Source organism: Balearica regulorum, chromosome 29, assembly GCF_011004875.1.
Source record: "Balearica regulorum gibbericeps isolate bBalReg1 chromosome 29, bBalReg1.pri, whole genome shotgun sequence".
NCBI lineage: Eukaryota > Metazoa > Chordata > Aves > Gruiformes > Gruidae > Balearica > Balearica regulorum.
Genome location: NC_046212.1, coordinates 2,459,058 through 2,598,147, shown reverse-complemented (window position 1 = coordinate 2,598,147; position 139,090 = coordinate 2,459,058). Strand labels below are relative to the sequence as shown.

General features: G+C 54.5%; 4 protein-coding genes across 18 annotated transcripts; 3 read left to right on the top strand and 1 right to left on the bottom strand.

The window, feature by feature from the left end:
• The first annotated feature begins 53,825 nt into the window (after positions 1-53,825).
• ATP5MC2 (ATP synthase membrane subunit c locus 2) lies at positions 53,826-56,347 on the top strand. Of its 2 annotated transcripts, none has more exons than XM_075737738.1 (5): positions 53,826-53,927; positions 54,976-55,049; positions 55,563-55,640; positions 55,842-56,002; positions 56,090-56,347. In XM_075737738.1, the coding sequence occupies exons 2-5, from the start codon at positions 55,011-55,013 to the stop codon at positions 56,202-56,204; spliced, it is 393 nt and encodes a 130-aa protein (XP_075593853.1). In that variant the 5' UTR covers positions 53,826-53,927; positions 54,976-55,010; the 3' UTR covers positions 56,205-56,347. The 2 variants fall into 2 exon arrangements, with proteins under 2 accessions (XP_075593853.1, XP_075593854.1); XM_075737739.1 differs by having other exon boundaries at positions 53,855-53,918.
• Positions 56,348-56,929: 582 nt separating this feature from the next.
• LOC104640195 (cyclic AMP-dependent transcription factor ATF-7) lies at positions 56,930-124,360 on the top strand. 8 transcript variants are annotated; one of them, XM_075737522.1, is made up of 14 exons: positions 56,967-57,066; positions 72,045-72,121; positions 73,276-73,462; positions 77,567-77,635; positions 102,421-102,517; positions 105,626-105,744; positions 108,426-108,560; positions 109,208-109,365; positions 111,952-112,051; positions 113,281-113,394; positions 114,528-114,674; positions 116,029-116,226; positions 117,530-117,638; positions 120,218-124,360. In XM_075737522.1, the coding sequence occupies exons 4-14, from the start codon at positions 77,588-77,590 to the stop codon at positions 120,436-120,438; spliced, it is 1,446 nt and encodes a 481-aa protein (XP_075593637.1). In that variant the 5' UTR covers positions 56,967-57,066; positions 72,045-72,121; positions 73,276-73,462; positions 77,567-77,587; the 3' UTR covers positions 120,439-124,360. The 8 variants fall into 8 exon arrangements, with proteins under 8 accessions (XP_075593639.1, XP_075593634.1, XP_075593637.1 ...); XM_075737521.1 differs by lacking the exon at positions 73,276-73,462; XM_075737527.1 differs by lacking the exons at positions 56,967-57,066; positions 72,045-72,121 and adding an exon at positions 97,543-97,618 and having other exon boundaries at positions 73,216-73,462; positions 120,221-124,360.
• A 2,111-nt stretch (positions 124,361-126,471) lies between these two features.
• On the top strand, positions 126,472-127,389 carry NPFF (neuropeptide FF-amide peptide precursor). Its single transcript, XM_075737574.1, has 2 exons — positions 126,472-126,582; positions 127,072-127,389. The coding sequence occupies exons 1-2, from the start codon at positions 126,472-126,474 to the stop codon at positions 127,387-127,389; spliced, it is 429 nt and encodes a 142-aa protein (XP_075593689.1).
• Positions 127,390-127,427: 38 nt separating this feature from the next.
• Positions 127,428-133,572, bottom strand: TARBP2 (TARBP2 subunit of RISC loading complex). Of its 7 annotated transcripts, none has more exons than XM_075737727.1 (9): positions 133,459-133,572; positions 132,458-132,639; positions 131,432-131,537; positions 130,737-130,820; positions 130,484-130,556; positions 129,658-129,775; positions 129,425-129,552; positions 128,253-128,442; positions 127,428-127,915 (listed from the first exon to the last, which is right to left on the bottom strand). In XM_075737727.1, exons 1-9 carry the CDS (start codon positions 133,509-133,511, stop codon positions 127,497-127,499), a joined length of 1,353 nt encoding a protein of 450 aa, XP_075593842.1. In that variant the 5' UTR covers positions 133,512-133,572; the 3' UTR covers positions 127,428-127,496. The 7 variants fall into 7 exon arrangements, with proteins under 7 accessions (XP_075593842.1, XP_075593843.1, XP_075593845.1 ...); XM_075737729.1 differs by having other exon boundaries at positions 127,774-128,124; XM_075737728.1 differs by lacking the exon at positions 130,737-130,820.
• Between the last annotated feature and the right edge of the window lie 5,518 nt (positions 133,573-139,090).

The following is a 139,090-nucleotide window of genomic DNA, read 5'->3' as shown; positions in this document are numbered from 1 at the left end:
GGTTTTGCAGCTTCCCCAGGCTGGGCTGGTTCGACCGGGGTCAGCTTGACATGGTGCCAAGCTGAGCCTTGATGTGCACCAGCGCTGGGGTACGGCGTGAGGGATGGGCAGCAATGCTGTTGGGCGTTGACATTTCTGTCCAAAAACCTTGGTGCTGATGAAGTTCTTTGTATTTTGGAGAGTTCTTAGCACTCGCAGCTGCTTCAGGCATGACTTTCGGGCAGCACCTGGAGCAAGGGCGAGACCTCAAGGGTGCAACATGCCCTTACACAGATCCCTCAGTGAACGCGATGGGACTGGGCAGGCTCTGGCTGCTCAGCCTGAGTTCACCCCATGTATCCCGTAATGCTTCACAGCGACCTTATGGGGCCAAGAAACCAGCCCTGATCCTTCCTGGAGAGGCCAAGCACAGGGTGCAGGAGAAGGATCCTTTGCTGGTGGCCAAGCCTGATCCCACATAAGACACCTCAGAAACGAGCTGCAAGTTCTCCCATTGAATCCAGCAAGCCTCAAACTCATTCTGCAAAACTACAGATGCTTCTGGTCCCACCACGGGGGACTTGGGTGAGCCCAACACTGGGCCATGCCTTCTTACTTTGGCGGATGCTTTGGCTCTTGCACTCCAGCCAGCTCTTACCTAATCGTTGTGTAACTCCTCATCTCCCATCTGGGGAAGCTGCACTCTTTGAGGGCTCATCACCCAAGATTTAAATCCCCAGCAAGTCTCAGATGCTCACCCCATCCCTGCGCGGCAGCTGTTGTAATTGTGCAGAAATGCTCGTAACGCCAGGAAAAGAAAGTTCAAAGGAGAAACAAACAATTACTTTTCAGTAAAATAACTCAATTTGGGGAAAGCCGGGAACTGGTGTGTTCACTTTCCTCCTGTCATTCCTCTGCTGAACTTATTTATTTTAAAATAAATTACCGTCCGCCCTGTAAAACACTTTACTGGCAGCTTTTAAAAATGGCCTCTCCCTCCAGCTCCTAATGCCACGTTATCCAGCAAAAAGCAGTGTTTCGCAGACGGCAGCCATCAACCGCATTGATTTGTGTGGACTCAAAGATGAATGATAACGCCGGGCCACGGGACGGACGGTGATTTATGAGCCAAGGCGGAGCTGGTGGATCGTTCCTTGCAGCCTGGGCTCCGGCACTGCTCGGGTACGAGTCTTGCATGGCTATCCTGCTACCGGTCCCACTGGGAGAGGGTTACTAGGAAGGGATGAAGGGGGTCTCCTGCTTGTATTCATGGCTGTAGGATGCTCCGTGGGGTCATGGCACACCACGGCTTCCCACGCCATCCTTGGGAACGGTTGCACTGAAGGTGAGTTGATGTTGGGTGAAAGCTCCCCAGGATGCGATACCTGTGGATTTTGAGTGCTGTTTGAGCCAGCAGCTCCTCATGAGTCCTGGGATGGAGGAAACCCAGTTGCCAGCTCAAAAGCTCACCCTTTTGAGTGTAGTCTCATTAACTCTAAAGCACGACTTGAAAAATGGATTTTCCATTCGCCAGCAGGATCCAGGCTCCGGGTGAAGTTTCTGCTGGGCTTTGGGCAGCGTTAATGTCTCTCTCTCTGGCAGGGAGGCTCCAAAGGTTGCACTGGTGTGGAGCTCACCCAGACCTCCCCGAGATAGAAATACCATCCCTCGCCTTCACCCGGTTACATCAATACGGTAGGAATTCAATTATCTTTGAGACCTTTAGCTCGGTACTGATATTAATATGGCCAAGAGGTCTAAAAGACATAGAGACGGGGGAATTCATACGCTGGCTCACACGGACACACACAGAGCACGAGTGATAATTTCTTTAGGAAAGCAGCCGAGACTCATCGATGGGTTCAGTAGGGATTTTTCGAGGGCAGATCCAGGCAAAATGGGGATGCGCAGTTGGAGGAGAAACCCCACATCTAGGAATGACAGCTCAGCACTACCTAAATTTAAGTTAATGCTTAAATCCAGCTGGATTGCACCCTCTCCCACTGCTGTCCCCAGCGCCGGGCGCTTGCGCAAGACCCCGAGGAATACAATGACGTGGCAGGATTTTCCTTATAAAAAATTTCGCCCTGCTCTGCAGGATTGCAGCGGGTTGGAAAATTCTGCTGGGCATGTGCAACTCTGGGTCGTGCTGGATGCAAATTACCTTGATTACAGGTTGGGTAATTATAGTCGCAGCAGTGGCGGTTGGAGGACTGCGGGGGGAAGCCCCTTTTTTTTCTTTTCTTTTCTTTTCTTTTTTTTGTTTTGGAGACTGCCTGTGAATTCATCTTAAAACTTTCAACAGAGAAGGGGTGTGCATACGTTGCGGGGGGGGAACAGGACTCTGCCGCTCCGCTCTGCTAAGAGCATAAATCACTTTTAGGGAATCGTAAATCAATCTCTTCTCGAGCCCTCCAGCCCGTGAATGCAATGAGGCGATGGCGGAGCTCATGCTTCACAGCCTGCATGCAGCTCTGGCAAGAAAAACACTCTCCAAAATATAAAGGAGTCTTGAGAGTGTAAAAGCCCTTCATTCAGAGTGGGAAGACGCAGGAGGGTGGTAAAAGGGGCCCTGGAAACTATAGGTATTTAGATAGGGGAGGATTAAGGGGGGTTGTTGAGGGGATTAGTGCTGGAGCATCTTTCCCACTTGGATTTTGGGCAAAAAAAGGGGTCTGAGCATGGGTTCATCCCATTTTAGTCCCTTTGGGATGCGGACACCTTCGTGCATTTATCCCTTCTGTTCTCAACCTCTGCCACCCCAAGCACCCGCCGAAGTCGGTCCCGGGGAGCCGCTGGCCACCGGCACACTGAGAGTCGGCGTCTTTGGTTTTACGGGGAGGTTTTGTGCCAGCGCCGAGCGCGCCAGCGGTGGGGCCGCTCGGGGGGTGCGCGCCTGTGACCCAGCTAGAGAACATTAACCGCTCAACGCTTGAGCTGCGCACGTTGGGGTTTGCCAGTGGGAGCCACTGATTTCTCTCTGATGAGCATTTCGAACAAGTGTATTAAACGCTCAGCATCCTGCTGAGCCCTCTGCACTCAGCATGGGTAATATATGTATTAACATGCCAGCGAGACGCAGCATTATTCTTATTAAAAGTAATTTATGCAGCCCCATCACTTGACATTTATGTTTCGAAGCTGGTATAAATCTGGCGTGCCCAGGCAGGGGGGTTTCTGCATGGATGGACCATCCCGAATGGGATGCTCCTGCCACCAAAAAGCTTTGGTTTGAGGCCAGGGAGATGAGGAGCAGCTCCAGGAGGCTTTTATTAAGGGGAAAAAGGGAATATTTAGGGAAAGAGGACTAAGGAAGCATGCCGGCTCTTTCTCCTGTTTTGACTCAGCTGTTAATTTGACAGTGAATGACGATGGGGTGGTTGTAAATCTGCTGCCTGCGGATGCAGCCGGCTGAAGCTGTCTGCAGCGAGCCGGGGATGGGAAGCACGACGGCGCGGTCCCCGGGGGCTCGGCGCCTCCAGGTGAGGCTCGGTCCGGTGGGGTCTGCCTGCAGGGTGCCCCCATGCCGGAGCAAACATCCCAGTGTGAGCAGGGCACGGGGCGGGGGTCAGAGCGATCAGTCGTGGCACGTCCCCGTCTCCCCAGGTCCGCTGTGCACCAGCCGCTCCATGAGCTCATCGCTCGGGGGATCTCTGACTCAGTAAATGACCCATTGGAAGAAATGAGGGGGAAAAATACTGGTGGAAAAGAAAAAAAAAAAAGAAAAAAAAGGAGACCAAAAGATCTGGGAACCTAGCTGTCTAATTTGACATCATCGGGAGCGCTTTCTACCCAGCCTCTGCCCTGTGCTGCGCTGCATGATGTTCCAGAGCCCTGATGTGAATTAGTCCTATTGACACGCTGTGCCTCAGTTTCCCCATCTGTAAAACAACACACCGCTTGGTTGGAGAGGTCTCAGGGAGCCCTGAAGTGAGATACGGCAGGCAAACAGGCTTTTGTGCGGGTTGTTCGCAGATGAGCGGGGACAAGACCCCAAAAAACCCCAGAAGGGATCCCAGTGAGCCCTGCCTCGATCCCGTGGCACAATCCTGTCCCTGAGACACCCCATCGCACCCCATTTCCCACCGCCTGGGTTTTGCCAACATGCAGCACCCAGAGGGCACCTTGGCCACCCTCTCTGAGCTGCCTATCTCAGGATGGGGTGAACCACCCGCCGGAGGCACCTCTTTCTCCTGGGGGACTCCAAAGGGTGCTGAGGACAACTGGATCAGGCCCGGGTCCCTGGGGTGTAACTGCCTGGGTTGCAGCGAGGGAGCTGCGATGGGTGAAGTCTGGAGCGTGGGCAGAGAAAAGGGCGATGGAGGAGCGCGGGGTGACAGCGGGGACAGACACCGGTGAGGGACTGGACCCAGCGTCTGCAGCTCACGGGACAGGGACACGACGCAGGCAGGCAGTGCCAAAAACATCTCCTAAACCGGAGGTAACCAGCAGGTCCCGGAGCAATTGCCATCATGAATAGTATGGGGTGACCTAGTTGTTGCGGAGTTGAACTCGGTGCTAAGAAGAAAATAAATGCCTTTAACTAAATCTGCTCCGCTTTCAGTGGCCTATATACCAACCTGCCTCTTTAGCAGCAGCAAAATCTCCTCCGCCAAGAAACGCCACGGCGATGACCTGGTTCTGGTGCTGCCAATGCCTCCAGCCCATCGTGGTGGCACGAGGAACCGGACGAACCTATACGCCTGAAGATGATGCATAAAGGGTCTCCTCTAACCTCCTCCTTCCCCATTCCTTAATAGGGGATTTAATTAATTTTTTTCCCTTCCTAGGGACAGGCAAACAACATATTCCCCAGGTTTTCTTGCTTTCGCAGGTGGAGTTTTCACCTCTAAGAACAAGGTTTTTAGGGGGTCACCTTGACCCCCTAACCCAAGGGTGGTTTGACCCCATCGTACATCCCTGGTGGGTCCAACCTCCCTTCCTTGGGAGAGACACAGCAAAGTGTCGCGGGATGGTGGCGGAAAGGGGGATCGGATCGCTTGGCTCTGCAGAAATGCCTTTAATTCCTTAATATCCCCTTTTTTAGGGTACAATTATAGATTGGCTGCACCTCGCTGCCGTAAATCAGCATCAAAGGCTCCCTCGCGTCAATAGGAGAACACATGTACTTACAAGACTATGGGTGTTTGATGCTAATAAAAAAAGATTAAACGAGAGGTCGTAATCACCCGCCGAGCCTGCCAGTGCCAACCCAGCGTGCACAGCCTGGCTGGGCTGGAGGAGCCGGGACTGACCCCCCCTCCCTCCCAGGGGACACCCCCCCAACCCTATGGGGACCCACCGGGGCTGCTCCAAGCCCCCAGTCCCCTCCCGCTCCCCCCCCCACCTCTACCCACCTCCTCCACCCCACGCTGGATTTTTGGGAACATTAATCACCCTCCCTAAACTGACAGTCCGGCTTTCTGTACCCGTAGCGATTATCCAAGCGTTTTAATGACACCTTGGACCCAAGGTATCAATTAGACATGTCAGGATAAGAACTGCCTTGAGCTGATTCAGCCCATCACGACCACAAGGCAGGGACCTGTTCCAGGCTCTCCCCGGGATGCGTTCAAGTCTCTGGGGCTGGGATGGCTCCGAAATGCCCGTGGGGGGGTGGAACAAGGACTTTGCACTTTTTATTTAGTGCCTCGCGTGCTGCTAAAACCCCTTCGCTTGTGCAACAGGCTCCTGCAAGACAGAGGCGGGAGTGTGCTGGGGTTTATGCTGCGGTGTGGGATGGCGTTGTGCGGTGTGCGGTGATCGGAGCGAAATTTGGGTTGGATTGGGGGGGTAATTTGGGCTGGATGGGGTCTCAGGAGGTCCCTAGCCCAAGGTCCTGCTGGAAGAAGGGTCACCTATGGGGTCAGACAAGGTTTCTCCAGGCTTCATCATCCATCCGCCTCTCCACTCCTTTTTCTCCAACTTTCTCCCTCCATTTCCCATACTATTTTATCCCAGCCTGGTGCATCACCCACCTGTAACGGCTTTTAACGTCCAAAATCCTTTCCTGCTGCCTACACACAAATCCGCATCGCTTTCCTCCCCGACATACCCCTGCTCTGCAAATGGGATACCTGCAGATGCCACGGCTCCTGCTGTTGATGATTTTATTTTCCCTTGCGAGCAGAGGAGAGCTAAGCAGGAGTTTTTTTAAGCATCGTTTCAGAGATGGGAAGGGAAAGTGCTCAGGGCAGACCCAAACCAGCACGTTGCAGGGGTTTGGGTTTGAGTTGCATCTCATGCCTTCATGGCTTGTAAGCAGCATCCAGATGAGTATTGGGATGCAGAAGAGAAGCCCTGCATGGGAGGTAGGAAAAAGTCCCAAAGCAAAATCTGGTCTTGAGGGCTTGGGAAGAGCTGCCTAGCTATGAGGACAAGGCTCTTCATTGACAGCTGCTTTTCCAAGGAGTTTTCCAAAGAGTCATCAGCATAAAAGGGACTGAACGTTGGTGGGGCAGACAGGTCTATGGGGTAGGAGCCCCCCAAGCAGCCCCAGCTGGGAGAGCTGTGCGGCAGGAGGGAGCTCGCCTGCTATTGCCCCAAAATCTCTCCCTCCAGGTGGGTGTCTCAGATCTCCTGGATCCTTTTGGGACTCTCCGCTTGTGGCGTCCCATGGAGATGCAGTGCCATCAGGTGGGGTTTGGGGCACACAGAGGCCTGGAGCAGCTGTAGGGGGGAGCTGAGAGTTACAAATTGAGGTGTTGAACATAGCAAGGGTGGATTTAAATAACCATTTTTCTATCCCTTCACCGATGGTGGTTCAAAGCTCAAACAATCCCTACTCTGGCCACATCATGTGCAACCCACACAATGATGGGATGGGACACACGTGGTACATGAAGCACATCCTGCTCCCAGCTGCTCCAAGGAGCATTCCAGCACGGAGCAGATGTGCTCGTAGGTCTTGGGATGGCTCTCACAGATGTGGGTGCTCTTGGAAGATGCAAAGCCCTACCTTCCAGGTGGGTATCTCTCTTCCTTTAGGTCACCCAAGATGCATGGACTCTAGGAGACCTTGGCAATGTCTCCTCTTTCTCCTGACAAAGCCCAAACTTGTCCATAGCCTTCCTCTGACACCACGCGGTCAAGTCAAGGATTTCCATTGAGGGAGACCAAAACACGACAGAAAACCACCGTACCAGTGTAAGAAGCTCAGGGCTTGGGCGGCAGCTTGGCCATGGTCAATGACTCAACGTAGTTGTGGGTTCAGGTTTTTCACATTCTTTCCTGCACAGAGGGAGTATTTCCACCCACAAACTGCAGTGCGCCCATGGCTCGGCACCCTTCCTCCTGAAAAAAGCCTCCAAGAAGACAAGGGAACCTCAAAGCTGTCGTCAACATGTGGGCAAGCTGATGAGAACTTTGCGGTGACAGAGGGCCTGTCTTCGTGAGCTGGCCTGCCAAAAATGTGTCTCTCAAAATGCTGGCAATGACATGTTTTTGGGAGCTGGCTGCCTCCTACTTCTCTGGAGCTAGAAAGGCTCTCAAGCCAACGATCTGTCAAAGCCTAAGGGCTATAAACATGTGGTTTTGCCACCCAAGGTCTTTCTCCTTGGCTTTTGCCTTTGCCATTCTGGGATTGGGTGTTTTCTTTTTTTCCTTTTTTTTTTTTTTTTTGAAGAGCCTGTGGGAGAGGGCAAATTTAATACATGGAGCCTATGGCTCTCCGTGCTGCTTGGGCCTGCAGCTACACCGCTTTCAGGCCAAGAACAACGCAAGAGTTGGGAGGCTTCACCATGAACCCACAGGCTTGGGATGCAGGACACCTCGGCTCCTCTCCACCGCAATGTTGGCCAATCTCTGCCCATAATTCATCTGTTTCTGAGCCCCTGGGGGAAAAGGTTGGAGTTTTTCAGCTGGACCTTGTCTATACTCCTAAATTTAACCCAGCAGGGCATGGAGAACCCATTTTATGTGGCGCATGTTGTACAGCACCAAGTGCAATTGAGGTTGACTCATTCTCAAAAGGTGTTCAACTAAAAGTGACCGTAATGCCCCAATTCTTTTTAGAGGGGGGAAGAACAAGAATTTTTGATTGTCAGACCTCCAAGGTTCTCCTTTGGTAGCCCAGTTCTAGACCACCTCGGATGACATACTCCTCATAGAGAACTTAGTGTTAGGCTTTGATTAATATTAATGTAGATATAGTCTCATAAAGTAGTGCAATCATAGGAAAACCCACCCAAACCATTTTTTTTCCCCCAGCTGCTGACTGGGACTCTGAAATTTCGTTTGGTCCTCCATTTTGGGTTCTTCAAGGCACAAAAGCTGCTCCATGGTCTGATAGCCGGATTGGTGCAGTTTTAGGACTCAGCTTGCTACACGTTGCTCAAGCTTATGGCTTCTTCTTTTGTCCCCAGCAGACAGAAAGAATAATTTACTCTTCCCTTTTCAGCAAACTTTTACATGAAGCAGCTATTGTTACTCCTTCAGCTTCCTCTTCTCTAGAGTCCTTGCAAAGATTGCACAAGCAGGGTTGTGTTTTATTAGACTTCTGATCATTCTCAGCATTTTTCCTGATTTATCCTCCAGATTGGTCTTGAACGAGGTGCTCAAAAAGCAGACGCACAGGTAGGACCTGTCTACAATAAAGGCTGAGATATCAAAGACTCCCGTTATAATCAAAGGTGAGGAAGAGACACCTGCAGAGGGTGAATCACTGGAGATCGGTACCCAAGATAGCACAGATGAATTGTCCTCTGCGTGTGCATACTTCTCCCCACTGCCTATGTCAGGAGCCAAGTGGAACCTGCTTAAATTTAGATGTCGCAGGATTTCGATCGGCCATGGGATGACTTGGGCTGAGCTGGTATTTCGTGCTGGTTGAAGAAGGGGGTCACTTTGTCCCTCTCATTTCTGCATCCCTGTAGGAAGCTGGCATAAATATAGGCAACAGTCTGGCATTGCCCGGATGCAGCGGCAGGGAGCAAACAGGATTTAACTTCCCTTTGTAATCTTTTTTTTCCTTTTTTTTTTCTTCTTCTTCTCTCTTTTTTTTTTTTTTTTTTCTATTTCATTTCCACAAAGCATTGGTTTGATTCCAGGACATTTTTTAAATAGCTTTCAGAATTAGCAGGAGGTGGGGCAGAGAAAAGATCTGTTCTGGAGTTAAGCTGGGATATACAGGCTTAATTCGCCACTCCAAGGGGAGCTTGGTGATGCAAACAGGCGGTGAAGGCACTGAGCTGAGCAGATGCAATCCCGTCTTCTCTGGGGCACGCGGGAATGTCGGGGTGACTCAGAAAGCCGCTGTAGCTGCTGCTGGGAGAGGAGCTAGTCTGAGCCCGTCGCTGCACGTGAGAGTGGGCAAGGGAGGGCAGGCAGGGTTAGGATCGACGTGGCAGAGGCAGGGAAGAACGCTGCGGCTTCTCAGTAAGAAAGGAGCTTTGGAAACAGCAGCGTTGCTCACCACGGCCCTGGTGGCATGAAAGGAGGGGAGGAGGAGGATGGGTGGAGACCATCCATCCATCGCCATCCTCATTCTCTAAGAGTAAAGTCCAGTGTTACCTGGGCAGGGACCAGGGCTGGGGTGGGAATGGGTCTGGCTCATGCACGGGTGGCTTGTTGAGTTGGGGTCCCTCCGTGTTGTTGCCCATGGGCCAACCCAGCCGGCCCTGAATGGCACAAGTTATGGGCGATCTACGCAAGACCTGCTCTGTGAGATGTCTCAGATATCCTGGGGCATCTGAAAAAACGCCAGACACCTACATGTGGGCAACCCAACTGAGTCCTTGAACACTCATCTCATGGAATCTTAGAAGACCACAGGGACGATGTCCCCATGTGAGCTGCTCTTGTCAGGCTTCCTGCACCAGCCACGCGAGGGATCATATGCTTCTCAACCATCACAGCAGCACGTCGGTCTCCATCTCGACGATGGCAAGACGCAGAAAGGCAAATTCCTTGTGGGATTCAAACACTGGCATTCATGGAGGTGGTGCCACCACGTGCCACCTCAGTCTCTGCATCTGCTGGCCTGTGAGCAAACACAAAGTGCTTGTGAGCTGCACCTTCCTCATCACCTCAAGTGTCAAACAGCCCCCTCAAAACATCTCAACATGGCAAGGATGGCAAAGAACGCAACCAATAGGCCACAAGACCTCAGCTATGGGCACCTGAGAGCAGCTTTCAGGAGCAAAGTGAGGCTCAGGGCTGCACTGACAGGAGCAGCGATACTGGGGTGCCAGTGGGTGGGTTTGGGCAGGGCTGGTCTCACAGGGCTTGTTGCCCATGTGGATGTTTCCTACCATGAGGTGAGCTGGGCTGTGAGGAGGCTCTGGAGGAACCAAGAGAGTCCTGTCAAATCGCTCCTTGTCCTCTCGGGCAAGATTTTATCTTTTCTGTCAACAGCCACGAAAGCCTTTTTACTCAACAGAGACACTGGTACCTCCAAAAAACCTCCTCCCACCCTGATTTTTCTATCTTAGATGAGCCAGATGGTCCTTACAAGGAGCTCATTCCTTTCCATTGGCTCCAAAAGAAGACTGGACAAATTCATGCCACAAGGCCAGGGTGAAATACCTGGCCTCCATACCAGGGCCAACACGTTTCCCTCTCCCTTCAAGCCTTTTTTGTGTGTGTGGGGGTGTGCGGATGTAGTGTTAGGAGGTGCCTTGGAGAGGTAAGAGGATGGGTTGGAGAAGGTCACCCTTGGCACCAACAAAGCCCAGCCTTGCTTGCCTTCCCCCTGCAGCTCTTGCCGTGCGGAGACGTGCACCTGAAGAGGTCACGAGTTGAGAGGAGACGTCTTGGCGGTTCGGTTGGCGGAGGAGGCAGGGAGGAGGCAAGGGGGTGGGTTTGTTCTAGGCAAGGAGACAACCAGGCAAAAGAGTCATGAGTTCTTGGCTATGGAGGGGCCCATTCCTTGGAGAGAAAATTACTGGCAAATGGCTGAAACATTGAGTGTTTCTCCCCAGCCCTTCCCTCGCTGAGAGCAATATGAAGGCAATTATTAGAGCTACTTCTGAAAAGGGGGAGGGAGAGGAGGGGAAGGGAAGGGAAAAAAAAAGAAAGGGAACAACCTGGAGAGCTGAAAGCTGCTGCCTGGATGTGGGTTTTCAACAAGACTGCTTGGCACATCTGTTTGCCTAACCCAATGCATCACACAGGCTCCGAAAGCTATAATCAGGCAATTTCAGGGTGTGGAGCTGGGCACTAAATAAGTACTGAGATAAGTGCACGCATTGTTCACACGCCAAGAGTCAAAGAAGTGCAGACGGAGAGACCTTTGTTGGCCCAAGCCATGAAATCACGAGAGCCTTGGGGGCTCGGGGATGGTGGGGACGGTCCTGGGACCGGGTGCCGGGTGTCTCGCAGCGAAGCGCCCGCAGGGGAAAAGGATGAGCATGAAAAAAAAAAAAAAAAAAAAAAAAGGAGGAGAAAACAGCCTGGCTTCTGCTTCTCTGCACCTCCCCACGCCAAAAAAACCCTCGGTGTAAGTGTCAATGGCGTCATCGTGGAAAGGTGGTGCTTGTCACAAATAAATCAGCCCTTGCCTTTTAGCTGTGATGATAATTATATGGTGTCTTAAGTATCTGTACAAACTGTCAGGGGAAATATATGGTGAGTAAAGAAACTTGGAGCTTGCTAGCAGGGAAATGTTAAGGTGTCTCAGCTTAGCTGCTACAAAGGAACCTTGTCTGGATTTATTTGGGGGTGGGAATGATGAAAGGTTGGATTCGTGTCCTTTCTTGTCCGTCAGGAGACATTTAATGTGGTTGTATAACCCTAATGGTTTTTTTAAAAGGAAAATTAGAGAATCGGAGGTTTGGGAACAATCATGGTCCAGGGGGAGGTAGGGCAGAGGCCAGATCCTGGGCACCTTCCGTGGTGGTAGAGGAGGTCCCTGTGGCCAAGACAGTGGGGTGGCAGCACCCCAGGAGCTGCTGCTCGGCAAACGCAAGACCAGAAAGGGCAGATGGGGCCCGGAGCAATGCTAATTCAGGATCAAACCCCACGGGGCAAAGGCATGAGTGAGCGGCCGTGCAGGACTTTCACCCGCAGGTGCAGATATCATCTGGGGTTTAGGAAATCCCCAGACTGTGGATGCTCGCTGGTGATTTCGTCCACCGCCCGCCCATCGTCGGAGCCCGTAACCGCGAGCAGGCAGCGGCCCAACTCAGAAAATACCCGCAACGAGGACGGACCCTGGCACCGGGAACAGCCCCGGCCATAGTGCACAGCCGACTCAGGCCACGTGGGGTGGCCGTGGCGCGGTACGGCCCCGTCGAGGCGGCACTGCTGTGTTTCGCTGGGCTTTTCCACAGGCACCCATCACTGTGGCCTCTGGCCGCCCGGTAGCTGGGCCGAGCGTGTTGCATCCATGGCCATCACAATGCTAAGAGAAGCTGCGGAAACACGGCAAGGGGGTTATGTTTTGATTTTTCTTCATCCAAACACAATCAGTAACACGTGCAAATCAAGTTTGCCCAAAAAGGCTCCATTTTACCAAAAAATGCTGTGTTCCTCCCTCATTTATTTTCTTTTTCTTTTCCTCTTGGGGCTCCTGGTTTTGGTGAATCCAAGACCTGCCCCGCACGCACGTTGGGTTCAGGCACAGATATTTCGGTTCTAGGCGGGGCTGCTTACACAAACTATAATTGCACCAACAAAACCCCCACGGGGAACACGGTTACAACGGCATCGAGGTGCATGGAGATAACGAGCCCTCAGCAGACGACGTCTACTCCAGCATCTTCAGCAGAAGGCATCAGCGCCGCCGTCCTGGCGTTACGGGCAGGGAAACCGAGGCACAGGGCCATGACTTGCTCAAGGCCAGCCATCGTCAGGACCGACCTCACCCCTTGCCGCCGCCGCGTTTCACATTCCTCCCTTTCCTCGGCAGCCCACGGCCGGGAACTTCTTGCACGATATCCTACGTGAGGGCTCCCAGGTTATTAAGCGGAGCCAGGGCTCGGTGTCGGGAGGGATGCTGCAAGCTCGCACACGCTGGAGCTGGGTTAATCCCCGCCGGTGCGGCTGTAGCCGGGCAGGGTGGCTCCGTGCCGCGGCGGGGTCCGAAACATGGGGGTTTGGGGTATCCCAAAGACGCGGGAGCTGGGGGTCTGCCGGGGTGTTTTCCCACGTCGCCTCGATGTGATGGGTTTGTGGGTCAGCAGAGACGGGGCCATGGCAGCTCTGTCCCCGTCCCCACGGCTGCGGGGGGGGGGGGGTGGGTGTCACTCATCCAGGCAGGGGGGCAGTTTGCAAATGGGATGGCACACAGCACCTCCTGGCACACAGCGCTGCCCCGGTGGAGGGGGGGGGTCACATCCTGCTCCAGGGGCTGCCTCCCAGCCCAGCTCCATCCCCCCTGCAGCATCACCCACAGGGCCGGATCCTGCCCAGGTCCTGCTGCCCCATGGGGCACCTTCCCCTCGGCTGCGCCCACCCCCTCAGCCAATCCCCCTCCACCATCTGTGTGCCTGACCAATTCCATGCTGCCACCTGGCTTTGCTTCCAGCCAATCCTGTGCTGCCACCTGGCTCTCCTTCCAGCCAATCCCGTGCTGCCACCCATATTCCCAGCCAATCCCGTGCTGCCCTCTCCAGGGGTATATAAAACCCCAGCGGGTCCGTGTGGACCTTTTTTTGGGGAAAAACGGGGGTTTTTTGGTTAGTGAGGCCACCCCAGAGCACCCAAACCTCCCCCCCTCCTCCTCCCTGCCTGACATGGCCCTGGTGCCACCTGAGCTCGTTAGGGCCTGGTGCTAATTACCTTTCAGAGCCACTCTGGGCACGGGGGCTCTCATTAACCCCTGCCACCGCTCTGCCAACACGTCTCATGAAGCTGCAATTAAAACAAAGCTCATTTACATGCCGAGCTCCAGGTAACGAGCTCTTCAGGAGCGAGCCAGCATCCCATTTTTTTAATTTTTTTTTTTTTTTAAATTTTATATTCCAGCCCCCTCTTATTTCTCCTCGCCTCTCCCCAGTTCCTTCGCTTGTTTATTTATTGGCCTTTTATTGCAACGGATATTTGCATGGAAACTGTTTCCTGCTGTTCCCTTCCCACTCCGAGCCATCATCCGCGGGTCGTGATATTATAGTTTCCATGGTAACGCGTTGAGATGCCACAGAGGACCGCGCTGCCTTCAGGTGGGGAGTCGGGCAGATGGAGCCGGGTGAGAAACAAAGAGGGGAGGGAAGAAGAACACCCGCTTTTTTTTTTTTGCGGCCGTCGTGGTTCGGAGCCGTGCCGCAAAGCCGGGGTGCGATAGTGGGAGACCGTCAGGTTTGGGGGTTCGCCTCTGAGCTGCGTGAGGATGAACCGTGAGGCTGAAGGTGTCCGAAACTGTTTAAAGAAAAAGGCTGGGGGGTGATGGAGAGGGCGGTGCTCAAGGGCAAAAGGTGTGAGGTGGTTTTCTGTCTGCATCCCAGAGCACCCCATTTCACCTAGGGATGCTCAAGACCCGGATGGGTCCCCGCGTCTTCAAGAAAAGCCCGTGGCGTCTCCACTTGAGGGCACTGGGAGGTGCCACGTCGCTTCTCCCTAGGCAGCTGTCTCGGCCCGTTCCCCCCGACCCCCTAAAACCCTGATCTCCTCCAGATCTGCCCGATTTCCAGCCAGGGCTGGTGGTGTGCCTTCCCCTCCTCGGCTGCAGGCGGGGATGTCTGGAAATCGTTAATCCCAAGAATGCCGCCGGGTTTCTGGCGCGATGGGAAGGGGACGGAGTCGGTCTATAAAACCTGAGCAGCCTGAGAGCGGGCGGTTTGCGAGCTCGCTGCTCCTCGTCTTGGCCTCTTTGGTAGAGGTCGGGCTCTCGGCTTTCCTGAATCCATCCTCGACGGCTGCTGCATCTCCAGATGTTTGTCATTCTGGTGGGGCTCCTTGGCTAGATACATACCCAACTGCAGCCACATCATCCAGCAGAGATCCAGCTCTTGGCGTAGCCCTCTTCCAGCTCTTGGTGTGGCCCCATCGGGTCCAAATTCTCACTCCGATGTGAGAGATGAGACGTGTCTTCGCAGAGGTCTGCTTGCTTGGCTTCCCTTGACCCCTAAAAGTGACCCTCTCTTGGATCCAAAAACCTTGACTTGCTGATTTCGAGGGCACGCTGTGAAGTTCACATTTTGCCTTTCATCAGGAAAATCACCCCTGCAAAGGGTGGGATGGGTTGCATTAGGTAGAAACCCCCAAAATGCTCATTTCTCACAAGTTTTGTGCCCTTGGGCAGCTGGGGAGAGCAGAGGATGCCCTGGCATGGCCGTGCCGTGCGCCCAACCTCCCTTAGACATCAGCAAATCCACGTGGCTGATGCAGAGGTGGCGCCTCCAGGAGAAAAGACATCACGGGACATCTCCAGTCATTGAGTGGTTTAACAAAGGTGAAATCCAAACCACGTCCAAGCAACCTTTTCCTCCAGACCTTCCCAAAATGGATGCCGAAACCTTTGGAGAGCTGCTGGCATCTCTCCTGCACCACGAGCCTGTGTGCTGGCTGTCTCTCACTTCATTTTTAGATCACATTTTGAGCAGAATTTCATCTCTCCCTTTCCCAGGACCAGCCCTTGGTACCTTTGTGCCATCTTTTGTTGTATTTTTATTTTTATTTCTTTCCCAGTCTATAAAATGGCAGTAATAGGTGCTGCAAATCAAGGGCGTCTGGATGCTAAACACGCTCCTGCTTGCCGATGGGCTCTTTGTGACCCCGGCACAGCAATGCTGATATATATATATATTTTTTTTTTTTTTTTTTGCATGGAAAAGAGCTTGGAAAAGATCATTTCTCTGCAAAACTAAACCAGGACTTCCTGCAACAAAGGAGGGAGCTATTACTGAAAAAAAAAAAAACCCAAAAAACCCAACAAAAAAACCCAAGACCCCAACCCTGCTGACGGCAACCAGGACACATCTTCGCAGTATATTACTGCTTATTGGAATATTCCCTGCATCTACTTTACCATATGTTTGTCCTCCCTCATTTTAGGTTGTGCTGCTTTGCTAAATTACATGTTTAAAGCCAACCAAAGTAGGAAGGAGGAGAGGGGAGACTGGAAACGCGCGGCGGGGGGGGTGGCTTTTCCTTTTTTTTGCGAAACCATCTCAAAAAACCGAGGCACGGCACGACGCTCGCAGCCGAAGCCCACCCGAATTTCCTCGTCGATTAGATTTGGAAGGGGGGAAAAAAAACCTCAAGCGCGATGGCTGCGTCTTCCATTTCTGATTCCCCTTGTAAGTCACAGTGGAACAATCGCCCGCTCTGTTCGTGCTACTCTCTATTCATACGGTAATTAGAAAGCTAGGAATGACAGGCCGTTTAATGACGGCTGTAATATGTACCTGCATCTCGCACAACAGCTGGTGCACTGGAGAAAATGCAGCCATGTTTCTTTGAGATGGGCTAATAGGAAAATCTTGAGCTAACAAGGAAATAAATCTCCCCAAGGCTAAACTTCGCAGAAAATGGTTTCGTGTGCAGAGAAAGGAATTTTAAACAAGTCGGGCCAAATTCAGCCTGGCTGGAGCTGAACCGGCGCTGCTGCGGGTGCCTTCAGCCCGCTGCCGGCGTAACGGAGCTCAGTACCTGTGCCTCGGCGAGGTGGTTTTTTTTTTTTTTTTTGCCGTTTATGCCAGTATAAATCAGGGCTGACGCGTCCTGAGCCGCTGGGTTTACACCGGGTTGTAAAAGCCGCGGCTGGGCGGACGCGAAAGGACGCGGCGGTCGGGGCCGGGGGCTGCTCCCCGGGGCTGGATGTGTGCCGTTAGCTGCCCGTTCTTGGCATGAGATGGCAGCCGTGGCGGGGGCAAGTGAGGAACCACCCCCCCTCCTCCACAATGAAACCCCCCTCCCCGGGTATTGCAAGGGATGAAGAGTATTCGGAGGGATGGAGCGCCGTGGCTGGAGGTGCTGATGCCACGTGCCATGTCTAAGTTCAGGCTCCAAGAGGCAAAAGACACAAGGACGGGGCTGGAGAGTGAGCAGCGAGACCTTGGCGTGGTCCCGGGCGATGCGGTGGGACCGTTCGGAGGGAAAGCAGAGCTTTAGCTAGATCACCATGCTCTCCGTCTGCGTGGGACAGATCCCCGTGTCTCTGTGTCCTCTCCCTTGGAGACCACATCTGGTTTTGAATGGGGATGTGATCTCCTCGGGGTGTTTTCCCAACAAGCAGTCACCTCCCCAGGGTCTCCTTTCCCCTCCAGATCCCTCCAGCATCTACTACAGGTTTTCCGCTTTGCTCCGCTAGATCCACCAGCACCGGTCACCCTCGTGTTTTCTTTGGGTCTCCTTGGGTGACGGCAGCTGGGAAGAACGAAAAGAAGAAGCTGAGATCTCCTGGCATCCGGCAATCGCCCCAAAATCCCTCTCTCACAACTCAGTCGCGAGACTGGGGCTGGTTTCAGCGCACAGCATCCCATCCAAGGGGGGGACCACCCCAAATTGCACCCGCCAGACCTTTGGGTGCCCAACGGGAGCAAGCTGAGGTCGCAGCTCCTCCATCGCGTGGTCCACAGCCAGGAGAGGGAGCAGGATGAGACCAGGATTCCCGCTCTGCCATGAATTACAGCCGCGGGGCTGCCGAGCCCCAGCCCAGCGAGGACCTGCCGGTGCATTCTCGGCGCGGCGATGATTTGCAGCTCGGCCCAGCCCAGCTCACTGCGTGCCTTCTCCAAACGGATCCGTCTGAACCGGCTCAAGTTCTCCCCAGCACTAATTGATTTCTGCTTGCAGCCGGCTCCCTTTCAGTCCCCTGCTAGCCCCCAGCCCTCAGGAACTCGCAGATAAAGCCCCAGGGTCTCAGTTTCCTGTAGTCAACCTCCAAACATCTGATCAAGTGTCTTAAGTTGTGTGGATTTCTCTTTTTTTTTTTTTTCTCTTCCCCTTTCTCAGGCATCCCCAGGGAAGTTCCCAGAACCATTCCTCATTTCTTCCAGCCATCTGCTCCGACCCACGGCGAGAAAAGTCTCCCTTCCTCCCAAACTCCCCTTAAAAACCGCGTTAATCCAACCCGGTTGGGTCGCACATGGCTTTTGCAAGGGACGTGGGAAATGGCTCCTCGGCAGGAGAGGACCTCAAAGGAAACCCGGAGCAAGCGGAAAACTTTCGGGGAGCAGCGGACGGGGGGGGGGGAGAGGGCGAGCTCGGTAGCATCCACGGTGCCGTGAAACGGGGCATCTCGGGGGACCGGCCCCGACCGTTGTCAGCCCATAAAAAGGAATCCTGCAAACAACTTCTCAATGTCCTTCCAAGGGAGCTGCCGCTCCGCTTCGTCCCTCCTCGGGCTGTAATTTAAAGGCTCGGGGGGGGGGGGGGTGGGGGGGTTGCGTCCCTTCCTGGAACCGCTGGCGCTCCGCATGCTGTGAATAATATTCCGCTTTTTCCATCTGTGACTAGATTTACGACCCGGCAGCTCCGTTCAGATCTAGGTCTGATTTCGACGGTCGATGCTGGAATGTGATATTTTCCTAAATGTCCCTGTAGTGCCATGAAATCCAGTTATAAAGAAAACAAGGACATGTTTTAACAATAAAACCAATGTGCATGATCTAATTAAATGGCATAATAAAATTAGGAAATAAATGCACAAAGCATGAAAACCTGTTCCTTGAAAAGTGAATCAAATTGGCTACTAAAATGTATGTTTATTCCTCGTGAAGGAAACTGGAAGATCCTGTCCTCCTTCTCCGGGAAGGGATCTCCGAACCGTTTCCAGGTTTTGGGGAGGTTTAGCCATTGAGGGTTGTTTTTCTCCGAGAGCTGGACAGAACCGGAGGCAGCCAGGAGGGGGAAAAGGAAAGAAATATTTGCCTAGTGGATGCATTTACCTGCTGGAAAACCCATCCCGTGGCAGAAGGTTAATAAATACGTCGCAAAGGAGCCCAGGATGCCAAAGCCGGGGGCGGAAGGGATTTGCTGCTGGGGTTAATTCCAGCAAGACCCAGAAATGTGCTTGGGAGACAATATCTGCCCCGCAGAGCTGCTGGTGGCAAAAAAATGGAGCAAATTTGGTTGCCCAACTCTTAAGCTCCTCTGAAGTGTGAATAACCTTAATCTCTTCTTATCCATAAGCTTCCTCGTGCCCTCCAACGGCGGGTTTGTGAGCGGGAGCGGGGGAAACTGAGGCAAGGGCATTGAAGCCAGGAGCAGAGGGGATGTTCCCAGCCCGTGGCCGTGAGCGACGCCGGCTCCGTGCGTGCGAAGCAGAGGAGGAGGAGGAGGAGAAGGTGAGTTTGACTCACCGGCTCAGAGCCTCGGATCCCGCCGCGTTGGCAAGGGAAGAGGGAGCGAGGCCAAAGCCGGAGCCCTGGTTTTGCAGCCAAGAGCGGGCAAAGAGAAGAGCCCGGCTCCGGCCGGGGGTCTTCTGCTAAAACCTGGTGGCCCTGGGACCCTCGGGCTGTGGTGGAGGCTCCCGGGGAGGGGGGTGTGTGGAATTTCCAAGTTTTTTTATCATTTTTCAATTTTTGTAAAACTTTAGCCACTCGGGCCCGGAGTTTGCCAATCTCAACGTTTCGAAGCGGAGAGCTCCACCGTGTGCAGTCGCTCTGGCTGTTACGTGTGGTCCAAGGCAGGCTGGTGCCAACGACCAAGTGGTTCCGGGGTGGGGGGTGCTGAGACCCACCCAGGGGTGCCCACCTCTTCCCTCCCGCTCTCCTGATGATGCCTCGTGATGCCGATAGAAAATTCCCTTTTCCTTTTCTGCTTGCCACCGCGATCCATCCTTCATCGAGCCCATCTATCAATTAGCTTGGCGCGCTCTCCCTCGCAACCGTCTGTGTCATCTCGCGTACCCCCGTGGTGTTAAATAATTAAACCGTAGCACGTTGTAAAAGAAGGGGGGGGGGGAACAAAAAAAAAGCGATCTGTCTTACAGCTGCGGAATAAAATCATTTGGCACCGATGCCGAGATCAGATATCGTTCTGGCAGGCGACGGTGCCAAAGCTGGGCGCGGGTTGGGGCCGGTGGCCTGTCAGATCTGCGGGATTTCGGATCACCCCGGTGCTGGATTTGGCCCCCACGGCAGAAGGAAAAGCTCTCCGGCTCTGCCGCAGTGGAAGGGTTTTTTTTTTTTTTTTGGGAGATGGGAAAACCTATTAAAAAATAATTATTGCCCAACATCAGGCGATATCGTGAACTCGTAACTCAGCGTGGGAACGCGGAGCGGTTGGGTTATTGCTTTAATCAGCGTTGCAGGGTGTCGATAAGGACACGGGGTCTTATTTATTGCATAGGTGAGAGCATGTTTCGGCTCTGTGTCGCATCCCGCGAAGCTCCGGGTGGGGACGGAGCTCCACGTGCCTTCACGGCAAGAAGCTGAACGACGTCTCTGAGCCCGTGGGAGATGTACGGTCACATCCAAACACTGGCGTGGCTGGAGCAGGGGACACAAGATGGGTAAAAATCCCAAGAATTTGGGATTTTTCTTTTTGCTTTGCAGTTTTACCCGCTAAAGAAACTTTCTGATTTATTCGTGGCCCCCATTTTTCACGCTTAAGGGCATGACACACATTATCATTCACCACCTTCGTTTACATGTAGCAAACATAGGTCACTTTATTTCTAAATCCCCTTTTTTATGGCTCTATTGAACTATTTGCCACATTATTTATACGTTAATGCGATGAATCCCTCTGGATATCACACTGTCTAATAAATAACGCGACAAATCATTAAGCAGGGTGATAAAATCAAGCCATTTAAAAATACATCAACCTGTGTTGCTTTCGTGTAAAATAAGCTCCAGGGGCCCATCAGCGCGAGAGAGGAGGCGAGACACACACGCACACGTGCGCACGCACACACACACACACACACAAAAAAAAGGCAAAACACCTGCTTTTTCCGAATATCCTGGAAAACGAGGAGCTGGTTGTTCCGGGGTCGGTGTTTTTTTTATGTGGGGGACGAGGCTGGAAGGGGAGGGATGAAATGAGAGGGGGGATGACGCGGGGTTGCGTTGGGGGGGTGGATGGGTGGTTGTGGGGGCAGAGTTGAAGGCAGCCGGGTGAAACTCGCCCCCAAAAACCACGCGAGACCCGAATCTCGCGATCGGCAGGACGGCACATGCGGGCACAGCCCGGTTCGGCCGTCGGCATCCTCCCGAAACGGTCACGTAGGTAATGCAGGCAAAGCCGGCTTGCTGCAACACGCCGAGACGTTCGCAGCTCCTGGCTGTGGGCGAGGAAAGGTGCTGAGCCGGAGAGCGGACCCACAGCCCCAGCACCCCGTCTGGGATTTTTCCAGAGGAGTCATGGCCACGGGATGCCAAATCCCAAGCATCCGAGCAAAGCGTGTATCGGTGAACGGGGAGGAGAGGTGGCGTCTCACTCATCAGCTACTCGAGCAACCGCAAGGTGGATTAGATAGCAGGTACTTTTGCAATCGCATCCCTGACAGCACCCAAAAATCCTTCCAAGGACGAGGGAGGTGACCAAGGCCAATGGGAAGGCAGTGTCGGAGGACCGCCAGCTCCCATCATCACTCACCTCTCATCTCGCCTTCATCACCCGCTTCTCAACGGCCCTACAAACAGATTTACATCTCTCTCTCTCTCCATCTTCCCCGTCGAACAGATCCGCCAGCTCCACGTGGATCCCAAATCGGAGGTGCCTTTGCTGGGCACCCTCTCACCCAAGCCCAAGGAGAAAACCCGCATAACTCGCCTGCTTGCTGCTCCAGAGCCATCGCTTGCCTCTGGCGCTTACAAATGATGTAATCCACTTTATTTGTGTGACAACAAAACGGTTATTATAGTAATAAGTATAATTAGCACAAGACAATTACCATAATAATACATTTCCCTTGTTCCAGAGGTACTTTTAAAAAACAGGTTTATTTAAGATTTTGAAGAAATAAATAAAAATTGCCCAGCCAGGCGCAGCAATAAAGTATTTCGTTGTGCTGATGCGTGGGGAACTAAAAGCAGCTTCTGCCAGAGGCAAGCGTGGACTCGGAGGTCATCAGGTTGCCCTTCGCCCGGAGCTCGGGAAAACCTTATCCCAAAGATCTTCTCCGGGCAGGTGATGAAGCTGGGGAGAAATGAGAAATATGTGGGAGAACCTGGAAAGAGCGCTCCAGCGTCATCTCCCGATAGATGCAGCCCGGCAAGCTGGGAGATGCTCCTTGGATGTACCACGTGGAGGTGATGGACCTCCAAAAGACCTTGGCTTGGTGGCCACCATGGGAGGACATTCCCCGAAAACTTTTTCAGGGCTCAACGCTGTCGCTTTTGAAGATGCTCCAGGGAAGCAGAGCTTGAGGAACCACCAGCTGCAGCCAGAACTTACGGCGGGATAATTACATCGGTTAAAAACCTGCTTTTTTTTTTTTCTTCTTCTTTTCATTTGAAAAACACACCCTTCACGTCCATCTGCAGAGCAGGGAAGCTTTTCCAGGGAGGTTGGGTCTGGAGGTGCTTCAGGGCTGGGAGTTGAGCATCACGCGAAGGGCTTAGCCGCTCTCTCGGGGTCTTTAGGCTGGGTTTTAAACCCAGAGCAGTTAAAAATAGTCTGGGAGACACGCCGCTGCCGTGACGCCCTCGTCCCCATCAGCGATGGGACGCACCCGGCTCCGGTCGGGATGAAGACGTCACCTTCACTGGACCTTGCGTCCCTCCACTGAGTTGAATGGGAGATGGAGAAGCTGCGGGAGTGGCGTGGCTCCCTGCAAACCCACCCCTCCCCTGGTCAGTCCCCCGTATCCCAGTGTCTCTCTCCAGTGTGGATTTTCCGGTGCCTCGTAGGGTTGTGCTTTGGCTCTTCCTTTAGTCGGAGAGGTCACGTCCACTGGGACGGATCAGCAAAGGGGCATTTTCTCACCCAAAATCAATGGTGAAAAAGCACCCAGCTGGAGCTGTGGGCACAGCAGGACCAGCTGCCAAGGCTGATGGCCACCAAGCCTCTCCTTGCCACCAAGTGGCCCCATGGGCAGCATCTCCCCAGCCGCCGTGCTCAAAAACCAGTTCAAAACCAGCCCCAGGCTCAGCCTCCTTCCCTTCTTCGCTGCTCCTGCCTTTTCCCCTTGGATCATCCAACGTTGTGTTGGCAGGACACCTCTTCCAGGGCATCGCTCTGTGTCGTGGGGCAGGATTTGGGGATTTTTGGGTGGAGGCAGCCGTGTCGAAGCCGCCTGGTGCTGACTCGTCGCTGGCCCAAGGGCTGAACCACCTTTTCCTCGGTCTCCTGGCCAAAAGGGACGGGCTTTCCACCCAGCCCGGTGGAAGAAACCGATGCCGCTTCAGGATGGTGTTTGACCACCGGTTGGTTAAAAACCATCCCGCATTTCCCGAGCCATTCGCTTTTTTGCATTTAACCCCTTCCAGCTTGTCCCAGGGATGGGATCTGCAGGACATGGCCTCTTCTTCATCTCCTTTCCACAAACTCGCCAGGTCGAGCTCTGACCCGAAGACGTATTTCTCTTCCTGCCTTTGAAGCAGGCGGCGTCTCCCGACCGTGCAGAAAGCCTTGAGTGTAAACACAAGCCTGGCCTTGGTATTTTTAAAAGATGCTTTGAAAAATTCACTTTAGGACTATTATTCCCACAGCCTTATTATTTTCAGATGCAAAGAACAAGCCGTTTGGCAGCCGGCAGCCGGAGTTAATACGATGCAAATGCGGCGAATCCACCGCGGCTGAACTCCTTACGTCCCGGAGTAAGGCTGCGCCCTTGATTTCTTGACAATGGCTCTTTGGAAAGACACCAAAACATCTTCTGCAAAGGATTTTTCTCTTCTCAAGTCTGGTTCAACCGAAAGTTTATTAGTGGAAAGGGGGTAATGAAAATAACGTGAGCTGGCATCATAAACACGCACGCTCAGACGGAGGAGCCGAACGCAGTTTGGAACAAGCCGTGTAAGCACCACGGTATCATATTCCTGCAATCCTCCCAGCCAGCCAAATGCCAATAATTAGCCATAAATAATACCTAGGCTCCTCACAGCAGGTTAATCCACTATAAACATGAACCGAGCTGGAGAAATAACCCGAGGATGGAAAACAGCCTGGTAGCCAAGTGAAAAGTTTTGCGCAGACGGAGCCGCTGCCAGATTTCGAGTTGCTGGATATAAACAGTTTCTTGGCTCATCCCGCGGCTGCTTGGCCACCGAGCGTCCCTGCCTCCACGGGGGGTTCGGGCTGCTCTGTCAGCCGCGGTCCTTCCTCGCGGTGCACCCAAAATGCCGGTGGGATGCAGGTGGGGGTTGCTGTGCCCGTAAGGGTGGGTGCCCGGGGGGGGGGGGGCTGCTGGGGACCCTGTTGTGAACGAGCAACCCAAGATCCATCCGGATGGACCAAAGTGTGGAGAGGTTGGGGGGGTTTTCACCTGCCACCGGTCCCGATTTCAGTCTGGGATGAGCCTCAGGAGACATCGAGGTGGTCATTTGATCTACAGCCCACCAAATTATCCAGCGGCGATGAAGGGAGAGCAGAGCCAACCCATAATACACCTTTTCTCACGGCTCTGCGGGGACCTCCTGACGTTGAAGACGATGACACCCAACCATGGGTCATGGCTGCGGGTGGCCGGGAGGTTGCCAGGGGTGCCACCAAGCTGCTGGGATGGAAACTCAACCTGCCCCCCCCGCCCCGGACCCTCGTGTCCCACCACCCGGACAGGCCAGGATCGCGTCGCCCGGGATGCCGGCTCACGCTCGATTCACGCTTTGCAGGAGCTGCCAAAACTGAATCTAAAAAGAGGACTGTTAAGTCAGGCAAATTCCCATCCAGGACCTCTCAGCTGCTATTTATAAAAGCTGCTGCTTTCATTAGAGCCGAGCGGGAGAGCGAGGAGGGCTCGCACAATCTGGGGAGGCGAAGCAGAGCGGCTGGAGCAGCGTGTCTGGTTTGAAGACAGCGCCGTGTCCGTAACACTCTGCAGATGTTTAACCCAAGCAATTTAGTCATCAGTTGCTTTCATTTTCCTAATGTGGTTTTTTTTTCCTCTTTTTTTCCCTCTTTTTTTTTCCTCTTTTTTTTCTCTTTTTTCCCCCCCCCCCCTTCCCATCTGCATTTTTTCCCCTCCTTTTCTTTCCAAGCTACGAACCCCACATGCTCTCTCCCACCTCGCAGGGATAACCCCGGGGTGGAAACAAGTCAGGACCCCAAACCCACAGGCCACAGGGGTGCCCAAGGACCACAGCATCCCCCAAAAGTCCCTCTGGGCCGTTTCCTTCCACCCCAGTCCTCCCAGCATGGGTGAGGGGCTCTAGGCTGCTCAGGGTGGGGGAGTCAGTAGGGAGCCATCCCTTGCCAGCCACCACCTTTTATTTTTTTGAGCGAAAAAACCTGGATGATTCTTGCTCAGGGGCTGCTTTCCTGCTTGGGTGGATTAATCGAAGGCAAAAAAAAAGAAATTCGTAGCAAGAAGCCCCTCCGGGAAGGGAATGGAGGGTGGAAAAGCTCCGTCGGTGGCCTCATCCACTGGAGCGAGTGGTCCAGCGTGGCCGGTGAAGGGATGTGGAGGTGAGGACAAGAAGGGATGGGACATCTGGGAAGGACGATGCTGTCCTCAAGCAAAACCATCACAGGGGTGCAAAGGGGCCGGGACCGCCCTGGGAAATGCAGCTGTTCCTCTCCTAAAAAAAAATAAAAAATAAAAAATTAAAAAATTGGGTGTCAGCCCTGATGTGAGCTGGGCAGGAGGGCGAAGAAAGGCCATTTTCTGTCCCAGCATAATTCCTCCTTGTCACTCGCCGCGAGGAGCCGCATTCCAGCACCACCAGCCGAGGCAAACGTTCCAAAAATATCTCTTTCACGAGGAGTTATGGTTTTCGGCTTCCTCTCTCGGGGCAAAGTCGTTCCCTACCCCCATCCCTCCATCACAGCATCCCTTCCAGCCAGCAGAGAAATGAAACACATGATATTTTGCCCCAGATCTCTCCGGCTGCAGCCAAGAAAAGACACGGCTCCGTTGGAGCCAAACGTGGCCCCTTTCCAGCTCCCATGAATGGGATGTTTGGAAACCAGTTACGATTTTTTTAAGGTATTCTCAAAGAGGAGAAGGAAGGGCAGGAGGGCTGCTGGGTTGTGGGTTTGTTTTTTTTTTTTTTTTAAAGAGATATCTCCCACGTCATTTAGTTTAAAAGTAGAAAAAGGGAAAATTGAAGGGGTAAAAAATGGCTAGTTATGCAATTGTGGGCTGTATGTCAGTGCGTTTCTCCTAATAACTTTGAACCTGGAGGCCAATACCAACTGGATTAGGCACCGATGCTCAGATCTGCCAAATTTTGTAGAACGAGGAAAGAAAGATCACCAAAAGGGGATCCTCAACCCTTTGTAGACATCAGAGAATCCACACGGCAGTTCATCCTCCACAGTCATTTACCGTGAACCCAATGCTGCCCCATCCGCCGTTCAGAATCCTCTTCTTTCCACCCAAGACACTTTTTTCCAGCGGCTAAATTTCAGAGTGAACTCCCTTGCCCAATCCTCTCCGGATTAGCCCCAAATCTCTCCTCTCTTGCATAAACCGCATACCTCCAAGATGACACCACCGCCAATTAGGGATCATGTGTTCGCAATTAAGCGCGTTGGTATCGTTGCGAAATAAAATAAAACTAAAATATCAAGTGGAGCCCATTATATTGGCTAATTGGCTGACGGCATGGAGAGGGTGTTAAAATGGGTCTTTTAACTGTGCGTTAATCTCCCCGAAGACAAACTGTTTGTTTTCACGTTTTTATGACTCTTACTCCCACACACGCTGTATATTTTGACCCAGATGATGGACAGAGTTATGGGAGAGAACTGTAAAAAAGTAATTACAAATTATGAAAAACATATATAGCCTTTTCAGCCTAGTGGATGAGGCAGTGTGGCCGTTGTCTCGCAAAGATTTAATGCTCTTGGGCTTTATTATCTCTATCTAACCATCCATCCTTATAAAGCGATCGCAGTACAGTATGCTACTGTAATAGCCCCAAACACGACAGCCTGCAAAAGCGATAAGGCAGCGCGCGCCTGGCCAATACTCAAGCGTTGTTTTATCCGTTAAATCCATGTGAAATGGCCGGTTCTCCAAGGTCAAGGCATTTGGGGCGATACCAAAGCCCCATCAATCCTCCTGACGTTAACGAGGTGGGAGATGCGGGCGCTTGGCCAAGCTGCTGTTTGGCTGAGGATGAGGAGCCGGGCTCCGCATTGGGGAGCTGAGATGCGTCCCCATCACGGGGGGGGGATGGCGCAACCCCCGTGGGGTCCTCCACGTCACCAAATCCACAACGATGGCTTGCGGCCACCAAGTCAATGCCGTTGAGTTGACCCCGCCGTTGCGTTTGGTGCTGGGAACCACCCAAAGGTGACCTTGTGCGTGGTGCAACACGCATGTGTGATGACCCTGGGCACTGGCACGTCTTGGTCCCACCACATGTGCACCGTATGGAGTACCACGTATGTCCTGGGTGGTGGTAGAGGTGCTCTGGGAACATCCAGAAGCCACGACTCAACTTCCAGAGCCTGCCCGGGCGGTGTTTCTGTGAAAAACAATAAAAAAAGGGCACGTAGGGGAAACCAATCAGAGGGATAGCCCAGGTTGGGAGGTGCTCAGCAGCAGTCCGGATGATACCACCACCCACTCTGGCAGGTCTCTCCCACCCGACGGACGATCGCCCCACAGTCGGCCACTGCCGGAGAGCCAATGAGGCCGGATGCTGGCAAGGAGCTGACAACGAAATGAAAAACATCAGGTTGGAGACGCTCCAGCTCCTTGACAAGGCGACTACTCACACGCGGCGATGCCAGATGAGCCCCGGCCAAGAGGCGAGGGCCAGCTCCCCGCGGGGACACTGCTCCACGCTGGCCCCAGCCGCAGCCGCGGGAGGGAAGGGGGGGGTGGGTTGTAAAAACACCTCCGCGCCTGGGATTTTACGACTTGCTTCCAAAAAGATTTAGGTCCTACCCAGGAGGAGGTCCGGTGGCAGGCGGCAGGATGCCGGCGCTCTGTCCGCCGCAACGCGCAGGTGAGTTGGAAAACCTCCCCAAATTGGCCAATTCAAGATCAACAGCAAGGTCTGCTCCAGGCTGGAGACAAGAGGACGTTGTCCAAGGCCAAGATGTGTTGGCTGGGTCTCACCTCCCTGATATTCAGCAGTGGTTTCTGGCCAAGGGCGTCCTCCAACTCGTCCCATTGGAGGGGTGACATTGAAGCCAGGTCAGAGGAACCACCGTGAAGGTCCTCGTGCTCCCCATTGACTCTAGCCCAGCTCTTGATGCTTGCATGGGATAAGGAGGGTGGAAGCCCTGGGGCAAGTGGACAGTCTCCATCCTTGGCAGCTCCATCCTCGAGATCTTCAAGCCTTGGTCATCTCCAATGGTCCAAGGTTGTCCAAGAGTCCCTCAGGGTCCCTTCCAGCCAACACTGCTGGTCCCTGGAACCTCAACTGAACCAAATCCCGCTGTGACACCCCAAAGAGCCTCAACAAGAGCCCAGATTTGTTTCCTAGTTGGCATGAGGGGACCAGAGGTCCCTTTCCACCTCCTGCTACCCTGCATTGGCCTTCAAACCCTGCGACCGCTCTCCAGGCAATGCCAGAGCGATGCAGCCACGGCAAGATGGGACCAGCTGTGCTCCCCAGCCAGTTTCTTGGCCGCACTCAGAAACACGCAGGAAAATCTTAACTCACCATCTCCCCTCCAGATTGCACCTGTTTAATTCGACGTCTGATTTTGATATTGATTTATGGCACCCGGGCCCTGGATCTGGGTATTTTCAAATTGATTCGAACCTGCTTTCTATTGATTTAGCTTAAGTCGGTAGACGATCGCTTTATGTTAAGCAGCCGTAAGGCACTTTTAAATCAACGTCCCTGGCCAATGCAGCTCTGGCACTGGCAGCTTAATAGGGAGGTATTCCCGTAAAGCGCCGGTCATCTGGAAGCCAGCGTCTGCGCCGTGGCTGGGCTGGAAGCAAATGTAATGGGATTTTATTTAAAATTTGAGACAAAGGTGGGGTTTGGAGGCAGAGTTTTGCAAGGAGGAAGAGGTTGTGGGAGACTTTTGAATTTAAGGGAGTGAATCTGGAGGTCCAGCCCCAGTTCCGTTGCTGTGGGATGGGTAGAGGGGACCGCTGTGGCCACACCACTGTGGTCATCGCTGGGTTGAGAGGTCTCCTCACCACGTCACCCTGCGTATGGAGACATGTCCCCATCAGTAAAGCTGCAATGTCCAAACGCATGGGACCAGGAGGGAAACTCAGGCACAAGGACCCACATCTCTCGTGGCCAACCACAGTCTTCTGCGAGATGCCATCAAACATCCCCGGGAGGTGATTTGGAGGGGTTACGCCTCCATCCATGAGCCTTTGCTTCCTCGCATGGGCGGTCGCGGTGTCCCAGGTCCCCGACTCGCCTCCTGCGGCATCCCCTTGCTCCCCCCACGGCTGGAAAACCTGGTGAAATCCTCTTCATTGTGTGGGCTTTATTGTGCTATAAAAAGGTGCGGACCTTCCAGTCCAGCCTGGCAAAGGAGGGAGAAAAAGATAAATAACACATCCCCGTAAATCACGCCGAGATTAATGGAGAGAGCCGAAGATAAAGCAAATAAAGGCATGTGCAGGAGCGGCAGCACCACCGCAGAGCTGCCGCGTCCTTCAGGGAAGGGTGGACGAGGCCATTGGCGATGGGGTGCTGTTGGTGCCAGGGTGCTGCTGGCCATGGGATGCCGTCCGACACCGCCTGAGCTGCGACCTCTCCGTGCCTCAGTTTCCCTTCCCCATCTCCATCTGCATGAGATCCTCTTGGGGTTCTTCCTGCATCCCCCGCTGCAACACACCAGCTCCCCCCATTCCCATCCCCCAAGCTGGGGATGGGACCCCGGTATCCAGCTCCATCCCTCTGCATCCCCCAGTTAACAACCAAAACCCTTTGGCTCCTTCAAATCTCCAGCTCCAGGAGCAAAAACCCCGGTACCCTGGCTGCTCTGCCCACCGAGCTGCGCTCCCACATGCGCCGAAAGATTTATCCCTGGGTAGTTGGCGGAGTTTCTAATGAGAGCCAAGACGGATGCTCCACTCGCCAGTTAATAGGCTGGGTCTTGGATTAGTCACACTAACTGGCATCAATGCACTGATTTTCTTTTTATTGCACATTATAACTCATGCCTGGGGAGGCGAGATAGAGAGGAGTCTCGCGACACCGGGAAGATACAGCTCCAGACGGTCGTTCGACGCTCGCCGCCAAGGATTCGCCGCCGCCCGGCTGCCGCGCGTCGACGGCGGGGAGCCGGGAGGGCTCGGTGCGCTGAACTGGGGACCCTCGTGGCCCGCGGGAAGGGGGTGAGGAGGGAGGGGAGGGTGTGGGACGGACGCTGGGTTCGAGCATCCCGTCTGAGCGGCTTCGCCATCCTCTTCGCCTCCCGGGGAGGAAGGATGCGGCACCGCGCCGCCGCCGATGGAGCCCCCGTGGAGTCTCCTGCAGCTTCTCCTGTTGGGTTTTGGTGTCGGGCAGGATGTTTAGGGGCTGGGGGGTTCCTCCATCATCTCCCACCCCCGGGAGCAGCAGGATCCAGGTGGCCACAGGGCCAGGACAAGCCCTGGACCACAAACCCTCATCTCAACTAGCCTCGACGTGCTGGGACGCGGCTCGATGGGTGCCCATTGCGTGGGTGCGGGGGGTGCTGGGGTGCATCTCCAGCACCCATCCGTCTCCAGCTCGTGGCTGGAAATCCCAGCTCCGCAGGGCTGGAGGAGCTCTGGCAGCCAGGCAGGAGCAGGCAGCTCGTGCTAAGCTGTTATCTCCCCATCTAGTGACCACAGCACGCATAGCAAGATGCACGCCGCCGCAAATTATTTGGGATGCTCCCAAATTATTTAGGAGACGAATAAACACCAGATAGAACAAGAGCTCCCGGAAAATAACTCCCCCCCCCCCCCCCCCGCCGCCTCTTCAAAATCCAAACTTTTGGGGTGGGTGCTTGGATGTGCCACCCGCGCGATGCCACCCAAAAACCGTGCAAAGTGTGGGTGCCTGGGTGGGTGGCGGGGTCACACGTCCCTTGAGTGTCCCCAAAATGGGGACGCAGGGGGCACCCCGAGCCATCCCCATCCCCGGGAGGCCTTGAGCACGAGACGGCTCCGACCGCAGCCGCCGTGGGGTTTTTTTTCCCTCCGCTTTCCCCACTCAGCAGCTGGCTGTGATTTACGGCGCTCGCCTAAATGCTGCCACGTGGCCCAGCTCCCGTGGGTGCCCGCCCTGAGCCCCCGAAATCCCGCTGGAGGCCGATGGGATGCACAAGGAGGATTTTTTGGGTTTTGGTGGGTGTTTTTTTTTTTTTTTTTTTTTTTGACCGCACACGGTGCTTTTTTTTGGCTTTATAAAGCAAGAAAGGAAAGGAAAAAAAAAAAAAAAAAGACAAAAATTCGCTTTGATTGCAAGGATTGAATCTGTATCTGCGGGGCGCAGCTGGGCTGGGAACCGGCCAGGGATGCACCCGCCGGCGCTGGGCACCCTGGGCACCCGGGTGAACCCTAATTTTAGTCTCTTTCACCCCAATTTTTCCCCTTTAGGGTGACATAGGGATTGAGGGAGCATTTTTGTTCTGGGTTGATTCATGCCAACTCACTGTGACGATGCTTGGGCCTGGCTTCCCCATCCCCCAGCCCATCACCGGGGCATCAGGGCACCTATTTCCCCCCCCCAAAAAAAACCCCAATCCTGACTCTCTCCAGCCAAACCCCCCTCCTTCCAGCCTCCCCCTTCCCTTTCTGACCTCATGGGACATTTCAAGCTTTACACTCCAAAACACAAAGGCTCCGGCTCTCCCTGGATGCAACGTGGCTGCCGATGCCGGTGATTCACAAATCCTTTTTTTTTTTTCTTTTTTTCCAGACACTTCCATAACTTTCCCAACCTTTCCAGAGGCAAAACGCGGCCGATAATTGTTTTCATGCAAATTAAAGCCAATTAAACCAAGATAGAGTTTACTGGAAGGCGAGACGGACTTTTGACAGAGCGAAACCTGTTTGAATTTCGCCGCGGCGTTAATTAACGCGGGGGTGATCGCACGGCCGCGGCTCGGGCGCACGTTGGCCCCTGCCGGGTTTATTTTCATCTTTTTTTTTTTTTTTTGGAAAGGATTTTATTCATTTTCAGGCAAAAAAAAAGCAAGCCACAGGACTTCTCCTGCCTGCCTGATGCAGGAGGGCTCCATCCCGCCTGCAAGCAAGGCGTAGGATGGAGGAAGGATCCGGCCCTGCTTGGGGCAGGCAGGGAAATTTGGGGTTGTCTTTGGGCAGGAATGCCGAAATCACGGGAGCGAGGAGGGGGTAATTGCTTTGCAGCCTCTGGAGCCTCACGGAGCCCCAAAGGGAGGCAGAACCTCGCCGACGCATCCGTAAAATATGCAGGGAACAAGCCGCAACAGGCCGAGCCGCCCAGGCTACAGCCGCCCGCTGCGCCCGGCTCGCCCCGGCTCCGCTCGGGATGGAGAAACGTGCTCTCTCCACATTTTTTTCTCCTTTTTTTTTAATTTTTTATTTTTTTTTCCCCCTTTGGCATCCCCGTGCAATTCTTGCAAAGAATCGCCCAGCGGAGCTCGTGGGGAAGTTGGTGTAAAGCGGGCGCAGAGCCGGCGTGAGGTCTTTGCTTGGTTTTGATCTGAGTGGTTGGGTGCTCCCGCGGTGCAAACGCAAAGCCAGGGTGGGGACGTTCGGTGGTGCAAAAGCAAAGCCAAGACAGGGATCTCTCCTGGTGCAAAAGCAAAGCCAGGGTGGGGACGTTCGGTGGTGCAAAAGCAAAGCCAAGCCAGGGATCTCTCCTGGTGCAAGAGCAAAGCCAAGATGAGGAGGTTCCCCTGGTGCAAAAGCAAACCCAAGGCCGGGATGTTCCCCCGACGCAAAAGCGTGGCTGGGCTGAGGATGCTCCCGCGGCGCAAGAGCGAAGCCAAGGTGGGGATGCTCCTGCGGTGCAAAAGCAAAGCTGCAACACGGATGTTCCCCCCGTGCAAAAGCAAAGCCGAGGCTGGGACGTTCCCCCAACGCGCGAATCAAGTTGAGACGGGGACGCTCCTGCGGTGCGAGAGCAAACTCGAGCTGGGGATATTCCTGTGGGGCAAATCCGAGACAGAGACGTTCCCCCCCGTGCAAAAGCAAACCCAAGGCCGGGATGTTCCCCCGGGACCAAAGCAAACCCAGAAAGGTCCCGCACCAGCCCCGTGGTCTCTGCGCACCCCAAACGTTTCCACGCGGGGACTTTTCCCTCTGCGCCCTCCCGCGGTTTCCCTCATCCCGGCCGGTTTGGAAGGCGTACAAAGGAGCCCAACCCGCCGCGGAGCCCGAAACGCCGGCTTGGCGACAAGCTGGGACTAGCAAAGCCCAGACAGGAGGCGGCTGCCCAGAAAACGCACCCTGGAGAGGTAAAACCCTGGCGGGTTACGCAAACCTGCAGACGCCGCCTTTGCCACCGAACGCCCTTCCAAACCCCGCTCCCTCCTTGCCTGCAGCAAGTCGTTTTCCTTTTGATCAGCAAATAAAATATAATTAGTCCGGGTTTTTTTTTGTTGGGGGTTTTGGTTTTTGGTTTTGGTTTTTTTTTCTTTTTTTTTTTTAACCACTGTCAGCACAGAGACCGACGGGGGGGGGGGTGGATTTCAGTCTTTTTTAGGGTTTTTTTTTATTTCCTCCCTTTTCTTGTCTTTTCTCCACCCAAAACAGCTGGGTCCTGCATCCGCTGGCGATGCTCCTCTGCAAACAGTGAAGGATTTTGCAGGATTTGGCCTTTCGGAGAGCAGGATTTGGGCAGGTTACAAAGCGCCGTCAGCTGGGATTGCCTCCCTGGGGCTCACTACCTTCTGCTTGGCTTCTCTAGTGTCTGATACAAGGTTGTGCTCCAGCCCTCTCCGAGGACATCGCTGCCGTATCCTCCCCTTTTCCCACCTGCCTGATTCAGGATAATTTGGGGGGGGTTTCTCCTTGCTGTTAACGTGGCTGAGAACTGGCCAAATTCAGTTCAGTTTTGGCAAGGGCTGAACTACTTGCAAGGACGCTTACGCAAAGTGTTAAGGATTGCGCTGAAATAAGAGCTGGGAGGGAGAACGGGGGGTCCAGGAGCACCCCAGGGTGCTGCGGGGGTGTGCCGTGGGCGCCGACGGCGGTGGGATGTCGGCAGCATCCCCGCTGCGAGCAGGGCCACGCAGGGCTGCGGATGCGCGGACGTAACGCTCCCCCTGTTGAAGACGGGCTGGAAAACCGGGATCCATCGGTTCTGCCGCAGAGCCGGGGCTGCATCTCCCAGCTGGGAAAAAAACCAACGGGGCCGGATAGAGAGAGTTTAACCCCAAAACTTCGTCGTCTCTATCGTGACGTGCCGGCTTTGTCCCCCGCAAAGCCCTTTGGAAGCTCGGGGAGGGAAAAAGCTGAATTGCAAAACCGCTGCTCGACCCTGGGGGCTTCGGCACGGTGTTTCGGCAACCCCCGGATTGTCAGCGTTTCGACTCTGCCTCGTCTCATGGATGGTTTTTCCCCCCACCCCCAAAGAAATAAAGCTCTGGGGAGAGGCACGGCCCCGGGGAAGCGGCTTCAGACCGGGGAAGAGGAGCTGAGGGGGGGATGCCCGGGTGGAAAAGGGGCATTAATTCGGCTGACGGTGCCTTTTGGGGTGTCTGAAGGGATGCGGTGCCGTTTCTCCATCGATTTGAGGTCCCCGTGTCCGTCTTCACGCAGCCCCCACGGGTTGCGTTTAATTCCTAATTACTAATTTTCCCTCCATACAGTCATTTAATTGCTTTTTTTTTTGACCCAGGCAAGCCACCCTCCAGCCACCAGCCCTGGGGAAAAAGGGGGACGTCCCTCTGCCACTGCCACCACCGTGCGGCCACGGTCCCCTTCCCCAGCCGCTGCCACCGAGGTCCCCGGGGGGAATGACCCTCCCACGTGTGACATTTTTCCACGCGGCCACTTTATCTCAAACAAGAAGCCTCTACGTCCGGTGAATCCACATTCACCGCGATGCCGTTGCCCCGTCGGCGAGGAGCATCTCGTTTCCTCCTTGAATTTATTTACCTGCAGCTCCCCGACCTGATTGAAGAGCCCTGGGCTAACGGCTCCTTTCTCCCCGTGCAGCTATTTATAGATGAGGATATTTATAAACAAGCCAGAAAAGCTCCGAACGGATCGAATAACCCATAAAAATAAGGAGATTTGCAAGGTGGAGGTGGCAAGAGGGGGGAAAAAAACTCACCGAGGTCTGCAGCATCGTGGCCACGGGGCGTCGGGAGATGGGGGTTTGCTCGTTTCCCCCCCCCCCCACCCCGAAATGTGGGTCTTCAGGCTGGAAAATGACGGTTTTCCACCCAAAAATATCCCCAAGGGTCTCAGCGGCACTTGGATGTGGATGTCGCTCTGCGGTGGTCACCAAAACCCGCCTTCCGCAACGTCCCCGTCCTCGAAAGGGCAAGTTTCACCCCAAACGGTTCCCCAGGATGTGGCGGCTGAGCTGACGGCCGGAATCACACGAAAAGGAGCACAAAACGCAAATCGGGGCAATTCTCAGGGATTTTGGGTCATTCGTGAGCAGGGTGACGGGAACGGGACGGTTCCTTCATCCGTCCCCGCGCATACACGTGTCCAAGGTTGGCACCGCACAGGATGGACGGATTTGCAATTTAATTAACCCCCCCCCAATTAATTGAGGTGCACAAAATCCCGTGTAACTCCATAAAATGGGGCAAAACCCATGGATATAGGGGAAAAAAATGCCACGCGGGAGCATTGCAGGGAGCCTGGCGCCAGCCAGTCCTCGGCAGCGAAAGCCGTAGGAAGATTCAGAGCAGAAAAAAAACCAAAAACCACCCCACACCTCTTATTTTTTTTTCTTTTTTTTTTTTCCCCTTTTCTTTTTAATTTTATTAACATTATTTTTTCCAAAGCGGCGGATTTTCAAGCAGAACGCAGCCAAACGCGGGGTTTTTTTTTTTTTTTTCCTCCGGGGGCAAATAAATAAAGCGAAATGAAACCTGCGGGAAGGAGCGTCGCCTGACCTTTTCAAAGACAATTAAAATCCTGACGGAAACGGCGTTTTAAGGAGAATAATCAAAGCTTTGCATGAAAAAAAAAAATAATAAAATCAGGGTTTGGTGGGGTTTGGTTTTTTTTTTCCCAAGGAGGGTTTTTTTTTTTCCTCTTGCCAGCTGAAATGATGCAGCGAGCGGTGCCGGTTTATGGGGAAATAAGTGGGGTTTTTGGGGGTGTTTGTACCCATTGATGGTAATAGGATGCGGTGGGGGGGGCCCCAAAATTTCCCCAGCGTTTTTGGGAGGCGATAACGGGTTTTGAGGGGGGGAGATTTCTGCCCGGTCGCTTTTTATTCCCCCTCCTTCCCCATCCCTGCAGCCTTGCTCAGGTTTATAGAGCATCTCTGCGGTGCTCATTACCACCGTATCTGTTCTTTCGGACTATTTTAACTTTTTTTTTTTTATTTTATTATTTGATTTTATGACTTTTTTTTTTTTTTTTCCTCAGGTAATACCAAAAAAAAAAAAAAAAGCAGCACATCCCGCAGCCCCTTTGCCTGGAGGGATCTGATATAAAATACAGAACAATTTGTCAGTTACAACAGGAAATAAAAATGATATATTAGAGGGACAGAGCCAACCTCCACCCCGTTCCCATCAGCAAAAGGTTTCACCTCCTCTTGTCGCGAGGAACAGAAATGCTGGCTAAAAAAAAAAAAAAAGGCTGGAGAAAATACACTTTTGGGTGAATATTTGGGATTTTTGGTGGTTTTCCAGGTTGGGGAATGTAAAGTCATTTGTGGTGGGGATTTTTAAACATGGAAAAATAACCCCAAAACCAGCAACCGGATCCTGAGAGGCTTCAAAAGCCTCTGGGGCAAAATCTAGGACCCAAAAATAGCCTTTAATTCCTTTAGTTCTCTTTTCATCAATAGAAAATGTGGATTTGGGGGCTGAAAATACCCCGTGGAGGTCAAGGCTGCTGTAACCAGACCTGAAATGTTCCAACTTGAGGCTGAAAATGGCCAAATTTGGGGGGTTCTTCACCAAAAATGAGTTTTTCCTATGGGAAACGGTGCTTCCAACAAAAACACCCATGCCCAAAAATGAGGCAAGGGGGAAAAAAATGGTTGAAAAATGGTGAAAAAAATGTGATTTCACCATCAGCCACCTGGTTTGTTTATTTTTTATTTTTTTTTTTTTAATTTTGGCATCTTCCTGGGAGCGTGGCTGCAGGAGATGCTGGAGGGAAGTTGGTGCAAGGAAATAAGAATTTTTTTGGGGTGAAAATGGAGCATCCCATCCCGGAGGAGGGAGAAATCTCCCTGAAAATTCCCAGTCCCGGGGGAACGGAGCCGAGCATCCTGCCCAAAATCCGTCTTGCTTCATCCCGGCCTCGCCTGGGGAGCACCCATGGGAGACGGTGGGTTGTGGAGGCGGGGGAAGAAGCCCCTTTAACGCCTCTGAGGAGCTGCTGCGTCTCGTTTTGGGCAAAATGTGATTAAATCTGACGATTTTGGGAGGACTCGGGGTCTCGCGGTTCTCACTCCCCCCACCCCGTCACCCATCCCGCTGTGCCTGGCTGGGATCCGGGGGTGCTCCATCGGCGTTTTGGCCAAGCAACCCTTCGGAAGGTCTTCTCTGCTGTATTTTGGGGTGTTTCTAACCCAAATTGATCCTATCGGATATTTGCTCCGGAAGGGGACGAAGGGAGAGATGAGAACTTGGGGGGGTGGAGGCGGCAGGCGCCCCTCACCGTGACATCTGGGCTGCATCCCCACAGCATCCCAAACCTTAAAACCAAGACGCAACCCCAATCCTTAACACTTCGCACCCCCCCCCCCGCCCCGCATCCCTATCGTCCCCCCATCCCCGTTTCCTAAGGAAAGCTGCGGAAAGAGGAAAACCGCTGCGGGAAATGAAAAAAAAAGGTTAAAAAAATCACCGTTTTGGGAGCGTGGCGCGGACAAAGGACTGCAGCGCCCGCGTGAAACAAAGCCCTGGCAGGAGGCAGATGTCTCCCGAGGAGCCGCCGTTCGTAAATCACGGCCGTGCCGGTGCGGCTCCGATCCCCGAAGCTGGAAACGCAGGGGACGTCTGGGGACACCCCGGTTTGGTGTCACCCCCGTCCCCCCCCCCACAAAGCACCCGCGCTCCCCAAGGGGTGTGTGTGGGGGTGTCTGTCTGCACCAGCACCCACCCCTGGGTGGGGTGGGGGGGGGTCGGTCCCTTGTCCTGGTGTCGCTGGGGGATGGAGGGGTTACCCAGGTCTGGCCGGGCTGTGTCTGCCCCCCCCCGCATCCCCCCCCGCACCCCACCCCGGTCTCTGCGTCGGCCAGTTCAGCTCACTGAACCTGCAGGAAACTGGTCGGAAACTGGGACGGGGCAACCATACTGGGATAAGGGAGGGGGGCACTGGGGGGCTCAAACCCACTGGGATAAGGGGGGGGGGCACTGGGGGGCTCAGCCCCACTGGGATAAGGAGGGGGGGGGCTGGGAGCGCTCGGGGGTGGTGTGGGGTCCACGGGGGCACCCCCAGGACTGGTCTGGGGCGTACGGGGAGGGGAGAGAACAAATTGGGGGGCCGGAGGGGGAGGGGGGGCAGATGGAGAGGGGCTGGAGGAACGGAAAGGCCAGAGGGGAGCAAGGACAGACGGGCGGGAAGGACGGGTGGTGGAATGGGAAGGGAGGAGAGAGGGATGGGAGGGAGAGGGATGGGAAGGAGAGAGGGATGGGAAGGAGAGACAGCAAAGATGGATAAATGGATGGAGAGGACAGCCAGCCAGCTAGGTGGGCTAGATGGAGAGAAAGGATGGATGGAGGGAAAGGACAGATGGGCAGATGGAAAGGACAGACAGAAAGGATAAATAGATGGATAGGAAGGAAGGAAGGAAGGAAGGAAGGAAGGAAGGATGGGAAGGAAGGAAGGAAGGAAGGAAAGGATGGATGGACGGATGGGAAGGAAGGAAGGCTGGAGAGGGAGGATGGAGGGGTAGGGAGCTGTGTGGGTAAGGACAGACGGAGAGAAAGGGCAGAGAGGAGAGAGACAGAGGGGGGTGCAAGGATTTCTCTGTCCTTGGGCACCTCCTTGTGCATCTCCTTCCTCCCCAGCACCCCTCTCCTTCGCCTCGGCTGCTCCCGCCCCAGCGCCTGCACCCCTCACACCTCCTTGGTGTCCCCTTGCCCATCCCCATCCCCGTCCCCATCCCCGTCCTCCTCGCCAGGGACGGCACTAAATAACAGCGGGGCCGCGCCGCTCTCCCACCTCCCGCATAATCACCCGGCAGCTACGCTCCTGCCTTCGCCTTTTTGATTTTCTGCTTGAATTTCAAAGGCGCCGCGCGCCCGCCTGCATACAAATGACAGCCTTTACCCCCAAATGGAGAAATGCAGATTTTTTTTTTTATTTTTTTTTTTCGGCCGTTGCCATGGAAACCTTCCCTCGGCTGCTCTTCAACATCTCCAAGCATCGCTGGCCAACGTGGCGGGGTCGTTCCGCTGGAAAGTGGTCCCCGTGGTACCCCGCAAGGACTCGCGGGGACGGGCGAGGACGTGCCAGGCACTGGGTGACGGACAGGGACCCAAGGGTGAATCCGGACGCCTGGGTCCCCGACACGACCGCGACCGTGACCTTGGGTGTCCTCCACCCCGGGGATGAGAAATGGGGTTCGGGGTGCAGCCGATCCCCACAGCATCCCCGGAGGATAAACCTCCGCTGGGCGGCTTTCCCGCAGGGGAGGGTGAGCCAGCGACATGGGCGCTGCTCCCTATTTTGCTCATTTTTTGACCCAAAATGGGTCTCCCCGGCCATTTTGCAGCTCTGCTCACGTCGGCTTTATGACCTGCCTCTATTACCCAAAGTCCTGACGTTCGGCACCATAAAAGCGGCTGCGGAGCCGGTGGTGCCGTGGGAGCTCTGGTTTTATCGGGTTTGGGGTTCAGGCGACGCCGTGTCCTCACGGCCTTGATGTTATCAGGATTTTGGGGGAGGGGGGGAGCTGTTTCAGCCCCAAAATGCAGCTCCCAACCCTGAGGCAGCTTCATCTCACCCACCCACACCTGAATTTCACCTGCGGGTGGGAAAACAGGGAGAGATGGAGGGAGGTGGGCGTCCTCCCCTGGGTTTGCACATGGGGAAACTGAGGCACGGGAGGGAGGGAGGGAGGTGCTGGAGGGGCCGTGTGGCCGCAGGTCTCCCCAGGGCAGAGCTGGTGGCCGAATTTGTGTGTGTCCCCCCCCCAATGCAGGGTTGTCCCCCCTTTCCCCCCCTGCAGCCGCCCTGCCTCTGCCTGCCCTGGCGTTGATTTAACGGGCTGTAATGGGAATAAAAATGAAGCCGTTTTAATGGGTTTCCTTCTCTTTTAAATATTCATTTTCTAGCGGCTTTGGCGGCTTTTTTTCCCTTCCTTTTGTCGCCGGGGCTGGTGGAACGAATCCCATTTCCCAGCTCGCTCGGAACACGGGCGGCTTTCAGAGGCAGCGCCGGGGTGGCCGCAGGACCCAGGAACTCCCCGCTCCCCCAAAACGCTGCCCAGGGGGGTGGGGGGGGTGGGGAGGGGGCGCAAAACCTCTGCCCCAACTTTGGGGTACCCCAATATGGAGCCAGCAGGGCTGGGGGTGATGGGGGGGGGGGGGGAGATCAGTGTGTGACCCAGCCAGCCCCGCTGCTCCCCCCCCGCCCCAAGCCAAAGCTCAGCTTTTTCCTTCCCCCCCCTTAATAACTTTTGGTCGTTTTTTGGGGTTTTTTTGGCTTTTCTCAATCAAATTTGGGAGATGGGGAGAAAAAAATGCAGAGTTCACCCGTTTGGGCAAATTTGGGGGGGAATTCGGCAAAGAACCAGCATGACCCTGTGGGCACAACCTTTATTAGATATCAGAGAATCCACTGCGGCTGGGTACTGGAGGGGTTGTGCTGTGCCTGGGGTCACTGGGGTTTTATTTTTTTTTTGGGGGGGGGGGTTTATGGGATGTTGGGGACCCTCCCTGAGCCCTCAGCCCCGTGTGGACCCCGGGTGGGTGACAGGCCTCGGGTGGTCCCCGGGGTGAGGGGCGGCCGCCTCGCTGCGTTCCTGGACGAGCCCGGAGGGTGGAGCAATTGTCCCGAAAATGGGAATTGCTGGATCCATCACCCCCCCCCCCATTCCCCCCCCCCCAATTTCGGGGGTCTGACTCCAGCCCCGGACACCCTGGTGCCAGCGCAGGGCTCTGGCGGCACCCGAAATGTCGGCTCCGTCCTGCGCCGGGTGCTTGGGTGCCACCTGAGCACCCCTGGGTGCCCCAGGTCTCCCCCGGTCCCTTCGGTGCCCCTTGGGTGCTCTGGGTCTGCAACGCTTCCCTGTGGGGGCACCCATGGGTGCTGGTGTGACACGCAGCCCCGTCCCATCCGGGGTTCCCCTTCCCACCCCACCCCTGGCTCTCCCTACGTCCCACCCCGTCACCCACTGACCCACCACCCACCCCCGGGCTCATCACCCTGGATCTTCTCCGCACCCCGATCACGCTGCCAGGGATTTGGGGGGGGGGGGGGGGGGGGGGATAAATCCCCCAGTTTAGGTGGAAACGCTTCAAGAAAAGAGGAAAAGAGGAAAATCACGGGAAAAGACGAAGATCTCGCAGGCGGGGCGCTGCTCGGCCCTGCAGCGCTGCTCGTTTGGAGACCTTCGTTAGGAGAACAAAGGAATGGCAGAAAATATTGGGCGAAAAGACGCCGGATTGATTCACACCCCGCCGCGCACACGCACACGCACACTTACACGCACACGCACACACGCACACACACTCTCCCCCCCCCATGTCTTTTGGCGCAGGTTGGCGCGGGGTGGGAAGGTTTGGGCCCATAAATCACCGCTCCTCACTCGGCCGCCCTAATTGGGGCCCTTAACGAAGCCGTCCACTGCGTCAGCGCCCCGACGCCTGGGTGCGGGCACCCGATGGCACCCAAACCCGGGTTTGGTCCCCGGGGGGGGGTGGGGGTGTGTGGGGTGGGGTGTGTTTATAGGGGGTCAGGTTCTGCGATGGGGGGTGGGGGGGGGGTAGTTTTGGGGTTCTGTGGGGTTTCCAGCTGCAGGATGGGGGGGTGCGTGGAGAAAGGGGGGGGGTCACAGGGGACCCGATTTGTCCCCAAATGGCTTTGCCCGGAGCAGACGACCTTTCCCGGCGCTCCCTCCCCCTCCCCTACCGTCCCCCCCCACCCCCCCCCCCCCCCCCCCCCTTTTTTTCCTTTTTTTTTTTTTTTATGTTCTCCCGCTCGCCGCTGCGGGGATATGATTTTCCGTAGCGCCGTGGTGCAGTGCAGAGAGCAGCCGAGGAAGAAAGAACTGAGTCGTCGTCCCCCTCCGCCCCCCGCGTCCCCGCGCTCCGCAGAGCAGCACCGGCGAAGGGAACCCCCCCCCCCCCAAAACTCCTCTTTTTCTCCCCCAAAAAAAATTAAGGGGCGCTCAGCTCCGCTGGGCTGCAAGTCTGGGGGGGGGGGGAAATAAAATTACCGGTTTGGGGCTCGTCCGGCAGCGGAGTCGGGGCGAGCGTCGCGTGCGGCCCCCGCGTGCGCCCCCGCAGCGAGCGAGCTCCTGGCAGGAGGAGAAGGGGGAGTGAATTGTCAGGGCGAACGTGGTCGCGCCAAGCGTGTGCACGCACACGCGCGTGCAGGTGTACGGACACGCACGCAACACCCAAGCGGGGCGCGGCCACGCACGCGCGTTCACCTGCCCGTACGGGTGGCCGGGACGTGCACGCACACACGCGTGACGTGCAACCGTGCGCCCGAACGCGTGTGTGCGCACACATAACGCGCACACGCAGGCCTGTGTTTTACGCACGCTCGTGCCTGCGTACACCCAACCAGCGCACACTCACGCACGGGCGCCTGCCTGCACACACCCACGCACACCCACCCCCCTCCCCAAACAGACGTTGGCGCTCCGATGCACGCTTGCACACGCACAGCCACATGCACACTTACGCACGTACACAAGTGCCCGTGTGGGTGTATACATGCAAGCACAGCTATGCACGTGTACACGCAAGGATGCACACATGTGCATACACACACACACATGTATACACACGCGCGTGCAAACATGCATTCAGACACACATGCACACAAACACACGTGTGCACACGCAAGCTATGCATACACAGGCATGCACACACGTGCATTCACACACACATGCACAGCCATGCGCGCACACACATGCACACGCACAGCACATGCACAGGCATGAACACAAATGCACGCACAAATGCCTTCCCACACACATGCTCGCACACACATACAAATGCAAACGCACGCACACGCAAGCGCACACACACGTGCACAGGCATGCACGCACACATGCATCCACACACACACGCAAGTGCACGCACATGTGGCACAGGCATGCTCACACATGCACACACATGTGCATCCCCACCCACCCACACGCACACACAAGCACACGTGCCCAGGCATGCACACGCATGCACACACACACGCATCCACACACACAGAGGCATGCATATGCACGCCCACGTGCCCAGGCATGCACACACACATGCTCCCCACACACAGGCATGCACACGTGCCCAGCCATGCACACACATGCACGCACACACGCATTCCCCCACACACGCACATGCACGCAGGTGTGCACACACATACACCCCCCACACACACGCACACATGTGCCCAGGCATGCACACACATGCACACACATGCACACACACATGCATTCCCACACACACGCACACATGTGTGCACACACATTTCCCCACATATGCACACACGTGCCCAGGCATGAACACACACACGCACACACAAATCCACACACACAGAGGCACGCACACACGCGCACATGTGCCCAGGCAGGCACACACACGCGCACACATACACACACACACAGAGGCACGCACATGCATGCACACGTGCCCTGGCAGGCACACATGTGCCCAAGCATGCACACACACGCACACACATCCACACACACGCACACACACATATATACACACACATCCACACACACACATGCACACACATACATCCACACACACATCCACACGCACACACACACACTCACACACACTCTCACACACACACGCACACACACTATCACATGCGCGCACACACACATCCACACACACACGCACACACACATATCCACACACACACACACATCCAAACACACACATACATCCACACACACATCCACACGCACACACACACACTCACACACACTCTCACACACACACGCACACGCACATCCCCACACACACACACTCTCACACTCACACACTCTCACACACACTCTCACACTCACACACTCACACACACACACACTCTCTCACACTCACACACACCCCCCCCGCCCCCCCCCCCCCCGGGGTCCCCGCGCAGCTCCCGGGGCCGCCGGCGCCGGTCGGTGACTCACCGGCTCCGCCCCCCCCCGCTCCCCCAGCAACCGCCGCCGCTCCGGCCCCGCGGTCGCCCCGGCAACCGTCGCCATGGAGCCCGCAGCATCCCCGGGCCCCGCGGGACCCCCGGGGGGGGGGGTGTGTGTGTGTCACACTCGCGTGTGGGGTTCACACTCACATAGGGGAGTCACGCTCACACGGGGGGGTTCACACCCGTGGGGGGGGTCACGCTCACATGGGGGGGTCACACTCACATAGGGGGTTCACACTCCCATGGGGGTTCACACTCACATGGGGGGTCACACTCACATGGGGGGTTCACACTCACATAGGGGGTTCACACTTCCATGGGGGTTCACACTCACATGGGGGGTCACACTCACATGGGGGGTTCACACTCACATGGGGGGTCACACTCACATGGGGGTTCACACTCACACAGGAGGTCACACTCGCATGGGGGGGTCACACTCACATGGGGGGGTCACACTCACATGGGGGGTCACACTCGCATGGGGGGGTCACACTCACATAGGGGGTTCACACTCGCATGGGGGTTCACACTCACATGGGGGGCACACTCACATGGGGGGGGTCACACTCACATGGGGGGTCACACTCACACAGGAGGTCACACTCGCATGGGGGGGTCACACTCACATGGGGGTTCACACGTGGGGGGGTCACGCTCACATAGGGGGTTCACACTCGGGTGGGGGGTCACACTCACATAGGGGAGTCACACTCACATGGGGTGTCGCACTTGCATGGGGGGTCACACTCACATGGGGGGGTCACACTCACATGGGGTGTCACACTCGCATGGGGGGGTCACACTCACATGGGGGGTCACACTCACATGGGATGTTGCACTCGCATGGGGTGTCACACTCGCATGGGGGGGTCACACTCACATGGGGGGTTGCACTCACATGGGGTGTCACACTCACATGGGGTGTCGCACTTGCATGGGGGGGTCACACTCACATGGGGGGTCACACTCGCATGGGGGTTCACACTCACATGGGGGGTTCACACTCACATGGGAGGGTTACACTTGCGTAGGGAGTTCACACTCGGGGGGGGTCACACTCACATTGGGGTATCACTCTTGCACAGAGGTATCACGCTCACATGGGGAGAATCACACACAGGGCTATCACACTTGCATGGGGATATCACACTCATGGGGGGATCACACTCGCACGGGGGTACCGTACTCACACAGGGGTATCACACTCGTACAGAGGAGAGTCACACTCACATGGGGGGATCACTCTCATATGAGGGGATCACACTCACATTGGGGGGATCACACTCATATGGGGGGATCACACTCACATTGGGGGGATCACACTCATATGGGGGATCACACTCATATGGGGGGATCACACTCACATTGGGGGGATCACACTCACATGGGGGGATCACACTCACATTGGGGGATCACACTCACATGGGGGGATCACACTCATATGGGGGGATCACACTCACATTGGGGGGATCACGCTCACGCAGGGGCATCACGCTCACACGGGGGCATCACGTTGCACGTGGGGAAAAAGGGAAAGAGAGAAACGGAGGGAAAAGGAAAATGGGGAAAAAAGGAAAGAAAAAGGGAAAGAGGGGAAAGGCGCGAAACAAATTCTGCTGCGTTTTTCCTGCAGAAAAGCAGCAAATCCCCATTTCTCGCCACACCAGGACCCAGCCCTCGGCTCGTGTGATGAGCTGGCCGGTCTCAGCCCCCCGTCCCGCTGTCGGCACGGCGGGTGTTTGGGGTGGAGATTGGAGGTTTTGCCCCAATTTGAGGGGGTTTAGCCCCGAATTTAGCCCTGCTTCCCTGGCGCAGCTGTGAAAGTGGGGGTTTCTGCTTGGGGTTAGTGTCCCGATACCGGTAGTTTTTAACCCAAAATTCAGCCTGGTTTTCCTGGTGCCGCTGGGAAGGAGGTGGGTGTTTGGGCTTGGAGGTGGCCCGGTTTGGGGGGGGGGGGTTGTCCCCAAAATTCCCCCTTGGGGTGGGCAGCTCTGGGATCGGGCAGGGCAGCGTGAAGAGCTGGGGCTGGATCTGCCCGGAAGCCAACTAACCCTGCTTGGGATTGGTCCGGGGGGCTGCTGACATCACCTGCTCGCTAAGAAAACTGATGACATCACCTCGGCAAGCAATGACATCACCTCTTCTACCCCCAGGGACCAGATACCCCGGTGATGGGCATTTGCCGTTTGCTTGGCTGGCCTGAGCAGAAAGGCTGATCCGCCCCCGCTTTTGCGGGAACGTTAAAATCCGTGTCCGCGCCCGTCCCCCCTCCTCCTCCTCCTCCTCCTCCTCCTCCTCCTCCTCCTCCTCCTCGCCCCGGAATATTTGTGCTCAAATGCAGCAAATAAAGAGGACACGGGGGGGGGGGGGGGGTCCCCAGGGGGTCCCCGGGACCGCGGAGCTGGCGGTGGCAGCGACCTGCCTCCCCCGCAGGGGAAATCTCCTTCGTTAGCGGTGGAAAATAGCAGCGCGGGCACGAAAAGGCAGCAATAATATTTTATTTGTGCCTTTTTTTTTTTTTTTTTTTTTAACGAGGCGGGTTCTCGAAAGCCACCCTGGCACGAGGAGGGGAGTGTGATATATTGGTGGCTGCTGGAGAGGGGGAGCGTGACGGTGCCGGAGGGGAAACGCGTGGCCGGTCCGTCACACCCCGGCCCCGGCCTCTCCCACCCCATCGCCCCAAATCCTGCTGGTGTCCCCAGGTGCGAGGTGTCGTCCTCCGACGTGTGTCCCCAAAGGGTTGGAGACACCAGCGCTGGGCCCCAGCGTGTCCCCAGGTGTGAGGTATTGTCTCCGGTCCCTCACCCGAGGCATGTCCCCGGGCCTGAGATGTCCCCAGGATGAGGTGCTGTCCCTCACCTTAGGCATGTCCCCGGGTCCGAGACACTGTCCCCAACCCAAGACACCACCCCCAGGTCCGAGACACTGTCACTTGACCCCAGACACGACCGCAGGTCCAAGACACTGTCCCAAGACTCTCCTTGAAGGTCCAAGACACTGTCCCTCCAACCCAAGACACCGTCCCCCACCCCAGACACCATTCCCAGGTCCAAGACCCCGTCCCTTGACCCAAGACCCCATCCCTCATGCCAAGACACGTCCCCAGGTTCAAGACATTGTCCCCAAACTGTGACACCATCCTCCGGTCCCAAGACTCTCCCCAGGTCCGACACGCTGTCCCTTGACCCGAGACAAGTCCCCAGCTCCAAGACACCAACTCCAGATCTAAGACACGGTCCTCAACCTGAGAGACCATCCCCAGGTCCAAGACATGGTGTCCAGGACCACGTCCCCAGGTGCCAGAGACCATCCCTGACCCTGGACATGTCCCCAAGTCCTAGATGCGGTTCCCCAGCCCGAGGCATGTCCCCAGGCAGGAGACACCGGAGAGCTGAGGGGCAGGCAGGGAAGCGGGAAAGCAGCAGGCAGGAGTCCGGAGGGCAGAGAGGAGCCACAGGACGACACAAAAAAACCCCCAAATCTCTCACTTTTCAACAGCAAAACCTCTCCGTGGTCACCCCAGCACAGCCCCGTACCTGCCGCCGGAGAATCCCCACCGGGTCGGCGTGGGCTGAGCCAGCCCGGGCTCTCATCGCCTTCCCGACAACCCTTCTCAGGGGGACTAAACCAAGCCCCAAGCCCCCAATAAATCGCTGTCCTCTGCCTGCGGCGCGTCCCGCGGCACCGGCGTCCCAGCCGGACAGACGATATCTATAATCCTGCCGCGCTGTCGGAGTAAATCTCGCGGCTCTCCCAGCATCGCCGAGACCCCAATAAATATCTCCATTTCCTGCTGTCCTGGAGGGAAGATCTGATCAGCTTTTAAATGTCAAACGTAAAGTAAAGTTTGTCATAAAAAAGCCTGTAAAAAAAGAGAGGGGGGGGAGGAAGAAAATACCCCGTCGAGGCGGGCCGGGAGCCGGAGCGAAGCGTGGCAGGGGATGTTTTGGGTACCCCAACCCCATCTTTGTGGGGTCTGAGGGGACACCCCCCCCCCCCCAAAAGGCTCCACCAAACCCCTGCTCCTGGGATGAGAGGGGCTGGGGGTGGGGGGCGGTGCTAAGGGTGCTTTTGGAACGTGATCGCACCTCAAATCCCGGGGGATACACTGGGCGCACCCCAACCCTTCACTGACATCACCAGGGAGGCAAAAAAAACCCAACCCCAAAACCCCAAATCCCCCCCCCCCAAAAGGATCCCCCCCCCCCCCAGTTTTTTCTCCCTGCCTGGCTTGCCGGCCGCTCAGCCCCCTCCGTTGTAACGCCTCCCGTGACGCCGTCCCGGCCGGGCTCTTCCCAATCATGTCGTTCCATGTACTCATTAAGCGATAAGACACAACAGGGCGCGGATTTACGGGGCCGTATTTCACGCGTAGGCGCGCACGGCGCGACCGCGAGCGTTTCCCCACAGCACCTTCCTCGCGGTGCTGTGGCACCCAAGGGTCCCAAACTGCCACCCCGAGGGTCTCAGTTGTTACCCCGGGGGTCCCGGCTGCCAGCCCGGAGCTGGTTGTGTCCCGTAGTGCAAATGTGGGTGGGGAAAGTGCGTCGTCGTCGTCGTCGTCGTGGTCCCCCCGAGCACCCTGGAGGAGGCAGGAGGTGGGAGATGGTGAGCACCCAAGGGTGCTCCTCTGCTGGCAGAGGGAGGGGGGTCTCGGGTGGTTCCTGGAGGTGGTGGGTGCTCTGGGGGGGGGTGGTGGGGTGAGCGCTCCCGCTCCGCTCCTGCGCAGCATCCAGCCGGCTGGGTGCATGCCGCGTCCCCTCGTCTGGGTGCCGCCCTGGGGACGCCGGCTGGTCCCCCCGCCCGGATGGCACCCAAATCTGGGTGGGGGCAGGATCACACCCACACACCCACCATGTAGTGTCACCCGCTGTCCGGTGTCACCCACTGTCTGGTGTCACCCGCAGTCCGATGTCACCTGCAGTCTGATGTCACCCGTAGTCTGATGTCACCCGCAGTCCGATGTCACCTGCAGTCTGATGTCACCCACTGTCTGGTGTCACCCACTGTCCGATGTCACCCACAGTCTGATGTCACCCACTGTCCGGTGTCACCCACTGTCCGATGTCACCCGCTGTCTGGTGTCACCCACTGTCCAGAAATGGCCCCGGGCCCGGCATGGCTGGACCGCCACTGCCCTCTACCCTCCCCCGGCCCAACGGCAGCCGGCCCCCGGCCCCGCACCGACCCCGCTGCACCCCGACACCCCGGGCCAGGCCCTGGGCACAGGGGGACCGGCGAGGGAGGGGTCCCCAGGGCTGGGGTGGGAGGTGGGAGCCAGGGGCAGTGACCCCCGGGATCCAGCTGTGGGTGTGACGGTGACCCCCACAATCCAGCTGTGGGTGTGACGGTGATCCCCCCAACCCAGCTGTGGGTGTGACGGTGATCCCTGGGATCCAGCTGTGGGTGTGACAGTGATCCCCAGGATCCAGCTGTGGGTGTGATGGTGACACCCCCCACCCCCATCCAGCTGTGCGGGTGTGGCAGGGCTGGGTGCTGCAGGGGTGCCTGTTCCTGTGCCCGCACCCGCGGGGGTGGGCGGTTGTGCGCGGTGCGTGTGACTGTCCCTCCGCCGCCTGTCACCGGCCCTGCGGGTACGGGGGGGGATTCCCCCCACTCCCCCCCAGTCCTTTTGGGGGGGGGTCCGGCCAGCTGTTGGGGTGCGGAGGTGGCAGAGGCAGCCTGGCCCCCTCCCCATCCCATCCCATCCCCATCCCCATCCCATCCCCATCCCATCCCATCCCCTCCCCATCCCCATCCCATCCCCATCCCCATCCCATCCCCATCCCATCCCCATCCCCATCCCATCCCATCCCATCCCCATCCCCATCCCATCCCATCCCATCCCCATCCCATCCCCATCCCCATCCCATCCCATCCCATCCCCATCCCATCCCCATCCCCGTCCCATCCCCATCCCATCCCATCCCATCCCCATCCCATCCCCATCCCCATCCCATCCCATCCCATCCCCATCCCATCCCATCCCATCCCATCCCCATCCCATCCCATCCCATCCCATCCCCATCCCATCCCCATCCCATCCCCATCCCATCCCCATCCCCATCCCATCCCATCCCCATCCCATCCCATCCCATCCCATCCCCATCCCATCCCCATCCCCATCCCCATCCCATCCCCATCCCATCCCCATCCCCATCCCCATCCCCATCCCCATCCCATCCCCATCCCCATCCCATCCCCATCCCATCCCCATCCCATCCCATCCCCATCCCCATCCCATCCCCATCCCCATCCCATCCCCATCCCCATCCCCATCCCATCCCCATCCCCATCCCCATCCCATCCCCATCCCATCCCCATCCCCATCCCCATCCCATCCCCATCCCATCCCATCCCCATCCCATCCCCATCCCCGTCCCTGTCCCCCCCCCCCTCATTAGGATGCAGCGTGGGGCCGGGGCCGGGAGCGGGGCCGGGCTGGGGCAGCAGCACCCACCTGCCCCCCCAGCACCCCCCACCCCGTGGGCACCCTGTCCCCCGTGTGTCCCCCTGTCCCCCGTGTGTCCCCCCCATCCCCCGTGTGTGTCCCCATCCCCCCCCACAGCCTTCCCCCACCCCCCGAACCCCCTTACGCCCCCGTAACCCCCCGCACGTGCCACCCCCTACCCCCCCATCCACCCTCTACCCCCATTGCACCCCCCAACCCCCACCCCCATCCCCCTCCCCCCCCCCAATTTACAGCATCCCTCCAGTCCCCACAGCCCCCACTCGTGCCTCAGTTCCCCCCCCCCCCCAAAAAAAAAGTGGGGACCCCCCTCACCGGAGCTGCGGCTTCGCAAATCCCGTTATTAATCGCAAGGGTAAAAAAATTAAACCCATCACGGCCCACGCGAGGTGGGGGGGGGGGTGAAAAGGTGGGGGGGGTGTGAAAAGGTGGGGGGGAGGTTTGGGGGGGCCCCCCTCGGGTGGGGGGGTGTGTGTTTGGGGGGGGTGTGTGTGTGTGTCCCCCGGCTCGGCGGCTTTGGGGGCGCGTACGGAACGTTGCTTTTTAATTTCAGCCGTTAAGGTCAGCGGCAGCAAATGGAGCCGCGGTTTAAATCAGGGAATAAAATAAAATTGAAAAAAAAAAGAAAAAAAAATGGGAAAAGGAGGAAAAAAAAAAAAAAGCAGCAGAAGCAGCAGAGGGGGGAGGGAAGGCGGATCGGGAGAGGCTGAGGAGGGGGTTTGGGGGGCCGGGGAGAAAGGGGGCGCCGGGGCTGGGGGGGGCTGGGCCGTGCTTTGGGGTGCAGGGGGGGGGGTGGGGGCAGCCGGGCACCCACCGACGCGTGCGCTCCTGGACGTGCGCACACACACGCGTGTCGCTGGGCAAACCCCGCGCGCGCACACACACCCCCCCCGTGTGCACACGCAAACGTGGACACCCCCTGCGTGTGCACCCCCTCTTGTGCACACACAAACGTGGACACCCCCTGCATGCACAACCCCACACGTGCACCCCTCTTGTGCACACACAAACACGTACACCCCCTGCGTGTGCACCCCTCCATGTGCACCCCTCTTGTGCACACACAAACACGTACACCCCCTGCGTGTGCACCACCCCACGTGCACCCCTCATGTGCACACACAAACATGGACACCCCCCCTGTGTGCAGCCCCCCATGTGCACCCCTCTTTTGCACACACAAACGTGGACACCCCCCTGCATGCACACCCCCACACGTGCACCCCCCTTGTGCACAGACAAACACGGACACCCCCTATGTGTGCACCCCTCCATGTGCACCCCCCATGTGCACACACAAATGTGTACACCCCCCCGTGTGCACCCCCCCTTGTGCACACACAAACACGTACACCCCCTGCGTGTGCACCCCCCATGTGCACACACAAACACGGACACCCCCCCCGTGTGCAGCCCCCCATGTGCACCCCTCTTTTGCACACACATACACCCCCCCATGTGCACCCCCCTTGTGCACACACAAACACGTGGACACCCCCTGCGTGCGCACCCCCCCATGTGCACCCCCCTTGTGCACACACAAACACGTGGACACCCCCTGCGTGCGCACCCCCCCCCCCGTGTGCACCCCCCCCCCCCCGTGCACACGCGCTCGCACGGCCTCGTGCCCACACTCCCTCTTGCACACGCGCGTACACACGCGGAGCCGCCCGTGCGCCCCGGCCGGGGCAGGCCCGATGGGTGGGCTCCTCTCCGTCCCGGCGCCCCGGTACCGATCCCCCGCGGCAGGTAATGAGAGCAGCGGGGTCAGGACGGGCGGCCCGGCCTGTGGGGCTGCCCAGCCACACGGCTGCCTGACAGCGCGCGGCCCCGCCCCCCACCCTGGGGTGACAGCGTGCCCCCGCACCCTGGGGGGTCCCCAGCACCCTGGGGTGACCCTGTCCCCCAGCACCCTCGGGGGTCCACAGCACCCTGGGGTGACACTGTCCCCCCCCCAGCACCCTGGGGTGATACTGTCACCCCGCACCCTGGGGGGTCCACAGCACCCTGGGGTGACACCATCCATCCCCCCCAGCACCCTGGGGTGACACCGTCCCCCCCCCCCAGCACCCTGGGGTGACACCGTGCCCCCACACCCTGGGGGTCCCCCAGCACCCTGGGGTGATATTGTCACCCCGCACCCTGGGGGGTCCCCAGCACCCTGGGGTGACACCATCCCCCCCCCCAGCACCCTGGGGTGACACAGTGTCCCCAGCACCCTGGGGTGACACCGTCCCCCCACACCCTGGGGGTCCCCCAGCACCCTGGGGTGATATTGTCACCCTGCACCCTGGGGGAGTCCACAGCACCCTGGGGTGACACCGTCCCACTCTGCACCCTGGAGTAACACCACCCTGCTCCATCCTGGGGTCCCCCCGGCACCCTGGGGTGACCCCGTCACTCTGCACCCTGGGGTGACCCCGTCGTCCCCCCCAGCACCCCGGGGTGACACAGCAGCCCCCTGGCCTCACACACACACGCACACTCCTTGCACGCACACGCGCAAACACGCGGACCACAGCGACGCACACGCCCCTGCGCGCACGCACGCGTACGACGCACGCGTACACGCACCCGCGTCGCACACGCAGACGCACGGCGCGAGCACGCGTACGCACGCGTGCACACCGGGCACACACACGCGTACGTGGACAGACGTGTTCAGACGTGTACAGACGTGTACAGACGTGTTCAGACGTGTTCAGACGTGTACAGACGTGTTCAGACGTGCACGCGCGCGTGAGCACACACGCACCCGCGTGCAGCCCCGCGCGCGCACACGCCCGCTCGTGCCCCCGCGAGATCCCGCGCGCGCAGCGCCCCTCGCAGCCGCCAGGGGGCGCGGTGCTCGGCCCCGCCCCCTTCCTCCATGCCCCGCCCCTCCCTTCATGCCCCGCCCCCTCCCTCCATGCCCCGCCCCTCCCTCCATGCCACGCCCCCTCCCACCTCGCCCCGCCCCTCCTCCCTCCACGCCCCGCCCCCTCGCCGCGCTGCGTCCCACCGCCCTGTAGAGGGCGCGCGACCCCGGGCCCAGCCACCTCCCAGCCCGCAGGCGGCGCCGCGGGGCGGTCGGCGCTCTAGGCGTTAGCCGCGGATTGGTTCTCAGTGGTGCTTCCGGGCGGTGCTTCCGGGCGCGCCTGCGCACTCGCTGCCTCCGCGACCTGCCTGCCGCCGGTACGCCAGGTGAGGGGCGGCGGGCCCGGCCGTGAGGGGAGGCAGCCCCGGGGGGGGGGAAACACCCTTGGAGGGGGCAAGGGGAGGGGAGGAGAGACCCCCTCGGGGTCGGGGTGTGTGTGAGAGAGACCCCTTCGGAGCGGGGGAGGGAGGAAAGAGCCCCTCGGGGTGGGGGACAGCGAAGAGGGGACACCCCCCCCCGGGTGGGGACAGGGACGGGCGAGCCCCCCCCAAGGAGCTGGTTGGGCTTGGGGTATCCCCCCCCGAGTTTTGGGGTGACCCCCACACACACTGAGTCTTGGGGTGACACCCCCAACAGACTGAGTCTTGGGGTGACCCCCCCACGCACTGAGTTTTGGGGTGACACCCCCAACAGACTGAGTCTTGGGGTGACCCCCCCACACTGAGTTTTGGGGTGACACCCCCAACAGACTGAGTCTTGGGGTGACCCCCCCACGCACTGAGTTTTGGGGTGACCCCCCCACGCACTGAGTTTTGGGGTGACACCCCCATACTGAGTCTTGGGGTGACCCCCCCACTGTTTTGGGGCGATACCTCCTCACGCTGCCTTCTGGGACAACCTCCCCCTGGCTCTGTCCTCTCCAGCCCCCCACGTCCCCTGCCAGGGCTGGGGGTCCCCAGGCCGTGACCCCCCCAGAGCTGCCCCGCTCCCTGTCCACGCCTGCCCGGGGAGGCAGGGCCGAGGTGGGATCCCCAGGGCCTGTCCTGCCTGATGGGGACCAGGGGACTCCTGGGGGACTCCTGGGCTCCTTTTGCCCCCCCCCCCCCGCCCCCGGCAGTTGAAACCCTCCAGAACTTGCCCTGAAGCAACTCCAGGACCCCAAATTCCTGAGCCCCGAACTGCCACCGTGGCGGCACTCAGCCAGGAGCTGTCACCGGGCTGACAAAGACCCGTCCTGCCCCGCCATTCCCGCATGGCTCGGACCTCCTGCGTGTCCCCAAGTCCCCTGCCTGTCCCGGGGCCACCCCGTATCCGTGAGGCCGGACCCCACGTGCTGCGGCTCCTCACACCCCGGCATCTGTGTGTCTCTTCCAGCCGTGTCCCGCACGTGTGTCCCTCCGTCCCTCGCCATGTACGCCTGTGCAAAGTTCATCTCCGCTCCTGCGCTAGTGAGTAGCCACAAACCCCTCCGTTCCCCTCCACGTCCCCTCCGCGGGACGAGGGTACGTGGGGGAGTAACACGTGCTCCCCTCAGGGACGGGGGGGAGAGGTTTGGGGACACTTTTGCAGGTTTAGAGCCACTCTGGGCTGCACTGAAGGTGAGCGGAGCCCTGAGCGCTCAGTCGCTCTGGTTAAAGATCGTTTGCCATCCCTCGATGGTTACTAATTATCCACGTGGAGGCGGATACGGCGCTGGGAGTAAAGCGCCTTTGGCTGGGTCCATACGTTGATGCCTGGGGCCGTGGGGCGCCCGGGAGCTCTGCTTCGGAGCTGGGTGCTGGGACAGGCTGTCCCGGCTGGGTGCTGCCAGCTCACGGGGTGCCCTGAGGGGCTGAGGAGGTTCAGGGGGTACCGGAGGTGGCAGCGGTGGCCTCAGGGGACCCTCAGGTGGAGTTTTGCTGCCCTAGGGGAGCGCGGGGTAGGGCATCCCCCCCAAATCTGAGGGCGGCTGTGCTTTGCAGGTGAGGAGGAGCTCGCGGGTGCTGTGCCAGCCCCTCTCTGCCTCTGTGCTGAGCAGCCCCGAGGCCCGGACGGAGCAGGTAACGCACCCAGCTCGGAATGGGGGACACGGGGGGGTCGAGGGGTGCTGAGGACCGGCCCTGGGAGGGGTGCAGGGAAGTGACTGTGCCCCCTGCCCTCTCTGGGGCTCCCCAAGAGACTGCAGGGAGCTCGACGGGGGGGAAACGGAGGCCCTGGGGTGCTGGGGTCCCCCCCTCTTGCCCACCCTCCCATCCCCCCAGGCACGGCCAGGCGCCCACCGGGCCATCCAGACGAGCGCAGCCCACCGGGACATCGACACCGCCGCCAAGTTCATCGGTGCTGGTGCTGCCACCGTGGGGGTGGCCGGCTCCGGGGCTGGCATCGGCACCGTCTTCGGCAGCCTCATCATCGGCTACGCCAGGTCGGGGAGGGGGACACCGGGGGGCCGGAAATGGGGGGTCCAGGGGCCAGCTGCACCCCCACTGACCGACCTCTCCTCTCCCTGCAGGAACCCCTCGCTTAAACAGCAGCTTTTCTCCTACGCCATCTTGGGCTTTGCCCTCTCAGAGGCCATGGGGCTCTTCTGCCTCATGGTGGCCTTCCTCATCCTCTTCGCCATGTGACAGAGCCGGTGACGGTGACGGTGCCGCCGCCCCGCTGTGCCCGGTCCCCCGCCCAGCCATGAAAGCCGGCTGGGGGGCAGAGGAGAGCCCCGACCCCTGCCCCGCCGCAGGCGGGAGGGGAATAAAGACGGTTTGGTAACGGAGTCGCAGCTCCTCGTGCCTCCTTGGTGGCCCCGTCCCGTGTCACTCGCCCACGGCTGGGGGGACACACTGTGCTGCCCTGGGCTCGTTTTGTCCCCGTGGGGAGGTGACGGTGCCCCCCGAAGGGACACCGGGGGCCTGGAGCCGAGCCCTGCTGCCACCCGGAGCCCTCAGCCGCGTCCCCGAGGGGACGGGGACGTTGTTGGTCCCTGGGGCAGCGGGGGGAGCGCTGGGCCTGCAGCCGGGGCTGGCCCTCCCTGCCCGGGGACAGCGCTCCCCCGGCGACACCTCCAGCGGGACCGGCCGCGGGGGCGGGGGTTTGGGGTGTTGCTGGGTGTCGGGGTGCGGGTACCGGGGGTGCGCTGGGCTCGGGGGGTCCCGGTGGCCGGGGGGGGGGGGGGGTGTCCCGGGCTCGGTGGCCCCGCAGGACGGAGGGCCCCGCGGGCGGTCTCTCTGTCCCCCCCGGAGGACTCCCTCTCTCTGACCACCCCTGAGGAGGCGTGGTCAGCTCCGTCCCTCCGCGGTGAGACCCCGCCCCCGAGGCCCCCTATTGGCCCCCGGAGCCGTTACCTCCCGTCGGGTCTCGCGAGAGTTTCGCGTGTGGGGAGGGGGGGGGGCGCGCACACACACACACTCGCGGAGGGGAGGCGGGAGCCCCAGCGCGAGAGGCAGCCAGCGCGAGGCCCCGGCGGCGGCGCGGCCCGGCCCGGCCCTCCCTCAGGTAACCGGCGGCGCCCGGGCTCGGCGGGCCGCGGGGCTGCTCCGGGCGGGGGAGGCGGCGAGAGAGACAGCGGGGCAGCCCCCGGGAGGGCCGCGGGGAGCCCCGGCCGGCCCCTCCCCCCACAACTCTCCCCGAGTTTTCGTGAGACAGCCGCTCTGCCCTCCCCTATCCCTTCGCTGATTGACAGCGCCTTCTGGCCAATCGACTCGCCGCCAGGCCTGGAGTGGCGGGCGCCGCGGCCAATGGTAGCTTAGGGAGTGCCGCGATGGGATAAGCCCCGCCTCAGGTGGGCGGGGTTTATGAGGCAGCGAGGGGCCCGGGCGGTGCCTGGGGGGGGGAGCCCGGAGGCCAGGGGGGGCCCCGGGGTGGGGGAACCCGGGGAAGTTGGGGGCCCTGTGGGGCCAGGGGTGGAGGTGTGGGGACGTCAGAGGGCTGCGGGACGTCAGGAGCACGGGGGGGCCGCGAGGGGTGAGGCTGCGGGGTGGGGGCCTTGAGGGGGCTTGGGGAATATGAGGGGGTTTGAGGGGATTGCAGACTGGGGGGGGGCACTGAGGAGTGGGTGTCCTGAGGGAGTCTTGGGGTTTTGTGAATATTGGGGGCTTTAAAGGGAGGGGGTTTTGCAGTGGGATTCGGGGGGGGGGGGATGAACTCTGGAGTGGTGTTGGGGAATCTTGAGGGGGGTCCTTGAGGGGTGGGGGAGCTTTGGAAGATGAGAGAGAACTGGGGTGGGGGTGGGTGTCTTTGGAGGCTGTAGATATCACAAACCCTTTGGTGTGCAGATACGGGGACCTCGGGAGTTAGAGGAGCCTTGGGAGGGATCCTCTGGGGGATCCTGGGGTGCAGGTGCTGGGGGAGCCCCTTTCATTACCCCAGGACCCTCAGTCCTCCTGGCTGAAGCCAGTAAGAAGAGGGGCTGGTCCCAGCATGGTGGCTTGTGACTATTTTGGGATAGCTGAGGAGGATCCAGGCCTATGGGGAGGGGGGCTCCCAGTGACAAGGAGATGTAGAAAGGATGTGAAGAGGTTGTAGGTGCCCGTGGGGATGGGGGTGAGGTGGGAACAGGGTGAATGGCTGTGGGTCTGCGGGGTGTTGGGGGGCAGGGGTGCTCTCAGCCCCATCCCACCCCATGCAGTCCCAGGGGGATCTGTGACTCCCACAGCCCTGAGTAAAGGAAGGCGTGCAAACAGCAAAAATTAGAAAATGAAGTAGTTTCTTCCGAAGTCTAAAAGAGCAGTTGATTCTCACTGGGGGACTTTGAGAGCTCAAACTTCGGAGAGTTTATCAAAGCAGTGAGGTTTTACCGTGCACTTTTGCTCATCAGCTGCTGGTGCTGTGAAATCTGTTGCCTCTCAGTAGCTCTGACTTTGCAAGCACTACCCGGGTCACGTCTCAAAGCTGTTTTGTTCCTACTGCCAGAAACGTTGGTATGGAGCCCCTCAACCTTACTAAGGAAAACTGATTGGCTGGTTTAGGTGTAAGATGAAATGTTTGTGACAACAAAAACTCCTTGTTCAGCTCAGCTTTCCCCATTTTGCTCTTTCTGCCTCTGTTGCCTCTTCTTCACTGAGTCCCATTGTTGGTTTTGTTTTTTTTTTTTTTAATGAAGTTATCACTTCTTTCCCTGCCTCAGGTCCCTCTAAAGACAACATTTCAATTTAACGTCCAGGAGTACAACAGAAAAGTGTCACTAACGCTTCAGTGGACTTCCCGATTTATTTTGCCCAACTACAGTGCTTGTTGGGCAGGGACTTTCTTCCGCCAGGCCTGGCCTGAAGGGGTTGTCTAGTTCTTTGCAACTGGCTTTAAAAATAGTTGTCGCTAAAACGCAGTCATTTCTGGAGAGGAATTTAGCAGCAGTTCTGAACCACTGGCTTTGTTGGACAGTTTTTTTGGATTGGGGTTTTCTCAGTGGAGACTAAGAATAACTTCACTGTTTGAATGTGGAGGAGAAGTTTGTGGGAGGTGGATTGAACAGCCAGATTCCCTTTTGGAAAACGAGTAGGGTTAACATCCTTGCTCCCTTCAAGCGAGAGCAGCTCATGTTCACCTTCTGTGACATGAGTGGGGTAATTACTGTTGCCAACTGTAATCACTTTGTGGGCTGGAGAGTGCTGGAGTGCTTGTTTGCTCTTAGTGTTAAAAACAAACAAAAAAAAGGAGTGGGTTCAGCTAGTGGAAGCAGCTACTCAGCAATCGACCTGCAAGGTTTGTAATGATTACCTGCGGCCGGGATGGTCTTCTGTCGGAGGAGCGTTTTATTTCTGGTCCTAGAAGTTGGTTGGGAATTGAGAAGTGGGAGACTATTTTAGTATCCGACAGACCTCACTGCTTTGAGAACTTTTAAAATGCAGCCATGAATTTCCTTAATTGCGTGCCAATCCTTTGGTTATACCTAATTGTAGCATGTTAAACGCTTCCTCTCCCTTTTGGCACTTGCCTGTCAACTAACTGTAAAAAAATTATGATGTCCACCTTACTTACCCCTTCGCCAAAGTAGGCGTCTAGTTATTTTAATCTTTCCTTGTAAATCAGGCCCTCCAGCTGCTTCACGATATTTTCCTGAGTGCCTTCCAATTCGCCAATATCCTTCTGATACCAAATAGCTTGGAGTTGAACGTGGTTTGCATCAGAGTGCCGGAGATCGGGACCTTCCCTCCTTACTCTCTGTCTGGTCAGAGTATAAGAAGGAAAAGCTTTCCACAAACTTTGTGAATACGTTAAACCTCCCATTTGCAATTTGTCTTTCACTCTAACTTAACATTCCCCTGTTGAAGGGTATTTCTAACATTAACTTCTACTTATTCTTACTTGTATTTCTGTTTTCTCAAGGTTCCTTATTTTCCAGTCTTCTCCAGCGTTTCCCACTGTATGTATTTAGTGCTCTCATTTTTTTTTTTGCTGTGTGATTTACAAAGATGTCAGCTGAAAATGAACTTTGCTGCTCAGTTGTCGAGTCCTCGCTGAGTCCCGCTGTTAGACGCTCAGCCCACCTTGGTATTTTGCAAGTGTTAGTACTTTTTTTAGGCTGGTTGACGGGACTGTTGCTAGTCTGAGTTAACTGTACAAGTGCTGTACAATCCGTGTGGCACGACTGTGATGGTGATGGCATAGATATGCCGTGTAGGAAGATGATAAAAATAAAAGGATGTGACTTTAAAAAAAAAATAAAATCAAACTTCTCATTAATGTCTTTATTCCCATCTCTTCTGAAATCCCTCGGAGCCCGACTGGAGGAGACGCTGACTGTGGAGGACGTTCTCAGAATGCTAAAAGGGGATTTGTGGCCGTGGCAAGGGGCAGGCAGGAAATTTCCCTCGCTCGTTTTGAAAGATGGGGAAGTTTGAGAGAGGAAGCGCAAGTGGATGGTGGTGGGGAAGAAACCGAATCCTCCTTCCATCCTCCCTGACCACGCAGGAGCCTTCTTGCAAGGTCCACGGGTTTCACGTGAGGAGGCAGCCAGGAGGAACTGGAGCTCTCCTGAGGGTGTGCAGTGGGGATCAGGGTGACCAGGGATCCTTGCCCAGAGCTGGTCGCTGCCTCTTTGTGGTGGAAACATTTTTAAAATGGTTTAGTAAAATACGCTCGGCTTCTGGCAGGCCTCGTGGTGCATGTGTTGTTTTTTGCAGCATGTGTTAGTAGAAGATCTCTGGGTTGGATTTTGTTTTGGACTCATTTTCTGCTGCATCACATGTGATGCTTTTTCATGTTCTGTTTGGTTTTAGTTATCCTTCTGACTTTCTTGGGCCTTTTTTTTCTTCTTTTTTTACGTTCCTAGCACTGAGAATCAAGGCCAGATTTCCAAAATCACTCTTCCCCAGTCATTTAGCACCCAACTATGATGCATTTTGAGTGGGCTTTCCACTGCTGGGAGAATATTTTTGAACAAACTTTCAAGATTGGAGACCTGTTGCTTCCTGTAGCTTCATTTATTTATTTCCCCCTCCCCTGCCTTTTAAAGTAATGCTGTTTCTTGGTTTTAGTTTCAAGGAACTTGTAATACAACGGGTGAACGCTGAGTAGTGTAGGCTGAGCAGAGATTGTAAGCGAGGGACTGGGTTTCCCTGGGGAGCTAGAAATGGTTTCTGTTTGGTGTTGAGGTGGGTAGGAAGCTGCCTATAGAGAATGAAACAAAAGCACATTTATAGCCTGGCTTTCTTTTGAATATAAACCTGAGTTTTAATCAGCCTTCACATCACAATATTTGTCACATCTTTTTGTCTGGCTGATGAATTCCTATATCGTGTCGCTTAAGTCCTCAGCTCTACTCTGAGCAATGCCCACGCAGGGGTGAGCTGTGAGACCGGGCCACGGAGAGCACCCGCGTTGGAGGACACCAGGATTTCCTCTCTGACAGCCCTCGGAGGTGCTGGTATTCCTCTCTGAGTTACTGGTTGATATTCATGCACTCGGGTTTGTTCTCCCTCTTTTAGAGCTGATGTTTACAGTGTGTTTTGCTGCAATTAGCCTTGGCTCGTGGGAGTTTGGCTTAATTGCTTCTCTGAAGTTCAATTTCATAATCTTCTAAGAGGCTTCTTGCTTTTTTTTTTCCCCCCACCTCCCTGATACACCTGGTGGGGCACGTGCTGATGCAGAAGTCAGCCGTACGGCAGCCTTTATATAGTGCACGCTCTGTTTCAATGCATGCCAAAGTTTGACAGTTGTTTTTGAAACATGATAAATTCAGCACCTTAACCAACTCCAACATGGTGTGGTTTCATTGAGGCTAAACCTAATTTTAATGCAGGCTAATTATTTAGTGGAGTGGGATTTTTTTTTTTTTTTTTGGATTGCAACTCTTTCCTCTAAGTTCTTTGCACGCTTTGCTGGGGTGGCGGTGAGAGACCAAGCTATCCGGGGTGAATTTTCCTCCCTTTTGCTGCTGTACGCGAGCAGGTACCGCTTTCCTGTGTTGGGACAAGCGCAGAGCTGAGTTCCCAGGCGACAGCAACCACTTCTTGAAATTTCCCGACAAAAGCAACATGTTTGGCTCCCGGGGAGCGGCGTGGGGATTGCGAACGGCGCTGCCGCTCTCGTCGCAGGAGCGAGCCAGCTCGTGGAAAGCCTGCAGCGGTCTGGAATGCTGCTCTGCTGTCCCACCCTTGCGCGAGAGAATAAAGCAGCGGTGGGGACACGGTGCCAGCCGTTGCAAGCTGGTTCATGAATAAACAAAGCCTCTCTGCCAGCTACGGGCCGTGCTACCCACTGGGGGAATTTCTCTGTGCACGCTCTGCAGAGCTAGCCTCGCCTCTGAGCTCTCTTTGTGAGGCAGAGCTACTGAAATATCCTAAAAGAGAAGCTGTACGAAGACATTTTCCTCCCCCCCCCCCCCCCAAAAAAAAAAGATATTTGAACTCCTTTAGTATGAAATGCATGTTGTGCCTGGAGTTCCAAAGTGCGTAAAGCTGCAAAGTTCACCGTTTCCCTGCCTTTTGGGGACACGCTGCCACGCTTGCAGTGCTGCCTTTAGCAGAGCTCTTGCACGGCTTGCTTTTTTATTTTTTCATTTGTGGAGAATGTTTTTCAGCCCTGGCTGCCAGAGACCTTGTTCTGAATACCATTGTTACTATTTAAAATAATAATAATAATAAAAAAAGCAGTCTTTCACAGACTTCAGTGTATTAAGGACTTGGCTAGACGTGGACTTGGCAGTGCTAGGGAATAAGCAATGCCCAAATGAGTGTATTTATACCTGTGTAACTAACTGTACCGAGCTGTCTTATACCCTTTAACTGTTTCCAAAGTGAGTAAACCAGACTTGGAGCAGAACATGGCTTTTGGGTTTTCTGCCAAAAGCTCTTGGTGATGCTGAGTCTGCTGCAAAGGAACAAATCTTCAAACTGCTAAGCAGATGATGCTTGCAATTATTTAAAATAGCCGGCGTTTAAAATAGACTTCTTTCTCGAGGTACGGCTGGTCGTGTCCGTGGCTGAAGATACTGGAAATCCTTAGAAGTTTTGAAAATGAGGTTGAAGTGCTGAAGCTGAAGTAGGTTGTGTGTGGGCAGGGAAAGCTTTGCCAGTTAATCTTCTCGCAATGAAATTTAGTTTTCTTGTACCTCGTGCTGTTCTCACTGCAGCGGGATCTGAAGGTAGGCTTGGCAGCCATTTGCAGGCTGTTTTTCTGCTGTTCCTGCGGTAGGAATATTCTCTTATTTTTGGAGTTTTGGTAAAATTGAGCTGGACGAGGAGCAGAGGGAGATGAGATGCAAAGGGCGATTGTCACCAGGGGTGACAGCAACTGGGTGCCCGGTCTCCTGGGATTAACCATTAGGTCCTGAAAGTGTGAAAGCAGAGACTTAGCTGAGCATCCTGCAGCGTGGGGTAGATTTACTGTGCGAAAATGGAGCTGAGAAAGTTTATCTACAACCTTAATTGGATCAGAAGTCTTTATATGGCAGAGCATGCTGTTACAAACCTGGAGAGTTTATATAAGAGTGAGCATTGCTCATCGTCCGCATCCTCGCTCCGACCGAGCCATGTGCAAAGCGAACATGACAAAACGTGATTTATTTTTTTTTTAACATAATCCTGAGCGTGTTGGCAGCGTTTTAATGAGCAAGTATGTTTTTGGTGGAGGTGGTGAGGAACTTCCTGAGGGATGCTTGCTCTTCTTCGTGCGGATGTTTTTCATCATTCTACCCCACGTTGCTTTCTTTTCCTTTGTGTTTTTGGTTTTTTTTGAAAGCCCTCTAGTTGTATTGCATATAGAAGGCCCGTGTGTATGATGCACATTTAGGATACCGTATCCTTCATCTGTGTAAGATTTCACCTTTTGAATTATGTAAACTATGTATAGGAAATCATTGCTTTGTTCACCGCTAAAACGCAATCATTCTGAAGGCAGAATGCAGTTCTGGTTAAACAATTCACAATAATGTACCAGTTTTCTAGACATTGCTTATATTTGGAATATTTCTTGCTCCCCTCTGATTTTAGGGCCCGCATATCAAATAATGATGCCATAAAATGTCTGTGCCTTTGAATGCTAAATAAATAAAAATGCCCACATGTGATGTAAATAATAACAGGTGGGACAAAATATTTTTACTTTATGACCATGCCTACCTACAAGAGCATCGTGCCTTTCTGTCCCCTGTCCCACTGGTGCTATTTCAGTTATTTTAATTCATTGACAAGAGTTTTATCCATAGGTAGTTGCTTACATAAGAGGTTCTCCTGTTCTTAACTCCGTGCAGCCTTGACTTTGATCTTCCTTTAAAACTATTCACGCACCATTGTGGGGAAAATATGTTCAAGCTTGACTTGGGCTCTTACGTCCCATTTTCAGCAGCCTTTTTTCCCCTCACTTTCATTGAAACAAGGGCTCTTAAGCGGCTAAATAATTTCAGGAAATGGGACTCCAGTTTCTAGGTCACTTAGGCATTTCCTAGGTAAAATAATGCATTCTCTAAGGCTTGTCATGGCTTTCTTACAATTATCTCTACTCAGTAAGAAACAGTGGGTCTCTTAGGTTTTTTCCTCCCTTTCTTAAACTTGAATTATTTCTCTCTCCTGTAGTAGATCTCTTGCAATATGTTGTCCCTGCTGTGAAGAAGCATATAGCTGAAGATGTATCACCGCTAATGAAGAAGCACAAGGCGACCCGAGAGCTGTTGCGCCAAGATCCGGAGGCTGCCTGCGTGCATCTTGGAGTCTGCTTTTAGTGTCTGTTTACTCGGTGTGCTGTCGTGCTGCGAATTCAAACCTGCTGGAAACAATGCCAGGAACATTTCCTACCTGGTGATCTCTTTTTCTACAGGCTGCAAGGGTTCGGTTGGTTGTGGCGTGATGGAGGAAAGAAAAGCTTTTTGCTTGAGATTGCGGGGAAGGTTTGTGCCTTGTTGCTTTGGGTACAGGTGTGCTCTTGCCTGTTGTCACTTCAGGCTCACACTGAGGTTGTTACCTTTGCTCCTGGTGACAGACGTACCTCTGGGTCTAGCCAAAGATGCAGGATTCGCTCTGATCTTGGAGGTGACAACAGCAGTGGGAATTAAGTGGAGGCTCGTCTGACCTCAGTGGAGAGGCTCGGGGACTTCCATGAAGTTCCTCCTGTTTTGGAGGAGGTCCTGGAGCAACCAGTTGATGCTAAACCATGCCTAGGGCCTTGCTGCTTGCGTCGCTGTTGAGGCGGGATGCTGTATCTGATGGGAGCCGGCTAGGTGCTCCCATCAAATACCCTGTCTAGGTGCTGCCAGTGAATCCTGCTCCGTCCACTGTCGAGGTCTTTGGTCTCTCCCTTGTGCCTTAGCGTAAATACCTTAGGGACATCCTGTGGAGTCTGTCTTTCCTCCAGAAACTAGGAGGGGAAGCACAGCTGTGGCGTGTGAGTAATTGGATGATGATTTAGAGATGGTCTTTCTCCATCTTCTTGCCTGGGGAAGTTGCTGACTTGCTGGTTTATGTTGGATTTTGTCTCATGTTCATCAAAGGCTTCGAAGCCCTTTGGACAGATGCCTTTTCATATTAGAAATCTGATACTTGGCACCTAACTAGAGAAACCTTGCCTGTGTTAAAGCATGTTTTGCCAAGCTACGGCTGCTTCGGTGGTGTTTGGCAAGGATTAGTTAAAGTAGGTATTTGAAGAGCAGCAGCTACTTCTCTCTCGGGAATCTGTCCGTGAAAGGAGGAGTAGGAGGACGTGTGCTGTTAGTGAGGTGAAATCTCACCTCCTCGCACCTCAAAAACACCAAGCCCAAGAAGTGCTCACAAGGTGTCTGCACACCAGTGTCTCTCAGCTCGATGCTAGAGGAAGAACGACCTCCTGAAGACAGTTCCAGATCACTCAGGCTTCTCGCGGTTGGTCTCACTTGCTTTTTTCACCCCGATGTTCTCCATAGATTAAAAAAACTCCGGTATCCTTCCCTTTGTGCTGCCTGTGATGCGCGGGCAGCCCCGTGGCTCAGCTGGAGCCCAGCCGCATCGAGATGACATGAGATGTTCTCTAACACCTTGCTCCGAAGTCTGAGGCCAGGCCAGATCTGATCTGGAGACTGGCCAGTGTGAGGAGGCTCTTGGACAATGGAGCTTCTATAATGGTTTTTATCCTGCCAGACCCTAATGTGAAGGCAACGTTAACAAATTAGTTTTTGTTATGGTAACGGTAAACTTGTTACTGTTTGTAAGAGGGTAATAAACAGTGTAGGTTGTGTAGTTGGGAGGACTGGTGGAAGCTGTGCTAGGAAAAGCCGCCTGGCTGCCTGGAGCTCTCGGCCGAGGGGGTTTGTCGCTCTAACTACAGGCGAAAAGCTTTTCTGGTCTCGGCTAAACCTCTCAGGGCTGACGCGCTGGTTTGGGGCCGGTGTTATTCCTTTCGCTGGAGTTTGTTTTACGTTTGACAGGACACTGATAATATCTCCCTATCTCATTGCTCATGCACTGAGAGGAGGAGAGGGACTCTTGTTCGTGGCTTTTTGCCTCCTAGGAGGTTTGACCCTTTTCCCAAAGCACGTGGAAATACTCTTTGCAGCTGGGCTGTTAATTTGCTCCTGCGTGAGCTGAGGAGAGCTGATCTTTAAATTGTTTTAGGGCCAAATGTTGGAAAGGTCATTCCTCTGATAGCAGCAACTGCAGCTTGCAGGGGTGGTGAAGCTCCAGGGCGGTTTTAAGGCACTTCAAGCGAGAAGCGTGGGTGTAGTGCATCTTTGATGCTATTGAGGAGATAACATCCTAACTATTTGGGGATGTCCTTGTGGATAGGGGATCCCCTATGAGCTTGAGAGCAGTGCTGAACACCCGGAAAGGTACAGTCAGATGGTAAGTGGTTGGACTTTGCTTTCACCCTGCGCTGTAGGTTAACTCGTAATGACTTGTTAAATACTGTATGTCTGTTGGAGATTTACTTCAAGCGTGTTCCTTGCCAATATTCCAGTTTATACAGTTGGGTTTGCTTTATCAAGCTTATAAAGCATAAGGTGTTATGCCTCTAAAGCAGATTTTATAGCATCGGCTTTTGGCCTTCTTTCCCAGATGACAATTTTAAGCTCTCTTGTAGCTTTTTGGTTACAAAGCAAACATTCTCACTCCTTCCCTCACACCCCAAAATAACTTTCAAGTCAAAGCCTAGGACTAACAGCAGCCTGCGCGTTTTCACTGAGCTCAGTGGTGGCCTCTCCCTGTAAAATTTCAAATCTTTCGCAATGCCTTTGGGTGTATAATAGCTGGAGATAGTCAAACAGAGATCTGGGCACCCAAAGGTGCAGAACGAGCTCTGTTCCTAAGTCCCTGCAGGCACCTAATTTAGTTTGAGAGTCAGCAGTCATTCACCAGTGGAAATTAGAGGCCAAATTGACTTTACAAAGCACCTAAAACCAGGTTGGGCACCTGGCCTTCTGTCTCATAGAGCTAACCCTGCAGTGAGAAAGCCTAAATGTTCCAGTGGCTTGCTTTCTTGGGGTTTTTTTAAGGAAGAACTCGACCTATTCATTTTTACCCCACTTTACGATGCAGTATGGTGCTCCGCATCATCACCGCGGTGTTGCACGTTAATCCAGGGTAGTGTGGGGAATGCTGACACTGAATCTTAGCCAAGGACTGACTTTCCCTCCATGCATTTTCTGGGTTTTGCTGCCTCTGTGACCCTGCTGATCCCAGCCTATTCAGAGCACTGTGTGCTGAATATTCTTTTTGATGGTCAGGAAGCTCGAGGCAGAGAGCTGTTAATGACTGCACTTAGAAAAATAATAAAGTGCCTTTCCTGGAAGGGTCTCAAAGCAACATGTTTCCTTCCTTGCATTTTAGTGGGAAATCTCTTACTATTTTTGAGAGCTTGGGGCAGTGCCTTATACTTCCTTCTCTTTTGGCTAGCGGAGTGGAAGTGGCCCCCTTAATCTGACTTTCTTTCCCTCGTATTTACCAAGAAGCAGTTCGGTTTTTGATTGCAACAAACCTCTCTTCCAGTTCCAGCTCCCAGTGGCAATTACGGATTCTGTCTCGAGTCTGCCTGCGATCTTGTATATTCTCCTGCAGTAAGATGTATGCTACAGCGCAGATTCTGTGCAGCCATCTATAATAATCTAGTTTATTGTGGTTTTATCTCTTCTTCCCAGTAGCAGTGTACTGCCTGTCCTTGGGGCTTGGTCTAGTGTCTTGAGCACTATTTGTGTTTGAATAGGCTTGTTTGTATCATGGCTCTGGTTGTTAATGCTCTTGGCATGGCTCCCAGGTCTCAACAAAGTTACCCAAATTGATCTGGGATGGCCTTGCGACTCATTAGTCTCTGAGAATTAATCCCATGTAGCTCAGTCTCATAAAAAGTTAACTCCTAGCTCTGTTTTACCTCTTGCATTAAACTAGTATGCCAAAAGTAGAAGAGTAGCGAGGAGCACAGTGACTTAACCAAGGAGAAAACAAACCTCACCTACCATGTAGTAGTAGGCTACAGGCTGTACAGTACCCAGGCTGTACCTCACAATAATCCCAGGTGACGAAGCCTTCTGTGGGAGACTTCTTTCTCTTTTTTGGGGGAAGTATGGGGATTATTATAAGAACAGTGTTTCTGGACCAGTTCTGCCTTTGCTCCTGCTCTCAGTTAAGTAATTTTCCTACAGAAGTCGCAGCCCTACCTGGATCCTCCACCCTTCTTGAAAACTCTTTGTCCTATTTAATAGCCTGGGCCGATTGCAAACAAGTTTTCTGTATTGCCTGTCAGTAGAAAGACATCTTACCTTTAGCTGCTCCTTTGCTTGGGCTTGTTCCTGCGTGCCTGACGCTGATGTCTGAGATGGGTTTTACATCTGGGTGTTTTTTTCATTTTGGAGAGTAAAACAGTTAAAATTTCTGTGCCAGTATGTGTCCTGCAGTGATACAGGACTGCGCAGTTGCACTGAACCATCTGGGTATCTTCTTTTTTTTTTTTTTTCTTGCAGATGGCATTTCCCGTCTCAGATGAACTCCCTCATCCTAGAGCCCCTGGTAAGAGCTTTTTTGGGGCACTGGGTGCCGCGATCACCGCGGTGTCAGTGCTGATCCTGACACTGAGGCACCAACGCAGTTTTATCCTGTGTGATTTTTGTCTGTTTTTCCTCACCTCCTCTCCTTCCATCATCGCTGTAACTCTTGGCAGACTTAAAACTGATGCTGAAATTCCCTAAATTGTCCCTTTTTGCAGTGCAGTGCTCAAGCAATTGTTCATTCTTTTGGAGGCTGCAAATCTGAGGGGTAAGAGGGCGTGATGGGAGACTGAAGCTTTTTACTGGAATCTGAAAAATAACCATAGATAAACTCGTGCACAGACAGAATATAGAGTGAGGAAGGCTTGATCGTACCTGCAGGCATCTCTTCATCTCTTGGAAACTAACAGCTCTTTTGTTTCTGCACCGCACCTTTCACTGACAATCTTCTCTTAACTTACAGTCAGTTCCCTAGGTGCTTCCTTTGTCTTGATGTCCCTATCTCTAGCAATTTTCCTTCTTCTAACTCATTTTGCAGCTCATTCTTCACTCAGGTCTTCCTAGGCGAGTAAATCTCAGCAGAGAGACTTCTGTCAGCAGAGCGTGCAGTTTGCTTTTGTTTTCTTGTTCTACTTTAAGCCTAATTTTTAGGAGGTTGCTCTGCAGCTCCTTTTGGTTTTGTTTCATAGTTGGTGCAACCTCTAGCTTTAATTTTGTGGTCATATTAATGTAAAGTTTATCCTTATGATTTATGGGAATAAACCATAAATTGTGCTTGTACTGGTATAGTAGTAAGCGCGTTCGTGCTGGAGAGGGGAGCTGTGCTGGCAAACTGGAAGCAGAACAATTTTTGTGTACACCCAAGCGTTCTTTGGGATCTGAAGTATTTCAGCTTGTTTGCAAGGCACAGATGCAAGAGTGTTGGGCAGAAGAATTCCTGCAATAACAATAGTCACATGCAAGTACAACAATAGAGCCTTATTTTTAGAGCATTTTTCATACCAACTCAATCCCCCAACGTTCAGCAGAGTTAACGACCTGGGAGTTTCTTCCATCTTAACGCTGAGGTTTAAGGAAGAGCGGTGTTTTTTGATGGGGATTTGAGGTGATCTAGAGGAAAAAAAAAAAAATGCTTTCCAGTTGGTGGGAGCTGTAAGGGTCCCAGTGTTGGGCGCGGGACATGTCAGGCCGTCTTTGGAGGCAGCTGGATGTGAGAGGGTAAGACACCCAGCAACATTCACGGAGGGGATGGGAGGCCGTCGGATCTCATCGTCTCTGGTGGTGTGGTTGTTCATGACTTTTGCAAACCCGAAGAGACATGACTCAGATTTACAAATCTTGGCTTGAGCCTGTTTCCAGACCTCAGCTACTTGTCAGTAATTCAGCTGGAACAGGTCCGCAAAAGCTTCATGAACAAAAAAAAACCCCAAAGCATCCACGCCGCTCGTACCTGGATCCTGATGTGTACTGGGGCAATCGAGTGTACTTACTACAAGGGTGTGGGATGTTTGTAGTAGTGTGCACTTCAGAGGGGGTGTGGGGGGGGTGGAAGCGTGGTTGTGGGTGACAACGCTAAAGGCAATTGAGAGTGTGACTGTGGCTCTTTCTGTGGCATCAGGCTAATGCTGCCAACCAAAACCATGACTTGTCCTGTGGCTGCAAGCATACCTCGGAATCTCTTTTCCTCTGTAAAGCTCAAACAGTGCATTTGAAAAGCTCGAGAGCATCTTGGATGAAAGGATCCGTAAACACCAAATGTGCTTTTGAAAACGTGTATCCTGCTTCTTGTGTCTCTTAAACTGTTTCCAAATTGAAGTTTTTAAAATGGATTCCATGAGGTGCCAACACGCGTCCTGGGGGAAATCCTTTTCAGGAAGGCTGGTCTTTCATTGCTGTTGTTGATGCATGTAATATGTCTAATTCCTTTTAAGGGAGCTAAAATATTACCCCTAGGTGTCTGTCTAGACCAGGATAACGGGCTTCGTTTTTTTCTTAATGGGTTAGTTAACATGCTTTGGGACCACTTCGGTTTATGGACTGATATACCAGGGGGAAAGTAGCATATGGGCTGACTTTAATATCTGCAGGAAGAATTAAACTTTTAAATAAGTGGGAATTTTGATTATTGGCATAAGCAAAACCAGCTTATCCCCAGACCACTGGCCCAGACAAGTTCTTATCGTAAAAAGAGGATCTGATGGGCAGTTCAGTTCCTTCGGTCAGGAAGGGGAGGTTTCAGCCTTCGCTGGATACCCGCAGCCTTTTCCCATCCAGCTCTTGCAAGTACCAAGAGCCTGTTTAGATGGGTAAAATACATATTTTAATTTTAAAGAGGATGACATCATCCTGTTCGTATATGAACCCGGGCATTGCTTTTAACGTCTCTAGAACTTCACACCTAGATTGTGGTTCATTGCCAAGTTTAAAATGATAACTTTTGTTTGTGGTTAATGTACCTGCCAGCTAATGCCCTTATCCAGGGAGCTGGTAGGGGATTGGGATGCCTGAGGCGTGTGTGCGCGTGGACGTTGGTGGGGGAAAAGGGGCGACTGAGGAAATTCAGCTCTATTGGTGGGAAAAGGCAGAACTTTCCTATCAGACCGGGAAGAATTATGCGCAAGCGAGGGAGGGCCTGAGCTGGGGAAAACGAGTTATCTACTAAAAAGACTCTCAAGTAGAAGGTCCTAGACTGGGGCCCCTTCCTGCTTCCCAATCCCAGCAGCTCATTTGCACTCTCTTGTTTCCTGGCGGACTTCTGTGAAAAGTCAGAAGGAAGAGTAATAGCAAAGCAACATCCAAAGCACCCATTTGAAAAGCATGTGGAGCTTTACATCCCTAAAATAGTGTGTGTGTGGGGGGGGGGTTGTGCATCTCTTCCAAATTACAGTATGCTTTGTCATCACAAAATTGGCAAAGGCTTGTCCAGCTCTGACTGTGGCCTTACCCAGCTCTTTAGGAAGACCCTTCTCTTCTCTTTCCGTCGTGTAGAAGGTGGCACAGCGAACATCGCGGCGTGCAACTTCTTCCTGCACTGGTGCTGGTGCTGCAGGCAAAAACTCTTCACTCCCATCTGTCTGCCTTCCCTTTGCAGGGGCTTGCCTAGATTAGGGATCCTCGCAGCCACCTTGGATTACAGTCGATCCTGTCTACACCAGGCATCGCAAACAGGTCAGTTAAAACGTAGTTCTCAATATATTTGATCTAAGGTAGTGGGTATATCTTCTGAAATGTGGAGAAGACCTTCTTCTGTTAGGTTTAAACTTTGAGAGGACAAACCAGTTCAGAAGTGGTAAGTAGTCTCCTCTTCATTGCAGCTGTAGCAAAGCCTGTAGGTCTCCTGATGTCCGTTATAGGGGCAAATTGCCACCTTCTTCATCGCTGACAGCAAGCTCTTGTGCCCAGGTTCAGCCCCTGATAGATTATTTTTTTTTTTCATTTATGAGCCTCCACGGTTCTAAGGGGATTTTGTATGGTTTGAGTTCTGCATGCGCTAATTTGATATTTTGATTTGTTTGAGGCTTTTCTTTTTTAATTCTCTTGACTCTTCTCAAGGGAATTCTTCCAGCAAGTTTCAGGTGGGTCTGCTGACTGAATTATTTATTAAGCAATCTGCAGCGTGCTTCGTGTATTGCACACAAAATTGATGTGGCGTCTGCACCACCACGTTCACACTCTTGACTCAGATTTTCCAAAGCCTCAAAGTAAGTAGATTCTCCAATTTTTTTCTTCATCAGACCACTAGCCATCTCCAAAACAATGTTTTGTAGTTCTTCCAAACTTAATAGAAGCCCTCTGCTATCAGTAAGGCCTCAGGCTGCCCACAGCGCTCTCTTGTTAATGGACACTTAAAGCATGCCGCCTCATAGCGCACACAGCAAAATACTTAACGTTATTAAGCATCAGCTGTGACTTGATTACTTTTTCCTTTTAAAAACTCGTGCGATCCCTCCCAGCTAAGGACCTGAATTAACAACAGGCTTTGTGTGTGAGTTCCTTGTGGAATCAAAACTTCAAATATCTTTGTACCCTACAAATACGATTCGTGCAGCAGTTGAGTAACTCACTCCGTGGGTGTGAGTTTAATCTCTAGAGGGTTCATTTTCTCTAGCTGCAAAGCAATTGTTGCCCAAGATCGCAGCACCAGGCAGCGAGGGAGCTGGGAACAGGACTTGGGTGAACGTCGCCTTGGTTCGTTGGCAGATGAGCCCCTCGTCTCGGATGCTGTCAAAACATGTGCGTCCTGTGTCAGCTTGATGTCAGCCCAGCATCCTGGCATGCACTGAAGCACTCCACATAACATTTCTCATTTATCTCCATGTCAGAAGTAGGAAGAGGCGATGTCCCCAACAAATAGAGAACGAGATTAACTTCAGGAAAAAGCCCTCGCTGCTCTGCCGGCGCTGACACCCGTGGATAAGCAGTGCTGGAGAAATGGTGAAGTGTGGCTGTTGTCTTGGCTGTGCTGGTGTAGCTTAGTAAACATCCCCTTGCGATGCCGCAGTCGCTTTGGTGAGGAGTTAAAAGTTGCGGTTGAAGGTGGGAATGAGATCCGCTACAGACCAGATGCACTCTTAGATGCAAAGCTCGTGTTTATTCTGTTTTCCGCATGCTGTGCGTGCTCCAGAGGAGTTGCTCCCGTTGCGAGTGCTGCTTTGTACTCTTAAATGCCCTGTGCAAACTCCAAGGGGTGCCTGATTATCAGCACAACACACGCTCGAGACTGCTGCGAAGTGGGGCTTTGGCTTTACTTCGTTTTACAGACAGCCTATGGGTTATTTGCATGAGTTAATAAGGCAAGAGAGAGAGGAAAACACATACAGACTTGGGGAGCGCAAGCTATTTTGGTTGAAAATGTCTTTTCTGTTTTCTGTGAGACGGCAGCTGCTTGTCAGGTCTGTGCTGACAGAACTTTGAAGCACGCTTCAGTAATCTGTCTGCATTTCTTTGCTTCCCCTTGCTGTTTCCAACATGCTAAAAATCATCAAAACAGTGAAATACTGTCCCACGGCTGCAGGAAGAGGAATGAGAATGTGTTCCCAGTATCCAATCATCTGCTTATTCTGCCTGTTCTTAAGAACAGAATTTATTGAAGCAATTTATCCTGACTAAATGTGATATAAATCTGAGCACATGTATGTACATACCAGTCATATTCTGTAGTGAACGAGCAGCTAAATCTTTCTTTAAAGAATGAGTGAATCCTCCTGACGCTTTGCAAGATCAAGTAAACTGAGTTTTTTGCAGTGTGTTGGTCCCGATTTTTTTTAATAGAGCTGCTTGTTATGCTATCAGAAGTAGCTGGCAGGCAGCCTGAAATGCCATCGGGTTTTTGTTTTGTTTTCCTGCTCTCCGTTTCAGTTAGTGTTATCAAAGCCCCGGGAGTGACAGCTGATCCATTTCTTTAATTTTTCAAATAGCTTTTGTATGCATCGGAAGCATAAACATGAGGTAGAGAGACCTTGAAAGTTCTTCAGATTGGTGGAGGCAGCCGGTTACTTGAGTGACAGCGGTTAAGGACGGATCTCTGACCTGTGTTAATTAAAAAAGCATAGGGTTGGCCGCCCTGTGAAATACAGCAGTCTCCTTCCATAATAATTACACTGCCTGTTTAACAATAAGATTTGTTTGTTGATGAAATAAACACATCCCCGATCTCATCCCACGCAACCATGTTTAAAATGCGCAAGGGTGATTGAGACACTTCAAACGTTTCCAGCGCCAGCCTGACTTTGACAGCAAGGGGCATTACAACCGTCCTTTAAAGTTTATGTCGTCAAAGTGCCGTTTGAACGCGAACCTGTGAGCCCCCACGAGTGCAAACTCTGTGCCCCTCGCTTTGTAGGCAACTTGGCAAAGCGTGAAACAAAGCTGACTAAATAGGGATTAAGAAATCTGGAACTAATGACTCTTGCATCTACCTTCAGCTTGACATACAACATGGACTGCAGCTCCCGGGAGCCTTGGCTGTGCTGAGAGCTGTGGGACAGATCCTTGTCCCTTATGGGCAAGGAAGGCAGGCGCAAAGTAAGACCACTGGGAAGGGGAAAAAACAAGGTCCAGGCTGCCCAAGACAGCAATTGCTGACTTTTATTTGGTCCGTGTCCTGATATCCTAGCCTTACCAGCCACCATACTGCAAAGGTGATGGTAAAACAACTCCAGTAGTCGTCGAGTTGATGTTTCCTTTGTGTCCGGTCTGATTTCTCGTATTATTTTCTTGCAGAAACAGTAGTAATTGGGCTGCCCTCTGCTAGGAGTGGGTGATGGAGGACTGAGCCCTGTGTCTTGACTCATTCAGAGCTCTACCTTTTTGTGCAGCTAACTGGAAGGCTTAGGCGCAATATTTTTGAACCTCAAGTGCAGGTGGTAAAAAATGTTTAATTGGTTTTGTGCTTCTCTTCTTTGCAGTGTCAGGGAGTTGATCTGAGCAGTGGTTTGGTATTACAAGAAGGTTTGACCTCTTCATCCCTCCTTGCTAGAGACTACTTTTGTGTGTTAAAGCTTCCTGAGGAAGCCTGGGCTTCTCTGTGCCTTCAGAGCAGGTCGTGACAGCGGCTCGTGTGTCCGCTGTTAGGATGCAGCAGATGCACGTAAGTCAGCTGCTTCGGGGCCTGAAGGAGATTCCTCTTGGAGGAGGAGGAGTTGGTTCTGAATGGAGGTGAGATCCCCGTTTATTTAGCAGGCAGGAGCAATGGGGCAGCGTTTTGGTTTCTCGAGTTCCCAGTTTGGAGCTTTGGAGGAAGGATGGTATGAAGAGTCTTACCTCTTTAACGTGTCCTCACTCGGACTTGTCTGGCTGTCATCTGTGCCCATGTCACCCCGAGGCTAGCCTTCGCCAGGATTTAATCTTCCGATACGGAGCTGCTGTCGCCTCCTGCCGCATCACCCTCCAGTTCTGCAAACCCCATTTTGCTTCTGCGGGCTTTTCTGGGGGGCTGCTGGGGTGGGTGGATGTTCCTGGCCATCTTTATTGCCTTTATTATTACGCTTGTCCTGTACTAGGGAGCGTTTGGCTGCTCGCCCGTTCCATTTGTGAGAGGGCTATTTATCCTTTGTGCGTTCGTGTTTGCATAGGCCCTGGAGTTTTGCTTAATAAATCCAAACATAGTCCAGCATTGAGGACGTCTCTCCCCTTTTTGTGGGGGAAGAACTGGCAGCTCCTTTCTCATAGTTTTTGGTTGTTGCCGTTGTGTGCTGCGGCTGAGCCAGTGCTCGCGGAGGGGAATTCCACCTCTTGTAGCCGCCCATTTTAGCTGCACGCTGTCCTAGCACATGGTAATAGAAAAATAATCTTTTTTTTTTCATATTAAACAATAACTGATTTCTGTGTCTTTTCAATAAAAGCTAAAGAGGACTGTTTTCTGTAGCACATGCATTCACCCTCCGCTGCTAAGTCACATTCTTGGAGCACTTTCTCATATAGCTCCTAAAAATAACAAGTCTCCCCACCCTCTCGCCGCTGCTCAGTGTGTGCGTGCGTGTATTAACGGTTAGAAATGCAAAAAAAACCTAACTAAAAGAGCCTGTGTCTTCGCGAACGCGTTTTGGCCGCGTTCTGGTTTTATTTCTGCTCTTGGCTGAAGCAAGCTGACATGCGTCGCTGAAGCCAAGTGCCGAACTTGGAGTAAGAGATGCTGGAAGCAACATGAACAGCCAGAACATGTTCGCACAGCAAACCCCCTGAAGAGATAGCATTTGCTTTATTATGGCTTTTTAAAATCCTGCTATAAAAATATCAGTGGGTGGAGGGAACCATTATTTCTTGAATTTGAGGTGGTGGGGGTTACTTTATTTACTCTTATTTTTTATTAATAAGAATAGCTTCACTTGTAGCATAATAGGACTGAGTGTTTTGTTATCCTTGGCTATAATCTGTGATAAACTACCCCTGCCATCAGCCTTGTAGTTTACCCACTAGGGAGCCAGATTATTGCCTTGTAAAACGGAGCACCACTCCTATAATCCCTTAATTAATTAAATGACAAATTTTAGTTCTCTCCCATTGAAAATATAACTTGTACATAGAGAGGACTTGGATTTATTTGATCGCTTCTTGCCTTCACTTTTTTTTTTTCCTGTAGATTGTCACTGTCTTTGCTTATGTGTCTCTGCTTTCTACTGTAAATACTAAGGGAGGGTGAAGAGGCTGTGACATTCTCCATCTGTGGGATGTTTCATAGGTCTTTGCTGCACCAGGCGGTCCTGAGCATCGTCCCCATTTCGCAGGTGGTGCCACTGAGATGCAGAAAGTCCCTTGACCCTCTGGAAAATCGGTGGTGGGCCTCGGTGGGAGCCCAGGCATGGAAAACTCCTGCTCCGTTCCTGCCCACTGGCCCGCGCTGTCTCACTGTCATGGTTCCCAGTGAGCCCTTCTAGCTGCGATGCCGCGCTTTCTCTTCATACGTGAAAAATCGACTGGGCCCTCCGAAGTCTTATTTAAACTTGGCTTGGATTAATTTCCCTTCCCTGATTGTGTCTAGGGCACAAAGAGATCCTCCTTCCCTGGGAGCGCGGCCTTGATTAATTACAGCCCTGCAAAGGGCAGCTTCTGCTCTTGATATTTTTAATTTTTTTAGCTTATTTAACAATTTCCTCTTCTCTCCTTTCTCCTCAGCTTAGCTCAGCTGCATGAAATATGGGAGACGACAGGCCGTTTGTGTGCAATGCCCCTGGCTGTGGACAGGTACGTTTACAGTATACTTTATTGTGAATGTGTCGTTGTGAATCAAAGTGGCTGTTTTATCACTGAGGCAAAGAGTTTAAAGCCGGTGTTTTACGTGATCACTGGAGGTAATCAGATCAGAGGATTTGCAGTGTGTAAATCCAGGTTATGAGCAAGTGCAGGCACTCCAAAGTAATGAAATCTGCCTTGCTTTGGGGCGTATTGTTATTCTGCTGGTGTTTTCCAGGAGACCCACACAGCCCGGAGAAAACACGCTGATCTCCTGTTAATGTTTTCTGATAACGTCGCTCATCTTCTTTCAAGGCTGTTTAACCAAAGGACAGATATTCGGTCTCTGTTGGGATGAGTTAGCTGCTATAGCATATTCTGTAAAGCAGCTGAGAATGTGACAGTTGATGGTTTGTGTTATGTGAACCCTAAACTGCCATAGTCTATTTTGGGCTTGCAAAAAAAAAAAAAAAGAAAAAAAAAAAAAGACCCATTGTGAGTTTTTTTCCTCCATGGACAGCAGCATGCTACAGTTGGCTACGGCCTTGCAAAACTTTTGCTTGCTCTCCTAGGGCAAACGATTATTGCGTTGAATGAGTCACATCCCCTTTTTCAGTCCTACGACCTTTCTCATAGGCTTGCCTGCCTGGGGAAGGCGCCTTGCCATTCCATTTCGCTTGGTTTTGCAACGAAGCTAGTGCTTGCCCAAAACCGAGCTTTAGGGTCTCTCTGTCGCTCTGTGGTGCAGCGTCTTGGCGATTCACACCTCGATTTAATGGGAGGAACGGAGGGGATTGTGCAATTACTGCTGGGGCTGTTTTGATGAGAGCTATTAGGGACCGAGGCATTTGCAGAAGTGCAGCCCTGTGCAGAGTCCAGGGAGAATTGGGTTTGTCTGTTCTGAAGTGTTTGAACCTCAAAATGCTAAGATGCCTTTTGCAGGGGAAGGAGGAGGGGGGGGGAAAGATTGTGGCTTTTAATTAGATATTAAGTGATGCACACGCACTTTGTTTTCCTGGCTGCAACCGTTGGATGTCGGGTTGCCAAACTATTATGGCTGTGACGCGTTTGGGAGCTCTAACCGATCCCAGGGTACTCCCCCCCCATCTCCCCCCTCAATTCTTCAGTGTATTTAATATCTTAATGCCTCTTGTGGGTCTCTCGATTGAAATTAAAGATAATTCTGCATTCCCCAGGGCACGTCCTCTGAGACTGCATGTGAATTCTGTGACACATTTATTTTTATGGTGCAGAAATGGGTCAAAAATCTCATCTGGTAACTCTTGGGGACTGGGGCTCTTTAAAAATACATAGTTAGGACTTCTCAGCTTTTTGGTCCTTCTAGCACTAGTCTCATCTGAAGCATTTTCTATCCACTTGCAGGTGATATTCCTCTTTTCTTTCTTTCTTTTTTTTTTTTTTTGTAGGCTGCTTTTTATCTTGAACTTCTTTGCCTGTGAAATTGTGCAAGTCATTTATAAAATGTATTAGCTGTATTTGAGCACTTAATGATGTGAGGACTTCAATCATACAACCTTAAAATCGGATTCAAACAAGCAATTAAGGCAAACAACAATGTATTTAAATTTAATCTCCCACAATCTCCCACAAATGACATATAAAGGTGGTTGCTTCCTCCTTTCGCTGTTCCAGACTGCTGCTTATGGGTAATTCTGACAATTCTTCATGTTAATATTGAAATGTTAGAATCCGGGTAATTCATACCGGTATGATTCATTGTGATCTAACCTGACCTCGTGCACAGTTTCCTAGAACGTCCTTCAATACCTGTTCAAACCAGAGCATGTATTAAATAATGATGATCCAAGCTTGATTTAAAATATTTCCAGTGATGGAAAATTCACCACAGCCCTTGGTTAAGTTGTTCTAATAGATAATTGCTCTCGCTGGTAAGGAAAAATTATGCCTTATTTCCAGTCTAAACCTGTTCAGTTGCAGCTTCCAGGCTGTGGATCTTGTTAATTTTTGTTTGTTAGACAGAAGCTCCTTCCTATCGAATTTCTGTAGGTGTTTGCTGACTGATCAAGTTGCCCCTTAACTGTCCTTTGGACTAACTAAATACATGTTGCTCCAAGCCTCTCCCCACAAGTCCTAGTGCCTTACGTGCGGTTATTTTTGTCCTCTATTTTGTACATCAGCTTCTCGTTGAAGGTTCTTAAGAGCCTTTTACAAACCCTCCCCACTGCTAACGTGCAGCAGTACTGCTGTGGAAGCGCAGTGGTACCCGAGAGCTGTACAGACCGTTGTAGAAGGATCATCAGCTAAAATGAATGTTCGGTGAGCTGTGCATTTTGGCGCAAGTGGAGTAAAATTGGATGGTTGCGATGAGCTGGACAGGGTAGGACAATTGGTAGCTTTGAATATTAAAAATAAATCTGAATTTGAAGTTGGGGGGTTGATGGTGGCCAGCAGCTGTCTTCAGGGCTCGACCTCTGAAGCACGTGCCGCATTGTTTCCCCAGCAGCTTGTGCTGCCTTTTGGCACTAAACCCTGACCCTTGACAAGCCACCGTGGATCATCCCATCAGAAATGGCTTCTTCGTGTGGACTCTTGTTAAAGTGAAGCCTTCATAAGGGTCAGAGGGGACCGCACCTATCTTGGGTCATTCCCTCACTCCTAAAGATCGAGACTCTTGTCTTCAAACGTAGGGGACAAAGGGGCAGTTGGCTCTGTGTGATCTGCTACAGAAACATCCTGACCTTCCCACAGGTGCTAAGTGCCTATGGCTCCCGTCAGAGTCCGTACAATCCAGAGTTTTGAGCTTTCTGGAAGATAATCTGATTTTTTTTTTTTTTCCACCCAGACACACAAATGCACGCCCAAGCGGTGCCGTGTTGCTCCTTACAGCACAGGAAGCTTTTTACCAGCTCAAAGCCAAGCCAGACCATGGCCAGCACTGAAGAGGGAGACTTCCTTGCAGGATTCAGCTTTTTTTTTTTTTTTTTTCCTGATTCTTTTAAGACCTGTGGATGCGTTTTTCTTAGGAAAAAACCCCATTTGAATGGGAAGGTGTCGGTAGCTGTTGAGGCTCTTTGGTTCTCAGGGTCAGCATTTTTTGGGATAACGCCTGGCTCACTGGGTCCTTTCACCGCCGTGGCTCTAGCATCTCTGTTCCTTTCTGTTGTTTCTAAACCTTTGATCCTGTGCCCAATCCACTGATGTGTTTTTTATCCCTGCAGATTCCTGCTCTTTCGGGTATTCCCCTATTTGAGGGTGTGCTCTGCTTTTGGTGGGCCACTCCCGTGGGAACAAGACTGCTTCGGTTCTGAGTAAATTGGGATGGACTTCTGGATTTCACTATCAGCTGGGGCAGTGGGCATGGGGACAAATTGCCCAGTCCTTTTCTGCTTGCTAAAATTAGTGATCTGCCTCTTGCAAACACTGTGTTGAGACGTGCAGCACGGGAGGTCACGGGAGGAGGAGGAGAAGAAGAAGGGAGAGCTGAGCCAAACTAATTTGAACAGGAGACTGGAGACAATTACTGTGAAGCCAGTGGTGATTTTCCCCCTTTAGTTTAAAAGAAAAACAAATTATTTTGCTTCCTGGTGTAATTTCTTTGAACCATTAGCTGCTTCTTTCACTTTGTAGCTGGTACCAGCCCTGTCTTTCTATGCGGTATGCTTTTTTTTTTCCTCCTTGTCCTTCACTATTTCTAGGTAGAAAAAGGCTGTAAAGCTAACTTTTCAGGGAAGTGGGGAGGGGGAAGAGGGAATGGCCACCAAAAATAGATGAGCAGATCTTGGTGTGCCCCCCGTATCATCACAGCTAGTGGGCTTTCAGTGGGTATGTAAACATGTTTTGGTTGCTAGGTCTTTAATGGTTGTTATTTTTGGATTCTCTACGCGATCACTTCCCAACAGTGAGTCTGCTGTGACACAGCTGACTTCTAAATGTGCCGCATATACTGCTTTTAAAAAAGATTCTTCTCAAGGTCATTTATCTGGTTTCTTCTCTAGGAGGACAGGTGACACATTTTTTTTCCTTGGCCCTCTCTGTGTAGAGGGAGAAGAGCTGTTCAGCAGGGACGTGGGCCCCCCGTGCCGCTGTCCGAAGGCGAGGAGGGAGGTAGAGTCAGGCCCCCGCCTCCCAAACGTCTGCAGAAGACGTAGAGCGATGCCTCAAGTGAGGCTTTCATTGAATCTGTTAGGTGAAACTAATCTGGGGGTGGTGTGCACTGCTAATCGTTATTAAAATCTTCTAATCCCATTTAAAACATACTGAGTGATGAAAGGCAGCCTTAGCGCAAGCAAGTGTTAGCTGTAAACTTTAGCGTTGCCATTAAAGTTGAAAAGTATTAACTAAGTCTGCATAATGAGACAGCTCTGACTCATTAACACAAGGTAATTAAAACTTCAGCCGTCCTAAGGCATCCAGAGCAAAGGTCTGGAAGGAAGGCAGGGGCTTCAGATGTGCTGCTGCTTCTTCGTTACCAAGAACTTCTTCATTACCGGTGGTGGCAGAGGGAAACCGCTCAACGTCTGGCTCTGTCCTCCCATATAAACCTGCGTTAAAGCCGCCTCGGGGTGCCTGTTGGGTGATTCGGGCAGGCAGGCTGGCAGCGTGGAACGCAGGTTGGTGGATGGACGTGCCTCTCCAACAGCCGTGCTCCTTCTGCTCCTCTTCTGAAGGCTCCGGGAGTGCTGGATGCTTGAGGCTTTATGAAGTGTCATAACAGAGGAACATCTTTATTAATAAAACTGTTTGGTCCGCTCCTGTTGCCCAAACTAACGGAGGGGCCATAATATTGAATATATTCTACTGGGACCAAGACTTTCCCTAGCCCCTGCCTCCCCATGCCACACCGTTTCACTTTTTATAAGTGACACAAATCATCGCTCACGTCCTAATTCCGGCGCTGCAGTTACACAGGCCATTTCCTCAAACAATCGTTTGCTTTTTAAACCCACCCTTAATTTAACAATTTATTCCCCTTAAACCCATGCCACTGAGGTGATGCTCGTGCAGCGTCCGAGAAACGCAAAGCCCAGAACTTTCACAAGGCCAGAAAATGATTTTTCTTCTTTGTGGTTTATTGTATCCTCTTATCTTGTCATATAATAGAAATAATGTTTATGGCATTGAGGCCTCAGCATCACTTGGCATTTAACCAACCTCAAAAGCAGTTTATTGCTTTGTATACTCTGCCGCCATGACCATTATCCCTTAAATCTCTATTGCTTTGTAATATACGAGGCAACAAATGGCTTCTGCGATTGGTTAAATGTGGAACTGAAGCTAAGGTGTGTTTTGTAGCTTGTATAATCCAAACGAATATAGATTATTCCTTTTATATGAGTCTTGGTGTAGAGAGGAACAAATGGCCCTCTTTCTGAGAAGCAGCGAGCTCTCCTTGTCACGGTTCAAACTTTTCAAGTAGCCGGGACATGCACGGTGGTTTGGCCGCTCGGAGGTTTGCCGTGGGACTTCCAGCCGTGGAGTCGTTGCTGTTGGCAGCTCGAGCTACGATTTGTACCGGCGTATCTTCATGCCAGTGTCAGGTAGGGACCAGCACCACCAGTACGAGGAAGGAGTCTTGTCCCTGTCTCTGCAGGTGCTGTCAGTGGCTGAATGTCCTCAGTGGAAGCAGATCGTTCAAGACGAGCTCTTGTGATTAAAAAAAAAAAAAGGCGGAATAATATAGTGAAGCAAGTTGGTAGGTGTGTAGAGCAACCCAGAGGTGAGAGGAAGAAAGTGCCCGTGCCCCTTTGCTTTACCACAAAGCATCTTTCTTTTGCCATAATTTCAAAGGTTTCTTTTGTTACCATCCTCCTCCCCTTGCAGTTATGGCATAAAGCAAGAGGTAAGAAAATATTCCCTGTCTGAAAGCTGCTAGGAGCCACCTGTACTCCCCTGAGAAAAATCCAAAGGGACGTCTCGGCCCCTCCGGAGCTTGCTGCCCGCCCTGGCCAGGACCACGCGTGCGCAGGACACGAATGTGTTCGGTTTGAATACAAGCACGGACAGAAAGACATACTTGTGTGTTGATTTAACAGCCTCCTTAGGGTCTGCCTCTCGAGACTTTGTTCCTGAAGCTTATGAAGGGAAGCCAGACAAACTGCCTAAGAAATTCAGAGAGTTAAAATCGAATCTTTTGAGAAACTTTAGCCCAATTGGCTACCTGCTGTTAGAGCAAACAGGAATTTAAATGGTTATTAAGCAGAGTTATGACACCCTGTCCTCCAGTAGAAATTGTTACTGTCCTGGCACAAGAACTGAGTGGGACTGGACTTGGACACAGGCGCAGGGTGTTTTTCCTAAAGAATTCGAGGTCCTAACACCCACTGATTTAACGAGGCAGGAGCCGTTATGTCTTTGGAAATCTGAGCCTTATTAATCAGGAGAACGGCTTCTGTGGAGTGGGGTGGATAATGCCAATCGCCAAAGCTGGGCAGGGCTGGTGAGAGTGGCAAACCAAGAGCAGGACTTGCAACTGCCCCTGCTGGGGTTACGTGGCACGATCGACATCAGGTCTCAGCTCCGGGGGCCCCCAGGTGACCTGGGCGCCACGATGCCGTGGGGCTGGATGCCGTGGGTCACCGTGGGACCCAAGCACAGGGCAGGATCGCAGGGTAAGCAGTTCACCCCCCTCTACCAGCCAAATATTAAATTAAAAAATTGTGGATGTTAATGACGGAAGGAGAATAAAATCTGTCTCTGAGCTTTTTTTTTTTGTTATGCTTGGGCACAGATACCCCTTGTCTGTAGTTAGCATGCAAAGTCACGTACGTGTTGTGTCCCTACTGCACCCAAGTGATTTGAAGAGCTGAGCCATAAACTAGAGTTTCTTTTCTGGTTTTTAAATTGAAGGAAACGTCTGAAGCTCTGTGGCGAGGAATTCCTAGCTGTATACGCCTGCTTGCTTCACATCTGCAGCTTTTTATTTGAAGCTGCCACAGCTGAAATAAAATTCTACAGAGAAACATCTTGGTTAAAGGTCTTCTATTATTTTACAGGAATGCAGGTTTCCAGAGTTAATTATTTATTTCAAATTAAGGCCTTTACAGCTGCAGTACCTGTACATCAAGCACAAAATGGCAGATGCTACACAAATCTCCGAGCGTTTCCAGGATGTAATGGGTCCGCGTAAAAGTAGTGGTTGGCTATAGTAACTCTTTAGGTTGTTAGCATCAAAAGAAGCGAATTAATTTGACTTGTAACTCATGTATTGTCAGCAGAGTAAAATGATATCTCCCACCTCTTGCTGAAGGTATTTTTGGGGGTGGGGAGGGGAAAGCTAATTTTGAATAATAATAAGCTTGAGAAGGCATCTGAAACCAGTAAACGTTTATTTTTTACACTCCTATAACTTAAAAACGGCCAAACCAATTTAAACCAAATTGGATAATAAAAAATATTGCTCCTAGGCTGAGCCCCTGTATGCCAAGTTCCAGCCTAGAATGAATTTTTATGACCAAATTATAAACCCCCTAGAAATGAAGGTTTAAAATGGAAATGTTGACAGACCTTTAACTACAAAAGCACTATAATAGAACTTCTTTTTTTTATAAAATGGCTGTTTTAAAATATAATTAAGACTTAAATATTATTTAATAGCAGCATTTCCTGTAAGTTAAAATCTTTTATCATTCCTATGGCTGGGATTCATTGCGGGTTCTGAGAATGCCAGCTCTGCTTTGCATTTGAAGCACGTGCGCGGTGCTGAACCGACAGAGACACTTGTTTGTCAAATGGAAATGGGTCTGGACAGCTTTCCAAATTCTCCTTTTCTAAATAAGAGCCTGGATGCCAAAGGACTCGCTGGACCTCTGCACAAATCCTGCGGCTCTGGGAAGAAACTGCAGCGAAAGCCTCTGCCAAAGACTCAACTTTTAATAACATGAAATGCCGGTGGTTCGTTCTTTGCAGGAAAACATGTTTGCATCCCCTCTGGCTGATTAGGTATTAATTAGGAGTTGTGGGTTTAGCTTGGTGGCTGCTTTGGTGTTCTCTGCACATGCTGACAGCCTGTCGAAGCACTTTGGAAAGCCGGGGACCGAGCAGCCGGTCTGGCCGTGATGAATCTGGAAGCCCATCGTGCTGCGGAGTGATGGCTCGGAGAGACGTCCTTGCAGGAAAAAAAGAAAAGGCTTTTCTGTCACACCCCACCCACCATGGGGCTTGGTTTTCCTCCCTGCCCCCTTTCTGGGGACTTGCTAATTCCTCTTATTTTGCTGCCTTTCTTTCCCCCTTCTTCCCCACGTGAAATGCTTTAAAAATAACCCCTGGGTGGTTGCTGCAGTGCCCCAGATGCAGGGATTGCTGCAACACCCCGTGCCTGCGCTGGCATGTGGCCGGTTTGAAAGTGGAACTAGCAGCTACTGCATGGTCTCCTCTCTATTTTCCTGCTGGTTTTCTCGCTCTCTGCTCTCCTTTTGCAGGTGAATAAGCTGCCTTGCTCTAACCCTGCTGCCAAATACCTGCTCAGGACAGCTTTTGTTATCGGGATGCCGATAGCAGGGTGCAGAGACCCGTGAGAGCTTCACCTTCATCTGTTGGGGTGATACATTTTGTATAGGGATGTGGTTTTTTTAAAGGGTCTTCACTGGAAGATGATGCTAGGTAGGAAGCAATGCAACCTGGATAATTGGGAATGTTTGTAGCTGAAACTCTGCGATGCTCCGAGCGCACTTGTATGTGCACGCGCCGTTGCTTGCCCTCCCTCTCCTTCCTCCTGGGAGCCACGGGAGTTGCTTTCCCTCCTGCAGCCACGTGTGAAGGGCTAGGTGTGCAAGAGCAGCTTTTCCCTCCTACGCAGGGACAGCCGCAAGCTGGGACATCTGCCCCTGAGGCCGTTCTGGGAGGGGGCTGTTTTAAAGGGTAGGCATTGAAGCAAAATTTATCTGGAAGGAGTTATTAGATATATTTTAGTGTCCTCCTCCTGTGTGTGCAGCACTAGAATTTGCCTGGCAGAAGGTCTCTGGAAGCCGCAGTGGACATGTTTGATAAGGTTCTGCTGCATCTTTCACTAGAAACCCCCCAGATCTGGTGGATGAAACGTATCTGTGGGGTTGATTTTGCGTGAAGTAATTGCTTGCTAGCAGGAATCGGTTTAACGTGTACGTAGAGGAGATAAGTAACTTCAACTCATGTTAGTTCTTTTCTAGTTTGGATTTTCTCAGAAATGTCTGGGCTCTGACTTCGCATCTCCAGAGCGAGAAGTCAGTGAGGTTCGGCGATAGCTTTTACATTTCTGTTCTGGCGAATGCCTGATCTAGAAATCCTCGTTAAGATTTCTTAGCCATGTTGGCCGCTGCGGCAATTAAAATGAAGAAATAGCTGCATGGTTTTCCCCTCTATCGTCTTAAAGATGCTGTGCCGAGGCTGCGGAATACCTAATAACGCCTTAAAATATGCAGAAGCCAGCTTTAATGCAGGTCCTGTCGAAGAAAACGCTATCGGAGGATGAGCTGTGCTGCAAAGCATTGGCTCGCCATCCGCTGCCGCCGTATCAGGCACGCTCTCCAATCGCTTCATTAGCATACTTGTTCATTTTGGCGTAAAAATGGAGTATATGAGGCGGCACACAACCAGTAAACCTATTTCATGTGGCAATAGAATAGCCAGTAATGGATCTAATTGCCCTTTTGGAGCATCTCTTGTCCCAAAGGATTCTTCAACCGGTCACAAATCACATCAGAAGTGCACCTACCGCTGAAGAAAGGTGCATTTCTGGTCCCCCGTGCAAAGGGAGCCCCTCCTGCCAGCGAGACGGGGGCCGAGAGCTCAAAGGCAGCACCACGGTGTTCTTAAGAGCCGCTTGAAACTTGGTTTAACCTTCCTCGTTCCAGAGGAAGGGCGCCGAGTAGCGCCGCGGGGCATCGAGCCTTATTTCCAGGGAAAGCTGGACTGTTAAGCCATCTGCTTTTCCATGGGCGACTTGCAGACTCAGCAGCTATAAATATACGTATATATATGGAGAGAGCGCGCACACCAGGACATGTTCCTATATAAACAGTCGTGTATGTATATCTGCATATAGGTTTATATGGAGATGAGCATAGCCTGGCTACCGGTCCCCCTTTATTAGGGCGGTTTGATGCCAGGTACGCGATGGCAGCAGGAAGGAAAGCCGGCAGCAGTCGTTACTCTGGGCAGCGACGTAGGAGAGCATCCCCTGCTCGAACAGTGGCCCGTGCGCGGTGTGAGGGGACGCGGGTTTTGCAGGGTATCCGTTGATGTGCGCGCTTTACGCGGGGCCGGCTGTTTCAAAGAGGGGTTTGCTGTTCTCGCCTCCCTTCTCGCAGAGCACGCAAGAGCCCCCGTGCGCGTCTCGTACCTGCGGCGCCAGTTGCTCGTGCCAGGCCATCGAACCAGGTCTGGAGTTTCTAATGAAAGCAGGTTTAAATGATTTAAATTTGTTTTGGTGTGTTGTGGTGGTTTTGTTTTGGGGTTTTTTTTTTTTTTGTTTTACTGAGCCGTATCCTCGTCATTCCCAGATCACAGGATGGTTTCCACTTTCTGCAGCGGGGGGAACGAGGAGGGAGGGTTTCCCCTTTCTTGGGAACATGATCAGGGCTGCAAAAATACCCACAAAGGAACATGGCCGTGTACTTGCAAGGAATGGTTTCTTCTCTTTTTGATTTAAGGGAGTTTCACAACCATGGAGTTTCTGCTTTGAACGAACTAATCTCAGCCCAGTCCTTACCTAAAGCTCTTGCTCTATATCAAAAATGCCAACCGCGTGTACTGCTAGCGCGAAGCCATAAATTAAGCCAGGCTCTTTTATTAACTTGAAATTAGACTGATCTAAAAGCTTGCTTGTGGTCTTGAGCTTAACAGGAGCAGAAAGCTGCCGGTGGCTGCACGCCTTTGCAGCCGAACGCGAACCTGCGAGTGTTGCCACGTTGACCCTGGTTTGTGAGTTTAACCTCGTGCGATCTTATCACAAGAACTGCAAAACCTGTTTTTCATCCCGCCGTCCCTCGTAAAGCAAATGAGAAATAGGGTGCTGGGTTTGGAGGTTTTAGGGGGAGGAGGGTTGATTAGGAAATGAGAGAGGTCTTAAGGTACAAGCCAAGCCTGCCTTATGCTCAGGATTGAATTTTTCCTGCCTCTTTTCAGCTCTGGGTTTTTTCTTGGCCAGTAAAATACTTCCTTGTGTTAAAACCAGTATTTTAAAGAGAAGGCTGCTTGGTTTTGTGGTTCTGGGTTTTTTTTTCTGTTGTTGTTCAAAGCCTTGCTTGCTACCTGTCTGCTAATCTCTGAGAAAATTATGAATGCTTTGTATTTTACTGCATGAACAGATAACTTATTCCCTAAGTGCGACTGCAGCACGTAGCTTTGACAAAGGCCTTGTTACCACGCCACCACGGATGCTTTTAATTTTCAAAAAGGTGCACAAGTCCACAGGATTTTCTGTAAACTTGTTGCATAAAATCCAGCCAAGTTGTCGGTTGAGGACAAAAAAAAAGAAACAAGTGTGGGGGGACTCTGCCTGGGATTTCCCTCTCCTTCCCCAGCAAAACCGATGCTGAGGAGGCTGCTTTGGGTCGCGAGGAGAAAGCCAGGCACGTTTTCCTTCGGCTCCTTAGGCCCTGCACAGAGTTATTAGTAACCAAGAAGCCTGTGACCTGGTTTTATTTCAATATCTAAATAACCAGGGGATTTTTTAAAATTTTTTTTTAATCATGAGCCTGCTTCCCCTGTTCAGTTCTCTTATCCCAGAAAGCCACAGCTGAGCTTTGCAAAGCCACGAGGAGGCAGCTCGAGATGACTCTTGCTAATTGGAAAGGCAGCTAAAACCTTCTCTTTTTCTCCCAAAGATGCTCGCTGGGACAGAGCTGGGCATTGTTGGATGGTGAAAACCGCTCCGCCCCTCTGCGGCAACCGGGCCGGCACGGCTGCTGGCGCAGAGCTGCGCATCGGGCGACGGATGCGGCTCTCCCCAGCAGCGGCGATGCCGGAGCGCAGGCAAACAGGAGATGCCGTGTCCTTATGCACTTGGTGGGGAGAAAAAAAACCCCACCCCTGCATCTCATTGCTGGAGAGCAGGGTGGGGAAAAAAACCGCAACCCACCTTTAAGCCATAATATCTCAGGTCCTTTCGAGAGATTTGATGTGAGATCTGAGAATGAAAGTGGAGCTATTCATAGAAATAATTTCTAGTCGTGCTTTTTTTAGGCTTTAGGGGGTTTTGGCTGACACTTCTTTCCCCTCGGTGGTTGCTGCTTTGCATGAGAACCTTCCTTAAAGAGTCAGTTCTTGAGGTGTAAAAACTCACAATAAATACATTTATTTCTAGTAGCTCTTTTGACTTGGGAGGAAACATGAGATTTGTAAAGACTGATGGATTTGCTGGGCAAACACTGCGTTATCCTGCCGCTGGGGGGGTTGCGATGCTGTAGCCGCACAAAGAACTGGCGTGTGCGAAAAAGAGAGGGGGGAAAAAAAAAAAAGTACCTTTTGGGCTTTTTCTTCTCTGTGCGTAAAGAGGAGGGCACGTGGCTGATCTGCAGAAATCCCCTTTGTGTACAGAAAATAGCAAGCGGGGATTTTTCACCCCTTCCCTGGGTTAGTGGTACTGTCTGGAGGAATTTAGGCTAAAGCAGGTCCTGGGTGCGTTGGTAAAAAACCAAAGATCCGTGCAGGAAAGGCTGAGCTGTAACATCCCTGCCGGTTTTAAAAGATTCCCTGCAAGTCTCCTGCCGTGGTAAATCTCGGGAGGAGCGTGGCATCGTGTTTAGTTAACACCTGCTTAATGATGCAAGCTGAGAAACTGCACCACCACTTTCCAAGCACTTGTACCAGCTGTTTTGCTCAAATAATTTTTTTATATGCCGGATTAAAACAATAAAAACATTAAAGTCCTAAAATTCCCCCTGAGAGTAAACATCTAGACAATAAAGAATTGTGTGTATATAGGGGATGGGGTGGGAGAGTTTTGCAGCCGTGCAAAACAAGCTATAAATTAATCTCAGCAGTAAAGCCTGCTAAATTAAACCATTTCATAAAATGAAGTTCTTGCAAAATGTTGAATCAGTCTGGTTTTGGGGCAGTTAAAGATTTTTTTTTTTTTGCCTTCTGAACTTCTTCAGGTTATTCATAAACGGTAAATGTGGCTTGTGTAGCTGTGTCAGTGGCGGGGTTTATTTGGGGGGACAGAAGGGGAGGGTTTTATGGTCACTGCAATAATTGTCAGGAATTCAAAGCATCACCTGTCCTGTGTCTCTGCTTAAACCCCCTTCATGTGGGTTTCAGCCAGAGAGATGAGCGGTTCCCTCTCAAAAAAGCTCATTTATAAGAATAAATATTCAAAGGACCGGATTTGAAGCAATCTAAGCTAGACTTAAGCGTAAGGAGCAGAGCACTGATGTCTTGCTCGTGTGTATCTTGCTGGCTCTTTTCTTTGCTGGCTCTTTCCTTTCCTGCCTTCCCCACTGCTTCTGCCACCCCAGACATCTGCAAAGTCTCTCTGCGATGCCTTACCAGATACTCGCAGCGCTGAAGATACAGGTGCGAGCTCTTCGTTGCACAGCATCGCTGTCGACATCTTAATTCTGGCTTCTGCACTTGTAAAATCTGCTAATTCACCTGCTCGCTGGGGTATTAACACAAGCTTTTGTTTCTGTGGCTGGGGGAGGCGTTGCCTGCACGCGTTTTAGATATTAAAACCAATTTGTGATTGCTGTGTTAGCTTCTCTCCCTTTTAAGAGGCTTGTGTGATGTTTGCTATAAACCTCAAACATTTGTAAGCTTTAGAAGAAAATTTAAATGCATTTTGCTTTGACTGCTATGTGAAATTTTATTATCTGCAGCCCATAACGTAGGCGGAAAAATTGTTAAGACCCTAAGGATGCGAGTAAAGCGATTTTGGTGACCTCAGCTGTATATTTCTACATCGCTGAATCATCACCCAGTTGGCACCTCGGCGGGGGTAATCTCCGCTTGCGAGGCTGGGAGCACGGCTGTAGATCAAACAACGTGGGGAAAAGCTTATGGGAAAGCTGCTTGCGTTATGCTTGGCTCTATCTCGTCTGATTTTTTTTTTCTTTTCTTGCACTTAAGAGTTTATCCACTTAATTTTTATTAAGGGCTGCAGGTGGAAAGTAATGTTAAAAGGGTTTACCATTAGCTCAGAGCAGCTAAGGAGGCAATTAGAAGCGAGCGAGAGCCCTGGGTTGGTGTGAATTGCAGCTGGGGAGTCCGCTTCAGACGCAGAAAGGCTTTTGCTGGGGATTTTGCCGGGTCACTAAGTACGCAGGCGAGCGCCGGAGAGCTGGGAGCGTGTTAATGCACTCCTCAAACATAATCCTGTTGTGTAGACGGTTGAAACCTCCCCGTCCTGAGCTCCTGTAACGGCAAGCGTCGCGAGGCCTTTGGAAACGAATGTCAGAAGACCAAGGAGACCTGTTTCCCCGTAAACCTGACCCGACTTGCTGGGGAAAACTTGGCACCTTTTGAAAGATGGTGCAGTTGCATAATGATTGCAGATGATTTTGGCGGGGCGGGGAAAGGATCCGGGTCCTTGGTGCAGGATGGATTCAGGCAAAGAGCTGGAGTCAGACCCCTCTGCACTAGTCTGCTCTGAGAAATCATAAATCTCGAGAGAGAAGAGGGTCACTGAGAACCTCATCAGGGTGGGAGCAGCAGCGCCGCGTTAATATGCCCATAAATCTACCTGTTACGATAAAACAGGTGGCTCTTCCAAGAGGCAAAAATAGTCAAATGCCCGGAATTTTTTTTTTTTCTGCTGCTGCCTATCTCCTTTTAAAAGCTTAATTACCGCGGTGCGCTGACATCCGACAACTTATCATGGTCTATATGAAATGCAGGACTTCGTTTTGTGTCTGTGTCTGGGCAGAAAAAGAGCAGAGGGGCTTTGCAGGTTGGCTAAAATCTCCAGGAGAAAGGCGTGGAGAAGCACAAAGAGAGGATGTGTTTTTGTAAGTGGTGCTGGTGAGACTGGTGCTGGAAGGGCGTTTGTGCTTTAAACATTCCTTGGAATAAAGAAGATGAAGGGAGCTACAGAATGGGTTAGTCGTAGGGGGAAATCGCGCCCTCAGATAAGATCAGGGAGCTCCGTAAATAAGGATGGATGGGAAGGGATGTGAGGGCAGGACTGGCTCTGGCCTGACCGGGGTCAAAGCCGGGGTTTGGTGAATTCCTCGCTCTCTCATTTCACCTCTTGCGCTGGGACATCTGTGCGATCGGAGGTGGCCGAAGGGATCCGCGCTGAGCTTCTGCAGAGCGCTCGCACCTTGCGGTATAGACAGAGGGGGCCAGACCCTTCTTATTTCTGCAGCTTATTTCCAAAATGCCCCCGTCGCTTCTCAAGGTAGCCGAGGATCCATAAATCTCAATTTGCCTCTTGCATTTTGTCCCTCTCCACTCGATGATACCCCGTCTATCACCCCCAACAATTACCCTCCCAGTTTTTAGACTACGTGAGCGTATTTAAGTCGTGCCCACGCACCTCCAGTTCAATGTGCTGCGTTTCCTTATAGCTTGTTCCCTCTCCCTGGCAAATGCCAACATTAATGAGGAAAAAGCCAAACCGCTAAGCCACCTCAATTCTGTCTTCATTTAACACGATGCCCTTCCCAAACTGTTGGAGCTTCCCCAGGAGAGGTTCCCAAAAAACACGGCTTTTTTCAGGCGATAAAGCCTGTAAAGAGAGGCTCGCACACCACGAATGGGTGGGCGCGTACCCAATATTGCAAATGAATTGAAGGAAATCAACCTTCCAGTGCATTAAAAAAACCTGAATGGGGACCGTGGCATCCTTTTCTAATTGTGGTCGTGTTCAAAGGTCAAGGCTGAGTCACGTCGACTTTTTCAAGCTGCAGCACACTGGCACAATGAGCGCTTTTTTCCATTGGAGCTAACGTGGGGGTTTTTTTAGGATTGACTTTCTTGTAGCCCTGAAACAATAGTGCTGCGGAGAGGACTGTGTTAGCCTGGTGCGAGGCATCTTCCGAGAGAACAACCACCAAACCTCTCGGATGACACCAAATTGAACCTCTGCTCCCTCGACCCTTGAGAATTTACTTTGGAAAAGACCGTAAGGGGTTGGATTGGAGTTGAGGGACCGGTTGTTCGGAGCAGAGTCCATTGCTGGAGTCCCGTTTTCCCAGCACAGCTTTCTCTTACGCTTTTCCCAGGGTAAGTACCGAAAGGGAGATACCACCGTCCCGTGCCTGGGCACGGCAGCTCCCAGCAGCATCCGTGCTGCACCCCAGACCCTCGCTCCGATATGCATGCATTAAGTATCTCAAGGTCCAAGGGGGACATCTGAATTCTGGTTTTGGCTCAGTTCTGCCTGCTCAAACCACTCGGTTTCCCTTTATCTACGTTTTTAAGCTCGCTTTCCCAGTGCCGATCGCTCTGCCTTGCTGGGGGAGCATCTCAGCATCCCCTCAGGCTGCAAGACTCCCCGTTGTCACCCCGGGTTTAAGGGCTGCGTTTCCAACGAGGCCGAGCTCTCGGCTCCGATGTATGGTTTGGCAGGGAGCAGGGAAGCCGGAGCGGCTCGTACCACGGCGCTGCCGGAGCTGCATGTGCTCCGGCACCTGCTGCCAAAGCCTCTCCTCACCCGTGCGGTATTGACAGGCTTGGCCACCGTCCAGAGACTTTTTAAGATCCCCGTGCAGCCTCCCAAAGCACAAATCCTCAACCCTGTAGACAAATTAATCGACTCCAGTTCGGATTTAATTATTTTTACACATACATTCTTGTTTCTTGGGGTATGCAGAGAAGGAGTTTCCTGTTATTCTTTTCTTTTCACTCTATAAATTATCTCTCGCATGCATGCGTCGCGCGGGGCTTGCTGCCGATGCTGTTTGTTTGCCGAGAAAGAGTCTTTGCTCCCAGATTATTCATTCAGGAGCTGTCGAGCGTTCAAGGCAGGAAGGGTGACTCATTTGGTAAACAGCAGAGGCTTGCAGGGGAAGGCAGGAGCCCAGATTGGGTTTCTGTGGTAGATCCGAAGTCTTGGGGGGGGGGATTTTTTTTTTTCTTCCCTCTTTTTTACCCTTTCTTCTCTACCACCAGCACCACTCACGATTCTTTCTCTGCATTGCACGAGAGCAGGGCCCCACAAATAACACCACAGCCCGGCTGCATAATTCACCCCTTTTCCTCCCGCAATGCCACATAACTTCCTAAACTGCTCAGCCTGAGCAGCTCTCTGCGGTAGGGCAGGGCAGGAATTTCACTTAGCCCAAGCTCCCTGCCCTCCGCCGTGCCTCTGCCCGTTTTCCTCGGTCTCTATTCCCCAGCTCTTGTGATGGGAAGAGATGCCGAGCTCCTAATGAATCACTGAGCGCCCGCACTTGAAATACAGTTAGGGAAACACAGCTGTAATTGCCTTTGTTAATATATTATTTTTTTTCTGCAGTGTTTCTCACATGGCTCCTGGTACTTGCATGCGCGGTCGGCTTCCTCTCCGAACGCCCTCGTGAAGTATGGTGCCTTTTCCCTTTTTATTTGCTCTGTCTGGTAGGTAGGGAAAGAATTGATGGCTTGCCCAAGGTCACACTGAAAACCTGTGGTGCTGCTGGGATTCGAGCAGGGGGACGTAATAATGATTCACATCCACGCTGGAGCTATCTGGGGGTTCCCATGGGGCAGGCGCGTATCCATAGGCACAAGCTGTGGAGTCGCTGACGTTCTGCAACTCCACCCCCTCGCTCACCTCCGTTAATTACCGCTGTGCCTCTCCTCTTAAGTTATGTGGCAGCGGTAATTAATACATGTATTTTAATAACCTTCGCTTTTATCGAAACAAGGCTAAAAATGCTCCACCGTGTGGAAGTAAATAATTATTGCATTTCTAGGTTTTAGCCGAGCGCCCCAGGCTTTGTGCGACTGCGGGCAGGTCCCCTCATCGCTCGTCTGCGTCTGGCTGCAGAGATCTGCTGCCGACGGGATGGAGCAGCCGATGCCTGCGGACAGAGAACTCGGGAGGAGCGGACTGACTCCTCGAGGTCTCCGTTCCCCCACGAGCATCACTCGAGCAGAGCAGGAGAGCATCGGTGTCTTAGAAAATCCTGCCTGCTCCCACGTAGCGTACACCCATTAGAGATTCAGGAGCCTGATCTTCCCATCTTAGATTTGCGATCTGGGGTTTGGGCTGTAATTCCAGCGGCTGGAAGGTCGGGTTTGATAGATAAAGCCCCCCTGTGTCCAACCTAGGTTACATCCAGCTGGGATGAATGCCGTCCTAGCCAAGCAAGTCGGCTGCTCCGGAGCGTTGCCAGTTGTTTTTGTCTGCACCCAGACGTGCTGATGCTCAGCTCAGGTGTGCTGGAGGTGAAGGAGAAGCTGTGTCTAGCACGTGAGACTTTATTAAAATGAAAAAAAAAAAGTTAAATACAGAGTTTATTAAAGAGTTTGCCCCGTATGTCCTTGGCCGAATGCTTCCCTCCTCGCCACTACGTGGTGTGCTGTAGGCCAGATGGTTGCTGCCTTCCCCCCTGCTGAAACACCTGCATTTCAGCGGAGGGGCATGTGTATGAGAAGCCCTCTGGGATAAGAGAAGCTATAGAAATGTAAATTAAATTATTTACCTACTCCGAGTTAAATGCTCTGCCCTTCTGGCCAAGGAGGAACAGGGATGGGACGAGCTCCAGAACCTGGTTAACTCTTTGTTTAAATTGCACGGAAGTTTGTGGAGCAACCTGAGTATCTCGGCACTAATTGTCAGTGATTTGGTAGGAGCCGAATACTGAACTGCCCATAAAAATCCACTCCCTCCGGCCTGGTTGTTGTTGCATTATAAAAAAAACCCATAGCTTGTCTGTCACCTCCCAGGTGCTGATCTCAGGGAAACCGAAGCGTCCTGTGTCACGCGTTGGCATCTTAACCTTGCTGCTCCTCTCCCTCTGCTCGCTGGAGATGGGAGAAGCCCGACGTGGAGCCGTCTGCATTTGGAGGGCAGATTATACGACACACAAGATGCCGCTGTGCAGCACCGATCTGTGATAACTAACTTAAAACACACAATCTCCCGGAAAAACAAACTCTGAAGGCAGATGGGTGTCTCTAAGCAAAAAAAACCCAACAAAACCCCAAAAGAAAAAAAGGCAAATTTTGTGGTGGTTTGCACAATGTTCATCCCAAACAAAGTGCTTGTTAAAGGGCGTTTTGGCTCTTTGGACGTGACTTCCGAACACCAGCACTGAACGCTGCCTGTGAGCGGGCTGAAGTTTCTGATTATTATTCTTATTCTTTTTTTTTAAAAAAAAAAAAGGAAAGGAGCATGAATTAATCACAGGGCAGGATGTAAGCAAATTTTTAAAGTAAAAGGCATAGCCACATGGATCCCTGGCGTTGCCTGAGCCAAAAATAACGTTTCAAGGTTTAATCTCGATGCAGTTTTAATGGGGGGGGGGAAGCTGCAGGAGGGCTATTGCACAAAACACCTCCAAGCCCTCTGCTTTTCGAGGTGACTGAGCTGGCTGTGGCCTTTCTGATTTTCACAGGACCTAAGTGAGTAGAAATAAGCTTTTTCCTGCCGCCTTCCACTTGGGAAGGGCACCGAGCGCTTAATAATACCCGATCGTTTTGCAGACGAGCATCCTGCCGCAATGCAAGAAACGACCCCGCTGCGGCAGCGACAAAGCAAAAGCCCTGAAGCGGACGCTGTGCTGACGTTCCCCGGCCGATGCAGCCGTGGAGATTGCCTCTCGCAAAAGGTTCTCTCTTGCAGGTTTTTGTTTCTCCCCCGTACAGCCTGGGATGAAATGACCTTGGCTCAGGGGCGTTCTCGGTATAAAGCCCGTGCTGCACTCGCAACCCACCGAGCAGCCGCTCCCCCTCCTGCGAAAGGCTTTGTGCTCGAGCGGGAGCGGCAAAGCTCTCTTTGAATACCTATACGTGCAGTACACGATCTGGTTTTTTTTATTATTCTTGAGCTGATCGCTCATAAACCTTCGCTCTTGTCGTTTATCCTCATTCAGGCTCGTGGAGGTGCTGTCTCTTCCCTCCTCTAGCGGAAGGACGCTGCCACTGAAACCAGCTTTCCAGAAGTGCTCGGTAATTACAGCTGCTGCGGCCACCTTTGAGCTGCAACGGACTCGATGTTCTGGCTGCTTTCGAAAACGTAGCCACGAATTTTCCAGTGGGAGCAACCGGGCTCCGAGCTCTTCTGAAACCTGGCCCGGTGAGCACTGCCTTACGGGGAACCCTCCAAGAGGAAACAGGTCCGAAATCTTTGCGTGTCATCTTTCATAAGTGTAAAACTAAGACAACTTGGCCGTGCTATTGTTGCATACTTTCAAACCAACAAGTCTTTGCGACGTTCTCTCTTCGTTGTCTCGTGACACCTCCTTTCCTATGGAAATGGGCTCATCTGGGGATTCACGTGGTCCCGGGCAGATAATTGTAATGGTCCCCCGGCCTTTAAAATCTATGAATCACTCCAGTATCGGGGCACTTTATGCACATTAGCGAATTAATCCTTACAGCCTCTCTGCAAGGGAGGGAATTATCGTTGTCATTGCTCAGATGGGAAATGGGTGAGATGGAGCCGAGATCTGTGCCAGAACTGGGGGGTCACATCACTCACAGCCGTAACGGCTAACCTTTGGGCATCCAGCCCTTGGGGGCACCCGTGACCCCGCATTAGTTACCTCTGCAGTTGTGCCGAGTGAACGGGGAATATCTATCCAGCCTGCCAAGCGGCTAGAAATCCATCTGAGCCCTGTCACGGCGAGATGTATGGATGGGGCGTAGGCAGGCGGGTCTGCCTCAAAGCCGGGAAGCGCTGGGAGGATGTTCTGCGTCGGGTGCTGGGTGGGCTGGGATGCATGCAGGAGGTCCAGCATTTCCCCGTGGCCTTAGCGGGTTTGTGCGGGTGTCCTGCCCGCTGGGAGGTCCCCAAATGATGGAGGTAGGTGCCCCTCGCCCGAGGCGGTGCCAGGAGAGCAAGGCAGAGCCCAGGGCATCCCCCAGCCCCCCTGTCCTGGACCGATGGCAGCGCTATCGCTCGCTGTAGGGCACTGCAGCAACCAGACAGGCTTTGGAAGTGAAACCTATTGTGGCACTGTTTAAACTCGGGGTGACTTTGAGCTCAGCTTACCCACGCCGGAGCGCTCAGTGCAGTCATTTACCTCCAGCACTGCAGTTGCAAGACAAGTGCTGACTTCTCCTCTTTCCCCTGGTATCCAGGTGCTTCAACCATGTCACGGCAGCACCGTGGTGTCCGTGGGCAGGATACCACACCCGCTGTGCTGGAGTTAAGGTTGGAGCAGCGTTTTGGCTTCCCAGTATTAATGACAGCTTATTAATTTAGCCCTGTGATGAGTTTGACGGAGATAGGTTTGGCTTCTCGCCCCTTTTCAGGTCTGGTGAGATTGTACCAGAGCTTGCGCTTTCGGCGAGGTAAAGTCCCCTTTTTATGAGTGTGCACCCGTGGAACGGTTTCTGCTCTTGCAGCCTTCACCCGGTCTATATTAAAACTGAATTTTGGCCAGGCGACCGGCTCGGTGCGCAGCCGGTGTTTATGTTCTCTGAAAATTACTGTCAAGGTTAAAAAATAGCCGTGCAGCTTGTGCGCCGGAGCTGCCGGGAGAGCCGGGAGGGTTGGATGCGGTGGGTTCGGCACTCGCCAACCCTCCTTTTGCGTCGAACGCGGTTTGTAGGCTTTACAAAGGCAAGGAGAAACCCCGAGCAAGCCCTTGTTTTTCATGTTGTGCTTATTAAACCGATGGAAAAAATCTCCTTCTGACTAAAGATCCAGCCTTCAGCCTACTGCATTTATTCTCTGGCTCTTGCTCTAATGGAGATGGCACGTTGGTCCAGCTGGAAGCATTGTGTCCTATTAAATAAAGATTTTTAAACGAGCGCATTTATTCATCGAGCTGTCACAGCCTGTTGAGTAAAGAATGCAGCCTGGCCAGCCTTAGTCTCCATCAAATCTGTTTTCTTCAAAAAGCTGTTACTGTCTCTGGGGTAAATAACCCGGCCCCGTGTTTACCCAAACCCCAAATGCCATCCGCCTGCTCCGTCCCCTGCACCAAAGACAGCCGTGGGGAGAAGAGAAAAGCAGAAATCGGGGCTGGGCGTTTATAAAATAGGTGTTTAAACTCCTATTTTACGCAGCGTTGAAGGGTCGCCGCCGCTTTCAGGGCCGAGGCAGCAGCGTTATCCCAGCGCCTGTCCCTCGCCCCAAAGAGTTTACAGTCTACATCTTCTTTTTAATTCAGACACCCGCAAAATAGCAGGCTGAAATAACACTGCTATATGTCAGCTGCTGATGGAAGGAGATTAAATATTAAAGCCAGTGCTGTGGCTTTAACTCATTCCATTTTTTTTTTTCCCCCTACTCTTCCCCCTTTCTCCCCCCCTGCTTTCTTCTCTGTGTAAAATGACATGATTTAGAACTGAAGTGCCAGACTCAGCCTCTAGGTTTCGGCGTTTGGAAATGTATGTAGAAAGATATATTGTGTCTGTGAGCATTTCTGTGCAGAGAAAGAGAGAGCTCCCAAGCTAGTGAGACCACATAAAGATGTTAAATAGAGCTGTAACGCACACCGAAAGCAGGAAAAGTGCCCTAGAAAAAAAAAAAAATTGTAAAAAAAAAAAACCTAATCCTGCAATGGAGCAAAATGAAAGATTAAAATAAATTCAGAGGTATTGAGCCGAGGCTGGCGGGGGAGAGAAATGTGACCCCATTCCCTACCTCGTCCTCTTGCTGCTTCCCTCATTGACCTAAAAATCTCTCATTTCTTTACCCAGTACAAAACGGAGTCAGAGAGTTGGGGAATTATCTTCCCTTTCCTTTTTTTCCCGTCTCCGTATGTTCAGTATTTCGAGACGCTGCTGGAGCAGCGGCCGCCTGCCTGCTAAATATTCATCCGAAACTGGCTGCTCCTCTGTCCTCACAAAAAAACCTGATTTATTTTTCTCCTCTTACCATAACCCACCTATTTTCCTCCGCTAACGGCTCGTCGCCGCGTCACAAGGGGCGAGCTGGGTTGGCAGCCGGCTACGTTAAAAACCAGGGTGATTTTTGGGCCAGAAACATGACAAAGTGTCGATGCCCACCCTTTCTCCCCGGTTCCCCCCTTCCTACGAACGCTTTATGGTGCGGTGCAAAACGATGCCGCAAATTTTGTCTCCCTTGGAACGCGGCGGCGGTTCGCTCGCCTTCTCCTTTGTTCGGTGCCGTTTTGGCGTCGCCGAGATTTGTTAACGCCGTTTGGAAATGAGTCACGTTTGGGCTGGAGCAGAGCTGAGGCTTTTGAAAGCTGCGGGGAGGAAAGAAACCCAGAACACGTGTATCTTTAGCAAAACCATCGAGAAATGTTATTTAAGGTTTAGTTACGGATCAGATCGGGGAGCTGGATGCCCAGAGTTACGCGGGCAAAAAACCTCTTTGGTGTTTTTTCCCTGCAAGTGTGTTAAGACCCACCAGCTCTAATTTATTTTAATTTCAGCCCCAGTTAACGAGTCGCCATCAAAAGCACCTTTGGATGCAACGTCTTTGAAGGACGTTTTGCATAACACACTTGTTATTGCGCCGAAGGGGAAGATCGATGGGACGTGTGCGGATGCGCCCGTTGTCCCTTGTCTCTGCTAATGTCTCTCCCCCCCCCCCGCCACCTCCCCAGCCCCGTCACACGGCTCCCGGGAAGGCGCCGCCGCAGCTTCCAGCCTGGAAAATGCAGCTTTGCTCGATTTAAAAAAAAAATAAAATAAAATAAATTTGAGTCGTAAATAAGCATCGGAAAGAGCGAGCGAACCCGGGGTGTCACGCTTGAGCTAATTCACCGAAACAGGTGGCTTTGGGTTGGTTTGTTTGTTGGATGGTTTAAAGAGAGGAAAAAAAGAAGAAGGGGAAAAGGGCAAAAATTCTTTGCTGCAGCAGCAGCTCTTTCTAGAAACAAGCCCGACGTTGCGCAGCTCCCGGACGCATAAAAATCCTGCAGTACGGCCCGTGCAATGCCCTCAGCCTCCCGGTTTGTCGCAGTCTATTAGGAGAGGCGCAATCCATCCTCGGGTCTTTATGATTATTTGCTTTAACCCCATCCCTGCCTCTTCCCCCTCCCTCTCCCTTTCCTCGATCTCGATGCTCGGGGCTGGTGCAGCCGTTTAAAGTGTTTTGTCTGGGTGTCAGCGACGGCCCCCCCCCCCCCACCCTGCACCCAGCCCTGCCTCCTTGCTCTCACATCCCTAAAACCATCACGGGTGGGTTTTTATTCCGCAATCCTCCCGCAGGTGGAATTTCAGACGGCGTCTTTACGGCACGTGAAACCTGTGTCCGTCCGTCCCCTCCCGCTTCGACGGCGGCCGTGCTTCGGGCTGCTCCGTGCCGTTGCAAAGAGCCGTGGGCAGGGACGGCGGGCAGCCGCCTCCGTCCTGCTCCATAAAGCCCCGGCCTGAATTGCCAGGCGGGTGCCAACTCCGCCGCACGCCGTCCAAAAAAAGCTGCCTGACCCCTAATAGCGCCTAATTCATCCCTCCATTAGCCAGCAGTAAAGCGGCGCATCTCACCGAACGGGGCGGATTTGCATTTCCTACATCGGTTACAGCCACCGCGTGGTCCTGCCGCTTGGAAAAAAAGAAACAAAAAAAAAGGAAAAAAAGGGATTATTAAAAATATTTGTCCCCCGTTCCCTAGAAGCTCCGTGTAATGGCTTTTTCATTTTGAGCAATGTGTTCACACACCGCTTCTCAAACAATCTGTCCCGCTCTGGTTTTGCTTAACGCTCGGCAGCGATTGTGTTACAGTTGCTCTCCGGGCGGTTCTCTTTTCCCCCCCCACCCTGCTGCAGGATGTACCCGTAAAACACAAAATGCATTTATTCACGATTTTCTAAATTGTTTCATTTCAGAGGTTTACAAACGAGGACCACCTGGCGGTTCATAAACACAAGCATGAGATGACATTGAAATTCGGCCCTGCTCGAACTGACTCAGTCATCATAGCAGGTATGTGGCGTTCAATCCAGGCCAGCTCTGAAAATGGTGCACATTAATATAGCATGACTGCAAGATTAATACCAGGGACCAGATGCACTGAAAAACGTCTCTACCTCCCATAAAAAGCTCTTGTGATCTGCATTTAATCAGGAGGAAAGGAAAGCCAGAGGCTTCCAAGTTTCTTTTTTTTTTTTTTTTTTTATGGTAGTATCAGGGTTTGTGGTGTGGGTTTTTTTTTTCTTGGGGTTTTTTTTTTTTTTTTTTAGCTCTCACCCTTTTTTATTAAGACTGGAAGATTTATGGACAAAAGGTCTTTCACGTTTCTGCATGTGCTTTGAGGACGATGAACAAAATCTGACAAACCCAGCTTCCTCTCCTCAGCCCAGGTGTCAATTTTCTTGAGCTTTTAGGCTAGCAGTTAATAAATTAAAACGCCATCGAGTGCACTGGCTACTGCCGAGAGTGCATTTACAGAGCCCGAATGAGACGCTCTGGCAGCGTGCGGTCAATGCAGCCTTTATAAGACTGGGGGGGGGGGGAGAAAAAAACATGTATATTGTTGTCTGGCAGTAGATTATTGCCGGTTACGGATACTCTCCTGCCTTGTCAGTCCCTTTTCCTTCGGGCTCCTTAAAGGGCGTGAGGTTTGTGTTACCACTGGATGAAAAAGCTGTTGCTGAGAACAAGAAGAGAGGAGGAAATGTTTTCGGAAGCCTTGAGAGTTCCTAAGGGGAAATGAAGTGTCTGCTGTAAGAGCCTGGCACCCTTTTCCCAGGTTCATCTCCAGCCCAAAATCAGTGTTCGAGTAGGAAATAGCAATTCCGTTGGTTTCTTAAAGGCTCCGAGTTAATTGTAGCTGTGGGTAGGATCGTAAGAGAGCTCGTACAGCCTTTGCTGGAAGGGCAGAGCCCAGGGGAGGGCTCCCAGAGGGAGAATTAATTTCAAATGGGATCAGGCTAATGGGAGTTGATGGTGAAGAATTTGGGGCAGCGGCTGAAAGAAACCTCTGATTCCTAAAAGTCGTTTTTTCTTCGGTTCGGCCCCTTTTTAAACAGGGTGCGCAGGGGGAGGGGGAGCTTTTGCTTGATAAACCCAGGGTGTAAATTGGCCAGGTGGTGATGGGGGAGCAGAAACGGGGTACGGTCCCATCTCCAGCCAAAGTCCCTCCTGCTCTAGCAGGGGTGCTGCATTAAAAACCCTCATCTTTGCAGCTCCCAGAGGTGTACGCTCCTCCCGCGCTCAAACTCTCGTGGGTAAAACTGTGGGTTGGGCTGAAACGCTTCAGTTTGAGCACGAGGAACGGCAGCAAGGGCAGGTCTAAGCCCCCTCTCCCAGCTCCTCTGCGCTGATGCTCAGTGAGCTGCTCTGGAGTAAACCACAAAGGAAAAAAAAAACCAAAAAAACCAAAACCCAACTTATTTAGCTGTGGTCAGGGCAAGAGCAGCTTGTTTATCAGAGGCTTTCCCTGCCTGAGATCTTGACGGGGAACTGCAAGGGCAATAAAGCATGCTGGCTTTGAGCAGTGAGATCTAGGGCGTTATTGCCCTTTTTTGTTGTTTTTTTTTAAAGCCACCATTTTGTCGCTGGATTTTCTTGTTCTCTCCCTCCCTCTTGCTTTGTGCCGAGTCCAGGGCAGCAGCCTGTGTGTTAATGAGCAGGAGGATTCATCGTACATCTCTTGCCGTAACTCCGCGGTTAAGCTAAAGAGAGTCATAAAGAATTGTTCTCTCTCTGCCGGTTATAGCTGGCAGCAGAGAGACTTATTTAAATGGGAACGTGCACTTCTGGGGTGATGCTGTGGGCGGAAGAGCTGCCGCAATTCCTGGAGGTACGAATTGGGGAAGGGTAGGACGAGAGAGGTTATACGGCTTTGCATTGCGACACTGAAAACTTCTGCTGGAGATTTGGGCCCCGGGCTGGCGTACGTGGCTCGAAAGGACATTGCTAAATGGGGAATGGTCCGAAAAGAGTCCTGAGAGCCATTAAAGCGCTGGAAAAACAGCCTCCTGCAGAGATCTTTAGTTGACAAAGTTTCTTGGCTTAATGAAGAGAGATTTGGGGGGAACCGAAGCGTACTCAGAGGAGGCCTTTGCTTTTTTAACAAAACCAATAGGTAGGGTTTGAAGTCAGGCTGGAAATAAAGCGTAATTCTGCAACAGCAAGGCGAAGTCATCGCCAGAGTCGCTTCCCGAAGGCTGCGGGAGACTCTCCACCGCTGGCCGGTTTGAAATCAAATGGGATGTTTTCCGTAGACACTTCAGCTCGAGCACAGCTACTGCGCTCAAACAGGGAGCATCTGTGCCAAACAGCCGATGTTTTATGCAGAAGGTCAGGCTAAACTATCCCAGGGATCCTCTTTGTGCTTAAAAATCTATGTAGTTTTCTGCCAGATGGATTCTTTCGGTGTAACGTGCTCGTGCCGGGCTCCCGCTAGTACCTGGTCTCCTGACCTAACGTCACGCAGAAAAAAACGAGGCTCGCTGGGAGCGGGGACATTTCTTTCTGCTTTATAGCCTGGGTGATGGCCAGAGAGATCATGACTCAACGTGTTAATATGGTGGAAAACGGGCCCCAGAGGGATTGCTTTGGACAGTGGTGGTAATTATTAGCACTCCCACGTAGCTGTCTGTCCTAGGATGCGCATTAATGTACAGAGCTGACACAGAGAGGGAAGCGACTCTGCCCGGCTCTATTCCACATCAGCGGTGGAGCTGCTCCGATCAGCCGTTTCCCTTCTCATCGCTCCGTATTTTTAAGATCTGCTGTTTCAGGGAGATTTTCATTCCTTGCAGCAGCAATTTAGCTGAGGACAGGCAAAACCCCGGGGTGGGAGGGACAGGACACGACCCACAGGCAGGGGTTTCACAGAAACCACTGCACGCCTCTCGCTGCGATGATTATTGTTTTAAACAGAGAAACAAAATCAACAAGAAATTATTTTCCCCTTTCTGACTTGTCACTTGCTTTGCAAACAGGACACGCACCTTAGCGGAAAAGCATTCAGACTTTCCCAAAACAGAGGCCACGTTTTCTAGGGGTCCCCGGAGAGGACTAAGGTGGTTAAAATGAATTTTCTAGCCTCTCTTTGACCGATGCTTGGTATTACAACCCAAACAGATCAGACTCCGACCCCAACTCGGTTCTTGAAAAACTGCGAAGAAGTGGGACTCTTCAATGAACTGGCCAGCTCCTTTGAGCACGAGTTCAAGAAAGCCGCGGAGGATGACGAGAAAAAGGCAAGAGGCAAAGGCCACCGTTGCCGTAAAACTGAGCCAGGCGCATATTGTGGGGGCTGGAGGAGGGACGGTGCTGTTCTGATGAAAGGCATATGTCGTAGGGTAACTAAGTGTGGTCTCGGATTTAATATGCTGGCTTACATGGGACTTTATTTTTCTAACTCGGGTGACTTTGGCTAGCTATCCCGCAGTCCGAGGCCTGGCGAGAGCGGATTTTAATGGTTTATTATTCCTTTGGCTTTGCACTTCAAAAAAGATTTAAAAAAAAAAAAAAAAAGGCAGAACCCGAAATACCTTGCACCTTGGGAAGGAGATGCAGGAAAAGAGCAGGATTCTGTTAAGCGCTCAGGATCTGAGCAAAAATTCACTCTGAGCTTAACGAAGATCCTTAACGATGAGCCTTTAAGGTGCAATCAGCAGGGAAGAGACCCAGCTCAGCCCTGTGCCTTTAGCATTGGAACGCTGGCAGGGTACGTGCAAAGAGAGGGGGGGGGTCTACGGAGGAGCCAGGCTTTTCCTAACAAAGAGCTCCCTCATATGCAAGCGGTATCGATTCGGGCTGCCCCTGCCAACCTCAGGAGCGCAAGGGTCTGAAGGACAACGGGATCTCGTCAGATAGCAGCTAATTAAGGACATTTCCCTCCCCCTTTCCAGGATCTGAGGAGCAGCAGATGCGTATTGGGCTCTTAGACTGGCACATACATTTACTAAATTGATATATGTATGTACATACGCTCACAGTCAGCGGCGCTGCTCAGAAATAAACTGCAGGAGCACAGCCGCGTAAATCTTCACCGAGATGGGGAACGGAGGAATTCAGAATTAAAACTGAAAACTGTCTTTCACCCGCTCTCCTAATAACAGGGCTCTTTAAAGCATAAATTGATCTTTCTCATTGGTATGCTGCAGGGCCTTGTCAGGGCTGCGTGGCATTTTATGCTCTGAATTCCCTGCCTTTTGTTCTCTGCAGCCCAGACCCAGAGTGCTGGGAGAAGGTAGCTTTTCGGTTGTGGTTTCACATATAAATGGTTGAGCAGCCCACAGTCTAGCCGGTCGTTTTATATGTAAGACCACCCATCTCCCAGGCTGCGTAACCTAATGGCTGCAGCTAAGATCCTGAGGCTGTCAGATGTTTTCCTTTTTTTTTTTTTTTTTTTTTTTTGCTTTAGGATGACTGCAGTCTAAATATTTCTGCCGGCAGCCAGGCGAACGGGGCGGCGTGAAGTTTGGGGTGGTTTCAGGTGGTAAGGGAAAGCATTATCCCCTCCTAGAAAATCTCTGCACGGGCGAAGTCCCCCGGGCCCAGATGGGTTGTCACTCACCGAACCTGGCCAGAGCTGCCTGCTGCATTTCTGAGATGCTTTCAACATTTGGCCGCATTGAGCCCAGTTGCTGCTGTTGTGTTTTGTCCTCCAGTTCCGAGGGTGGTCTCGACACCAGCGTGTTAATTAAAAACATAGGCACAGCAGGAGCTTCCCTGGAGGCGCTTTAAGTGGTTTGAAACTTTCCTGCACGTTAATCCCTTCTCCTTTGTGATTCCCAGTGCAACATCTCTGCTTAAGAGGGCAGGTAAATGGTTACTGCGCTTCCCCGCGAGCAAAGCTCCTGCGTAAAGCAGTGCGGAGCGGAGGCGCTGGAGCCGCACCCCACTCGAGAGCATCCGTAGATGCCCGGATTTACCCTCTTGCCGCAATTTTCCCTCCCTAGAGAGGACTTTAAAATGCAGCAAAGGAGGAGGTTTAGGTTAGATGCTAGGACGAACTGTCAGCCGTTGGGCGAGGGAAGGGAAAGCGCTGGGATTGATTGCGGAGGGAGGAAGAGCAGGATGGACAAACAGCCGTCAGGACTGATTTAGGGAGAGTTTCTCCTGCCCCGGACGGAGAGAGGGACCGGGTGATTTGCGAGGTCTGTTGGAGCCCAACTGAACGCAGCATCCTGCAGTTGGAGTCTGGCTCCGGTGCGTGCTCCTCCGGTGCTCCCGTGTGCCATCTTCTCCCAGGTTTTCTCTTCGTCCAGGTCTAGGGAGGGGAGCGGTGGCCGCTCAGTCTAGTTGTGTGTGTCACCCCCTTGTTGTCACCCTGCCCTTTTCCCGTGTCCCCAGCAAGTCATTAACTGGTTAAAATGGGGCACGTGGCACTGCTGGAACCCAGGGTGGTGGCAAGTTGCCAGGTTCAGGCATATGGTTGGGTTTTATTTTAATGGGGCGCTCATAGATATTTAATAACTTGCATGGCTCTTTGTTTGCTTTTGATAATCGGGTAATAAAATAATTCAGGCTGATTTATACAATGCTTTACAGCTCTTCTGTGAATGAAAGTGCCTTCTGTAACTCGCAGGCATTTGGCTTTGTTACCTGTTCTCCTTAGCAGAGCCCTTTTATGAAAAAAAACCCCAACCAACAAGTAACTCATGGAAAGAATCATGTGTGTTACTGAGAAACCACAAAATGGTGCCATCTGGGGCAGAAACCCTCTTTCCTAGGCCTCCGTCTCTGTTTGGACGGGACCGGCGCGGCGCGGCACCGCTCTCCGCCTCAGGCTCCCAGATGCTACTTCAGTACAAATAAATAATAATAATTTGGCAAGAGCTCAGAGCTGTAGCTCTTCCTCTGGGAGCAGCCAAATGTTTCACAAACAATATGAGCTAATTGTCCTTTCAATCCGTGGCTGGTTTTCCTGTAGAATGCCGGAGCCCTGGACATGTCACTGCCCTCCACTCCGGACATCAAGATAAAGGAGGAAGAGCCGGTGGAGGTGGACTCTTCCCCGCCAGACAGCCCTGCGTCTAACCCGCGGTCGCCACCGAACAAGGAGAAGGTAGGTCTCCCTGACCGTGTCCTGTGGAGATGTTGGTCTCTCCTTCTCCGGGTGAGAACAAGCTTTTTTTCCACTTGGGTGCCAAGGCCTGATTTGGGTTTGTGAGGTTCCCCTTGCTTTAGAAATAAAGAGAAAAACTTGATCTCTAAAATACACGTCTGCTGGCCTTAAGTCTCCATGTGGATTTGGCTGATGCAGGAAGCTTTGCTGTTCACCCTGGGAATGCTTTTCTGGCAGGGCAAAAGTGCCAAAGAAGTAACGCATCTTCTTTGAGACCGGCTCCCTGTGTCCTGTGGGGCTGGCTGGTGATTCCGAGCAGATTAGTCCAGGTCACGCAGTCTCCATCTGAATAATTTCCTGCTCTAGAGATGTTAGCTGGAACTGGAGCAGTAATTTGGAGAGGGGGATTATATCCCAATGGCTGCTGCAGGCAGCAGGAGTCTGAATTTCCGTGCCCCGTTCCCTGCACTGACATCAAATCAGCGTGGCTGTGGCCGAGTCGCTCCCCTCCATGCCTCACTTTCTGTGGCAAAGGCGCCTTAATTGTCCCTAAATTGCTTTTAAGCCATCAGAAGGAAGAGACAGGCAGGTGATTATTAAACTAATAAGTAACAGCATGTCTCCTTTTGTCTGTTGATCCTCTTCAGGAGATCACCTCCAAGCCTGTAATCATTTCTACGCCTACTCCAACCATCGTGCGTCCAGGCTCGCTGCCTCTACACTTGGGTTACGACCCGCTCCACCCTACGCTGCCTTCTCCGACCTCCGTCATTACCCAGGCTCCCCCTTCCAACAGACAGCTTGGGTAAGTACGGAGGAGGGAAACGTGCGCTCAGGTTTTTTTCTCCTGTATCGTCAGGCTTCCTGGGCAGTAATTAGGTACCTAAATAAGTTCCTTGATTGTCAGAACAACTGAGGTGCCACGATTCCCGCTGCGGCTGCTTGGGCATAAGGGCCTCGTTGCAGCACTGTCTCCAAAAGCAGAATGGGGTGTAAGTGCAGAAAGCAGGAACTAATTGTCATAGTGTAACGAAACGAGACAAAACTCACCGCAGGGAGAAATTAAACCCAATCCCCAACCACGTTGACATGACGCTCGCTGTCTACGATGGGAGCGTGGCCTGACTGGGGACTCCCAAGTTGCTTTTGCAGCCTGATGCGGCGAAGAGAACTCAGCTAAACCGACGGTAGGAAATTGTCTGGATCTTTAACGGCTTTGGGATTTTCTCAGACAGCTGTTGCCTCTGAAGTGTAACCTCTTCTGCAACCTGCTGGCCTCCTTCATGGTCAGCTTCTGCCTCGGGAGCTGTTTGTTTCAGCAGATCTAATGACCTGCTCCTTTTTGCCCCTTTAACAATCTGGATCGGAGGCTCCAGAGCACTCGCTGCAGCGGTTATGAGCCTGCCACACTGTTAGGTAGCTCTGGCCCTGCACATAAAAGGAAGGAGCCTGAAGGATGCAGGAAACACATTACAATGCGCCCTCAGGAGACATATATTTAGCCCCACTTCTATTCTTTGGTGTCAGGATGCTTCTTTTTTGCTGTGGTCCTGGCCTCTTTCTAATTACCCTTGTTTGAGGCTGGCTCCTTACATTAACCAAGCCGTTTTTTTCAGCTGTCAGTTCATATTTTTCTGTGTGTTTTTGCTTTGACCCCTCTGGCACCATCAATCCAGGCTTCCTGATGGAAAGTTTTAAATTCTGTCTTGAGGCATTAAGGGGTTAAGTGATTGTCCTGGGGTTTTGAAAGGGCATTATGTTCCTTCTGTAACCCCGCACAGGCAGAGACACTGAGTCCCCTCGTGCTTGGAGGCACAAAAACAGTCAGAACTGGAGTACGCTAGGCTTTAATATGATTTTATGCATCCTTTGCAGCCCACGGGGGTAGATCCCTCCTAGGGTGTGAGAGTCGAACGCGCTCTACGGAGAGTTGGGGCTGCAGCTTTAACGAGGGTCCCTGTGTTAGGGCTGTGGTGGATGTGGTGGGCTTGTCAGCGTGACAGAGATGGAGGGGAGGCTGTGACCTCCCTGTAACTCGCCTTGTTAGGCTGGGATTTTCAAAGCAGCCTGGAGGATTTGGGATGCCCAATAGAAATGAATGAGAGTCGAGCGTTCACGTTCCCAAGGCAGCCTTAAAAATTCCAGCCTGAGTTATTGGCACGATGAACTCCCCCCTCTGACCCACGTCCCCTGCTTCTCCCCACCCTGCCGTTACTCCACGCCAGCGCCGTTTCCTCCGAGGATCCCAGGCAGCCCAGCCTCATCCGTCCCCTTCCCTGGGCTCGGCAGAGGAGGCAGCAACAAATTTCTTTTCTCCCTCCCCCAAAGTCAGGCTCCCAGCAGCTCTACTCTTCCCTTCCTGGCTCGTGTCTGCCTCCATTCGGCTCCCTGCTGCGCTGCCATGAGCTGAGGAGGAGCGGGAGATCAGCCCTTGCTGGCAGGGATGGTTTCCTTCCTCTCCCCATCCGTGGGAGCAGATCAGCTCCAGCTTTTCCTTCGCTCTCCCAGAAGGGCTGAGTCCGGAGGGTCAGAGCCCGAGTGTGGTGAGGTTTGCGAACGCTCTGAAAGGGCAGCAGGAGTGTGTGTGTGCCCGTTTGTCACCACGTGCGGAAACGCTGCCTTTCACCGCAAAGTGATCTGCGATGGAAAAAGTTCTTGATATTTTTAATTTGTCACAATTAGGCTCCGGTGCAATCGCCTCCTCCACCGGCCTGCAGTGAGCGGGACCGTTCCCGTCTCCCAGAGCCATTGTCTGTGCAGACACAAGCCAGCCCTGCATCGACTCCATATTTAGGAGTTTTTCTCTGGAGTCAAAGTCAGAAGCTCTTGTTAATGGAAAGCTAAATCCTTGCAAACCCTCTCATGGGAGCGCAGCAGACGTGGCTCAGAGGCCAAGAAGTTACTGGTAGGAGCAGCTGCCCAGATCTCCCATCTGTCCGTTGCCAGGCTCAGCCCGGGAGGACACTTTTAATCTCCCCAAGGAGGAGCTGCAGCAGCCTCTGGATGTGCTTTTCTGCCTATTTAGGTGGGCATCGTGTCTCGGGGCTTTTGTCCAGCCAGTGTACGCCCAGGAGTTAACCAGGGCACGTCGTAACGTTGGTCATCAGCGTCGGTGCCGGCCCCGGTCGAGAGGCGGCAGCCTGCGTCGCCTCAGCGTGATGTCGGCACGTCCTGGCTGCCATGCGGCGAGCGTGCAAGCGGCTGAGCTACCTTAACGTGTGCTCAGTTAGGCTTTGCACCCCCTGTTCAGAACACGCCATTCAGAAATGGGAAAACAAGCCCAAATCCACTAACCAGAATGAATTTGTGCTTCTGCCCTTGAGCTCGTGGGGCTGCTGGGACAGCATAAACCTGAAATAATCCATGAGAACTTGAATTGTTGTTTCTCCAGGTCTCCCACAGGTTCCCTTCCACTTGTCGTGCAGCTTGCAAACGGACAGACCATGCCCGTCCTCCCAGGCCCTCCCGTACAGATGCCTTCTGTTATATCGGTGAGAGAAACTTCCAACCCAGCTCTGCGCGGCAGAGGAGGGGACGATGTTTTTTCCCCTGCCAAATATACACAGACACTTCCATTTTGTAAAAATTAAAATATATCTCCCCCTCTGTGCAAGATAAGACTGGAAGAGGAGGAGGAGGAAGGGGGCCAGCTCTGGGAAGGTAGTAATAACATGACGATCACACTAGAGGGCAATAAGTCTGGAAAAAAACAAAGCCTTGCCTGGACAGATGGCTCATGCCATTGATCCAGGGCTGGGAACCGTAGGATCCCTGATTAGCTGCTTCCATTTGGAACAGCGTGCCTCAATTGAAACCATTCGAGCTTGCAGAGAACATGCTGGTCTTTGCAAGCCAGGAAAGCCACCCTAACCTCGCCAGCGTGCTACAGAGCTGTAGGAATATCAGCCTTGCGGGTTGTTCTTTTTGCATACGGAGAATTTTCCGTGGTGCAGAACTCACGAGCAGATTTGCCCAGTGGGTGGTTTGTACGTCTTCCGAGCACTTCAGCTCCCGACCAAGCAGCCCGTGTGAATCCTGTCTGTCCTGCTGGGCATGTCTTTTGGGTTTTGAGTGAGTAATGGCCAAAACCTTCTGCCTCAGGTAACGGGAACATTGACGTCAAAGTAGGCAGGCAGCAGGCAGCTCGGCATAGCTTGTGGGCACAGAAACATCTTCGCACCTTCCTGATCGTTTGAAACACCCACTTGCCTTTGTAGTGCTTTGCAACCGTGTACCTGAGTGGCTTATAAAAGCACACGTAAATTCTGGTTTTTCCCCTCTTTGGTGAGGGAGAAAGCTCTCCGTGTTTCAGAGGGGTGCTGCGACTTACCCTTGGTGTTGCAGCAGCTTTGCAATAGAGCTGGGCAGAGAAGCAGAGGGGATCTCGTACCCTCCTTCTCTGTCCGTGCTCCTGTACTGGTGGGGAAAAGCCCTTGGGGAGGGAAGGGAAGGTGGGACGCTTTAGGGCTGCCCTCCTCCCTGTCCTCAGCGCTAGGTTGGTATGGCTGGGCGACTCTGAAACAGCCACCGTGGCCACCAAAGGAGTGGCTGCTGGCCTTCGGTGACAGCAGGCGTAATTGATGGCAGTAGTTAAACGCCGAGCGTTTGTCAAGATTTATAAATGTGCTCAGTCGGGGAATTATTACAGAGCCGCTTTGCTGAGCGTGCTTGCGAAAGCACCTCAGCTTCCAAAACCCATGCCTTGCTTCCTCCCCGCTAGCTGGCTCGGCCGATGTCCATGGTGCCGAACATTCCCGGTATTCCTGGACCACCCATCAACAGCAGTGGGTCCATTTCGCCCTCAGGACTGCCAGTACACTCAGAAGCCAAAATGGTAAGTGTCCAAATACATTCCGGGGAGGGTGTCGCATCCACGGTGTTGTCCCTAAGTCTTCACTAGCTCCTCCAGCAGAGATTCCGTCTGGAGACTTTTTCCCTGCAGCCTTCGCGAAGAGCCGCCGCTTCTCCGAAATCCTGTGCAGCCGTCGGCGTGCCTCCCCGCACCGAGAGCAGGTGTTGCAAATGCCACCAGGAATATTAGACTAATCAGCGCTGCGGCTCTGGCAGGCAGAGCAGGCACGCTGTTGTCAAGATAAACCTCAGCCCCATCCTAAACGCGGCTGTTTTGTAAAGCTGGTGCTTTCAGTTCCAAGATAACAGATGGGTTGGAGGTGGGCTTGAGGAAGGCAGAGCCAAGAGAAGAGATGTTGCGCTGTAATCCGAGGATCCTGGTAATGGTTTTCACGTAGACCTCTTTAAAAGTTTACGAAAGAATTTTCCTCTTCGTGGCTCAAACTAGGTGCACGCAGAGCGGGGGAAGCAAACCTAACTTTGCAAACAAAGAGCAGCAAAACTCCCTGGGTTTTTTTTTTGTCTGAGACAGACAGGGTGGAGGTGTTTGCAAACCCACCTCTTACGGCGGTGCTGCTCCCTGTCGCTGGTGTGCATTGTCACTGCTCCCATCGCACCCTGTTTAGGTGTCTGCAGGATTCATGGGCGGATCAGAGCTACAAGTGGGATGAGAGATCTTAAACTCTATTCGAGGCGTGAAGCAGCCATCTGCCCCACTGGCATGTGTCCGGCTGCCCAGAGAAGGAACTTACAAGACGCAGTCTTGATCACCCGTAGGTCCTTTTCCATCCCAGAAGGACTCTGCGCGTGCTCGAGGGCAGTTCGGGCTCCGCAGTTCAGTCTGTGGTCTTTCTGCAGAGCCTGCCAGCTGGGGAGCAGATCGGTGCCAGTTGCAGTAGCAATTTTGGGCTGCGGACACCTGTCTGCTTGAGCCTAAGTTGGAAGCCGCTGTCTGTCTTTGGGTAGACCAGATGGTGATGGCTTTCAGTTGGATTTGAATCCGCCGCAGTCCCCGAAGAGCCCGTTCCCCAGCGGCCTGGCTCCTTGAATGTTAGAGAAGCTGGTTAAAGCCTTAACAGGTCCACTGATGTCCTTTTTTTTCCCCTCCTTTAACAGAGGCTGAAGGCCAGCTTGACAGCGTCTTCCTCACTGAACGGCAGCAACCTGGTGGTGGGCTCAGCCAGCACGATGGTGACCGCACGTCCGGAGCAGAGTCAGATCCTTGTCCAGCATCCTGACGCCCCTTCCCCAGCTCAGCCACAGGTCTGCTGCTGCTTAGCACCCAAGGCTGGGCTGAAGGTGCTGGGGGTTTCTGGGCCTCAGGGAGAGAAAAGGAAATCCTTGCGGCTTCCTGGCTTGTGGAATGGGTTAAAACCCCTTGTTTTTTCAGTGCCGCTTCAGCACTAATGCTCTCAAACGCCACCAGGCAGAAAACTTCAGCAACGTGTTAATTTGCTTGACAAGGTCTGGAGTTTCAAAAGAATATTTTGCTCTCTTCTCCCTGCTCAATTACTGGGGTTAAACGCTCCCCTCTTAGGCAATCAACTCCACTGGCTCCTGCCAGCTAACCAAATGCCAGCCTTCCATCAGGATCGCCACCTGCTCCGTCAGTTAGATAGGCTTCCAAAAGTTTAATATCCATATGCTGCCTGACAGCGAGTACCGAAGTGTAACTGCACTCCCCGATTGTGGCGGTGTAATTACAGAGCCCTCGCAGAAGCGCCGGCAAGGCTGTGTCTGCAGGACCGTTTGTCCTCACTGACTTTTCCTTTGTTCTCCTGAAATAAAACTGGGAAATATGTGCGACGTTACGAAATCTTTTTGTACCAGTCGCATCTGAGAGCTTGTTTAGCTGAAGACATTCAGGGAAAAGTTAACCCAAATTAATTTTTAAAGCAAATCACCCACTCAAAACCTGCAATTTGTGCTCCACGAGTGAGTGAGTTAGTGAACCCAGTTGGAGGCAGCGAACCCAAATGGAGTTGCTGAACCTAAATGGTGTTAGTGAACCCAAATGGAGACGTCGCTTTGACCGTGCATCATTATACGCATCAGTGGGATCGAGGGCTCCCAGCCCTCTGTCAGCTGATACGTGGTTGCTGGCCACGTGGGAATCTCCTAAGTCAGTGCAGCATGAAGTGCTTTTTAAAGTCACTTAAGTGAAATTAAAAGGAAGGCCATTTCCCCTGCATTGCCCGTGGTCATTTGCCATGTTAGCTTTTCAGCACGGAGCGGAGGAAGCTTTTGCTGCCAGTTACACGCCACGAGCTGACCATAGGAGTTTGGGATTTAAACAATTTGCCTGATGTTCACACGTTCACTGGGTTCAGGATCTCAGAGAGTTCGTGTGGATTCACCCCTTAAGTCTGCGGGGCACTTCAGACTCAGCTGAGGAAGGGCCAGAAACACCCGTGAAAGGGGTTTTGTCCCCAGCTCCCCCGTGGCAGCCAGGGCTGCCCTCGGTCCGTCCCTGCAGTGTGCGGTTCTGGCTGCTCTGTAAAAACAAATCCCTTTTCGCCCCAGCCGCAAGAGCTGGCGTCTCCTTTGCCAAAGTTTGTTATGCTGACGCGTGTCTGGCTTTTTTTCAGTATCTCTCTTTCACGTGCACCATCTCCAGGTTTCCCCTGCCCAGCCCACCCCCAGCACCGGCGGGCGACGGCGACGCACAGTTGACGAAGACCCTGATGAACGCCGGCAACGTTTCCTGGAACGGAACCGGGCTGCTGCGTCCCGCTGCCGTCAGAAACGCAAGCTCTGGGTGTCTTCCTTGGAGAAGAAAGCCGAGGAGCTCACGACCCAGAACATCCAGCTGAGCGTGAGTATGTAACCGTGGAGGCTGAGCACAGCCCTTTGCCAGCGTTAGGACCGTCGCTCTGGAGGGAACATCTTCCCCGTGCTGCAGAGACAACGTGCATTTGGATTCTGTGCTCTGGAGTAGGATTTCTGCCTCTGTGCCTAGATTTCCCTCCTTCCTTCCCATCCTGATGCTCTGCCTCGAGCAGGCCATGGGGGAAAAGCACTTCAGTGCTCTCGTTTCCCTCCCTGTCCCCCTCGAACAGGCTCTGCCTCCACCCGTAGCTCAAGGAGCAATGCCAGCCTCAGGAGCAGAGCGCGGAGGCCCCAGGAAGCAGCTGTATTTGCAGAGTGGAAACCTCCCCTGCGCGAGGGAGAGCTCTCAGCTGGCACGGGGACAGCAGAAGCCGTCCCAGTTCCCTTCCCTGCACGGTGGACCTGGCGCCGGGGTGAGCAGGGAGGCTCTGCAGCTGCCGCTTGCAGGCACATGGATTTTTTTTCTGGAGAATAAGGTTTTCCAGTGGCTCTCTGGCAGCACCCCCAGTGTGCCTAGCAGAAGTGCAGCGCATCTGGAAGTACAGATTTCACTTCCATTGCCATTAGCCCCCTTGTTAATGCTCTCGGCACTGGCTGAGGATTGACGGGTCTGCAAAGGCTCTGTCCATTCTGGGCTTTTTCTTTCATTGGTGGCTAGTGACTCACGTGGTGGGATTTTTTCAATAGCACTGATCATGGTATTTTTATTCTTTTCCCAAGATAATTATAGAAACTGTTTCCTCGGGCAATTTTGACATACAATTGACTGGGTTTCAGCTGTTTGTCCAAACATTTCAATAGAGGAATAAAATGCTGCACGACGTTTTCAGAGGAGTAGATCTGATTTAAGGAAGAAGCTCACAGAGGTACCAAGGGCTTGGAGGAGCTCGGATGTTCCCCACGGCCTTGCGTGGGCTGACCTGGTTGTACACTCAGCTTCTCGCTCCGTCTAGTTTTCCATCGGAGCCAACGACACGCCAGAGTGTCTGACTCAAGCAGTTGGCATTAGCAGGAGGGTTCAGGCAAATGTATGTCCAGGATTAGATGATGAACATAATGAGGGGCTTTCCAGCCAGCGGTGGAAAGAAATGCTGCAGTCCATGTCTTGCACACTAAATTCCCCAAACCCAGAAACTTTGTTTGGTGTTCTTGGGCCAGAGGCATCTCAAATTAGACGACAAATTGTAAGTTTGCAGGGCACATAAATTAATGTCCTGCCGTTGCTACAGGCTGCTGTCAAGAACATGAGTGATGCGTATGTGCGTGTTTGTTTGTTTTTTCGATCTCAGAATGAAGTTACGCTACTGAGGAACGAAGTTGCTCAACTTAAACAGCTCCTGCTGGCTCACAAGGACTGCCCCGTAACTGCACTACAGAAGAAAACACAGGGCTATCTCGGTGAGTGATGGCTTTTGCTGATCCTCTCTACCCCCTAAGTAGGTCTAAGCAGATAAAACCTGTGTAGGATGTAAAGGAAGGGAATCTTCATCGTGATCTCTGCTCCGTCACCTTCCAGCTGCTGTGCCTGGCAGGACAGGACAGACCTTGGTCCTGTGTCTTCTGCTGAGGTGGCCTCCGCAGCCTCCGCGGTGAGGAGGAGCCACCCAGGCTGGACCTGGTTGCTAAGATCCTGCAGCCAGGCAGCGAGGGCGACGGCGGTGAGGGAAGGAGGGAGTACATCTCCCTCCGCGTCTCTGTAGCGTAGAATATTTGACAGAGATCCATATCTCGGCTTCTCCCTGGAGTGCGGGCCAGCATCTCTGCACCCGCTCCCAGGCAGCGTGCCAAGCACTTGATATTCTCTTTGAAGTTAAAAACTATTGCTGCTCTGAAAGCGAAGCCGGAGTCAGAAAAGGCCAGACTCTATAAATGACATCATGGGGCTCTATATCTCATTCTCTGCAATTCACATCAAATCGGTTCGGGTTTGGAAGTAAGAAGGCCTCTCTTCATCTTCTTTTCTTTCTTTTTCTTTTTTTTTTTTCTTTTTTAAATGCTGCCTATTTCATTATAATCAACCCGGGAGCTAAACGTTATGTCTGGATTCTTATGTCATCCCTGCAATAACAATTCCACGCTGTGGTATTTGTGCAAAGACTTAGGGAGGATGCTGGAGTCCCCTAGCGTTGCCTAGATTAACGGGACGAGAAGCAGGGATGGATGGAGATGAGGAAGGGAAAGAAAACAAAAGCCAGGGAAGCAGGCAACTGTCCTGCCTGATTGCCTCCCGATTCCCATCTCCCGGGTCTCTGAAACGCTCTTTGCCTGCGCGCTGAGGCACAGATACGTGTCGTGCAGGGCCTGGCACAGCCAGTTTATTTTCACTCATTACGGTGACTCAGAGCTTGAGTAATGTGGTCGTGAAAATCCTCGCTGTCCCCCAGCCCTTGCAGACAGGTGTTCGCTCTGTGTATAATGCAGAGAGGCGACATGATTTTTCCTGTTAACTTCCAAAGTTTACAGTTCCTATTATTATTCCTCACAGTCTGTCTACTCCAATAATAGGAATTCATCACACATCTGAATAATAAAAATGAATTTCACACCTCCCTCCCCGTGCCCCCCTCCCCGGCTGCCTTTTTTATTATTGAGATTTGTGACTAAGCAGGTCCTTAAACAAAAATGCCAGATTCCCTCGATGGAATTACAGCTGCCTCATGTACAGTTGGGTTGTTTTATTTGTAATACCTTGTAAATCTCCTTTTTGGGATGCCAAACTATTATATTGCTCTGCTCGACCTTCTCTCTCACCGCCAAGTCGGTTTTCAAATCTGCTGTGCTAGCCACATCTTTCAGCACGCTGGCGAAGGGTTCACAAGGGAAGGTAAAACCTGTTTGGGAAAGGGGTACAATGCTCAAGCACCTGGTAGAAAACCGAGCCCTAAAATACATCTGCCAGCACCCAGTAAGGCTGTAAACCTCTTCTCTGATTTTTTTTTTTTCCCCCCAGTGTCACGGGGTTTACCCTCCTGACGTGGAAGCAGTATCCCAGCTCATGCCATTATTTTGCTCTTTTAAAGGAAGGTGACCGCATTTTACCCGTAATTCATCTAGCCAAGTGCACAGGAGGGAATTTCCTCCTGACATCTGTAGATAATGAGTGTATACCCCCAAAGAGAGAGGTCTGATTGCTCTCGCCTTGGCATTTGATAGGTCACAAATTATCCTCTGCGTTAGAAGCTCTGCCTGGGTGCAGTGGGCTGTTTGTGGGAGAGAATCCAAAGTTTTGGAAACCAATCCGCGTCGCTCGGAAAAGAGCACGGAAGAAAGTCTCAGCCTTTGTTCGCCTCCCATCCCTTCAATCATAGTGCTTCGAGTTAGCGAAAGAAATCGAGCAAGCAAACAGTTTGTAATGGGCTCTAATTGATTTTAATGTTCTAGAGAACAATAAAGAGCAAACCAGGTAATTTATATAAAAAATGGCAAAAAAACCCCGCCTGCCTTTGCAGAAGGGTTTCTGTTGCACGCTTTCCTGTGTGCTCACCCAACAGATGGTGAGGACTCTGAAGGAACTGTTCAGTCTCTGGGCTAAATGGCCTTGAACCAAGTACCGCGCCAGGAAACAACATGTAGGGAAAGTTCATTGGTTATAACGAGGAAACAGATTTATTACGCTAAAGGTTATGCTGGGTCTGCCATCCTTGGTGCGAAACCTCTGCGCTCTGTGCCTTCCTGCTGTGAATTGGGTAAGATTTGGTGGGGTTTCTCTGAGGCACAGGGCCAGCCGAACCCGGTGGGTCATTACGTCCCAACTCTGATCGCTTTTCTTTCCAGTCCTCACTTGGTTTTGCCAAACAGCTGCTTGGGGCGGGGGGAGGTGACCCAGCTTGGGGGCGGGGGGAGCTGGGACTCCTGTAGGGATCAGCCTCCCGTCCCGTCATCTCACTGCCAACACCAGCAGCAACGCGCGCAGCCTCTCTCTAACCTTGATTTCTTTTTTTTTTTTTTTCCTTTCCCCATCCCCTTCTCCGGTCAAGCAGAAAGCCCAAAGGAGAGCTCTGAGCCCACCGGCTCCCCTGCTCCCGTCATCCAGCACAGCTCCGTGACGGCCTCTCCCAACGGGCTCAGCGTCCGCTCGGCGGCAGAAGCAGTCGCCACTTCGGTGCTCACTCAGATGGCGAGCCAAAGGACAGAACTGAGCATGCCGATCCCGTCACACGTCATCATGGCTCCACAGTCGCAGTCTGCTGGCAGATGATGTCACAGCCTGTGCGTGTGACACGGAGCTAACCACGAACTCGCAGCCGGAGAGACTGACCGTAACTAAGTCCCTGACGAGTGGGGGCCGTTAAGGATTTTTATTTCTTTTGGTTTTTTTTTTTTTTTTTCCAAGTGAGTTAAGGGCAGCTATGGCGCTTCTTACACTGCGTAGCCTGTACAGATCCTGGCCCCTGACCGCTGCCCTGCCATCGCCCGTCCTGGCGGGACGGCCGCAGCTTGAGAGCTTTTCTCCACCCTTCAGTTGACGATCCGTCAACTCGCGGAGTCCTCTGAACACGCAGAGCCTGGCTTTGAAAAGCACCTTGAAAGGTTCACTGTCAGGTATCGGTTATGTTAACACTAAACCTTGGTGGATCCCCTTGGTGCTTTCTCTCTTCCAGTTCCCCCCCCACCCTCCCTCCTCCTCTGCTCTCGGCGAAGGAAAACATAGCTCTTGGGAGGCTGTGACATTTAGTCATGCTGTCAATGTATTTTATTTTTAACAGCGTGCTGCTTCCAGGCATCTGCTCCCCCCTCTGCTCTAGCTACCTGAAACATTGCACCTTCGCACCAGAAGCCTCCTTGAGCTCTGAGGTTAAAGGGATCGAGGGTTACTCTCGTCTCACGGTAACTCCCAGCGAAGGATTTTGGACACGATGGGAGTGTAATCGCTGTAAATCAGTTTGTGCCCAACGACTGGGAGATGGGGACGTGGGGCCGGGGACACACACGCGTGTTCCTGGTGACTTTTGCCGCGCCGGGAGCTGCGGACGTTCACGTCCTGCTCTCATGACGGGATGCTGCGGCTGCTGGAGGAGAGGTACCGTCTGTTCTGGCAGCGGAGCGGCTGCTCGCAGTCTTCCGTACAGTAAATCGGTGCTGAGGTGCGTCGGCTGGGACCGGTGCAAAGGCGCTCTGGGAGGTACGTGAACGGATGAGCCGGCCCAGCGGGCGATAAGGATGTGAGAATTCATCCTCTGCTCCCAGCTCCACTGTACACCTTGGCGAACAAATCCCTCCCGTTTCCAAGGATCATCTCCTTTACGCATAACCTCGATGACCTTAATAATGGTGGCCTTAAATCACGAATTAGTTGCCTGTTCCGAGGGGAGGGCACACGAAGTAGTGTTTCTGTTTGCCCAGTCTTTTACCTCTTCATGATCATCTTCCGCTCTCGGTGACGGAGCATCCGTTGCTTCTGAATCGGAGCAAACGAAGGATTCACAGAGCTTCCACTTTCCTAGATAGGGCAGGTTTAAAAACCCAACCCTCGATGTTGAAAGGCGTTTGGAATCGGGTCCGCTTTCTTGCCGGACGGCCGTAGCGTGTGTGTGTGTCTGTGTGTGCTTCCCGCGGCTGCCGCTGGCCCTGGGCAAGCGATCAGGGTTGATAGTTTGGAGATTGGGGGGGTGGGGGGGTGTGCTGTGTGCGTTCGGGCTCTTGGAATCAACCTCATCAAAATCCGTGGAGTTGCATCAGCCCTTGGTCTTCCTCTCCTCCTCGGGAGGTCCCTCCTCGGCCGAGCTCTTGCCCACCTCAGGTTGCACTCGCCACTTTTGAGCCAAGTTTGTTTGTCAAAGTGATTTCGTTTGGCTCATCCAGACTTGGAAGGTTTCCAGGGACAGCAAAACCCAAAGCAAAGTCTGAGCAAGGAACCGGATCCCTCTCTGGACGGGGAAGTTCAGCAGTTTGGTTTTTCTCTCTCGAGATCTGTCTTCTCCCCCTCCTCTCTTTTTCAGGTTTTCCTCGATTTCTCGGTAATATCAACCGTGGCGTTTCCTGGGTTTGGTTTGTCTCGGCCTCTCTCGTGCTCCTCTGGTTCCTCTTGCTCATCTCGAGGGTCGTCTTGTGCGTAATCAGGGTCAGTTCTGGCCTCGGCAGTTTGCACTTGGTTCGGATCCTGCGTAGCCTCCCCCCGGACCCGCCTTTTGTTTCTGTAAAACTGTTTCTGCAGAATTTGCGTGTAGATAGACGTTCCAGCTCTTACTATCCCGACGCGGGATGTTGTTTCTGCAGCGAGAGCGAGCTGTGAGCCGAGGACACGGGGGGTGGGGGGGGGTTTGGCATGGCTTAAAGCCGTGCGACCTGGACTAAAAGGGGTTTCAGCCAGGTGAGGCACAGCGGGGGATCAGGACCATTTTTTGGGGGACCCAGCATCTAAGGCAGAGGGTTTGCAGGAGGTTCAGGATCCAGCCCGGCTCTGCTTTCTCTCCATCCTGCTGCTGGATGCAGGTTGGAGAGCTGAGAGGGAATGACAGAAAACCCTGTGTGGTCCGAAAAGGGGTAAAAAACCGACCCGTCTTGCAGCGACGGGGTTTGCTCTGGTCTTCAGATCTGCTCAGTTTGCTTCAGGGGGCTTTGAAACAAGTGTCTCTCTTTATTTCTTTGTCTGAGAATAGCAGGAATGACAAAAATGTGTTGTAAAACATACTTGCTTCGTCAGCCTTCGGGTTCCTGTACTTGGTGCGTAGTGCTGGGAGCCAGGAGCGAGCGGCAGCGCCGACAGTAGCTCACCAGCTCCTCCTAGGCTCACCGAGCGTTCGGCTCTGCACAAAAACCCCGTCTGTCGAGGAAAAGTGTTCACTGAAAGAAAAGAGAACGGAGAAATGGAGCTCTGGGCTGATCCCGCCACCCGTGCCTCTTTTGCGCCAGGGTGGACGAGGCAGAGGAGCAGCCGGTGGCTTTGCTGGCAGGTTGGAAGGACGGAGCGATGGGTGACATCGGAGAGGCGGCAGATCCGGGACTGACGCAGGCGGCAGCGAATGCAGCAGCTTCCCTCCCCCCCGCCTTGTTTTTCCCCTTAGGGACTCGAAGTGACCCGATCCCGTGGGATGGGAGAGCTGGGATCGCCCAGCCTGCCCGCGACTTGCCTGCGTCCCACAAAGGCCTTTCCCTGCCCTCGCCGCTCTCACCCGTGCGACCTCGGCACACCGTGGGGCATCACGAGGTAGCTCAGACCTTGCTGGTGACGCCGGGGGGATGCAGAGAGCGGCTTTTCTCCCCATCCCTCCGTGCTCCAGCCTCTCCCCATCTCGACTCCCCTCTGCCTCCGAGTGCTTAGTGCCTTGAAAAAAAAAAATAAATAAAATCTCCTGCAAACCCATGAAAACACGGTTGTAAAGCTCCAAACCCGGACAGGAATAATCAGGGAACAAGTGTTTGACCATACCATACCGTTTTGTTTTATTTTTTTTTAAATTGACAGGGTTGCAGCTTTCCCGTATCCCCTTTGGGTGTGTTTTACCCCCAACAGTGTTCGAAACCTCCAGGTCCCGGAGCAGGTTTCGGGTCTGCATTTCCCTCTTTGGGCTCATAAGGTGCCCGGCAGAGCTGATGCTGAACCGGTCTTAAACCTCGCAAGGAGCTGAATGTCACGAGGCTGAGGCGGCCGTCACTTTTCCAGCGGGAGGGACAGGTTTGGTTTTTTAAGAGGTGACTCTTGCCAGGCTTTTCAGAGAGGAGGGTACGTAGAGAACACATTTTTCCACTAGCACTTTTTCCAGCATCTCCACGTCGATGGAGCAGCCGCGTGGAGATAATGTTGGGCTGCCAGGTTGCTGAAAAATCCAGGGTCCGTGTGGAACCTTCGGGCTCCAAGGTGGAAATCCCCGCCGGGAGCTGAACAGCCGCTGGGTTTCTGCCCCGCATCGTCTCCCCCTTCCCCGGTGCTTCTCTTGGAGGTGGTGTCTTCTCCAGGCCAGCGTGGCGGTCGCTGCAGAGGATGTGCTTTGGTTTTGGTGGGAGTTAGGGATCGGTTTTGGTTGGGAAGAAGGATTTTGCAGTAGGTCGGTGATGCAGGGTCCCTCCAGACCCGTGAGGACGGGCGAGGGGGGATGGTGGCTTTTTCTCCTCCTCCTTCCTTCCCTTCAACTCTTGCTTGAAGACTTTGCGGATGTCTTTGGGTTGGGCCAAAAAACAAACCCAAACCCAGATTTCTGCTCTAGGATGATTTCTTCTGCTTTTCAGAGGGTCCCGGGGGATGGCAGCCGCCCGGCCGGCTCTGCTCGGCACCTCGCTCAGCATCTGCACTTTCCTCTGCCAGCCCTCGGGCCTCGGCTGCGGTGCCTTAACCGAAACCCCGGTTAGCGCCGGTGTCGGTCCTGCGGCTTCCTGCACGTCTTCCCCCAAAGCCCGTCACTGCGATATAGCAGGTTTTTTTGGGATCTCCATCCCTCCTCCGTGGCCTAATTGTTGGAGGGGGGGGAGAGTGATGCTGGGGCTCCTTGCGGGAGCGTGGAAAAGCCTCGCAGGGTTTCGAGGTCGCGTTTAGGTTGTGGAGGCGTCGGGGAGAGCCCGAATGGCGACATCGGCCGTGGGGAGTCGGGGTTTTTATCGAGCCGTCGTCACTCTGATGTCAAATAGAAACAAGTGGCTGAAAAGTGCGGCCCGGGGCAGCTGCTCCCCCGCCCAGGGGTGATGCTGAACCCCAGGAGGGTTCTCCCTCCTCTCCCTCGGGCAGAGATGAAGATCTCCTCGGGATTGGGTGGGTTCCGTGCCACCTTTTCCCCCCAGACTGGCTCCTCGGTTCTGGATTTCAGTGACTCAGCCGGGAAATGTGTCATTTTTTGGCCTTGCAGACCCGTTTCTGTGTGGTTCCCCCCCACCCCCCCCGTTTCGTGCACTCGCAGGCTCCGGCAGCAGTGATGCTCTCTGGCCCCAAAACGAGCCCAGGAGGTGATGGAGGGACCCGCGGGTCCCTGGGGACACAGGAGGAAGGTCCTGGGCATCCCCCTGTCCTGTCCCCGTCCCCGTCCCCCCCAGCTGCTTTGTACGGCGAGCTTTGACGATCAATAACAGAAGAAACCAAGGAAAAGGAACCACCCCCCCACTCCCCCGAAAAGCGTAACCATGAGGGTGTAGTATCTATAAAAAAAATACGTATCTATGAGTATATACAGACCTATATAGACATATATCAACTTCGGGATGGATGCGCAGCTCCTTACGCACCAAAATGGTTTTCTAGCTGTAACCCCTTCCTGCGGCCCCCCCGGGCCCCGAGGGACACCCCCCCCCCCTCCGCACGGGCTCCTGTGAGCGGGTCCTCACAGCCCCCGCGGGGGCCCGGGGACACGGGGGGGGGGGATGCAGCGGGGATGGGGGGGGGGGAACCCACGTCCCGGCTCCCCCCCCCTCCACCACCTCGGCTGCGTCGTACCAAACATGTAATGTGCCTTTTATTTATGCTGCAAATATAACATTAAACTATTACCCAGGAGACGGTGGCTGCCGCCCGCTGCTTCGGGGGGACGGCGGGGGGGGGTCCTGGAGCTGATTCGGTTGGGGACAACCCTGGTGTCACCTACCTGGGGGACAGTGGTGGGTGTGACGACCCTCAGCCTTCACCTGGGTGACATCACGGGGTTGTCACCCGCTTGGGTGACGGAGTGGCTGAGCCTGCTGCGGGGGGGGGGGGCCGGGACACACACACACCCCCCACCTCACCCCGGGGGTTTGGGGTGATTTCAGCTGGATTTGGGGCGGGGGAAGCGGGGGAAACCGGCGGGGGGGGGGGTCCCGGGAAGCGGCGGAGCCGGGGCCGCCCCGTCGGGGCTGCAGGAGCGCGGCGCGGCCACGCGGTGGCGGCAACGAGCCGCGGCGGAACCGGCCGGGGGGGGCCCGGTGCAGGGAGGGGTCCCTGTCACAGGGGGTCCTGGGCCGGGGGGGGGGGGGGAGGGCGATGCGGGGTGGGGTCCCGGTTTTGGGGAGTCCCGGTCCAGGACGGGGGGTCCCGGGGAGGGGGTGGGGGGGGGGGTGTCTCGCCCCGACGGCGTGGGCAGCCCCGGTGGTGCCGGCTGAGGGTCCCGGGCGGGGCGGGGGGTGCGGGGCCGGCCCCGTCCATCCGTCCGTCCGTCCGTCCGTCCCCAGGGGCGGCTGTCGCGGCTGGTAAATGGGTTTCATTAGCGGCGCCCGGCGGCGGCGGGGCCAGGATTGATCCCCGCAATCTCCCGCTCCCCCGGGACCCCCCCGGCGGCCCGGCCCGGCCCGGCCCGGCTATAAGAGGCGGCGGCGGCTGCGGGCGGCGGGGGCGATGGCGGTGCGGCTGTTCCTGCTGCTGCTGCTGGCGGGGGCCCTGCGCGCCGCCCGCTGCTGCCCCGGGGCCCCCGACCCCGGTACCGGCCTCGACCCCGGCCCGGCCCCGGTGAGCCCCGGCCAGCGCCGCGCCGTCGGGGCGGGGGAGCGGGATGCGCCGGGGCTGGCGGGGGGGGGACGGGACGGAAATGTGCTTTTCGGTTTTGGGGCTGGGGGGGGCGCCCCCCGGGCCCGGGGCTGCTGTGACCCCCCCCGCCCCGTCCGACCCCTCCACAGGCCGCCGCCGCCGCCCCCCCGGGGCCGCCCCCCGCCGCCGCCGCCGCCGCCCTGGGCGCGTTGCTCCGGTCCCTGCAGCGCCCCGGCCGCAGCCCGGGCTCCGTCCTCCAGCCGCAGAGGTGAGCGGGACCGGGGGCTGTGGGGGGCTCCGGGGGCACCGGGGCGCTGCGGGGCCGGGGGGGGCACCCGGGTGTTTGGGAGACACCGGGGGCACCCAAGGGTGGGGAAGGACCGAGGTGTTTGGGGGCACCCAGGGGGGAAAAGTGGGTGGCCTGGCCGGTGCCGGTGTCCCTGTGGGTGTCCGTCTGTCCGTGTCCCTCAGCCCACTCCCCTCTGTCCCCTCTGTCCATCCGTCCGTCCCGCTGTCCCCGTGGCAGAGTCCGTCTGTCCCGTCACCCGTCCCGCTGTCCCCATCGTACCTGTCCCTGTTTGTCCATCCTCCTCCGTCCCTCTGTCCCTGTGCATCCTCGTCTGTCCGTCCGTCCCCATCGGGGTGTCAGCGCTGCGATGTCCCCACGGCAGGTTCGGGCGGGGGATGCAGGGGGGGACCCACACCCGGCTCAGCCCCCGCAGCTGGGACCCCCCGGCCGCCCCGTTCTGGACCATGGCGACGCCGCAGCGCTTCGGCCGCCGCCGCTGAGTGTGTCCCTCTGTCCGTCCCGGGAGCCGTCTGTCTGGAAAGTCGTCCGTGATTCCGTCCGTGGGTCCGACCACGAGCCCGTCCGTCCCCCAATAAACTGGTGCCGCTCACCCCTGAACGCTCGCTCTGGTTTTGCCCCTGGGGGATGGGGAAGGGGGGGGGGACCTGCCCCATTCCTGCCCCCCAGTGCCCCCTCCCACGCCCCCCCCAAAAAGACACCAACGCGGGGAGTTTACAAACCCCCCCTGCTTTATTCCCAGGGGCTGGTTGGCACCCGGGGACCCTCCTCGCCCTTTGGGGGGGCCGGGACGGAGGGTTCCCCCCGGGCCCTGAGCTCTGTCTGGGCTCCGTCTGGGGGCCGCGGTCTGTCCGTCCGTCCGTCCGTCCGTAGGGCCGGGTGCCCACAGTGTGCGTCCGTGGGGCTGGGGGTCTGTCTGGGTGTCCGTGGGTGGGTCCCAGAATCCCTCCTGAGGTCCGTGTGTTGGCAGGCGAGTCCAGGGGACCGTCCGTGGGTCCGTCGGAGTGTCTGTGGGTCCGTCCGGGTGTCGGCGGGTGGGTGGGTGGGCGGGCGGGGGTGTCACTTGCCCCCTGCCATGATGCGGAGGTACTGGAGGGCGTTGCGGGCGGCCTGGGAGCGGGCACCGTCGCGGGAGGGGGCCGCGCCGTGACACACCGTGGCCGGTTGCGTCGACAGCTCCACCAGGCACTGGTGCAGCCCGCTGAGGCTCAACGCATCTGGGGTGGGGGGGGGACACACACGGGGATGGGCCACCGTCACCCCAGACCCCCCCAAACCACCCACAACGCCCCCCCCCGAGGCCGGGCTGGGGAGGGGGCGCCCGCGGTGGCGGGGGGATGCTCACCGATATCGAGGTAGCTGATGGCGAAGCTCTGCTCCTCGGAGAGCTCCTGCAGGAGGGCGCAGGCCCCCGCACCCATGGGTGCCAGCGGGTGACTCCGCAGCTGCACGATCTTCTCACCCGCCGAGTTGCGCAGGGAGTCCCAGGTGCAGCCGGGCGCTCGGCCCCGCAGCCCCTCCAGCCTGGGGCCCGCCTGCGGAGGGGGGCACAGGGCGCTCAGGGACCCTCCTGACCCCCCCACGGGGACACGGGGGCTCAGGGACCCTCCAAACCCCCCCCCCGTGGGGACAAGGGGGCTCAGGAACTGCAGGGACCCCCGTGCAGGGACAGGGGCTCAGGAACTGCGGGGACCCCCACATGGAGACACCCACGGGGGCTCGGGGCCCACCAGGACCCCCGTGCAGGGACAGGGGCTCAGGAACTGCGGGGACCCTATGTGGGGACACGGGGGCTTGGGGACCCCCCCGTGAGGCCACGCCAAGAACGTGGGGGCTGCTGGGACCCCCACACAGGGGACATGGGGCCTTGGGGACTGCGGGACCCCTCTGATTCAGGGACCCTCTGTGGGGACTGTGACCACGCAGCCAAGGACCCTAAATCCAGAGGGTCCCCCCCCCCACCCAGGGAGGACCTGGGGGTCCCTTGGGTGTCCCCCTGCCCTACTGCCCCCCAACTTTAATTACTTGGGGGGGACATAAGCCCTGAAATAGGGGGTACAGAGATGGCCGTGTCCCCCACTGTCCCCTCAGGGTGACCTCAGGGTGCCCGTGTCCCCCATTAACCCTCTGGGGTGACCTTGGGGTGCCCGTGTCCCCTGTTAACCCCTCGGAGTGACCTTGGGGTACTCGTGTCCCCCACTAACCCTCTGGGGTGACCTCAGGGTGCCCGTGTCCCCTCAGGGTGACCTCGGGGTACCCATGTCCCCTGGGGGTGACCTCGGGGTGTCCGTGTCCCCACTAACCCCTCGGGGTGCCCATGTCCCCTGTTAACCCCTCAGAGTGACCTCAGGGTGCCCGTGTCCCCTGGGGGTGACCTCGGGGTACCCATGTCCCCACTAACCCCTCGGGGTGCCCATGTCCCCTGTTAACCCCTCAGAGTGACCTCAGGGTGCCCGTGTCCCCTGGGGGTGACCTCGGGGTGCCCGTGTCCCCCGTTAACCCCTCGCTGGCCGGTACCATGGAGAACTGGTCCTCCTCCACCTCGGCCTCGCTGCCCTCCCGCGGCTCCATGGGCACGTTGTGGATCCGCACCAACATCTTGGCGGCCGCGTTGCGCTTCGCCAGCTTCTTGGAGGTGCCGCTGCCTGCGGGGAGGGGACGAGGGACACCCAGGTGAGCCTGGCACTGCGTCGCGTGTGTCCCCCCGCCCCCCCTCCCCACACACCTGGGGGGGTGCCCCGGCCCCGTACCGATCTCCACGAAGCGTTCCACGCGGCACGTCATGGTGAACTCCTTGCGATGCGCCGGCCCAGATTCCTGCGTCACCGTGTACTCGGGCAGGCGCCAGCCCTTCTGCACCACCAGCTCCTGGGGGGGGACACGCACAAATGGGGGGGTCTGAGCCACAGCTGACACCCCGAAACAGGGAGAGTTGCCCCCTGCCCCAGACAGGAGATGCCATGCCCAAACAGGCAGGGTCAGTCCCAAAATGGGTCCACCGTCCCCAAAACAGGCGTAACTGTTCCCAAAATGGGGATAAACGTCCCCCAAGTGGGGATAACTCTCCCCAAAATGGGTCCACTGTCCCTAAAACAGGGATAACCATCCCCAAAACAGGGATAACCATCCCCAAAACAGGGATAACTGTCCCCAAAATGGGTCCACTGTCCCCAAAACAGGGATAACTGTCCCCAAAACAGGGATAATTGTCCCCAAAATGGGTCCACTATCCCCAAAACAGGGATAATTGTCCCCAAAATGGGGATAACTGTCCCCAAAATAGATGCACTGTCCTCAAAACAGGGATAACCATCCCCAAAACAGGGATAACTGTCCCCAAAATGGGTCCACTATGCCCAAAATAGGGATAACCGTCCCCAAAATGGGCATAACTGTCCCCAAAATGGGTAAGGTCACCCCCAAAAGAGGCACACCCACCCCCCAACCAGGGATGGCCGTCCCCAAAACTGGCTCGTCACCCCCAAACCAGGGACGGCCACCCAGCCGGTGTTGGGGGGGGGGTGGGGTGGTGAGGGGGGCGCGTCCCCATTTGTCCCAGCCCGCGGTGTCACCCACCTGCAGAGCCCCCACGGGGTTACACTCCGACTGGGGGGGGGACACGGGCGTCTTCATCTCCAGGGGGGTGACCCTGCGCGGGGGCAGAGGGGCACGGCGTGGGGGGGGGGCACGGCGGGGAGGGGGGGCAGCTCTGAGCCCCCCACCACCACCAGGACCCCCCCAGGAGCTGAGGGTTTGGGAGAGATTGGTGCCCCCCTGGCCCCCCCCCACCCCCCAGCCCTGGATATCTGGGTGCCCCCCACCCTGTTACCTGGGCGAGGGGGGGGGCACAGCGGGTGCCGGGGGGGCAGCTGCGGGGCCGAGCTCAGCCAGGGGCTCTGGGGGGAAAGGAGAGCTTGGGGATAAAGGGTGAGACGTTAACGCCCGGGCCGGCCCCCCCAAACCTCCCTCCCTGGCACCCCTGGGTGCCCCAAATCCTGCCAGGCCCCCCCCAGTTCCCTCGGGACCCCCAGGTCCCCTGGTATTTCCAACCGCCCCCCCAGGCATCTCCAGTTCTCTTGGCTCCCCTAAGACGCCCCTAACCCCCCCCCCCCACCGTGCACCCCTAGACCCACCCTGGGCACCCCCAGACCTGCCTGGGTACCCAAACTCCCCCTGGGCACCCCCAACCCCCCCAATTCCCTCGGGATGCCCAAGCCCCTGGCATCCCAAATCCCCCTGGGTGCCCTCAACCCCCCCCGCAGCCCCCCCCCCAAACCCACTGAGCCTGGGTGCCCAGCACCCTGGGGGTACTCCCGACCCCTGGGTACCCCCAGACCCCCATCCAGCACCCTAGAGCACCCCAAACTCTCCCCAGCACCTCCTGGAGATGCTCAACACCTCATCCTGTGCACCCAGCACCTTCCGGACCCCCGCAACAATCTCCACCCCCCACCCCCCCCGCGCTGCACCCTGACCCCCACCCTGGACCCCCCCCAGCACCCTGGGGACCCCGTCCCCCCTCACCTGGGCTCCTCGGGGGTGGTGGGCTCCAGCATGTCCCCCCCTTTGAGCAGCTTCAGGGCCACCTCCGCCGCTTTGTGCTTCGCCGCTTTCTTGCTGGGCCCCTGCCCTGGGGGAGACACCGGCTGAGCGAGGGCGGGGGGACGCCGGGGGGGCCCCCCGAGACCCCTCGCAGCCCAGGGGTCAGGGTGCTGGGGGATCCCGCTGCCATAACCAGGGTGCCAGGGGGTCCCCGAGTGTCCCAGGCATCAGGGGCCTGGGGGGATCCCCCACCAGGACTCACTTTTTGGGGTCCCAAGAGATCCCCAGGCATTGGGGTCCCAAGCAACCACCCACCAGCACCCACTTTTTGGGGTCCCAGGGGATCTCCGTGTGTTCCAGGCATTGGGGTCCTGGGCAATCCCCCACCAGGACCCACTTTTTGGGGTCCCAGAGGATCCCTGTGTCACAGCCTGGGCATGAGGGTCTCGGGGGACCCCTGTGCGTCCCGGGGACCAGGGTCCCACATGATCCCACACCCCAACCTGCTTTTTGGGGTGCCAAGGGATCCTCATACGTCCCAGGCATCAGGGTCCTGGATAATCCCCCACCAACACCTACTTTTTGGGGTCCCAAGGGATCCCCCACCAGCACCCACTTTTTTTAGGGTCCCAATGGATCCCCGAGTATCCCAAAAAATCAGGATCCCAGACAACCCCCCACCCCAACCCACTTTTTTGGGGTCCCAAACGATCCCCGAGTATCCCAAAAAATCAGGATCCCAGACAATCCTCCCCCCCCACCCCAACCAGACCCTACTTTTTTTTTTTTTTTTTTTTTTAGGGATCCCAGGGGATTCCCCCCACCATTCCTAGGGACAATCCCCACGTCCTCGCTGTCCCCCCACATCCCAGGCGAATGAGATCCACCCCAGGTCACCATCTCCAGGCTGTCCCCATCCCTCAACCCCCCCCCACCCCCCCCGGGGGGGGGGGGGGGGGGGGGTGAGGGATGGGGACAACCTGGAAGCGGAGGGTGTCGGGGACCCACCGGTGCAGCTGATGTCCCCAACGGTGACACGGAAGGTGAAGTTGGGCTGGTGGGCTTGTCCCTCGGCCTTCAGGAGGTCGTAGCCGGGGGTCTTGCCTATGCGAGTGCCATATTCCTGCAACAGGCTGATGGGCGTCTTCCCGGGGTTGGCGGCCAGCATCTGCTCCAGGCTGGGGACAGGGCTGTCACCAGCCCGGGTAAGGGACAGAAAGGGATCGGTGAGGTACGTGGAGGGAGCGGAAGCGGTGGGAGAAGATGACAGCGTCACGCAACGCGGGGACACGGGTGGCATCGCCGCAGGGGAAGGGGGATAGGGATGGAGCCACGACACGGGGATAAGGGTGGCATGGGGACATGGGGATGGGGACGGAGCCCCCAGGCAGCGTGGGGACACGGGGACAGGGCTGGTACTGCCATGGGACACGGGGACAGGGGCGAGGACAGGGATGGAGCCACCACACAGCGTGGGAACACGGATGGAGCCTCCACGTAACGTGGGGACAACGGGTGGCATCATCAGCACACGCCATCGGGACATGGGGACAGGGGGTGGCACTGCCATGTAGCGTGGGGGGGCTCGGGGAAAGGGAGGGGATGGAGGGACAGGGGCGGCACTGCCACGCAGCGTGGGGACAGGGCTGGAGTCTCACGTAGCGTGGGGACACGGGGACAGGGCTGGTACTGCCACGGGACACGGGGACAGGGCTGGAGCCACCACACGGCGTGGGGACACGGAGACGGGTCTGAAAGCCCCCCCCGCAACGTGGGGATACGGGAAGAGGCCTACAGAACCGGGTCACACAGCCCCCGGGGGGTAGGCCTCGGTGTAGGCCTCAACCTCCCCCTCTCCCTCAGGAGGCGGATAACGCCGCTTTGGCGGGGACGTGGGGGATTTTTCCCGTTGTAAGGAAGGATCCACGGGTAAAAAGAGATCCTAGGGGTAGGATTGAGAAAGGGAAGGGTGTGGAAGGGGAAAAGGGGGGGGGGGGGGTATCCGGTACCTGGAGAAGCCGCCGCTCCGCCTGGCCCCGCCGCCCGCCCCCTCCTCGCTCATCCCCGCCGCGCTCCGTCCGGACGCCGAGCCGCCAGAGGGCGCTCGTTGTCAGGCGCCGCCGGGGGGCGCGGGGGGTGATGGGAAACGGGATGCCGCGGGGGGGCATGGGAAACGTAGTCCGCCGAGGGGGGGAGCGGCAGCGGAGCTGCCGCTCCCCCCCCTCGGCGGACTACGTTTCCCTAGATCCCCTGCGCGGGGAATGCTGGGAAGGTGGAGGACGCGGGAGGCGGGGACACGTGACTGGGGGGGGGGTCCTGCCTCAGTTTCTCCCCCTGGGCGAGGGGGGGGGGGGGATGGGGTGGGCAGGGACCCACTGGGGTCCATGGATGGGGACAGTGGGGACAGACGGACAGGGAGGGACTGGGAGCACTGGGGGAAGAGGGATACCTGTGCTGGGAGTACTGGGGACAAAATGGGAGCACTGGGGAAAGAGGGACAGCCAGACTGGGAGTACTGGGGACAGACTGGGAGCACTGGGGACAAATGGACACCTGTACTGGGAGTACTGGGGACAGACTGGGAGCACTGGGGACAAATGGACACCTGTACTGGGAGTACTGGGGACAGACTGGGAGCACTGGGGGAAGAGGGATACCTGTACTGGGAGTACTGGGGACAGACTGGGAGCACTGGGGACAAACGGACACCTGTACTGGGAGTACTGGGGACAGACTGGGAGCACTGGGGAAAGAGGGACAGCCAGACTGGGAGCACTGGGGGAAGAGGGATACCTGTACTGGGAGTACTGGGGACAGACTGGGAGCACTGGGGACAAACGGACGCCTGTACTGGGAGCACTGGGGAAAAAGGGACACCTGAACTGGGAGTACTGGGGACAGACTGGGAGCACTGGGGACAAATGGACGCCTGTACTGGGAGCACTGGGGAAAAAGGGACACCTGAACTGGGAGTACTGGGGACAGACTGGGAGCACTGGGGACAAATGGACGCCTGTACTGGGAGCACTGGGGAAAAAGGGACACCTGAACTGGGAGCACTGGGGACAGACTGGGAGCACTGGGGACAAACGGACCCCTGTACTGGGAGCACTGGGGAAAAAGGGACACCTGAACTGGGAGTACTGGGGACAGACTGGGAGCACTGGGGGAAGAGGGATACCTGTACTGGGAGTACTGGGGACAGACTGGGAGCACTGGGGGAAGAGGGACAGCCAGACTGGGAGCACTGGGGGAAGAGGGATACCTGTACTGGGAGCACTGGGGACAGACTGGGAGCACTGGGGGAAGAGGGACAGCCAGACTGGGAGCACTGGGGGAAGAGGGATACCTGTACTGGGAGTACTGGGGACAGACTGGGAGCACTGGGGGAAGAGGGATACCTGTACTGGGAGTACTGGGGACAGACTGGGAGCACTGGGGACAAACGGACGCCTGTACTGGGAGCACTGGGGAAAAAGGGATACCTGTACTGGGAGTACTGGGGACAGACTGGGAGCACTGGGGACAAACGGACGCCTGTACTGGGAGCACTGGGGAAAAAGGGACACCTGAACTGGGAGCACTGGGGACAGACTGGGAGCACTGGGGACAAACGGACACCTGTACTGGGAGCACTGGGTACAAACGGACACCTGTACTGGGAGCACTGGGGACAGACTGGGAGCACTGGGTACAAACGGACACCTGTACTGGGAGCACTGGGGAAAAAGGGACACCTGAACTGGGAGTACTGGGGACAGACTGGGAGCACTGGGGACAAATGGACACCTGTACTGGGAGCACTGGGGACAGACTGGGAGCACTGGGGACAAACGGACGCCTGTACTGGGAGCACTGGGGAAAGAGGGACAGCCAGACTGGGAGTACTGGAAGCAAACTGGGAGCACTGGGGACAGAATCACCCCTGAACTGGGAGCACTGGAGACAGAGGGACAGCCAGACTGGGAGCACTGGGGACAGAATCGCCCCTGGACTGGGAGCACTGGAAGCAAGCTGGGAGCACTGGGGACAGCAGCACACTCATACTGGGAGCACTGGGGACAGAGGGGCGCCTGTACTGGGAGCACTGGGGACAGAATCGCCCCTGGACTGGGAGCACTGGGGACAGCAGCACACTCATACTGGGAGCACTGGGGCTGCACTGGGGCCCGCGTGGTGCAGGGACGGGGGGGGCCGGTCCGGGGGGACCCGGGGCCGCTCGGGGGGTCGGGGGGGGCCCGCGGGGTGCTCGTGCCGGGGGGACCGGGGGGACCGGGGGGGGATACGGGGGGTGATACGGGGGGTACCGGGGGTGATACCGGGGGTGATACCGGGGGGGGACCGGGGGTGCCGGGGGGTGATGCCGGGGGTGATACCGGGGGGACCGGGGGGGATACTGGGGGGTGATACCGGGGGTACTGGGGGTACCGGGGGTGACACCGGGGGGACCGGGGGGGGATACCGGGGGTGATGCCGGGGGTGCTGGGGGTACCGGGGGGTGATGCCGGGGGTGCCGGGGGTACCGGTGGTACCGGGGGGTGATGCCGGTGATACCGGTGGTACCGGGGGGTGATACCGGTGGTAACGGGGGTACCGGGGGGGTACCGGGGGGTGATGCCGGGGGTGCCGGTGGTACCGGGGGGTGATGCCGGTGATACCGGTGGTACCGGGGGTGATGCCGGTGGTACCGGGGGGTGATGCCGGGGGTGCCGGTGGTACCGGGGGGTGATGCCGGGGGTACCGGGGGGTGATGCCGGGGGTGCCGGTGGTACCGGGGGGTGATGCCGGGGGTACCGGTGGTACCGGGGGGTGATGCCGGGGTGCCGGGGCGGGGCGGGCGGGGCGGGGCCGCGCCGAGCGCCGGGCGGGGCCGTTCCTCGCCGTTCGCCCTGACCGCGGCACCGGCCCCGGTACCGGCCCCGCCCGCGCCCCGGCCCCCACCGGGCCCCAGCCCGGTCCCGGCGCCCCCTCCCCCCCCCCCCCCCCCCCCTTCCCCCCCCGCCCCCCCCCCCCCGGCACCGGCGGCACCAGCGGCATCACCCCCACCCCCACCCGCCCCGCCGGGCCCGCCCCCCCCCCGGGCCCGGGCGCGGGGGGGGGGGGGGGGAACGGGGGCGGGGGGAGGCTCAGGGGTGCACCGGGATATTGGGGGGGGGGGCGGGGGGCACGTGGTCCCCTCCCCCAGCCGGGCCCGGGGTGGGGGGTGGGGGCCGCACCCTCCCCTCCCCCCTCCCGGGCTCCTGGGTGCCCCCCGGGGGGGTGGGGGGGGGTGGGGTTTGGCAGGGGCACGAGCGGCCTCTTGCACACGCGTGTGCCCTTCGCCCGTTCCCCCGCCCCCCGCAGGCGTGAGCTGGTGTTGCACACGCGTGGGCAGCTCGTTGCACACGTGTGACCTCCCCCCCTCCCCCCCTTCCCTTTGGAGGCGTCCACGCGCCCCCTTGCACACGCGTGTGTAAGGCCTGCAGGTGCACCCGTGTACGTGTGTGTGTGTGTGTGTGTGTCCCCCCCCCCGGCACGCTTGTGCATCGCCTTGCCACGCGCGCGTGCGCTAACCCCTTGCACACCCGCCCCACGTGGGTGTGCACCCCTTTGCACCTGCGTGTGCACCCCTTGCGTGCGCCCGCGCCCCCTCGCACGCCTGCGTGCACCCCGACACGCGTGTCCACCCCCCCCCCCCCCGTAAGCCCGTGCACCCCCCCTCGCCCACGCGTGTGACACCCTCGCGCGCGCGCCTGTTCACCCCTCCGTGGGTGTGCACCCCTCGCAGGCCTGTGCGCCCGCTTGCACACGTGTGTGCCCCCCCCCCCCCCCACGCACAGGCGTGTGCCCCCTCACAGCCCGTCCCGCTCCCCCGTCCCTCCCCGTATCGCGACAGGGCACCCTATCCCGACATGCCATGTCGGCGGAGGGCGGCGCGGGGGCGCTCTCTCCCCCCCCCCCCCCCGCTCCCTTCCTCCAGCTCCGCTCTGTCGCGACACTGGGCCGGCGCTGTCGCATGTCGTGACAGACACACACACACCCCCCCCCCCGGCTGGCTGGTTCCCCGCTTCTGCCTCAGTTTCCCCGTGCGGAGCCGCCTGGGCGCGGGGGGGGGGGGGGGGGGGAGGCTCCATCCCTTCCCGGGATGACGTCACCGCGTGGCGTGATGTCACCACGGGGGGGGGGGGACACGACACCTGGAGGGGCGGGTCATCCCGGGGCCCTCGGGGTGACGCTAAGCCCCGCCCCCCGCGCCCCCCCCCCCCCCAATTTTAGCGATGACCTCACTCCGCCGCCGGCTCCGCTGTTGCCATGGCAACACCCCCCCCCCCCCCCCCCCCCACCCCCCCAATTTTCAGGGGAGCTGGATGGGGCCTGATCCCCTCCCCCCCCCCCCGGGACCCCCCCACGCGCTCGGGGACCCCCCACCCCCACCCCCACCCCTGCCTCAGTTTCCCCTGGCACGTTTGCACGCCCCCGTGCGGGCTTGTGCACCCTCTCGCACGCTGCCCCGTGCTCGCACGTGTTTGTACGCCCTCTTGCATGCTGGTGCACGCCCTTGCACGCTTGTGCACGCCCTTACGTGCCCGTGCGCCTTCTTGCACGCTCGTGTGCCCTCTGTGCACGCCCCCACCCCCCCCCCCCGGCCTAATGGGGTGCACACGCGTAGGTGTGTACACACAGGTGTGAGGAGAGGGTGCATGTGTGCAAAGGGGTGCACACTCATAAACCGGGGGGTGCGCACACAGGAGAGGGGGTGCAGACACGTGTGGGGGTGCACACACGTGTGCAAGGGGCTGCACGTGCCTGCAAGGGGTGCCCACAGGTGTAGGTTTGCACACGAGGGTGCACGTGTGTGTAAGAGCGTGCACGCGTGTGCGTGCATCCAGGTACAAGGGGGTGCATATACGTGCTGGGGCTGCACGCACGAGTGCAAGGGGGTGCACGTGAGCACAAGGAGGTGCACACACACGTGCAGCTGCACGCACGAGCGCAGGGAGTGCGGAGCATGCAAGGGCGTGCTAATGCGTGCAAGGGGATGCACACGCACCTGAAGGGGTGCCCGTGCCTGCGAGGGGGTTCACACACGGGGCCGCACACATGGGTGCAAGGGCTTGCACACGCACCTGAAGGGGTGCCCGTGCCTGCGAGGGGGTTCACACACGGGGCCGCACACATGGGTGCAAGGGCTTGCACACGCACCTGAAGGGGTGCCCGTGCCTGCGAGGGGGTTCACACACGGGGCCTCACACATGGGTGCAAGGGCTCGCACACGCACGCAAGGGGGTTGCACAAGCGGAGCTGTGCAGAGAGGTGCGAGGGGTGCGAGTGTGTGCACGGGGGTGCCCGTGGGTGCGAGGGGGTGCGCGCACACGTGGGGCCGCACACATGGGTGCAAGGGCTCGCACACGCACGCAAGGGGGTTGTACAAGCGGAGCTGCACACAGAGGTGCGAGGGGTGCGGGTGCGTGCGAGGGGGTGCAAGGGGGTGCCCATGGGTGCGAGGGGGTGCGGGTGCGTGCGAGGGGGGTGCCCGTGGGTGCGAGGGGGTGCACGCACACGTGGGGCCGCACGCATGGGTGCAAGGGCTTGCACACGCACCTGAAGGGGTGCCCGTCCCTGCGAGGGGGTTGCACGTGCGGAGCAGCGCCCAGACGTGCG

What these genes read in the sequence shown, in the direction of transcription:
- ATP5MC2 (XM_075737738.1), top strand. Translation starts at nt 55,011, where the DNA reads ATGTACGCCTGTGCAAAGTTCATCTCCGCTCCTGCGCTA. An exon ending in CCGAGGCCCGGACGGAGCAG is followed by an intron (nt 55,641 to 55,841) that starts GTAACGCACCCA and finishes CCATCCCCCCAG; the next exon opens with GCACGGCCAGGCGCCCACCG. An exon ending in CTCATCATCGGCTACGCCAG is followed by an intron (nt 56,003 to 56,089) that starts GTCGGGGAGGGG and finishes CTCTCCCTGCAG; the next exon opens with GAACCCCTCGCTTAAACAGC.
- LOC104640195 (XM_075737527.1), top strand. An exon ending in CGCCACCGAACAAGGAGAAG is followed by an intron (nt 108,561 to 109,207) that starts GTAGGTCTCCCT and finishes GATCCTCTTCAG; the next exon opens with GAGATCACCTCCAAGCCTGT. An exon ending in CTTCCCCAGCTCAGCCACAG is followed by an intron (nt 114,675 to 116,028) that starts GTCTGCTGCTGC and finishes CACCATCTCCAG; the next exon opens with GTTTCCCCTGCCCAGCCCAC.
- NPFF (XM_075737574.1), top strand. Translation starts at nt 126,472, where the DNA reads ATGGCGGTGCGGCTGTTCCTGCTGCTGCTGCTGGCGGGGGCCCTGCGC. An exon ending in TCGACCCCGGCCCGGCCCCG is followed by an intron (nt 126,583 to 127,071) that starts GTGAGCCCCGGC and finishes CGTGTCCCTCAG; the next exon opens with CCCACTCCCCTCTGTCCCCT.
- TARBP2 (XM_075737727.1), bottom strand. Translation starts at nt 133,511, where the DNA reads ATGAGCGAGGAGGGGGCGGGCGGCGGGGCCAGGCGGAGCGGCGGCTTC. An exon ending in GTGCCCCCCCCCTCGCCCAG is followed by an intron (nt 130,557 to 130,736) that starts GTAACAGGGTGG and finishes GCCCCCGCGCAG; the next exon opens with GGTCACCCCCCTGGAGATGA. An exon ending in CATCAGCTACCTCGATATCG is followed by an intron (nt 127,916 to 128,252) that starts GTGAGCATCCCC and finishes ACGGACCCACAG; the next exon opens with ACACTCCGACGGACCCACGG.